The sequence below is a fragment of the Lissotriton vulgaris genome, unplaced genomic scaffold, assembly GCF_964263255.1.
Source record: "Lissotriton vulgaris unplaced genomic scaffold, aLisVul1.2 SCAFFOLD_637, whole genome shotgun sequence".
Taxonomy (NCBI): domain Eukaryota; kingdom Metazoa; phylum Chordata; class Amphibia; order Caudata; family Salamandridae; genus Lissotriton; species Lissotriton vulgaris.
In genome coordinates, this window is record NW_028245984.1 from 238,435 (window position 1) to 382,613 (window position 144,179).

Below are 144,179 nucleotides of genomic sequence, written 5' to 3' on the forward strand. Positions count from 1 at the left end.
GTTCTCTTTGTCGGGTCCCCTGGCTACCTGCTCAAAAAACTTCAGGTAGTCCAGAACACGGCCACCAGATTGCTATTGGGTCTCTCAGCCAGGACTAGTGTGACCTTTCAACTCCGTTCTCTCCATTGGCTTCCTGTTGCAGATAGAGTTAGATTTAAATCTTTGGTTCTAGCCCATCGAGCCCTTCATGGCCTTGGCCCCCTCTATCTCCAGAAGCTCTTCTCCTTTTACCGCCCGGCTCGTGCCCTTCACTCTGCCACTCAGAGCCTTGCCCCGGTGCCTTGTTTCCGACTTCAGAGGATCGGAGGCAGCTCCCTCGCCGTGAAGGCCAGCCTAGCCTGGCATGCCCCCCCCCCCCCCCCCCCCCCCTTCCTTTGGTCGATTCAGAACCCTGCCATTTTTTTTAAAAGAAACTCAAGACATCTCTTTGTTTGTTAATTTCTTCTTGTTCCTCTCAAGCTCCGCGCCGGCACACTCATGAGTAGCCGTGCGCGCTACAAGTGAAAATAACATAACATATTTGCAGTCTGTCCTTGGCAATGGTACTCATAGAATCATACAGGCACTACCTGTGCAATCTGTTCTTTTGCATCACTCTGCAAACGTGACTCCTGCCATATTACTAATTGGGGAATGAAGTCCCCTTGGCTATTGAGGGTATTTGGGTGCCAAGTGTCCTTCTTGTTACCTCCAGCAAGTTCCACACAGTCAGCTTGCTAAGAGGTGCTCTAAGGCCACACACCCTTTCTGCACCACTCTGCTAACACATCTCCTGGCACACTACTGGTTGGGGAATAAAGTTGTCTTGGATGCTAAAACACTTACTATAACTCGTGCCCCTGCAATGCACTGCTTATGACCTCACATATTACGTCACTCATGGCATGGTCAGTAACATCACTCATGACATCTCAAATGACATCACTGATGACATCATCTAACGACTGAGTGTTTCTTAAACAGTTTATGAGTGTTAAATATATATATATAAATATATATATATATATATATATATATATATATACACACACACCGAGTTGTATTGATGAATTCAGTGGGTCTATAAATGCCTGTACGGTTGATTCAGTAGGTGCGTGACTGACTGTACAAGTGAGAGATTAGGTATTTCAGTGAATGTATAGGTCACTTGCTAGGTTGTCTGAATGTCTGTATCAGTTGGTGTCAAAGTGTCTGTATGGGTTGGTGAGTGTGTGCATGTGTCGGAGTATGGGTGATTGATCCATTGTCGGAGTACCTGTATGGGTGTCTGTGTTTTGTTGAGAGGGTGTGTGACTGCCTGCATGGATGAGTGACTGTGCGAGTCATTGGGTGTATGGGGGTAGTGAGTGTAAGAGAAAGGTTGCACAAGTTCTGAGTGTGTCTATGGCTGTGTTGGTGAGTAAATGGATATGTCAGTGGTATATTGGCGACTAAGTGGATATGTGAAAGGCAGTATACGTTAAGTGTTGAGAGTATATAATGAATGTATGTGCGAGTGATGGATTGGGATAGCTGTACGGGTGAGTGCAGGTGTGAGTCTGCATAGGTCAGTGAATAAGTGAGTGGGTGTGTGTATAACTTTATAGGTAAGTAAATGGCTGTCTGATTAACTATAGGTGAATGAGTAGGTGTGGGAGCATCTCTAGGAGTGACTGACCGTGTGTGAGTTGATGTATAAAGGGGTGTGTCTGAGCGTGTGAGCATGTGTGTGTGTCAATGGTTTTGAGAATAGTAGAGTGGAAGTTGGAATGGGTGTTTGAATGGTTAAATGGGGGTGTGAGTGGCTATGTCAGATTCTGTGGTTGGTGTGATCAGTGATGTCACTGACCATGTCATGAGTGATGTAATATGCGAGGTCATAAGCAGTGCATTGCGGGGGCGCAAGTCATAGTTAGCTCAGCTAACTACAACTGCTGAATTTCTCTGGTTTTGTACGAGTGAAACTTGAGCCTAACTATAACGTTCCTGTAACCTTTGTTTTTTTCTGTAAATAAATATATAAATATATATATGTTTTTGCACAAAGGATGCAGCACTCCAAAGTGTTTTTTTATCTTATTTTATTGATAATCTCACCCCCACCAACGCGTTTCAGCCACTCTAGGCTTTTTTCGGTCAGTAAGTCCCCCTTTCATTTCACCTTTTATATTCTCACATTTGCCTTTAAGTGGCATTGTGGGATATGTAGTTTAACAAAATTTTTTAAAAACTTTATACATATAATAGAAAGACAAGTGCACTCGCTGTCAGTCTTATACACTATTCCACCTCAGTATTTCAATTCTAAAACTGTGTTATTACATATACCTTAGGTTTAGTACCTTTAGTATCATGCTGTACATAATATTTTTAAGAGTCTACATTTGGTAATTTCATACGTTCTTTTCTGGATATGGTACCCGTTCACAACGTATGTTTCACACAGTTTTCTTTAATGACAGATTGATTATAGTTCCTGGTAGTGATACTACTCCAGATAAACATAAAGTTTCTCATCATTATGGATACCACCAGGGTATTGGTTTCTGAATTTGATGATCAAACACGATTCTACTTGACGCAGATTCTTAACACCATCTCCACCTCGATCTCCCAGTGGTATAATTTTTATTCCATAGAAGCACATCTCTCTCAATTCTCCTTTTTGGCACATGCTTATGTGTTTTGCTGTTGCATATGCCATATTGGCATTTTTGACTGCACATATATGCTCCAAAATTTGTTTTTTTAGCATGCAAGTTGTGCTTCCGATATACTTCATACCGCATTTGCACTCTATCATATATATGGCAAATTTTGATGACCAGGTTATATTCTCGTCAAGGGTCCTTACTTTTCCATTTAGTTCTCGGATATTTGTCATACTTTGGCCTATTTTACAGGCTTTACATGGTTTGAAGCCTTTACGTTGATCAGTGAGCCAATTCGTTTTTTGTTTAGTCTGGATATTACTTTTCACTAAAAGATCTTTGAGCGAAACATTTTTCCTGTATATTACAGTTGGTTTATTACCTACTAGCTCCCCCTATGTCAGGATCCCCCGAGATTAGGTGCCAGTATTTCTTCATTTTATTGACAATGCTTCCATTTTCCCTACTGTATGTCGTTATAAATCGTGGTGGATCTTTGTTGGATGTTATTTTAGGTTTTTCAATCAGTGTTTCTGCTCTCGTTTTTTGGTCAATTCTCTTTTTACATTTATTTCACGTCCGGTCATTGTATCCTCTTGATTTGAACCTTTTCTTGCTTTCCTGGATCTTAATCTCCGCATCTGCTTCCTTTGAACAGTTCCTTTTCATCTTTGTGAATTCTCCATAAGGAATACTGTTTATTAATTGCCTCGGGTGGAAGCTGGTTCCATGTAGGGCACTGTTTGTCGCGTTATTTTTTTCTGAATACTGTTGATTCCATTTGACCATTGTCTATGAAAAATTTTGTATCTAGAAAATCTATTTGTTTTTTGCTTGTAGTGCAAGTAAATTGTAGACCAATTTCGTTGTTATTTAGTTTGGAAAAGTACTTGCGGAACTCTTGATCTGTTCCATTCCAGATCGGAATTGAACCATACAACAATACATCTAACCATGATAAACATCTGTCTAACGAATTACATCTTCCTATTCAATATGGAACTGTTTAAAAAAGAATGTGGTACAGCAATGGGAATTTAGTTTTTCCCGAATTATGCTAATATCACCATCAGCTGGTGGGAGCGCACCATTGCGTGGAATGCGGAAAATCAAATGTAGATAGAGTGGGTCATCTTGTGGGTCCGCTACATCGATGACCTGTTCCAGATCTGGAATGGAACAGATCAAGAGTTCCGCAAGTACTTTTCCAAACTTAACAACGAAATTCGTCTACAATTTACTTGCACTAGAAGCAAAAAACAAATTGATTTTCTAGATACAAAAAAAAGAAATTCATAGAAAATGGTCGTTAAATAAATGTAAAAAGGGAATTGACCAAAAATCCAGAGCAGAAACCCTGATTGAAAAACCTAAAATTACATCCAACAAAGATCCACCACGATTTATAACGACCTAAAGTAAGGAAAGTGGAAGCATTGTCAATAAAATGAAGCAATACTGGCACCTAATCTCAGGGGATCCTGACATAGAGGAGCTAGTAGGTAATAAACCAACTGTAACATACAGGAAAAATGTTTCGCTCAAAGATCTTCTAGTGAAAAGTCATTTCTAGACTAAACAAAAAACAAATTGGCTCACTGATCAACATAAAGGCTTCTAACCATGCAAATCCTGTAAAGCCTGTAAAATAGGCCAAAGTATGACAAATATCCGAGAACCAAATGGAAAAGTAATGACCATTGACGAGAATATAACCTGCTCTTCAACATTTGTCATATATATGATAGAGTGCAAATGCGGTATGAAGTATATCGGAAGCACAACTTGCATGCTAAAAAAGCAAATTTTGGAGCATATACGTGCAATCAAAAATGCCAATATGGCATATGCAACAGCAAAACACATAAGCATGTGCCAAAAAGGAGAATTGAGAGCGATGTCCTTCTATGGAATAAAAATGATACCACTGGGAGATCGAGGTGGAGATCGTGTTAAGAAGCTGCGTCAAGTAGAATCGCGTTTGATCATCAAATTCAGAACCAAATACCCTGGAGGTATCAATAATGATGAGGAACTTTAGGTTTATCTGTAGTAGTATCACTACCAGGAACTGTAATCAATCTGTCATTAAAGAAAACTGCATGAAACATCCGTTGTGAACGGGTACCATACCCAGAAAAGAACTTATGAAATTACCCAATGTAGACTCTTAACAATATTATGTACCGCTTGATACCAAAGGCACTAAACCGAAGGCATATGTAATAACAGTTTCAGAATTGAAATACTGAGGTGAAATAGTGTATAAGACTGACAGAGGGCGCACATGTCTTTCTATAATCTGTATAAAGTTTTTTGAATTTTTTTTAAACTACATATCCCACAATGCCACTTAAAGGCAAATGTGAGCATATAAAAGGTGAAATGAAAGAGGGACTTACTGACAGTGAAAAAAGCCTAAAGTGGCTGAAACGCGTTGGTGGGGGTGAGCTTATCAATAAAATAAGATAAAAAAACACTTTGGAGTGCCGCATCTTTTGTGCAAAATTAATGAATTGGACCTGGAAAAGTGACGCTTTTTGACAAATGTAACCTGTTTATATATTCTGATCTGTGCTTTTTTTTCTAACAGAGTTGTAATCCCCAAACTATTCTTGTGGATTAGCACCACTTCACACTTCCACCTTTATTGATGCTAGTCTTCAACAGTCATTTTCCATTTGGATTCATTTTCCTATATCCCATTAGAACTGTAAAACGGTCATACTGTTTACGATCCTCATCCCTACCTCCAATGTCTAGTATATCTAGAACAGTGAGCATTTGCACACACGTTTTAGCCTAACCTTGATAAATAATGGATCCGATTGGACGGGATAGGGACTAGAAGTACAGCCCGCTGGCGATATACGCTGGACACACCAGATGTTTCACCTTATTAGCTAAAGGACAGCCTCTTGAGTTGCATAACAAAATTACATATTTGTTTCACTTGATCTAGCAGAAACCTGTAGAAATTGTTGTTTCCGAAGAAAGAAAAAAAAACGATTGGAGACAGGCAACCGGAGCACAGTTTTATGATCATCTAAATGAATGCCGTTAATAGGGTTACAGATAGCAGATTGACAACTTATTCAAATAAAAACTGAAACACCTTTGAAACAACCTTAAAAGTACATGTATGTCACCAGAAACCCACTGTTGGCTCTAAACTATATGCGGTGCGAAATTGTGGTCATCAACAATGCTGAAGCACTGAATGTAGGCCCATAAGGGCATATGTATTAAAAACATATTGTCCTCAAATACATTCAAGCTTCCAACCATATTAACGACCAATAATAAGCACCAGCTGTACTATGTTTTAGCCAGATGTCCATGTTCAAAATGGCGACTAATTCAACAAAGTTGTGCTGTAAATGTTTGTACTGGTATGGATGCTACCATTCAATTAGGTCAAACATCAAAATACAACCTGTACCTGCCATTGCTGGCACCAACACCTTCAACAAGGCAAACAGCACAAGCTCTATCAAGACGGACTTAAGTTTACCCTACAAACGGTCTAACTTCATGGACTATTAGGACTTGTGTTTCACAGTAAAGGTATCATGGCAGTGTCAACAAAGATATCTTCTACAGCAGTTGATAGCTCAGAAGTTTACATTCATACTTCCAAAAGTTGCACTCCACTTCCAACCAACAGCACCCAGCAGAATATTAGGAGGTCATTTTGAGTAGGAATAGCTGATTTGCGAGCATGCCCAAAACTAGGATGTTAAGGCACTTCCATAAAATAAAGTTCCTTATGGGTGCATGTATACTTCAGGATCCAGAAGTAAACTGTAATCTACTTAATGCTATCCCTCAGGAAGGAAGACTGGAAGAGGCACAAATATGGGCAAAAAAGGAACAATGTTTCATTAATGACATTTCCATATCCTATACTATTGGCAAACCGCGACTATGCACAACTATCATTGTTAGTCTAGCTCAGCTTCAAACTTTGTAGTTTCTCTCAACAAAAAAGCCACCAACCCCCTACTTTAATGTTTGGATTAAGTACCTGTACTTTTACAATGTATACAAGTCTGCAAACTAGGTGGAGCAAGTCTTTACAATGGAAAGAGTGGGTCTTGTATAGTGACTAAGGAAGTATTACAACATGAGACAGCTGATTTGTGTAATATTCACAGTACAATCATCTAGTCATACATTTTTTTCAGTAACATCTTTCTTCATCCCTATAAATGTTGTTGGTAAAACAGAAAGGAAGGCCATAAGTATGAACAAACCTACTGCTTATACATAACCTCAAGCTTGAATACACCGGATGTTAAATCTGGCAGGCCTACTCTTTTTCTATTACGTGAAACCATTGCAAGCTACACCACCAAGCAATTTTCCACTCAGTTTTCATAAAGACTATATCTGAACTGTGGCAACATTGAGGGCATGTATTTGTGGTATGCAAGATATGGGTTAGTTTATTAGAAAGAGAAAAAATAAGTGATTTGCCTTGTTCAGAGCAACATCTTAACAACATTTCCTTCCGTACCACAGTCAGACCAAATGATACAACTCATCAATTGGTCCGACTGTGCTACTGAAGGAAATTTCCATACCCAATCAGGGTGAATGCAAGATAAAGTGCATTTTAATAAAGGTTTTATGTGGATGGCTACCCATGGCTCTAAAACTAAATCATCAGCACTTCAAAAAACCTCGGCAACGTCCCAACCAATAGGATCATCGCTGGTCTCTATGTTTTTTTTCTTCAATTCCCATGACCTAGCATTGGCAATCCCCGTTGAAGTGATCAGAATTGCTGAGCATTAGGACACAAATGGGAAAGTAGCAGAAGTCAGCCAACGCACATAAGCTCCTCTCCTGCAGTTTGCCAATTTTCTCCCCACTTACTGTGGAACCGTTGATACACATTCCAAGGAAATAGGTCACTCTGCGCCTCATTGTTAGATACGTTTTTCCGATATCAGTTGTGTTTTCAGGGAGGATATGTTGCTAGTGTATAAAGAAAATATTGAGTCATTGTAAAACATTTTAGCATTTCAGAAATGCAGGCAAAGACATATCAAGGAAAGTAAAACCATCAAAGGGCAGCCAATAGAGAGAATACGGTCAAGGATGTGGTGGGGGGTGGGGGGGACAGTGGACATGCACAGATTGTAAATCAAATGTCTATCAAGTCCTCCAAAACTTACAAACACAGTCATGCCCATCACACTTTGCTGGTAGAAGTTATTGCCGGATATAAAGGAGGGAACAAAACCCCAAATGGAGGATTAACAGCTGTATCAGTAAAGGTGATGGCGCTATTCTGCAGTCCATTTTTCTAAGTATCCCAGTGTCACAGTTTGAAATGGAAAATCCTCCATCCACTTGTGGAGGGCCTTGAAGGCTTGAACTGTGCATGCAGTGAAACATCCATCGCTCCTCCACGCAGCCTGCATTGTCCTGGGCGAAACCTCAACACCTCAGGAAGAACCGCCATTTTCAGGATATTCAGCAGGTGAGTCACATGACCAGACACTGTTCACTAGCAGCACTTGGTGATTCCGACAGGTTTAATCCATCAAGGTCAAAGTTCAGACCCGGCGGCTAGAAGGGGAAAAGAAAAGTGCACAAAATGTATCATCTGCCGCAAAATGAGGAAATCAAGATAAAATATTGCTGTAAAACAGAATCAAAGACCGCAGATGTCCCTGAAGGCTTTTCATGTTTGTCAGAGCAATTTTAAGCAAACCAGTTTATAATTGGTATGAAATACATACAGCTTACTACCATTATTTGCCCCCATCACCCAAAAAAGGTAAATAAAAAAAGCATTAACAAAGCCAATAAGTCTCACCTATGCTAGAGCTATTGGCTTTGGCAGTGCGTGTTTAAGCCATGTTGTACACCAGTGTGGCTGCTGCTTGGCATGGCTAAAAGTTAGTGGCATGGGGCAGAGTGGAATGGGGTACACTGAAGTAGCCTGTAGTGGGGAAGACTGGGGTAGCGTGGGGTAGTTTGGTTTAGATTAGCATGGAGTGGGGTAGATTGGTTTAGAAAGGAGTGAGGCAGATTGTATTGGACTGGGGTAGATTGGAGTGGGGTAGATTGGAGTGGGGTAGATTGGAGTGGAGAAGAAAGGTGTATATTTTAGTGGAGAAGGATGGGGTGGGGCAGAGTGGGGTAGATCGGAGTAGGGTAGATCGGAGTCAGGTAAATTTGGGTGGATTGTAGTAGACAGGGAGTTCGTAGAGTGGAGTGAGGAGTGGAGTGAGGAGTGGAGTGAGGGGTAGAGTGGAAATGGGTAGGTTGGAATGCAGTGGGGTAGGTTGGAATGCAGTGGGGTAGGTTGGAATGCAGCGGGGTAGGTTGGAATGCAGCGGGGTAGGTTGGAATGCAGCGGGGTAGGTTGGAGCAGAGCGGGGTAGGTTGGAATGCAGTGGGGTAGGTTGGAGCAGAGCGGGGTAGGTTGGAGCAGAGCGGGGTAGGTTGGAGCAGAGCGGGGTAGGTTGGAGCAGAGCGGGGTAGGTTGGAGCGGAGTAGGTGAGTGGAGTGAGGTAGACTGGAGGGATTAGAGTAGGGCAGATTGGAATGAAGTAGGGCAGATTGGAATGAAGTAGGGTAGCTTGGAATGGGGTAGTTTGAAGTGAGTGTAGTAGGGTATATTGGAGTGGAGGGGCGTAGAGTGGAGGGGCATAGAATGGAGGGAAGCGGAGTGGAGGGAAGCGGAGTGGAGGGAAGCGGAGTGGAGGGAAGCGGAGTGGAGGGAAGCGGAGGGGAGGGAAGCGGAGGGGAGGGAAGCGGAGGGGAGGGAAGCGGAGGGGAGGGAAGCGGAGGGGGAGGGAAGCGGAGGGGAGAGTCATATAGTGGAACGTCGTGGCGTGGAGTGTCAGGGCATACAGTGCAGCAAAGAGTTGTAGAATGAAGTGGTTTCGAATAAAGTAGTGTAAAGTGGAGTGGAGTATGCATGCTGTGATAGCACAATGCCATTACAGACAACACATTTCTCATCAAAAATGGCCATTTACATTTGTACAGACGTACAGTTTTTTTTTTTTAAACTATTGTCAATTAGGCAAAGAAGTTATTCACATTATCATTATCTATCTTTAGTCTCACACTAGTACATATTTTTATCAGAGACGGATAAATCACATTATAGTCTGATGTCTGAGGCTATTCTCACATTATGGATATGCGAAAAACAATCAACCATTTCGCATCGAATCCCACTTATCAACATGCCATACCCCGTTTCAGTTCTGAATTTGCCCATGTATAATACAGCAATCAGTTCCCAGCAATTTCTACTAACAAAAAGAAATTAACTCCTACAAAAACCCAACTAATGTCATCACTTCAATAGAATGTTGTACCCTTTCACAGACAGTTATCATCCACTGCACATAGTCTGTACATTGTTCAAAGGTAATGCTGTGTGCACGCTCCACCCCATCCCAAAACAGAGTTCCATATACCAGCCTGCCCTCTCTAATCTTCTTCCTCCTCTGACTCTAGGTCCTCATCCTCTGGTAAGGGTGCACACGGTTCACCCCTGTATTTATTCCACGGCATCCACACCTTATTCCATTTACGGGGACAGGCCCGCAATACGTACACCGCCCTTTCTTTTACCATTAGGAGGTCCATATTTCTAATCCATCCAGTCACTGTAGGCAATTCTGGAGCCCCCCATTTTTGTGCAATGTCCTTTTTGGCCACCGTCACAGCCAACGTGGCCCACAATTGTCCATATCTGTTCAAGTCAGTTGGGTCCCAAATGTTCAGCAGGCACTTACGGGGTTCAGGCAGGAGTGACACCTCAAGGGCTTGGGAGACTGTGCGCATAATTTGTCTCCAGACTTCTTGGATCAACAGGCAATCCCATAGTGTGTGGAGTAAAGTTCCCTCCTCCCCGCACCCTCTTAGACAGAAGGGGTGTGGTGCCCGCTGTATCTTGTGCAAAAGTGTTCTGGTGTAGTAGGTGCGGTGTAGGATCTTGAGCTGGACCAACCTGAACCTAGCCGATATGCCCACTTCTCTAGGTGACGCAAGCGCCTCATTCCATTCTGTGTCATCCATGTCTCCTAGTTCTCCAACCCATCTCTCTCTAAGTTTCTGCGTGGGGTCAGTTAGGTTGTTAACCAGTTTTTTGTAGGTGAGAGAGGTTGCCTTCTGCTCCATAAAATCCGTCAGTAACCTGTCCTCTAGTGGTGACGATTCCGGGAGTGTGGTGTCTGGTGGAATTGCGTGTAGTAGGGCGTGTCGGATTTGCACATACCTGAATGTTTCATTGGGGCCCATACCATACTGCTGCTGTAGCTGTGAGAACGGAACCACTGAGCCTTTATCCCAAAGGTCTCCCACTACCGAAATCCCTATCTGATCCCAGTGTATGAAGCCCCTACTGGACCTTAAGTTTCCTAGTGATTTCGCGTCCCATAACGGCGTCATTCTGGTGATTTTCCCCTTCCACCCCAGTCGAGATTGCGCTGTATGCCATAAGGTTGCCGTGTGTAACGTCGGTCCAAACAATTTCCGAACCTGTGTGTGATTGTATAACACTGAGTGTTGTAGGTAATAGGGTTAGACCCATATGATCAGTGGGACCTGGGTAATAAGTCGGTATATATAGAAGTGGTCCCTGACCAAACACGAACATTTCTTAGAAAAGATCAGTGTTTTGAATCAAATTAATCCCGCAGAAAAATCAGAGTGCAAAGTGTTTTTATTTTCACCGCACTGTTGCAATCAATCAATGATCCAAAAATAATGAAAGTTATTATATACAGTATATACAAAATTAGATGCGCCCACACGGGAAAAGGGGAAGGAGTGTGAGGAAAGGGGTACACATTTCATGATAGTTAAAACATCACTTGTCAGAAAATCTCATGTGCACAAGTCACCATCACATCCGCCGGAGTAGGACGCCGATTTACACGCTCCTCTTCCCTTCCAAAAATTTCAGGATAAGACAAAGTGATTACCTGACTCTTAGGACCTTTAACGTTACCCCGCAATTACGGATGAGATAACTTTAAAAACGATTGATTGCCTTAATTCAGAGATCTGGAGAACAACTGCTTTAAATATGTTACAGCAATGAAAAGGACCACGTTTTCTCAAGCCGCCCTTTGATCTCTCAACAAGGAACAGCCCCACTATACCCTTCCCTCCCATCACGTCGTGACGAAGACCCGCTTAGTAAGGATCTACTGTCCTACATTCCCTGGGTCGAAACGTAGACTTTCTTCTACACTCCCTGAACTCCTAAGGATAGCCTGATGTACACATGCGATTAGGAGCTTCAATTTGAAACGTTGTTTGATATTTATACACTGTTTGACCCCTCCTATGGGGATCTATGATTTTTTGTGATGGTGACTTGTGCACATGAGATTTTCTGACTAGTGATGTTTTAACTATCATGAAATGTGTACCCCTTTCCTCACACTCCTTCCCCTTTTCCCGTGTGGGCGCATCTAATTTTGTATATACTGTATAACACTGAGAGCATGCCGTCCGTCCCCAACTGTGACCAGTCTGCCTTATATGCGGGGTCATCCCGCGGGGTGTGGATCCAGTGATTAATTATCTTAAGTTGGGATGCCCAATAATACAATTGAAGATTGGGTAGCGCAATTCCTCCTTCATACCAGCTTTTAACTAGTTTGTCCTGTGCTATACGGGCTGGGCCATTGCTCCACAACAGAGCAGATACCAGTGCAGCGACTTGTTGGAAGTAGCGTGGAGCCACCACATAAGGGGTATTCTCTAACACAGAGAAATCTAGGGAGAGCCATCATTTTATATAATGCTGCTCGCCCAAGGAGGGTTAGCGGCAGGGTAGCCCAGTACTTAACGTCTGCACGGAGACGTGCCAGAGGCGGCACCAGGTTTGCGGTGTAAAAGTCCGCTGCATTAGTGGTGATGAAAATGCCTAGGTATTTAAAGGAGCCGGTCGCCAACTGCAGGGGGCAGTCATCCCGCAATAACGGCTCCAGGCCTCTAAGTACGAATATTATAGATTTGGACCAATTCAGGGTGTAGCCTGACGCCTTTCCGTGCTCATCGCACATAGTCAACAGGGCAGGAATACCCTCGTTGGGATTGGTCATGTAGATCAACATATCATCTGCATATAGGGATACTTTATCTTCCCACCCGCCCTCCCAGGTGATGCCCCGAAACAGTGGTGTTGCTCTGAGCAGGATAGCTAGTGGCTCCAGCACCAGCGCGAAGAGTAGGGGCGATAGCTGGCACCCTTGTCTGGTTCCGCGTCCCAGGGGGAAGGGCTGTGAAATGTGACCATTCGCCACCACCTGTGCCATTGGCGACTTGTACAGTAGCCGTACCCATGCTATATACTTCGGGCCGAAACCCATACGGGCAAGGACCGCAAATAGATACTCCCACTCCACCAGATCGAAAGCCATTTTGGCGTCCAAGGATAAGATGACAGCCTGCTCTGAAAGGAGATGCGCTCGCACCAGGACTCCATGCACTCTCCGCAGATTCAGTGCTGTGCTCCTGTGCGGCATGAAACCTGATTGGTCGGGATTGCACGGAGGGCGTGGCTTGGGCGCCGATGGCGATGGTCGCCTGAGAGCTCGGCTCCGGGACTAAGCCCGGGTTTATCCTGAAAATCGGAGGCTGCGGGGCACCCCAGACCCCGCATTCTGTTGAGTGTGCCGACGGAAACCTGCCGGGGCCCCTGGTGGAGCTCGGACGTGGGTTGCTCCGGAGTAAAACCGAAGTTTGCGGAGTTGCGGAGTGCGACCCAACATGGCGCCCGGACTCCTTTGTCCCCCTGTTCGGAACTACTGAGTTGAAGGAGTGCCGCGGGTAGCGACTGGCGCCCGGCTTCGCCATCCCCGGCTGTTCTGGACATTGGACATTTATTGGATTGGACCTTTCGCAACGGATTTGCACTCGGTTGGACGGCCGGACGGGTGCCCACGCAGTGGAGGGCACCGGGAGCGGACTCCCTGCGATCCAAGCGGTGGCCCGCCTCGCGACTCCGCAACTAGCTACGTCTTCCTGGCCAGTCCACCTACATGGGAGGCGCGACACTCTGGCGCCATAGATCATCCGAGAGAGTTGGTGGCCCTCACCCCGGGGCCATAGTGGGTGAACGGGTCTGCCCGACTCGGCGACGGCTGTCTCCGCCCCCTCATCGGTGCCCTCGGACGCCGTGGCGGTGGCGTGAGCCGAAGCGGCGGAGTCTCCACAGGCTCTGGAGAAGGAGGTCGCCCATACCCGAATTGAGGACAAGCACCCGGGAAGGTCGTGGTCGACGCCTGCACACGGAGACGCCTACTCCGGGACCCTCACGAAGCGCCCCCGGAGGCATGGGGAAACCTAGAGGAGCCAAGGGATCCACCCAGACCGCCTCGGACTCTGAAGCCCAGGACAAAGAGGAGCATGGGGACCCAAAAAGTTCTGGTGGCGCGCCGATGCAGCAACAGTTCGACCGTGTCCTAGAGGCAATAGAGACTACGAGATCAGCCCTCCAACAGGACATTGCTCAGGTGGCGACGAGCCTGGGCCTCCTCAGGGCGGACCATGGCAAACTTTCAGACCGGGTCAAGGAGGTGGAGGGCACGGTGAAAACCTTGGAGCCGGCGCAGCGAACCTTGGCTGCAACGATGAAGGACGCCCTATCCCGAATTGAGACCCTGGAACGGAGGGCGGAGGATGCGGAAGGCCGCAACAGGAGGAACAACATCCGAGTGGTGGGCCTGCCGGAAAAGATCGAGGATGGCAACATGGTGCAATACTTGGAGACCTGGCTCCGAGACACGGTGGTCCCGGAGGGACTGTCCTCCTTCTACACTCTGGAACGGGCCCACAGAGTCCCAGCACGGCCCCCACAGCAGGGACGCACCCCGAGGCCGGTGGTGGCGCGGTTGCTGCATTTTCGAGACAGGGACTTAATCCTCAATGCCGCCAGGCACAATGGCCCATTCAAAGTAGCGAACAGTCAGGTGAACATCTTCCCGGATTACACCTACGAGACGCAGCGCAAGCAGTTCTCCTTCCTAGCGGTTAAGCGCGAGCTCAGGAGCGAGGGCATCCAGTATTCACTCCTATATCCTGCAAGGCTCCGCATCATTGTCGATGACAAAACCCAGTTCTTCGACACCCCGGAGGATGTCTGTGTCTGGCTCGAACTATACAGGACAGGGAAAGATGGCTTTGGCTCCTCGTCCCAACAGGCAGATGAGCCGGAACAAAGGCGGCGATCCAAGAGGGTCAGGAATCGCCGCGGCCGCACGGGAGGGCCCTCGACTGCGGAGACATCATCGGAACGGAGGGGAGTGCTGGAAGTATTGTCGGAGCTGTCGGGTGCAAGGGATGAAGCCATCGAGGAGGAAGAAAACCCGGGTGATGAGGGAGCACCATCGGACTCGGAGGATTCAGTGGCAGATAGTGCCCATACACCGGTGATCACACCGAAATCGGTGGAGGACCTTTTAGATGGACAAGGGTAACGGGGTATACTGCCTTGTTTTTGGGTGGGGGCCCGGCAGGGGGAGGCGGTTGCCGTCCTTTATTGCTGACATAGAGGGAGAGTGGGTTGGGGGGCCTCTGCTTTTGCCCCGGAAGGTTTTGGCACTGTTTGGGGCTTGTTATAGTCCTGGTGGCCTGGGCGACGAGGGCCCACTGCCTCCGCCCAGCCCGCACCTGGCCCATAAGGCCTTCCTACGGTGGCGACCGTAGGATTAGTGGGGGTTCTGGGGTTGATGAAGGACGAGGTTTGGATGGGATCTAGATGGTGCAGTTTGGGTCCTGTTCTGGGGTGGGTGGGGGGGGGGGTTTGGTTGGTTTTTGGGTTGTTTGGTTTGGGTTGGGGAAAATGGCCGCCATCAGCGCTGGGAGGATTGATGCCTTTTCTTTGTGGGGACCCGGACGGGGGGACTGTGCAAGAACAATCTGGGACAATGGCTGATGTTGCTAACTTGAAATGTGTTACTTGGAACGTAAGGGGGCTTCACACTATGTCCAGGCGCCACAAGGTCCACGCTTATTTAGTGCGTAGGGGAGTGCAAATGGCGCTGCTGCAGGAAACTCATCTGAACAAGGCGGAAGGGGCGGCGCTTCAGCGTAGATGGCGGGGGCAGGTCTTTTCCACGTCGTACTCTGCTTATGCCAGGGGGGCGCTAATATGGATCAGGGCAGGGGTCCCCTTCCAAGTCACGAGGACAGTGTTGGATCCAGAGGGGCGTTTCGTGGCCATCTCAGGCACTCTAGGGGGGAGGGACCTGAACGTTTGCTGTGTATACGCTCCTAATGTAGACCAGACTGCCTTCCTTTCCAGGTTATCGGGCTCGTTGGCCCACTTTTTCGCCGGGCCCCTCCTGCTGGGGGGAGACTTTAACTCCGTAGTGGATGTGGACATAGACCGCTCGCATCCCCCGCTTCCCGATTCCCCGGTCCGTCGCACGGCTAAGGGTCGTCAGGATTGGCAGACCCGCTGGGGGTTGACGGACATTTGGAGGGCGCATCACCCCGCATCTAGGGATTATTCATATTTCTCGAGCCTCCATGAGTTGCATGTCAGACTAGATGGCTTTCTTGGATCGCCCGAACAGGTTTCGGCAGCGGTCCGATCGGAGTACTTAGCGAGGACCATCTCGGACCATAACCCCCTCCTACTGGACCTTCGCTGGTTTCCTGGGACGCCGGCGGTGCCCACCTGGAAATTGCGACCCGAGATCCTCGAGGACAGTGTCTTCAAGGCGGACTTGGGGGAGAGAATATCGGATTATTTTGCGTCCAACGGCGGCTCCGCGAGTACTAGGGCGTTAGAATGGGACGCTTTTAAAGTAGTGGTGAGGGGCTACTGTATCTCTAAGAAGGTGGGCATGAGGCGCGTCATCCTGGCTGATTTAGACACTGCGGACCGGGAACTCCGCGAGCTTGAAGTTCGCCGCCCCGGACACCCGGAATTGCAAGCCCAAACGGCGGAGGCGAGGGAAAAGGTAGCAGCGGAGGTCGAACGGCTCCGCTGTTTTGATTATAAGGCCTATACGGTCCGGTCTATCGCGGAGGGAGACAGATCGAGTGCGTTGTTGGCGTGGTTGGCCAACCCTACGCGCCAATCCCAAACGACGACAAACATGCGTGGGGCAGACGGAACCGAGGTATGCACCCAACCGGAGATCCTTAGTTGCTTCCGGCATTATTATGAATGTTTATACCGCAGTCGCTCCGCACGTGACCATGACCGGCTTGATAATTATCTTCGCCCACTGGAGCTCCGCACAGTGGAGCAGGAAGTGGCGAAAACTCTGGGTTCCGACATTGAATTAGGGGAGATCCGCGGGGCCATTAAACGGATGGCGAGAAACAAGACCCCGGGCCTAGATGGCCTTCCAGTGGAGTTTTATGCAGCTTACGCTGACCTCCTAGCCCCTCGATTAATGGTGGTCTACAGGGAGGCGAAGAGGCCGGGGCGACTCCCGAGCTCGATGTGTGAGGCGTTGGTGGTTCCTCTCCTCAAACCGGGCCGAGACTCATCCGACCCGGGGTCCTACCGTCCCCTATCGATGTTGACGGTGGACTACAAAATACTGAGTAGCATCTTGGCCTCGAGGCTGCTGGGACACATGAGTTCCCTGGTGCATGAGGACCAGGCCGGCTTCATCCCACGGCGGAACACGACTATGAATATTCGCAGGTTGTTCCGTTTGCTAGGGGAACCATTTGTGGATGCCCCGTCCCCGGTAGTCTTGTCGGTGGACCTGGAGAAGGCTTTTGATAGCCTAGAGTGGGACTACCTCTGCACGGTGTTACGGAGATTCGGCCTCGGGGAGGGATTTGTCCGATGGACCGCGGTTCTTTATGCCTCTGCTTCGGCCAAGGTCCGAGCGGGCCCATTGATTTCATCGCGGTATCCGGTGGAACGAGGCACGCGGCAAGGGTGCTCCTTGTCCCCGCTTCTTTTTGCGCTGGCGGTGGAGCCACTGGCGCTGCACCTTCGCTCGGGAGCCCACTATACGGGCTTATGGACGTCTGCGGGCCCGCATTATGTCTCGCTATATGCGGACGACCTGTTGCTCTTCCTAGAGGACCCGGTCGACGCTTTACGGGGAGCGGAATTGGCGCTCACGGAGTTCGGAGAGGTCTCGGGCCTCCGAGTGAATTGGTCTAAGACCTGTCTTTTTCCGGTACGCAGGGGTACCCCCGCCCCTGCGCTAAGTAGGGAGATTAGATGGGAGCCCGACTGCTTTAAGTACCTTGGGGTATTCGTTTACCACGACCAACCCGACCTCCTAGATGGGAACATTGCCCGCTGCATTCGAGCACTCCGAGGTTGCATGGACTTTTGGGCCACGCTGCCGCTCTCAGTGGCGGGACGTATCGCCCTGCTCAAAATGGTGGCGCTTCCCCGGTTATTATATTACTTCCGGACTTTGCCGATCTGGGTCCCACCGGCCACGTTTCGTCGATTACGCTCTATGGTGGTCGGTTTCCTCTGGGGAACGGGCCGGCGGCGGGTGGCCCTCAATACCTTGATGAGGCCGAAAGACGAGGGGGGGCTCGCTGTGCCGGACTTCGAAAAGTATTATCTGGCGGCGCAGCTCCAGACCTTCACCCAGGAGATCGCCAGGGAATTCCGGGGCCCGGAAGACGGAAGAGGGACGGGTATGGCCAGGCATGTTCTCTCCTTTATAGCGCTGCGACAACGTCTAGTCCTGCGGGACTTGTCGATGGAGGAGCGGACTGTCCGCCTGTGTTGGAATCGGGCCCACGCCCGAGGCCAACTGAGAACACCATATGCGCCTGAAATACCGTTGGGGATGCTGACGGCCCTCCCCCACGGAGGGGATTGGTCACGTTTGGCGGCCTGGGAGGATTCCGGTTTACAGCTCGTTGGTGATCTGTTCGAGGACGGAGCGCTCTTGTCCTTTCAGGGTCTCGTTGACCGCTTCGGGATCTCCCGGGGCGACTTTCTGCTGCACTCGGCCATTGTACGAGCGATCCAGGTACACTGGAAGAACGGGCAGGAGGAACCCCACTTATCTCAGGTGTGCCAGTACGTAATGATGTCGGCGGGCACGGTGAAGGCGGTCACTTGCCTCTACGGCAGGTTGATTACCGAGGGATTGGCTCCTCTCACCACTTTGAGGACCCGCTGGGAGGAAGACATTGGTAGGGAGATCCCGGAGACGACCTGGTCCCAGTTGGTGAGACGAGCCTGGAAGGGCACACGTAACGCCCGTTTCCAACTGGTCCACTATTATGTTCTCCATAGAGCGTACCTGACCCCGGTGAAAATCAGGCGTTATTTTGCCATGCCCTAGATGCCCAGCTCAGGAGGCGGACCTCCTACACATGTTATGGGCCTGTCCAGGACTGACGTCCTACTGGCAGGAGGTAGCAACGACCCTGGAGGAGGTGACAGGGAGACTCTTATCATGGGATACGGCGGTGGGGCTCCTGCACTGGTTCCCCCATACCCCCAGGAATAAAATTTCTAGTAAATTTATCGACCTGGGGCTCCTCCTTGCTAAACGAGAGGTGACCAGGAACTGGAAGGCACGAGCTGGTCCGGCAGGCAGCAGATGGTACAGTGACCTTTTGAAGTGGGCGGCGGGAGAGAGCGCGCTGAGATATCAACTGGCTTGGAGGCAGGGTAATGAGAAAGCGCAGGAGGCCGCGTTGGAGTGGGAAATGTTGGTACAGGCCCTCAGGGATTATTGTGCCCCCAGCGACTCTGAAAGCGAAGAAGCGACTCACCCTGAGTCCCGGTGAACGTTAGTACTGACAGTCCTATTGCATTCCCCGTGGGTCCAATTGCAGATCCTATGTTGATAGCTCCCTGGCGCTGGTGGTGGGGGGGGGGGGGGGGGGGGGGGGTTCTCTTAGTTAGTAGACATTTATGGGGGGGGGGGGGGTTATTTTGGGGGTTTTAGGCTTGTTTGGAAAAGCAGATGACGGACAGTGCATTATCCGGACCAGCTCCAGCATCCTACGGACCCCCATTGCATTTCGCCGCCCGACCCCAGGGTTGTGGGCCAGTTGGCTGTGTACGGACTTTACGGAGGGGGGCCAGAGGGCTTTATTCTGTTAATATTGCTTATGATACAATGCTGGTCGTTACTGTACTGATTTACTGATTCCTGCAATAAAAATATATTTAAAAAAAAAAAAAAAAAAATATGAAACCTGATTGGTCGGGGTGTATCGGGGTGTGTAGGTGTTTGGTCAGGCGACTAGCCAGGAGTTTCGCTAGGATCTTTGCTTCCACGTTAAGCAAGGAGATGGGTCGGTATGAGGTGCATACCGTCTGCGGCTTGTCTGGCTTAGGAATGGCTACTATCGTGGCTGTGCGTTGATCCAAAGGGAGTTCAGCCTTGTCTAAACTCTCTTCATACATGTCCAGCAGGGGTTTGCTCAACAGGGGGGCCGACGCTTTGTACCACTCCACGGGTATCCCGTTAGGACCTAGCGCCTTGCCAGATTGCAACGACTGTAATTCCAATTGGATTTCATTGTCTGTTAAGGCAGTGTCTAGTTCCTGTTGTGCTTCTTGTGAAAGCGCGGGGACAGCAATATGGTCGAGCGACGCGAACGCTTCCCGCTCTCCGACAGCCCGAATCGGTGTGTATATTTCCTGATAATGGTGTGCCAGGGTGCTTAGTATTTGTTCAGGGTGCGTCAGCAGCTGGCCATCCTGTGTGTATAGTCTCTGAATGCCTCTGTTGCTACCACCCCTCCTGTCTAACCATGCCAGCATCTTCCCGGCTTTATCCCCCACGTCATATACCCTGTGCGCGGTGTTCGCCAAGTGCCCCTTGGTAACCGTCGTGAGATGGGCCAAGTGCTGTTGTCGTCTGAGGTGGAGCGCATGTGTAGTGCCAGGGGTGGGGTCGGACATGTGGGCGGCGTTCGCGGCGTGGAGTGCCAATTCTAATTGAGCGAGTTCACTTCTGGAGTCTCGTTTGTGCCCCGTGATAGCCGCTATTGCCGCGCCGCGCAGGACTGTTTTGTACGCCTCCCAGAGTACAGAGGGCGAGGAAACTGTGCCTACATTTTCTGTAAAATAGTGTGACGTGGCTAATTTAAGTTTCTTCCTGATACCAGGGACTTGCAAATAGTTGGGGTATATTGGATAGAGCCTGGCGCGCTTCCTCTCTTTAGTCGTAATGTGGAGGGATACTGGGGAGTGATCAGATATACCTCTGGGTAGGATCTCTAGTTTGTCTACTGAACCCAGTCCCACCCCCAAAAAGAAGAGGTAATCAACACGTGAAAGACTGTTGTGTGTAGAGGAGTAGTGCGTGTATTGAGTTGCTGTGGGGTTCAATTGACGCCAAACATCAGTGAGGCCTAGCGCGGTCAGAAAACTAGGAAGCGTGGCAGTCCCCCTATGGCGTTCCCGTACGGGAAAGGTGTCTAACAGTGGGTCTGTTATGGCATTAAAGTCTCCCCCTATGATCATGTCACCCTCTGGGAGGTCAACAAGAAATTGACCCAGCGCCGGGAGTGCCGTAGAGTGCAGTGCCGGGGGGATGTACACGGACACCACGTTAAGGGGTCTCCCTTCCCACTGGCCATACAGCGCCGCAAACCGACCCTGGTCGTCTCTGCGGCTTTCAACCATAAAAGAAGAGTTCTTCTTAAGGAGTATCCCAGTGCCCCTGGACCCTGTAGTGAACTCCGCATGCACCGCCATAGCATACCCACGTCTGTCAAGTGCTTTGCAGGTAGACCCAGCCAGGTGTGTTTCTTGCAACATCACCAAGTCAGGCCCGTGACGTTTGATGGTTTGGAGGACCAATCCCCTTTTAATTTTGTCTCCTAGGCCCCTAACATTCCATGTGAGCAGTTTCAAGGGGGATACCACTGTCATTGATGGGCCGCCGTTAGCGGGTGTACCTCGAGCCTGTTGGGCCATTCGGGTTCACGAGTAGTGTTGCTGATGTGTGGAAGTGTAGCGTAGCACGTATGCAATGACTCGTGCTAGGGTACCAGGAGTGTACGGCCTGCAATATGACCGTGTTCCATATTGAAGTGGTGATGACTGAGAACAATAACCAGAACAGTACAACTTCCCCCCCACCCCCTCCCTGCACCACGGACGAAAACCCGCCCGCATCCCCAACTTGGCAGAGTGCTTAATCCCATCACCGTCCATCTTACTTGCTCGTGGGGTTGGTGAGACCCCTACAGGCACCGGCCGATGCCCGCCCTACTCAGCTCCATCAGCGTCTAGGTCCCAAGGGCTACAAACATGCTGTCCCTCATGCAGCCCAGTCAAATCAGCCCCTAACAGGTTGTCCAGAGTCAAGTGGGTCCCTTTCAAGATCTGAGTCCAGTGCTGTCGCGCCTTCCCCGTTCGTGGGGCTTCCCGATGGGTGATCCGTCGGCCTTTTGTTGCGCTGGTGCTGTCGGTCCCTGTGCGGACGCTGGGGTTGGCCCACGTGCCTCCATCCATCAAGCAATTCTCTAGCCACCTCCGGCGTGTCAAAGAACCACGTTTTTCCTTCGGCCACAATGCGCAATTTGGCGGGGAAAAGCATTGAGTATGGCAGGCCTTTGTCTCGCAGCGCCTTTTTCACGTCCGTGAACGATTTCCTGCGCCTAGCCACCTCTGCTGTGTAGTCCGGAAAGAAGGCCAAAGTTGAGTTCTGAATTCCGATAGGTGGGGAGACCCTCGCCGCTTGCAGGATTGCGTCTCTGTCCCTAAAATTGAAAAGCCTGGCCAGTACAGGCCGTGGAGAGGCGCCCGGCTTGGCCGCTCCACCAGGAACTCGGTGCGCTCTTTCAACAGAAAAGAAGTGAGACAGACCTTTAGGCTTTAGCTGGGTTTTGATTAGGTCCTCTACATAGAAGTCCATCGCAGCTTTACCCTCCGATTCCGGCAGGCCTAGGATGCGGACGTTGTTTCCCCGGGAGCGCCCTTCCTGATCGTCGAGCTTCTCCTGTAACTGTTTAGTGACTCTTTCCATGCGCTCCATGGCTACTTGCAGGTCCGAGGTGTCCTCAATGAGTGATTTTGTAACTACCTCCACTTGAGACACCCTCTCCGCCATTTTCTGGAAGTCTGACCGAAGCAGAGTGACCTCGGAAGAGATGGAGCCCACTGTCGTCCTGACCTCGTTGAGGGTTTTCATAACATCCTCTAAAGTCACCTTTGGAGTGCCGCCCGTTTCTGGAGTTGCGCCAGCGGAGTGGCGGCCGCCACTCTGGGATTGTCCATGTTGGCCGTACGCAAATTTGTCGAGCTTCGCCTGTGTCGATGTGCTCCTTGTGCCTTTTCCGGCCATGTTGTCGTGGTGTTGATGGAGGTATGCGTACTCGGCTGCTGGGTTAGCTCTTGGCCTATGAGCCGCGCGATTCCCCCGGGCGTCGGGCTGTCAGTTGTGTGTTCCACGGGTTCCAAGGGGGGTTCCCTGTGCTCCCCACAGGGCCTAGATGCGTTGCAGCCGGTGGTCGTGACGATTAGCTCGCCGGCCACCAACAAGGTCTGGTGCGGCCTGCTGCGCGGCTGCTCTCGCTCTCTGCTTGCACTGTAGCGCTATTAATCGTGGTGCTGTGGTGTTTCTTAGCGGGTCTCTGCCGGGGGCCTCCTGTGCAGCGCGCCCGATCACTCCCGTGTAGTACTGCAGCATTGCCAATGCGGGACCGTCTGTACCAACAGGGCGCCACACGAGCCAGGCAGCGCCGCGGACACCCCCACACACTGTAGTCTCTGCCTCAGGATAGTGGGGCTCAGACGTGTCCCATCGCTAATTTGGGGTGAGTCTTGAATCGGCAGAAGCGCAAGGAGACGGTAGGGCCCCCAACGCTGATCGCCTTACCCTGGTGCGTGAATGGCGTGTCTGGTCGCTCGTTCCCTCTAAGATGGCGCCGTCCGGGGCCCAGGGAGGTCCTCGCCCCTGCCAGGTATCGCTCTGCTCCCAGATGGCACCCGTGGCCAGCACCGGTCCAGATAGCTCCCTTGGTCCACACAGGGGTTTGCGTTGGAGGCGGTGTGCTCGCGCGCCCCTCGCGACAGAATGCTGCAGCGGCCGGCCGGCGTCACAGCGCCCGGGCCGAGGATGATGGACTTCCGTCCGGGTTCGCCAGCCACTTTAGGTCGGTGCGGCCGGGCAGACGCAGGCCCCAGATAGTCTTCTCAGGATGGAGCCGTTCCCGGGGTCCGATTACCACCGGGGTCGGAGCAATTGGTGCCGCTCGGGTCCCCGAGCCGATGTCGCTCCTTCGAGCGGGCTAAAAGTCGGATTAGTGTTTGGATAGTTAACGCAAGCCGTTCTGCCTGGAGGAGCTCCCGCTTCAAGCTGCCGCCATGCTCGGCAGTTGGCCACGCCCCCCCCAGACGTACAGTTTTAGTGCACACAAATGATAATGTGTAGAAATGACACCACCAAGTATATTGATTTGTTTTGATCATATTAAAATATTGGTTTCCACCACACTTTTGAATTACAAAAGAAAATGTGCTTTCTTTCTACTGTTCTCATTCTGAAATATCTGCAGTTTGTTTTTGTTGTACTCTAGAAAAGATCATATAATATTCTACAGCCTGTCCTCTCACATGGGTACTCAGCAGGATGGGATTGTCGCATAAATTCGTTCTCTTTGAAGTCAGAAAAATAAAAGTAAACACCAAGTACCCTGGGAATACAAAGGCTCACATGTGACCTCTGTCTTTGAATGCACAGCAAATGAGAAGATTTTTAAATCTTGTTCTTATCTTTTTAGAGATCACGAGAGAGACTAAGACCAACTGTGCAGCCTAAAACAACATGCAAATGACAAAGCCAGCTAGGAAAGATGCACTCTGTAAAGCAGCTCAACAAAAAAGAAAAATAATAGGTCCCAAAAATGTGAGCAGTACAAGGACACAACTACTTGGGCCCTGTTCAATGGGAGGGTCACATGCAAGAAGAGAGAAGTGCTGACCACAGAACTGACCAGCAAGAAGCAAGCAATTGAGAGTGGCTTTGAAGCCCACCAATGGTCAGTAATGGGAGGGCTCCAAGCCCACTAACAGTAAACAAAATGTCTCTAAGAGACAGCTCATAAACGGTCTATGTGTGACCTACAATCAACACTTGCGGAGTCTTTTAAATCTGGTTGTACCGCTAAAATGGATGCCCAGTTTAGCATTAGCACCACCTTCGGAAACGAGAAGAAATTACACCCCCTTGCTCCTACCACCAGTTTTCAATGGGAATACATGCAAGCATAAAAAGTAGAGCTAATGTTGAAATAACATGGAAAAAATGGACGCAAATAACATATGGACAAGTTATTACTCATGTTCCCCATTCCAGCAAAACAAACAACTCAAACCAGTTCAGGTTACATCTTACAGGCTAAATGTTGCGGACCATCTCCCTCCCACTATTTTTAGTGCTTCTGTCCAAATGTGCCTCTTTCAGAGTTATTGCAGCTAGACTAAATATCCCTTTAGTTACAGGTGTTGTACCAAATGTTGATGATCCTTAATTTATGGTTTCTGTTTTAATGAACCTGCTACACTCTGGATACAATATTTCTTTTGGAACAACTTATTTCCTTGGTTGTCTGTAAAGCGCCCTGATACTCGTGTGGCTAGGTTTAAGCTCTAGCAGTACCAAAAGGAAGAATACATTTTCTGAGCACACACAAAAATAAGGAGCCTGAAAGTCAAAACACCAAAAACGAATGCAAATTGCGTACCTACAAATAGCGTTTATACAAAGATTTACATCGCAATGTTACAATGGGTATCAAAGAAGTCATGGTGCCACACCAAGACCTACTCATACCATTAACTATCCTGAATACTTACTATAATAATAATGCCAAACCCAAAACACTTCTACATTATATTATTTAGACAGTGTGTTGAAAATCTGTGTGGCAGATCCAACAACTATTTCTTCGGAAGGGTATTACAACTAAATAGTGACTATAGGGCGGGTAGAAATGGATAAAAAAAATTGAAATGTTAGAGGTCAAAGGAAAGAGCCTGTCCACTATCATTTGTGTTGTTTACCAGAGCAGTGGGTGCTAAATATGCAATGGAACTAATACAACGCTAACAACTCTTCAATAACATCTATGCACAATGAACCCCCAGAGATCTGCACTTACATTTTAAGCATACTGCAAATGCCCTCAGCAACACATAACGACATGTTCCATTTCTATTTATACAAATTGTAGAGCATATAGTGACGTAAAGGAATCCCAGCGCTGAAACAAGAGGTAGCCCCATCCTGAAGCAGAAAGAACGCTTAAAAAGTCAGGTTTTAATCACTTTTTGAAAATGTAACTAATTTTCTATAGTTTGAATGGTCAGGGGGATGAGAGTTCCAGAACTTTGCAACATTAAAGCTGAAGGATCGACTACCCCTTCTAGCTCTTTTGGCAGCCAGGTGGAAATTCGACGACCATAGTGATCTATTGGAGTTGTAAGGGATGACCAGTAGACATAAAATGGACGTTCCCCTGCCTTGTAAAGCACAGTTGACAATGCACAACGATTTAAATCCACTTTTTGAGCAATTGGGAGCCAGTGGAGTTCTCCATGTTCCTGTCTGAATGTGATCTGGGAGTTCCAAGCAATAAACGTGCAGCCGCATTTTGCGCAACCTTAAGTTTCCAGGTAACTTTTTTGGGAGACCCCAAATACAAAGACTTACCGTAGTCCAGACAAGAAAGGACAAGTGCCTGAACCACCACTCGTCGAGAGGTCTGGAGAAGCGAGGGCAGAATCTTGCGCAGAATTCTCAGTATTCCAACACAATTGGCAATGGTTTTTGTGGCCTGGACGTCCATAGTTAGGGTATCTTCCAGCCACATCCCCAATATTTTAATTCGGGGATCGGGAGGGGAGCTGTGCCATTCAGAAAATAACTGTACCCACAGAATCCCTATAGTACATCTGTGCACTGCATAGCAAAGACAGCTGCAGGGCAAGAGGACTTTTGCAAAGGATGCAGTTGCCACCTTAAATCCGGTTATTCCCACTTTGCAATACTCAGTTCACAGTGGTTAATGTGACTGTCCAGCCGGCTACCACCACAAACCATCTCAATTAACCCCTTCCATACTGGGCCGTTTCCGCCGCTGTGCGGTAAACAAAAGAACAGGGCGGGGCCGTGACGAACCCCAGCCGTCATCAGCACACGAGCGCCGCAGAGCGTGACGGCTGGGGTTCGTCACCAGCATGGAAGGGGTTAAAGAAGAGTTTTAGGTCTTACAGTCCAGATTTAGGAAATGGGCAACAAACCCAAATGGGAGGCATGTGAAAACGCTAGTACGAGAGAAAGAAGTCTTAAGCAAGAAGGGGTAGCCAAAATAAGAGCAGGTAATGCCCCTATGTACATGTGCGAGTTACTGTATAAATGAAAGGGGTGTTGGGAACACAGATAAAGTAGTTATTTTTTATGTCTATAGACATGTGGCTTATTGTAACTGTACGTTTGGTTTTGTTGAACAAGGGAAGCTTCTTCTGGAGTCCCTCAGAAGTCAACTGCATCAGTTCAGACATTTTCAGGAGTTTAATCATTCAAACCCATTTCAAAGGAGATGCAGTTCTCATGCAACGAGTAGCAGGACATCATGGCATTTAAAAAAAAAAAGCATTATTTGCCGTCTGTCAAAACACTGGATGAAATATTTTTGATAAAGAGCCTTTCACATCAAACTCTTGTTGTGTTGGTACCATCTCTTATCTCCATCTCTCAGTTATTTGGGACAGGTCTGGAAAGGTGTCTGAGGTTAGTTTGCATCTTCAGTTTTACCCTGCTCCCAACTAGCTCTGGCACACAGTCTTTCAAAAATTGGCATGAGATGAGTGAGGGGGCAGCAACATTTTGCTAAAGTTTTGCTAGGCCATTTTAGACAGAAGCCTAACCTTAGACCCCCCCAATAAGCTCTGCCAGATGGATTTCCAGCTCCTCTGCTTCACAACCCAATCAGAACTCCCATTAACTAGAGCAGGCTGTTAACAAGAGCAGCAGCTCTACCAAAATCTATACTGGGCATAGGTCAAAAGTCAGCAAGTCACATCCAAAGGCAATGTGGAGTGTTTTCCTGCCACTAAATGCCACTTCAAGTTAAGATCATTCAGTAAAAAACATAACCATCAACCATGACAGCAGACGTTAAAGTGACCTAAAGTACAAATCAACATACAAAAGGATTATCTAGTAATTGTAGAAAAAGAAAAGCTGGTCAACATTTAGTGAAGCCATGTGATCCCAACAATGGAAAGGACTAACTCATACAAATCGATTTGCAAAATCTTCAAAACAAATATAAAGTGCATTGGTCCCCGGCAAGCCCTCCAGGGCAGAGTTGCTCAAAGCGATCCAGGGGTCCCACACTGCCCTGGAGCGTCAAATAGAGACGGTGTCCATTGACGTTAACCTGTTGAGGGCGGACCTCCATAAGGTTGCGGACAAGGTTTCCGACGCGGAGTGAAATATAGCACAGCTACAGGGTGAGGTGGCCTCCCTCAAGAAGACGGTTACCCAACTCACGGCTACAAAGGGGGCCCTGGAAAAGAGGGCGGAGGACGTGGAAGGCCGGGCTCGCCGCAGCAAAAGTAGGGTTCTTGGAGTGCCGGAACGGGCAGAGGCGGGCAACGCGGAGCGCTTCCTGGAGAACTGGATACGCACTCAGTTGTGCCCGCGGGGCTTCTCGGAGGTCTTTGTTATTGAGAGAGCCCACCGGGCCCTGGTCCCCCGCCACGCATGGGAGCCCCGCCGAGGGCCCTTATTGCCAAAATTCAGAACTATAGGGACAGGGACTGTATCCTGCGAGCGGCGAGGGAAGCAGCGAATCTCTCCTTTGAAAATAGTAGAATCTCCATCTACCCGGACTATACCCAACAAGTCCAAGAGCAACGGAAATCATTCCCGGGGTGTTAAGCGCAAGCTCCGGGAGATGCACCTACAATACATGCTATTATACCCGGCTAAACTCCAAGTGCTGGCCCAGGGAAAGGTGCACTTCTTTGACTCCCCGGAGGAGGTCTGGGAGTGGCTGGAGATCAGGAGAGATGATCTTCTTCAGGGTGAACGCGGGGGACCGCTTGAGTGTTGGGGAACTCCCCCGCAGAGGAGACGTCCCAATGGACGACGGCGCAGATCTACGGCTTCGGAGAGTGAGAGTAGCCACAGGGTTACTGTGGGGGACGATGGAGCGCTGCATCTGGCCCAGCCCGGAGCCGGAGACGAACCGGAGGCCCTGGGGCCGCAAGAACAGGACGATGTGCTGGTCCCGGAAACGCTGTAAAAACACGGGTTAACCCAATGAGTCGCTGGGACCTGGATGAATAATTGATACAAACAAGGTGGTCCCAGATACTAGAACGAATAAACCATAACTGAACAGCTTAAATGAATTCAAAGAAATGATAACAACATTGTTTTTATTCACAACGTGTACCATAAAAAATTATTCATAAAATACATCCATAGTTGATCACATTTAATGCCCCTAAAGAGATGGACAGGGAAGGGTAGTGTTTGGATAGTGAAGGTACTGAATGGGTAATAGAACAGTGGTGACTGACCTCAATAAACCAGAAAACATTATTAATTAACACACTGGAAAGTACAATTCATTAATTAATTAAAACAAACTCATGCCTCAAAGAAACAATCACAAATGATAAGTCAGGGAAGAGGCTGAAAATAGGAAGGAGTGTCGACGTTTCGACCCAAACTCATGCAGGCATGGAGTGAAACCTTGCTAGAGGGTCTTCATCAGGACAAGGGCACGGAGGGGGCAAGTGAATCTGTATAGAGAGTTAATAGATTAATATTAGCAATGGTCATAAATGATCCCTATTCATCCTAAAATAATTATAAATGGTGAGAAGAGGAATTGTAAACACACAATCAGTGAAAAGGTCACAAGGAGGAACACATTACAAGAACAACCGGTGTTTAACCAAGGATTGGTGGTACCCCACATGGGGGTGAAGTTGAGTGGACAATGCCCCATATCTTCTAAGGATAGCTGTGGCTAATGCTTGTGACATCAAGCATAATAAAACCTTAACAAGATCAAGGTCGCTTTGAGATTTGGAAAGAGAGCTTTCGGAAACAGTTTGTCACAGATAGCATAACATGAACGACCCATTGGTGTCATGCAATGAGTCAAAGACATAACCAGAATAGTTAACAACCATAGGTGTAAGATAACAACCATTATGGGCACATTGGACTGATTACCTGGTCTGAGAGACGTAATCAGAGATGGAGAGGGGATCCGTCACGTGGATCAAGGTCCTACAACAAGTAAATTATCAGAGATGAAATCACTGGCAATTGGATTAGAGGGATGTGTTAGGATAAACAAAAATTAGCAATAAGCCTGTCTGAGATTATTAATAAGGCTGTAGGACACAAGGGGTTCCTATGTGATTGCTCTCTCCAAAAGTGCAGTAGGACTTGCTCTATAGAATACAAAACATTGGGTGCTTAATATAGGTAGCACGAGTGTGGCCACAGAGGTGTTATTTCTATAGTAATAGAGTCTCGCATACCTGACACGTTCAAAACGCTGTATTCTAATGGGGGGATCTGGATTAGAGGTTAAGTTGAATCGAAGGTGATAGCAACCATCGAGAGACGTCTGGCTTCTGGGAAGTATAGAAGTGACTATAATGAGTTATTCATGCAGATAATGCCCAATTCAGAGTTCAAATGCTTAGCAGAGTCATAAGTGGCCTACCTTAAAACCAGGCTTCGAGGGTCTAGAATATCATGATGAGGTAGCCACACACGTAAATAAAGAATCTGCTAAGACATGAAACCAGCAGGTGATGATTACCGTTTTATCGGAAATAGACCGCTAATGTTAAAAGTAAAGTTCTGACTAGCATACCTGTTGGAGAGAGAATCACGGGCTTCAAAGGGGGTTCAGTTCATCCACATTAGTCAGCATACGCCGTCAAAGTGAGAAGGGATATTAACTTCCTGATGGAAGTTCCGATCACGTGAGCGCTGGTGATCATAGAAACGGTAAAAAGACTCCCGAAGGTTGCTTAGAGCGAGTAGTCCAATACTTTCCAAATAGATCAATTATCATCTAAAATCCAAGACTCTTCGGAAAACTAATATTTACACCGCGATATATTGGGCCATTTACACATTATTGGTGGTGTATACCGCATGGGTCCCTAAAACGATGTTGTATACGGGACAATCAGTTGAAGGCATTGAACTACCATTCAATATGTTTGTACATCTAGGAACAGATGTTCAATTAGGGACGGCGTAGGACAGACTGCATGGAGTCTATTTATACACCTTGTAGCACCATAATTCATAATATCATGAATCTCGGACTGAGACTAAATTGGTTGGTGTAATGGCAGAGTTTTTGGCTTTATTTAGCAGTGATATAGATCATTAATCTTGCTCGCATCTAGTATTAGGTATTCTTAGCCTGTGTTGGCCCTTTTAAGCCCTTTTTTCCAGATCTAGAAGAGGATAGCTGCTTAATATGCCTTTATTCTTGACTTCCACCTGTCTATTGCCTATTGGCTTTGACATATTAGACACATTGGTATGGTTTATGTAGGTATTCTGACAGAGCTAAGGAGCATTTCACCCCTTTCAGGCCTACAGGCCTAGAGCTAGAGGGACTCCATCTTGATGAAGCTGAGAGGCTTTTTAGGGTAAAGGCAATGTTTATAGTTAAGGCTGTTGTGCTAGAGGGAAATCCAGTTAGGACTGCTTCTTATCCGAGAAATGTGTTTTTCTCTTGGGCCCAGACGTAACAAGCAGATGGCCACTGCGGTTGCGTGGAAGCCTGGGAGCTGGCACAGGAATTCGGTAGGAGACAGCCCTCCGGTGGAAATTTCCATGAGGGGAGAGGAATCCATATTAGTGAGCTACAGGAGAGGAGGAGTGTTCAGTTCAGTTTGGTGTTCAGTTCAGTTTGGAGTGCAGCTCAGCATGGTGTGCAGTTCAGCGTAGTGCTCAGAACAGCTTGGAGCACAGAACTGCTGGGAGCTCAGAACAGCTTGGAGCTCAGAACAGCTTGCAGAGAGAGAGAGGATGTCTGCTGGAGCTGCAAAATAGAGGGCAGTTCTTGAATGGAGAAAGAAGGCAGACGATTGCTGAAGATGAGGAGAGAGAAAGCAGTGCAGAGAGCATCAAAGAAGGCTGTCAGCTGGAGCAACTGAACCAGAGGCGTGGTGATGTGGTGAAGGAGGGAGAGACAGAGAGAGCCCTAATCCCACCAGAGGCAGAGAGAGAGCCCTAATCCCACCAGAGGCAGAGAGAGAAATCTTCCTTCTAATAGGTGAGGTAGTCTGAATTAGTTACACTTACACTTTATGTCTAATCTTTTCCCTTTCAGCGGAGTGTTCCTGTTATGTTTAATCCTTCTCTTTCAAGCGGTGTGTTCTACCTATAGTCTTTGTCAGATCTGTGTAAAGGTTTATATTGTACTAATAATAAATGACCCCATTAATTAGTGAATTAGTGTGCATGAGTTCTTTTATGATAAAGTTATCCTGGCTTCAAGCTAGTTGCTGTTGAGCCACTGATGGATCAAAAAGGGGGGTAGGAGCGCTTAAATCAAGAAATAACTCAGTCACATAGTGTGTATATCTTTATCCCCATACAGTGAGGGTAATCACTCCTGGTAAGTATTACTGTTTGAACAGATGCTACCCCTGATCAGGTAAGTAATAGTGAGGGAGAGAGGAGACTTGCAACCAAGGGACTAAGTTAGTACACCATCCCATAATATTATTGTAGTAGCAGACCCTTAGTGAAGAGACTTCCCAATATATATATATATATATGTATAGCTGTTCATAGGAATGTGGTCGTCGTTGATATGCGGCGTTAGTGAGAGCACTGAGTATGAGATCAGTGTGTATACCCACTGGATTGTGGCTTGAGTAAATGAGAGCACTAGGTAGTCGAACTAGTGTGTAGTTTCGCAGGATTGCGAACAGTTTGGAAAAGGGAGCATTGGGTTCTGCAGGCCCGTGTGTAGACGCACCGGATTGTGTGTCATATCTGCCCTAGGGTAGAACGGTCTGGGTCAGGGTGGCCGCGAGACCAACTGATGTGAATAAGTGTGGTGTAGGGTATGGATATCCCTAGTAATCAGTGAGTATTCTTAGTATCCCTATAGATTTAGTGGTGTTTTTAATAATATGAGCTTGTATATTGCGAGTTCCCCATCCTCAGGTAGGTACCAGGTGCCTGGATAGGTGGTCCTGAGGAGGGAAGGTGAGTACGTTCTGGCTGGGTTGGAGGGGCCCCTGGGGGCTGATCCCATCTACTCAGAAAATCCAGCCATTACATCTGGCGTAGTCGGACAGTTTACGAAGCCTGTGTGCCTGGCCATGTGCTTAGATTGTTTCCCATGTGTTGTGTGGGAGTGCCCTGAGCGCCAGACATTACATCTGGCGTAGTCGGACAGTTTACGAAGCCTGTGTGCCTGGCCATGTGCTTAGATTGTTTCCCATGTGTTGTGTGGGAGTGCCCTGAGCGCCAGACATTACATCTGGCGTAGTCGGACAGTTTACGAAGCCTGTGTGCCTGGCCATGTGCTTAGATTGTTTCCCATGTGTTGTGTGGGAGTGCCCTGAGCGCCAGCCATTACATCTGGCGTAGTCGTCATCTTACGAAGCCTGTGTGCCTGGCCATGTGCTTAGATTGTTTCCCATGTGTTCTGAGGGAGTGCCCTGAACGCTGGTTCCATCTGGCGTAATGTTGCAGTTTATGTAGCCTGTTAGATCTATGGGCTTGAACAGTTGCAGCGTGAGGAGATTGCATTACATCATGGCATTTGGTTTATTCAGGGTGGAAGGAATGGTTTTCATCTTGGTGTTTAAACTGTCAGAGTTGAAGGATGGCATTACATGAGGAAGCCAGTTACATCTATGTGATGGTCCAATTGTATAAATGTGTGTAAAAAATGCTTTTAAATTGCCCATTCAATTGCTTGCTGCATTTGCTTATGCTGTGCAATGTGAAATGTGTTCATTGTAATATGATCTGTGGAGTTCTTTGAATATAGCTCCTTGTAAATATGACTTGTGAATAGCGCCATATTATTGTGGCTTGTGAGGTGCATGTTCTCATGTTGATCTGTTGTGTTCCTTGTGCATTGCGCCTTGGAAATGTTGTTTGTGAAAAGTTTGTCTTGTAAATATGGCTTGTGAATAGCGCCATGTGGTCATGGCTTGGACAGGGCATGTTATCATTACGTTTGGCAGGAGAGAGCTGGATCTCTCTCGGGTGCTTGGGGATAACGTTTTTGAAAATATGTGTACGTGTCATCTGTAAACGTGAAGAAATGTGATCATGATTTTCCCATGTATCAATGGACATTGGGAAATGATTCTGCTTGAGCTGCCAAAGGGTTAATATCTTGAGTTGAGATGGCAGTCTTTATTTTTTACATGCTGTCAACATGCATGGTTATCTGACCTGACTATAAAAGTCAGTGGAATATTTGATGGTTTGATTTTGACTTTTTTTTGATTCCTTGGTCTGCCTATGTGCTTTGTCAGTTTCTTGACGGAAAGGTAACATCTTGTGCTTTGCAAAGGGTTCTGTTCATTTCACATTCTTTTTGAAATGCGTCTACGAATTTGTGTGGGTTTGCCTTGGAACTGATGTGGTTATAAATCAACCAGTCGGATTACGGAGAGAGCTGTGTTTTTTTTTTAAAATGAGTGAAATGTTAAAAAGATGGCCCGTTAGAGTGTACGCTACGGAGCTGTTTTCATTAATTATTTCTGTGAGGGGTTTCCATCTAGACAGGAATGTGCTGGTTGCAATAATGATAGGTTGAGAATAATCAATCTTGCCCGACAGTGCATGGTAACATGTGCTTTTAATTAGTGGAAGGCAACCATGTGCCTTTGAAAGAAAAAAATGTTAAAATGTAACATTATTATTTTCCCAAATGTAAATTAAAATGTATGCTTTTATAAATGTGTCAGCAAAACCTTAAATTAAATACAATGTTGAAATGTATCTGCATTTTATGTTGTTTTACAAATTATTTCTCTTTTCAGCAGCTGACAATGGACCATGTTAATTCGTTTTTTTCCCAAATGCAGAATGTATAATCTTGTGTGCAAAAGGTAGTTGCCCCTTTCTAAATAAGTGCCCATATTTTAGGTGTCTTGCCTTTAGCTGAATTAGTTGGACAAAAGTCTTTTTAAAAACTGGAGCTTTTTTAATTGGCAGTACACTGTAACAGAATTGTTTTTTTAAAATGATAGCTTTCGTTGGTTAGCACAAATCAGGCATGAGAACAGGCAAAAGTATTTGTTTGTCGACCTTGGCAGACCAGCTGGTTTGTGCAGACGAGTTTTTTTTTCCTTCATTCTGCAAGTTTCGATCACGTCCCTGTTCGTTATGATTGGCTACAATCCAATTTTCTTCCGCGGATGGCTTGTTTATTTAAGGGAGGGGCTGGTTTGGAGAGGCTCATCATATGGCAGTGTTTCAAGTAGCTTCATACTGTAGCGTGGCTCCTGCTCTGAAGGGAGGGGCTGGCTTAGTAAGGATTAGGGTATGTTAGGCCCTGCTAATGTTATTAAAAGTTAAATTTTGAATGTTTTTAATTAATTAGGATATTTTCTTTTCAATAATGAAAGGCACCCGGGGTGCTTTTTAAATGGAAAATTTTATTTTACAAGAATAATGATACTTGTTCTCTTGTTCCTAGGATTGCTGAAGTTGTGGTTGTGCGTGGGTCCCTCCCCCTTCCACTTCTTTTTTTGTTTTAGCTTTTTACTTTCATGTTTTTATTTTAGTTTATTATTTTTGGATGATGGAACCAGACCAGACCTGACCAGACCGGGTGATGGATGGCCGCATTGGAGGAAGTGTCCGGATACCGAGGATGCAGGGTGGTGGCCTACACTGAAGAATTTGGACATAATTGCTTGGCCTGCATTTTTTGTTGACATCACTACGAGCAGGCCCCACTTAAAAAAAAAAAAACCACAAACATGTTTTATTTGTTACAGAATTTTAAAAGGATTTGATGAATAATCCCTTGGACAAGCAGGCCCCACTTTTAAAGCAAAAAACATGTCACCTATTATAGTTTTTCTGTTTTCTTCAAAACAGTTTTTGCCAATGAAGGACCTTTTTTTTTTTTGAATGGTGGTTCACACGTGTTCCACAGTGTGATTTAAAAGCTTGATGTTACACCAGCTATCTTGTAGAAATGGGGTTGTTTTTTTTTTTTACTGTTCTTACATTTTCACCTTGATTGATCAAAGGGTGGTTACCTTAAACTTTGGATTGTTATGATTATGTATTAATGTTTGCCCAAACCTTGACACAGTTTATCATGTCTACTTCTCAGATTTCACTTTAAATTGACAAATGTCAGTAGGTAGGCCTCATTTATGAGTCATCATTAGCTTAAGTTGCCTATAGTACGTAGGGCTCATTTAGGCCCTTTGTTGTTTTCTCATTAGGAGTTGAAACACATTTAGTTCTTAAGTTGACAATAGTAGGTAGGCCTCATTTAGGCTTAAGTTGTCCGAAGTAGGCCCCATTTAGGCCCCTTGCTGTTTTCATTCAACACATAAGTCCCTACATCACTAGATTTCACCAGTTATCATTAGAAGTTGAGGCACATTTAGTTTGAGGATGCTTTGGTTAGTTTTTTTGTTATCAGATCCAATCTCAGATATGTTTCGGCATTCAAGTCAAGGGTGCTTTAATTTGTTTTTAGGTTTCTATTCCCTACAATTGAGTTTCAGGTGGAATTTCCTTGAGTTGTTATTGTTTTTAGGGAGTTTTTTAGGTTTTGATTTGTTGATGGATTGTGTTGATGTTTGTTTATCTGGATGTTATTGTTTATAAGATGTTCGCAAGATAAGGATCTAAGGGTGGATGGCAGAGTTATTTAGCAGTGATATAGATCTTAATCTTGCTCACATCTAGGATAGGTATTTTTAGCCTATGTTGGATAGATTATGTTGATGTTTGTTTAGATGGTTGTTGTTGTTTATTGATGCTCGCAAGATAAGGATCTAGGGGTGCAATGTAATGGCAGAGTTTTTGGCTTTGTTTAGCAGTGATATAGATCATTAATCTTGCTCGCATCTAGTATAGGTATTCATAGCCTGTGTTGGCCCTTTTAAGCCCTTTTTTCCAGATCTAGAAGAGGATAGCTGCTTAATATGCCTTTATTCTTGACTTTCACCTGTCTATTGCCTATTGGCTTTGACATATTAGATGGTTTATGTAGGTATTCTGACAGAGCTAAGGAGCATTTCACCCCTTTCAGGCCTACAGGCCTACAGCTAGAGGGACTCCATCTTGATGAAGCTGAGAGGCTTTTCAGGGCAAAGGCAAAGTTTATAGTTAAGGCTGTTTTTCACTTGGAGAGAACCGGTCTGGGCCGGCCCTTATCGGTAGGCTGTATTATTCTCTGTGTTGAAGACACCACAAAAGGCTGGCCAGCTGGGTGTGTGTCCTTGATGCGAAGTGATGCAGAGACCTGGTGGGCGGCAGGCTGATGGATGGAACTTTCCATGAGGAAACAGCATTCTATATCAGTGAAGTGCAGAGGCGGAGTCAGTCGGTCAGCCAGAGAGTCAAGCAGAGTGTGAGTCGAGCAGAGGGAGTCCAGCAGAGAGTCGAGCAGTGGAGTGGAGTTGGCAGAGAGAGAGAGAGGGTTCAAGCTGGAGAAGAGCTGAGTTGAATAGTGAGCTGGAACTGAAGGAAGCAGTCAGAAGCAGTTGCTTATCAGGAGGAGGTGTGAATAGCTGGAGTCTGAAGTAATGCCTTTTAGAAGAGACGGAGGAGAGATCGTGGACTAACCTATGGGAGCAGATGGAGTTAATTGGACATTGGCGCAGAGACAGAGTGAATAAGCTAGTGGAATGAACGGTGATCAGAGCGGCAGGAACCATTAAGATTGAAGATAGAAGGTGGAGACAGTTCGTGTGGGGGAGAGGAGTCCAGAGACAGAGTGATCAGCGCAGAGGTGTACCCAAGAGTGCAGGAGAGAGAGAGTCTGAGATGAGCCAAGGCACAGACGAGAGAGGAACCCAGATGACAGCTAGAACAAGACTTCACACTAATCAGGTGATATTGTTTTCATCACATTAGTTACACTTACACTTTATGTCTAATCTTTTCCCTTTCAGCGGAGTGTTCCTGTTATGTTTAATCCTTCTCTTTCAAGCGGTGTGTTCTACCTATAGTCTTTGTCAGATCTGTGTAAAGGTTTATATTGTACTAATAATAAATGACCCCATTAATTAGTGAATTAGTGTGCATGAGTTCTTTTATGATAAAGTTATCCTGGCTTCAAGCCAGTTGCTGTTGAGCCACTAATGGATCAAAAAGGGGGGTAGGAGCGCTTAAATCAAGAAATAACTCAGTCACATAGTGTGTATATCTTTATCCCCATACAGTGAGGGTAATCACTCCTGGTAAGTATTACTGTTTGAACAGATGCTACCCCTGATCAGGTAAGTAATAGTGAGGGAGAGAGGAGACTTGCAACCAAGGGACTAAGTTAGTACACCATCCCATAATATTATTGTAGTAGCAGACCCTTAGTGAAGAGACTTCCCAATATATATGTATAGGTGTTCATAGGAATGTGGTCGTCGTTGATATGCGGCGTTAATGAGAGCACTGGGGAGGATTACCAGTGTGGATACCCACTGGATTGTGGTTTGAATAAGTGAGAGCGTTAGGAGGTCGAACTAACGTGTAGTTTCGCAGGATTGCGAACAGTTTGGAAAAGGGAGCATTGGGTTCTGCAGGCCCGGGTGTAGACGCACCGGATTGTGTGTCATATCTGCCCTAGGGTAGAACGGTCTGGGTCAGGGTGGCCGCGAGACCAACTGATGTAAATAAGTGTGGTGTAGGGTATGGATATCCCTAGTAATCAGTGAGTATTCTTAGTATCCCTATAGATTTAGTGGTGTTCTTAATAATATGAGCTTGTATATTGCGAGTTCCCCATCCTCAGGTAGGTACCAGGTGCCTGGATAGGTGGTCCTGAGGAGGGAAGGTGAGTACGTTCTGGCTGGGTTGGAGGGGCCCCTGGGGGCTGATCCCACCTACTCAGAAAATCCAGCCATTACAGTTGGGTGTCCCAATTCGATTTATCTAGGACAGAAAATGTGCAATGGATATGGGGAGTTCATTTGTTAACTGTTGGCACTAATGATCCATTCTGAATAACCAGATTCCCAGAAGAGGGCACAGTACGGCGTACCTATCATACAAGATGGTAAAGCCGTCACATATTGGATATCTGGCTATCATGTCGGTCATACAATTTAGGATACACATTCACGATCTTAGATTGTATATGCATAGTGTAGAATTACGAGTTTTGGATACCCGGCATACGGCGTACGTATCCGGCACGATGGTAAAGGCCGTATGGTTACCAAGGTCAACATCAAAAATAATCAGCATAATCAGAAATATAATAGTAGATCTTGTAAATGCTCAGAAACCTAAATGTACATAGTAATGGATTTTATAAATTCGCCATTTGGGCAAAAGTACTTTTTTTTTCATTGAGACCCGACCTTACAGAGTCAAACAAGAACATCCATTTTGCTTCTCGAATGTTGAGAATATTGGAAATACTGCCTCCTCTAGGGCCCAATGTGACTTTCTCCAAAACAACCCACTTGAAACTATCTGGTGAGTGTTTTTTGGTTTTGAAATGGTCTACTAGAGGAGCTCCTACTACCTCACATCTGATTCTGCTGGTATGCTGCAAAATCATGACTTTTGCCTTCTGTTGAGTCTGACCTACATAGATTAGATCACATTCACAAATGATGGCATAGATCACATTAGGAGTGTTACAGTTCGTGAGTGATTTTGAAGAGATCTTGTGATCCTTGTATTCGAAGACCTTTGTCTGAATTGAATTGTTGCACGCTTTGCACTTGGTACATCTGTGGTGGCCTGTCACTGGTGGGAGATTCCAAAGTGATAACACAGTTCTAGGTTCCACAGGAGGGAGGAAGGAAGGATCGGACAACATGGTCCCTAATGTTTTTGCCCCTTTTGAAAGCATGTAAAGGTAGGGCTGGATAGCCGATATCGTCCGAAACCAGCGGGCAATGTTTATTTATAATTTTCTTTATCATATTGCTTTCCGTTGAAAAGGTAGTTACACAGACCATCCAACTATTCTGTGGGTCAGTACTCAGTTTGGGTTGTAGCAAGCACTCCCTCGGGTTATACCAAGCTTGTTTTTTGGCCTTCTTGACAAGGCGTCGAGGGTACCCCCTCGGTATTAGTCTGCTCATAAGATCTTCGGCTTGCTCCATATAGTGTACTTTGTCCGAACAATTACTCCGAAGTCGCAGAAATTGCCCAATGGGCAGATTATCCCTAAGGGACCTAGGATGGTGACTCCCATATTGGAGGAGCGAATTTCGCTCAGTTGACTTCCGAAAGGGAGTTGTTTGTAAGGTGCCATCTTTGTTGTAGATAGTGAGATCCAGAAAGTCAACTTGTACTGAATCGGATTTGAAAGTGAATTTAATATCCATGGATTGTAAATCAAGCCATGCCTGAAAGGCAAGTAACTGGGTGTCATTACCATTCCAGATGAACAGGATGTCATCTATATACCGGACCCATAAACCAAGTTGGTCTTTGAATGGGTTCCGGTCATTAAGAAGGATGTCCTCTTCAAAGGCAGCCACAAAGAGAATGGCCAGATCCGGGGCAAATGTGGCCCCCATCGCCACACCTTTGGTTTGCAGGTAGAAGTGGTCTTGGAACATAAAGAAGTTGTGCATCATAGCTAGCCTCAAAAGTCCTATTATGAATTCAGTAGGTACAGGTGTTGGAGCAGTCCTCAGATTTAAATAGCGTGTCATAACAGTTAGAGCCTCCTCCTGCGGGATACTTGTGTATAGTGAGGTAATGTCACAAGTACCCAAGATCTGTTTCTCAGCATCAAAGGGCAATCCATCCACGATATTTATAGTGTGCATTGTATCGCAGAGATAGGTGGGAGTCGCCTCATCCAGGGGTTTAAGAAAGAAATCAATATACCGACCCAAGGGTTCCAGCATCGACCCACAACCCGATACAATGGGTCTTCCTGGTGGTTCACTCAAGTTCTTATGAATTTTTGGGAGGGTATATATTGTCGGTAGTCTTGGGGTCTGCTGGTTGAGGTAGTTGAATTCCAGTTCGGTAAGGAACCCTTCATCAAGCCCCGTCCTGGTCAGGGACAAGATGTCGAAATCTAGTGCCAAAGAGGGATCAATATTGAGTTTCTTATAACTGATGCCATCTTCCAGTTGTTTGCAGATTTCTTTTTTGTAGTTTGTAGAATCCTGGACCACGATGGCACCGCCTTTGTCCGCCGGTTTGATTATAATCTCCCTGTTGTTCCCAAGGGATTGGAGGGCCATTTTTTCATTTTTGATGATGTTAAAAGAGTGGTAACGGCGCTTCTCCAAAGTTTGATTGACATCACGCAGTACCACCACTTCGTAGGCTAGAATTTTATGCAACATGGTGTTCGATGGCGGAACAAAAGTAGAGGGAATTCTCAAGCCAGTATGTGATTTACAATTGAATGGTTCTTTCTTCTGGAAAAAGTACTTCAGGCGGACCTTTCTGAAGAACTTGAAAAGTTCGGACCTGATGGTAAATTGGTCCGGAATATTCGTTGGTACATAGGAGAGTCCTTTTCCCAGTACACTGAGCTCATCGTCAGAGAGCTGATAGTTAGAGATGTTTACTACCGGGTTGGGTGTTTTCACCAATGGTATACATTGCGGCGGGTTGATATCTCGCCGTGCTGTTCCGGCTGGAAGTGCACCTGCTTCTGGGGTCTGCCGCGGCCTCCTTCCCAGCTCTGGTTGCCAGACTGTTGGCCTCGTTGGTAGCCTCTGGACCAGTTCTTGCCTCGGTTCCTTGTGGGTTGCCATTGTCCCTGACCCTGTTCTAAAAAAGATTGCTGGCGAGGTTGGTAACTGTAATCTTGTCCATTGTGGGGATGGCTGGGTCCTGACTGTTCAAATTCCCCGTCCGAGCTATAAGAGGAATCGGAGAAGGTCTTATAATTGCGCCTACCACGTGGTTGACCCGAGCCCCTGTTGGTAAATCGGCCTTGTGTGTCCTGACGATAGTAGTCCTCCTGTAGATAGGGGTAGGTAGTCTTCTTATCATAGAATCGCAGGTCACGGGCCAGCTTCTCAAGTTTCTTATTTTGTGTTGTTAACTCAAAGTCTTTGAGAGTAGCTTCCAGTGTTGTTAGGGCCTCTTTGGCATTTGTCAATGCTTTGTCACCATTAATCTCAGCTTTGAGGGCTGCGATTTCTTTGGATATGGACTGTACTTGTTCTCCTGCAGTCTCGACCCCCAGCACCATCCAGTGCCGGGAGCAATTGTTGGCCACGTAGCTAAAACCTTCTTTGAACTTCTGGACCTTCGGTCCCGGAAACGCTGCAGGTCATGGCAGAGAGCATTGTGCAAACGGCTCCGGCGGTCCCGGAAACCAGGGCGATGGGGACTACCGAGGCTGTGGGCCCCCCCTGAAGAAGATCTATGGACAGACGATGCTATGTATTTGAAGTGGGACAGATCCTCGGACAGTGATGGGGCCCCTTCCGTAATGTGGTGCCAGAGCAAGATATCCTTAGTAGTATGGCCTCTAAGTTGGGTATCCTGTGTGAATGACTGATGGTGGGGGGATGGTGTGACTTTAGTGGGTTGGGGCCTGCAATGACTAATGGAGCCCGGTGCGTCAATTTTTGTGTGAGCTGTGGGTTTGCAGGGGGTTGAGAGGGTGGGGGGGGGGGGGGAGAGGTTCTTTCTCCTTTCTTTGCTGGAATTTATTTGCCTCGTTGGGCAAATGGAGAAGCTGTGCACGTCCTTGCACCAGCTGGGGAAGGGCATATTGGCGTTTTTTGGTAGTTGCTGATATCTTGCTCGTGGGTGGGGGGGGCGGTTTATTTGAGGGGGATGTTGGGGGGGAAAAGTTTAAGGCATTACTGGCTGTACAGATCGGGCACTGGTGCGGACACACTCGGTAGGAGTGGTATCTACGGGACATCATGGGGTATAAGTTCATGAGTTGGAATGTGAGGGGGTTGGGCACATGTACTAAACGATATCGAGTCCTCTCCTTTCTTAGGCGACACAAGGTATCCATAGCCTACTTGCAGGAGACCCACCTGGGGGAGGACGGGGCACAGAAACTAGGGAAGAAATGGCGTGGCCAGCTATTTAATTCGTCCTTCTCCACATATGCTAGAAAAGTCCTGGTCTGGGTGGCGCCCGGGGTACCGTTCGCAATCCAATATATTGAGGCAGACGTTCAGGGTTGTTACCTGCTTATTAGAGCCAAACTGGATGGTATGGATCTGGTGATTTTGAATTCCTATGCACCCAACATAGACGACCCGATGTTTTACGGGTCTCTGCAGAATGCTCTGACTCACGACCTGGGCACCCAGTTGCTTTGGTTTGGGGACTTCAACTGCATCCTTGATCCCGACTTGAATAGATTCCCACCCCGGGCGGGCACTAAACCTAGGATGATGAAACAGCTTAAAGAGGTGATGGGGCGGTGGATGCCTGGCGCCTCAGACACCCGACAGAGGAAGTATACCCGTGCTTCTCTCTCACACATAACACACTCAGTCGCCAGGACAGGGTATTGATAGCAAACGCTGATCCTGCCATGACAGTAGACATAACGCATCAAACCCGTTTCCTCTCTGACCATTCCCCAGTGGCTTGCATGGTGCAATGGGGGTCTGGGGTTGTCCGCCCCCGGACCTTGAGGCTTCCGGTGGACATCCTCCGGGACCAGGTGGGAAAAGTTCACGTGGGTAAAGCCATTGAAGATTACGTTGAGATTAATTGGGGGCAGGGAAACCTTTCCCTGGCCACCAAGTGGGAGGCCTTAAAGGCGGTGGTGCGGGGCGCCTGCATGGGACTGACCTACGGGGTCCGGCTCCACAATCTCCAGAAGCCGGAGAGTGCCCTCCTGAGCGCCCAACAGGTGGTAGACCCCAACAAATTGCAACGGCGAGAACAGACCGTCCGGACGCAACTTCACAATACCTTAGATAGGCTTGACAAATACACCCTAGGCCAGTATCGGCAGTGTCTCACAGAGAGAGGGACAAGTCGGGGAGGTTCTTGGCCTGGGTTTTGAAATGGGAACAGACCCCGAACGTATTGTGGCCCTTAGAGACAGCGGCGCATAACTGGTCCACTCTGAGCAGGCCCTCCTGGGGGTTCTCCACTCCCACCTACAGCAGGTATATTCCGTAGATGCGAACCTCTGAGGCCTCTTATCTCCCCTATCTACAGGGGCTACCTGTCCCGACGGGCTACCTGTCCCGACCCTCTAGGATTCGGATAGAGAGGATTTAGACACAGGCCTCACTTTGCCAGAGGTTTGTGGGGCGTTGGCCCACCTACCGCGTGCCAAATCCCCGGGAAGCAATGGGTTTCCTTCGGAATTTTACCAAGAATTCAGGGAGACCTTAGCCCCACTCCTCCTACAGGTGTTCCTGGAGGCTTTCGAAAGAGAAGAACTACCGCAGAGTATGGCCCAAGGGGAAATCTGTCTGCTCCTTAAACCAGGGGGAGGGACAAGTTTGATCCCTTCTCATATAGGCCGATCACAATGATAAATTCGGATATCAAAATTCTCACGAAACTTTTGGCCAACAGGCTGGCCCCCCACATGGCGCACCTAGTACACCAAGATCAATGTGGCTTTATCCCCGGGCACAACAGGGCGATGAACCTGCGGAGGCTGGCACACATCCAACACGAGGTGCAGGACAAGGAAGAACAGACGGTCTTGGTCTCGATAGACCTTGCCAAGGCCTTCGACATCATCGACTGGGGATACTTGCAAGAGGTCCTCCGGACGATGGGCTTTGGGCCAGACTTTGGGCGATGGATCAGAATCCTTTATAGTTCCCCTAGGGTGCGGGTGCGTCTGGGGCGGGGGGGGGGGTGCTAGGTCGGAGGAGTGGCGGTTGGGTCGGGTCACGAGACAGGGGTGCCCCCTCTCGTCGCTGCTCTTTGCTCTGGCCATGGAGCCATTTGCGGTCCGGGTACGCGCGGAACTGCAACAGTGGGGCATTCAGGTGGGCGACACCTGTAATGTTCTCTCGTTATACGCGGATAATGCGCTGTTTATTCTTGAAAACCCCCAGGGAAGCACTCCCGAGGTGGCTGCGCCTCCTGGATCAGTTTGGTGACGTGTCGGGCCTTCGCCTTAATCGGGATAAGTCCCTCATTTTCCCGTTATCTGGCTTCGAAGCGGTGCCACTGGAGGACTTACCGGAGCTTGGACTGAAATGGGAACTGACCAATTTCCGATATTTGGGAATCCAGGTGACCTTGAGGGAGGAACTGTCCCTCGCCCGCAATGCGGACAGGGTGCTCGCGTCCCTTCGGAACTCCATATTTTTCTGGAACACCTTACTCTTGTCCCTCATGGGGCGGCTAGCGATCGCCAAAATGGTGATGCTGCCTAGGATGTTATATGTCCTTCAGAACTCCTTGTGTCCCCTTCCCCCTAGGGTTTTCCGGACCCTGAATTTGTGGCTCACGTCCCTGCTCTGGGCAGGGCGGCACAGTAGAGTGGCCCTAAGCACCGTTGTACGCTCCTTTGAGGAGGGGGGCTAGAAGCCCCGCGTTTTGATCTCTACTATTATGCGGCGCAGCTCCTCCCAGCAGCTAGGTGGTTTGCAGATGCGGACACATGGGAGACGCAGCTGCTCGCGGGGAGAGCCTCGGAGCCGGAGCTCCGGGTGGCGTTGATGCGAGGGTCTGGAGCTGACACTGAACTCCCCTATGTGGTGAGGCAGGTCGCTGCTATCTGGCAGCGCTTCATCAAAAGGGTCCTGCGCAGGGCCCTATTGCATAGGGAGCTGCCAATCTGGATCTTGGCACCTAATGAGGGACCTGGAGAAGCATATGTCCTTCCAGGCGTGGAGGGACGGAGGATGCGAGATCCTCGCCGATCTGTACCCCTCAGAGAGCTTTCTGACTTACGAACAGGCGGAGGAGTCGTTCGCCCTTGGGAGAGCTCGATATTTACACTATCAGGGACTTCGCTCAATAGGGCGCTCTGTTTGGCCGCAGAGCCCGGAAATACCCCCGATGACCCACACGTTACATATCCTGTTGGTTGATAACCTTGCTTTATGCTGCCATGAGACGCAACTCCGCTCCCCCGGTTCCGCCTGCATGGGCGGCCTGGGAGGCGGACTTGAGGGCTCCCCTGGACCAGGTACAACGTAAGCGCATAGGGCTTTTGACTCGGCGGGTGTCTTGCAATGCTCGCTTCAAGCTCATCCATTTCAACTTTATGTACCGCACCTACCTCACCCTGCAGTCGGTGAGTTGTTATGCAAGAGACAGGAGAGACAGTTGCCCCGGGTGTGGAGTGAGAGCTGCGGGATTCCTACACCTGGCTTGGGAATGTCCGCTGGTGGGGAGCTTCTGGACAGTCGGTCGTATATCGACCACAACGGGCCTTCGACTTGAACTGTCCCCTCTACACTGCCTGTTGGGACTAGTGCCCAAGCCTAGAAAAAAAGAAACTCCCATTTAAACTATTGAATTTAATGTTAGTGCTGGCTCGACGTCGAGTGGCCATAACTTGGATGGGACAGAGGGCCCCCGGGATGGATGCTTGGCTTAGGGACGTGAGGGAATGGACACTCGCGGAGGAAACGCACATGCAGGCCACTCTAAGGACAAAAAATTGCAGGATGATCCGTTAGCATGGCGTATAATGTGTACTGAGGCATTAAATACTGACGAACAAACATCACATACCGACTCGGATGGGACCAGTGGCGAACTGTTCTCTGCACCAGGGTCAGAGTCTGAGGGGGAGGGAAGGGGGGACTGCTGAGGGGATGCCTGTAGTAGGTGCGACATGGGGCCTGACTGTTTACCCTCACGTTGTCCACAATACTTGGATTCATGCTACGATTATCACATGGACTTCCGTGCGGACTCTTTTTGCTGTTCCTGATGTTGTCCACACCTGTATAGTGCCGTAATGAGTCTATCTGTGCCCACATGTTTTATGCCTGTAGGGGGGGGTGGGGGGAGGTGGGGCTGCGGGTTTGTATTTGTGACTGAAAAATAAAATAAAATAAAGTTAAAAAAAAAGTGCATTGGTGTTTAAAAAAGATAAATGATCACTGGCAAAGATTAGCATCAAATTGCATCCATCCTGTATGGAATGACAAAAGAAAATGTAAAGAGCCCAACTTTATCTAGTTAATAACCATCAATCATGGGAGCAGAAACAAAAGACAAGTAAGTCTCCAAACCAGGTCTAATCTATAACAACAGATGCGACCTAACAAAAGATTTAATGCATTTATTGCAATAAAAAAAAATTTGGCCAGGTCTTTACGGATGTGTAAACATTTTGGGCCTTCCCAGATCAAAGCAAAGTTTTCTTACATATTTAAAAAATGGGATTTTGATAAAACCATCAAGCTTTAAACCGTTCTTAACAATGTTATGGTTTAATTCAGTTTACGGCTTACATCAGACTGAAATCCAGAGTAATAAAGGAGTTCACTGTGAATTATCTTCCAAATATGTAATACCCAACTCTCAATGTGACAAACAAAAATTGTAGTACTCTGTGCTTCACCCAATAACTTTTAGCAGAAGTTGTTTTCAACTTAGCTGATATTGAAGATGCACTTCCTATTGTAGATATCAATTAGACAATTCAACAGTTTATCATCAATTTTTTAAGCAAAATTATTAATTGCAGCTTGGGTCAGCAAAAACTGAAGTTTTCTTGTTTGCAACAACTAAATTGTTAAAGGTAAGCTCAAGATAGCTAAATGCCGTAATCTTGCCCATTGTATGATTTTGAGCAATAAAAGCCTCTGGATTTCAAAGATCTTCTGGAGCCTAAGTAGATGGGTCTAAGCTGAATTAGTTTATAGATGTAAATAAACGGGACGCTGCCCGTCAAACGTTTGAGGACCAACTGATGTCCTTGACACAAGTACATCATCATCTGCTTAGAACAGCAACGAATATCTTGGTTACTAATTTTTGGGGTATACTGATTTAAACTGGTGGGATGCTGCTCCAGGCCACTGGTATGGAGTAAGAAGAGGAGTGAGGGAAAGAAAAAAAAAAAAAGAAAACCTTGTTGAACCCCTCTGGCTCCTTTAAAACAGCCCGAGATTCCCTGTTGATTTCATATCATACTCCACCAGAAAAATCCAGGTAGAGATGCTGTAAAAAAATTCTACGCTGTCTTTATCAATATCCATTAACACCAAGATGGACCAAAGCTTAGCACCTGGACACAGTCAATGGCCAAGCTTAGGTCCATGAAGGCTAAATGTGAAAATCTTCCTTTAGTGACGGATTTATTAAGATATATAATTTTGCAATAACCAAATGCTATTGTTTTTCAGAGATGTCTACGAGGTAAACACAACATCAGATGAGGTACACCCGGATCATACATCCAACCCATGATGTTCCCACCACCTGGCCCAGATCTTGTCATGTTTCTGTGGGCATGCTTGTGGGGGAGGAGGCGGAAGGGGGGTTGCGAGGGCAGCGGAGACTTCCAGTTACGTGCAATGTCTTATTTGACCACCAACAGGGTCACTCCAATAAACCTCCTACAGTACACCCAGCAATGCAATTAAGATATATAATTTAAGACATTGCACAGTCATTCCAAGCCCTTCGCTAAAACCATACTGAGGCTAAAATGTTTTTCTCCTTCACCCAAGTGACTAGTCTGTTTACGAGGACTCTGTCGGATACTTATACAATAGTGCCAATCAAGAAAAGAAGGAGGTTGCATTTGGGTGCTTCTCACCCCCATTTTAAACATCAGGACAATTATTGACTCAGGACAGGTTTTAGGCAAAAAAAATTAACAGCTGCATTCAGTACATTGGTGGACAGAAAGTGCGGTATTGTTCTTAAAGAGATCCGCAAGAACCCTCTTGGGGTCTGGCACCTTGGTGCTAGGGCTCCCATCTATGGCTTTAATAATCTCGACACCAAAATACATTCTCTACCCCACCCCTTTCAATGATTATTAGCACTTTTGATACTAAGTTGGAACAATAGATCTCACTGAAATGGTCAACCAAACTACTGGCGGTAATGAGAGAGTTATGTCCAATGGCTAAAACAGGATAAAAAAAAAAAGGGGGCACTGATCACTTTCCAGAAACTATATTCATCATTACACATACATCACTCCAAGATTTTTCCCCAAATTGCTCCCATTATCACTTTATTGCCACTCTTTAACAATAACAATATCTGCATTAATGGCCCTAATGTCTTTAGCCAATAAGGCATCCAATAGCAAGGAATGTTTTTCCTTAATGGATCCCAGCACTGAAGGGGGCACAGGAGCCCTTCTTTTCACAGTAGCTAAAAGAATGCAGAATTAACCAGATGAAAACAGGAGGGCTAGCTTCTTTCGGTCATGGACAGGCCTGCCCTGGGCATGGATGCAGCCCGCAGGTGTCCTGCAGTTAAGGAGAAGTTGATACTATTAATAATGCTTTGTTCATTGAAGTGACCTCCTTCCTCCTCCACGGATAAGGGACTTTGATCAGTGAAGTGCCAAACACGCATGAGGAAGTCTCCAAACAAGTACACATTCCGCGCTGCGGGAAAGGTAGGCAATATTAATGGCACTCTGTTCAGATGAAGTTGCCTCCTCCCTCCACAACCACCACCAAGTGACTCCAGTAAGTGAAGTTCCAAACACAAATGAGCAATTCCGCAATCAATCACGTGTCACAAATGTTACAATCCCAGGTAACATCCGACCCAGAGTGCTGTAGTTAATAGCAAAAAGGTCCAAGCTCAAATAAAGGAGGAAGTAATACCTTTACCAATGTTCCCAAAACATTATGAAACCATACAGACCCGACAACAAGCCTATCATGGCTTAAAGTAAAAGCAGAACAAGGTATAATTTAGTTTGCCCATTTGAAATGATTGAGGGGAATACAGAACAGAGGTTCTGAAACAAAATTGTGCTGTTACTGGCTGAATAGAAGACATTTTGAAATAAGCGGTCAGGCATAGCACGGAACTGGGACATAAATGTTTAAGTAAAGAAACTGTCTTCTGAACCCTACTTTCCTTAACCCCAGTGAATAGTCACTAGACTCAAACTTCTCTTCCATAAATCATTTCATAACTTAGCCAACTGTGTATTCTTCAACAATCACTTTTAAGGTGTTGCAGCCAGCTTGCCCCATTTCCAATTATACATTTTATTTTAATATTCTTACTGCTCATTGCCCACGTTATTGTTCTCGTCATTTCTAAGCACTAGGCATCAAAAAAAATGTTATCCATGATTTAAAATTATTTCACACAGGTTCGTGGATTGTCCATGAAGTTTGTAAATGCTCTAGTTTGAAAGTTGCCACATGAGCCAACAGCTCAAAAACCTGTCTTACAATAGATATTTTGTTCCAAGACCACTAAAATCTTTGGTGCCATTCAATGTGGCGGTTTAAACTGCACATTACATTTATTTGCTACAGATAGGAAAATGCTAAGGGGTATCAGCTGATAGTGTGGCACTCAAAAGAATAAGAAATGAAGCAAGCAAGAGGATGCAAGTCATAATGGTAGGCTTACCTAACTGGTAATTCTCGTTACAGAGGATCCTACTCTTCCTCAAAACACTTAACATATTTTTCTTTAAAAAGTTTGCCACTAGTGGTACACAACCACCCTGAAGGAGGCAGGATCAGACATTTCTTCCAAGGTTGGCAACATATTACATCCAACAAGTGGGTCCTCCAGATTGTCCAATGAGGCTGTGCCCCACCTTTCGTTTTTGACCGGTCACACCTTCCACACACATCAGAAAATCTCTCAGAGGAGCACTTGTCCACCTTGCTTCAAGGGATTAATTCCTCATGCTGAAAGTGGTGAGCCTTCGTCCTATTTCAGATCTTCACCCTCTGAATACCTTTTTGTGGAAGGACAAATTGAAGATGCTCTCACTGACTCAGGGTCTTTCGCCTGGGCCCAGGCGACAGATGGTGGTTTTGGTCCCGCCGGAAGCTTACTTGCATGTCCCTGTTTACCAGTTCCATAGATGCTACTTGCAGTTCATGGTTCCCAGTTCTCCTGGCCCACCATGCTCCTCTTCAGCCTCACCGGTGTCCCTTGGGTATTCACGAAAGCGAAGGTGGTGGTAGCTGGAAACCTTCAGAGGTTGGGAAACCCCGTTTTCCACAACCAGGCTGTTGAAGGTGGAGTTGCCAGAGTTAGTTGTAGACCACTTTCAGATGACAGTGAAGCTCCTTACATCGCTGCAGGTTCTTGATCAACAACCGAAAATAACACAGATTCCTTTACGGAGACCCTTTCATTGGAGCCATTAGGGATACAGTGGGGTTACTGGCCTCCCCACCCCAGCGAGTTTTCAACAGTTGACAATGATCCTTATGTTTCTACCTCAGTCCTGTATATTGATGAGAGGGACTCTGAAGCTTCTGGGCCTCTTAACAACCTGATCGTCGACTATGCCAGGTGACATATGCCTAGTCTGCAGTGCAATCTGAAGTCTCAATGGGCCCACTACAAGGGGAACCTATCCGATTCCATCCAGTTTCAGGACGAGACTGCAAAGGAAGACCCTTCTTTCAACCCTACCCAGAGTGGACGGTGGTGACAGATGTGTCACTGCTAGGATGGAGGTCATCTGGGAGAAGTGGAGATCAGAGAAGAGGACTTTGTTCCCTGGCAGAGACCAGTGTCCACATCAACCTGCTGAAGTTGTGGGCTATCTGCCGGGCACTGAAGGCCTTCCTATCATCCATCAATGGAAGGCTGGTTCAGGTGCTCAAGGACAACACAGCTGCCATGTGGTACTGCAAAAACAGGGTGGTTGGGGTGGTGGATCCAGTGACAGAAGGCGCTTTGTCTCTGGAGCTGGTTGCAGGGACAGGTAATTTCCCAGCTTGTGAACAACCTGGGGGATCTTTGAGCACCAGGGCAGACGAGCTCAGCTGCTGGTTCCTGGAGGATCATGAATGGTCATTACACTCCGAGGCATCTTCCAGCAATGGGGAGAACCTTGGCTTGACATTTTCATCACCACTGAGATTGGACAATGCCAAAATGTTTGTGTGCTGGAGTTTTCAAGAAGGCTCTCTCTCAGATACTCATTCTGGATAGAGAGAAGATGGGACTCTTGTACACCTTTCTGTTGTGGTCTCTACTGCCTAGAATTCTAAAGCAGACCACCAAAGACTGGGCCCAAGTTATCCTTGTGGCTGCAGACTTAGCAAGTAGAATGGGGTGCCTGGACTCATTTGTTGCCTCCCAAAACCTTTGTGATGCCTCAGTGGGACCTTAATTTGGTCCTCCCTTACCTCATGTGCGCGCCATTTGAATGCATCCAGAGTTGATCACTACGTCTCCTGACTTGAAGACTGACACTGGTCACAGTGATTTTGGCTCATCAGTGAGTAAACTTGATGTTCTCTTGGTGCAGTAAACTTACACCACCTAATTCTGAGACAAAGTGGTACTTTGGACCACAACAGCCTTTTTAGGTCTCCTGGCGTTTAACAGCGCGTCAGCGCTGTGTCCGCCAGGAGATCTTTTGTTGCTGACTATGCTTCCCAGGAGACAGCACCGGCCGCGCGCAAAGGCGATCGGCGTAGGCCACGCGCGCGCGAACACGCTCAGCTGCCGTCTCCTGGGAAGCTCCAACACCCTACATGCATGCGCATGCGCATACGCAGAGACACACACACACACACACACGAGCGCCCATGCACGCATGCACCCCCACATAAAGAGAACTCACCCCTGCTGTCGCATACACGCATACACACACACACACACACACACACACACACACACACACACACACACACGTGCATCAAGCACCCCCGCCCCGCCCCCCCCGCCGCCACTTACCGCTACTCCGGTCTTCAGCTGCCACCGCGGGGCTCTCTCTAGGGCATGGGCTTCTCTCCGTGGGCGCAGCTTCTCTCCGTGGGCGGTTCGATCCCCGGCCGCTCCTCCTCACACGTGGGTGTCCTCCCTGACGGTTGCATGCGTCAGTAATACCATGTGACCCCAAGGCAGCCACGTACAGCAACGAGAGGGGGCCCACTGCAGACAGGACCCCCAGGTGCCTGTGCTACGGCTCCCTACAGCATTTTAAAGGCGGCGCGAGGACGCCGCGCGAACCTGCACCGAGATATGGAGATACTGAGACAGGAAACAAACCAAACGTTTCCACCGAAATTTGTACAGACTGGAGCAGTGCGTAGGGTTCAGTGCACGCGCGTGTGTGTAAATAAGTGCGAAGTGGGGATGGGCAGGCCATTTTACAAGCATGCAAAACACACTTTGACGTAAAGGCTCTAGGTTCTGTAATAACTACCTTCAAGGTTGAAGCAGATGGTTATGAAGCCGGGCTACGGGGTTCGAGTCCTGGCAACGGCTCAAACACCCTGCAGCGCCAAAGCGAGGCCAGGCGGGGTGCCGGGGGAGGGTGGGCTTAAGTACGGGGAGCCGGGCTCGGGGGAGGCCTTATTTGGGTTCAGGACAGGCCCACCTGCGAGGAGTCACGGCCTAGACGCTTCCAGTTCCGTTCATCCGGTGCACCCTGCAAGGAGGGGCACAAGGCGCCGCGATGTCCGCCTCTGAGCTCTACAGCAAGGTAAGGCCTGCACCTTTAACATGCACAGGGGGCCCGGCTTGGGGTGAGGCTGGGAGGGATGGGGTGTTGTTGAAAGGGGTTACCTGTCTCGAAAGAGCACGTAGACCTTCATAGCTGCCAAGGTTTCAGATTGCTATGTGTGACGTTTTCATAATTTATGTGTAATTATGAGTGACATTTCAGCGGTTATGAGTGATACTTTTTCGGAAGCAAAATCAAGCAATAAAGTCTGGGAAGTCATACATATCTGCAACCTGAAGCCCTACTGCCCTCCTAAACTGATCGTACTGTTAATAAGAAACGAGGACTCCGATGTGCACCCCTCTCATTGAAAGTCCACACTGCACCACTGCAAACAAAAGAACGTTTCTGCAAATGTCAGCAAAGTCAGTTATTGTAGTAGGGTCAGTTAGAAAACCTGCGCAGTGTGCCTGCCACTTGCTCACCTCGAGTAGAGAAAATATCATAATGACTGCAATACTAGGGGGTACTGAATGTAGCAGAGGTTCAGATTCCATTTGCCATATTTTTGTGTACCGCTTTATTTTCTTCTGCTTTACCTGATGTCTTTCTTGACTGCTCGGCCGCTTCCCGGGTGACCTCTTAGAGGACGAGGCAGGCCGCGGTGGTGCAAGAGGCGGCATGCTAGTCACCTCAGCTACCCGGACCTCATGTAATAACCACCTGCTCCTGCAGTCCCTCTGACATGACTGTAGGGCCCGCATCACCATCCAGTGACCGCTGGATCCAGGAGGCGCCAACGTTACCCCTTAAAGCACAACTCCTGGAAGCCTACTGTACACCTACCTGTTCACGAGCCACCATATTGCAGTGCTGATGTGTTTTAAAATGAAGTTAAAGTGCAATCTGGATTTGTAATGAAAGCATCTGATAACTCGCTGTGGGGGAATTAGTGGGAATTACTACGGTCAATGTTTCTGATTTTACTGCATAGGCTGCATACAGTACATGTATTTTTCCCCCATCATTTTGCATGCAGTAACATTTAAATTGCTTAATATTTGAAGGGAAAATGATGGCTTATTCTCACAGCAAACTGGATATTGTTGGATGTTTGTGTCCCTGGTGCCGTTTTAAGAAGTGTAAATGTTCCAGATGTCAGGATCCTACCAACTCTGTTTTGAATCCAATGAGTGCACTTTAGCTGTGGCCCTTCGTTTAAGCCTTTCCCCTATATGTTGCTAGCACAGAGTGGAAAAATCAGGCGGGTGTCTTCATGGGTCTTTTTAAAATAGTTTGCTTGGCAAAGTTCAAAGAAGAGGTTGTGAAAATGAATTTTGCCTTTTTTTCCTTCAAATTTCCCTACTCATGTAATGCCAATCAGGACAGTTTGCCCATTACCAGACTTCCTCATGTCATGCCAACCAAGACAGTTTGCCCATTACCAGACTTATTGTGATATGCAGAGACAGTAGCGTAGGAAGGTGCAGGCTGCCCCCGGGGTCATCACTGTGTGTGAATAATAACCGCTGTGAGGCCGTGCATGAGGTGCATCATCAGAGCTGTGTGAATAATAACAGCTGTGAGCCCCGTGCTGAGGTGCATCATCAGAGCTGTGTGAATAATAGCTGTAAGCCCGTGCCAGAGGTGCATCATCAGAGCTGTGTGAATAATAACAGCTGTGAGCCTGTGCCTAAGGTGCATCATCAGAGCTGTGTGAATAATACCTGCGTCAGCCCCGTGCGTGAGGTGCATCATCAGAGCTGTGTGAATAATAACAGCTATGAGCCCGTGCGTGAGGTGCATCATCAGAGCTGTGTGCATAATAATAGCTGTAAGCCCGTGCCAGAGGTGCATCATCAGAGCTGTGTGAATAATAACAGCTGTGAGCCCGTGCCTGAGGTGCATCATCAGAGCTGTGTGAATAATAACTGTCAGCCCCGTGTGTGAGGTGCATCATCCACATTGCTCAGGTCACCCAAATTCCTGCACTCTCTACCACACTGCTTTCAAGAACACCATACTCTTGCACACACTCACACTGCTCACCAATTCAAAGTGTGCTTAAAATTTGATGCAACGCATTGTCATACACAATGCCAATAACTCAAACTTTAATGCTGGGAGACCTATTGCATTGTAAATGCTTGTTACCTAAAGTAGTTATTTATTTTCACAGTGGACAATCCATCACTCATCCAAAGCTTTTTGATCCACCTCCCCCTCAAAAGAGGAGGATATAATCCATCAGTTGGATTCTAAAAGAGCCTTCGGGTCTCAATGTCAACAAGGACTGTTGGGTGGACTATCATCTCTTTGTGGGGTGCTCTAGGGCAAAGAAAGGCAAGGCAGAAAAAGACTGACAAGATGAATAATCCTTTGTATCAAGATCTGCCACGCACTAGCCAGAGGCAGCCGCTGGAGTGGTGGAGGTCCCATTCCACCAGGGCGAAGGCTTCTACCACTGCACTGGCACATGGAATGCCTGTACTTCACATCAGTCAGGCTGCAATGTGGGAGTCAGCACACACATTCACAATGCAGTGCTGCCTGGACAGTCCGCTCCGACTAGAAGGACATTTCAATTGTTTGGTTCTAAAGGACTTTTTGATCTGAGCCATTCCAAAGATCCACTGTTTTTGAAGGTACTGCTATGGTATCCATTCTAAAGGTAAGGAAGCTGCAGGTAGTAGTATTCATCAGAAAAACAGGTTAGTTTCCTTTGATGATGTTCTTTCTGGTGGATACTCTATTGAATGCATCACTGCACTCCCTATTCTGTGGAATGGTCTTGCTTTCAATCTGAAAAGGTCCGAACCTAGGAATCTGCACACTGGGATGGCTGATTATTAGTGTAAAAAAAGAACTGGACGTCAAAATGCAGGGGTGGCACTTATACACGGGTCCATTCGTCACTTCCAGGGTAGAACCAACACATCACAGAGCTGCATAATGCCACCTTTATAACATACATGGCATTAAACATAAATACTCCTAAATATCTTTGTCAGAAACTGATCACCTCTAGGGATTCTTGCATAGGTAGAAACAAATTTAACTTTTGTCCACGGATCCTACAATTTTAGAAATAAAGTTCCATTGTCTGATCCACCTTAGGCTATATACTTAGTTGTGGAACTCCTTATGATCTTCCATTAGAATGCCATCGACTTCAGCCTATTTAAACACTCCTTGAAATCTCATCTAGCTGAGAACTAGCTCAACCATCGAGATCCCCCTTTTCACCACTTTGAAATTATTGTGTCACTTTCAGGACCATTTGCCCTTAAAACGATAAAGCTCTTTAATTAGAAGGCCACACTTGCTCTGACTGGTACTTTGATCTATTGCTGGTTGACTGATATGCACATATTGTTTAAATGAGCTGTAAATATTATATAATGTGTTGCAAAACTTACTGTAAGGCCCTTGTACACTCAGGGGCCTTGTTTAAGCCAATAAAAGAACTTAGAAAAATAAACAAATGTTTCAGAAAGCAGTCGTTTAAAGTTTTTTGCCACCACTCCCTCTCTCAAATCAAAATAGGTTACTCAAAAGTTTAGGATTTTTTTATAGTACTGCTTACAATGCCAGTGGAGAAAGTTGCGACAGAAAAACACATTATCCACTATCATCTTCTCTGTCACAATCCATCATATTTTCATTTGATTGCAGCAAAGAGATGAAGACAGACTGAACATTGGTCGTCTATTTGAATGAGATAGGTAGAAAAGCTAAAGAGTTAAAACTTATAGTTTGAAAAAACAATAGCTTGAAAAAAGCAGGCCAGTTAGAAAAAAACGTTAAAAATGTCAGGACATTCAAATTAGGTCAGTTTAGGGTAAGGTGCAGGGTTAGCTTCGGAGTAAGGATAGAATTAGATTTGAGTAATGGATTAGAGACAGGGTTGAGGCAATAGTGTTTTTCACCCTCATAAAGCATGCCCTGTGCAAAGTGCCATGTTACTTGAATGTTAAAAACCAAATTGCAGTATGCTAAAATTACACTGCGAGTCACAGCTGTATCGGCAACTCACATTGTAAGCAGCACAATTCTCTTGACTAAACGAGGTAACCACGTGTGTGATTCTCAAGGAAATGCATCTATAGTTTGGGACCAACACAAAAGACACAAAGCGCTTAAAAGTTTACTGACTGTCCATGTCAGTCAGACCCTCCACACAGAGTAAACGGTCCATGAGGGACTGTTTTCATTCCATTCGACAGCTATGGGTTTCAGAGGTGGGATAGTGAAGGTTAGGGTAAACTGAAGCAATCAGCAATCCGCAAGATCCCAACTAATGACCTTTACAGAAAACCCTCCTTTTCGGGCATTGCAAGTATTAATTTTAGGGATGGTGTTGCACTTCTGTCTCAGGAATATGGTTTAGCCATAATTTCTGCACGTCCTTTCAACCAGCTTCTTTGAAATGTGTGATATAACTACACATGTAAACCAGCAGAAAGAATTGCCCAAGTCTCATTGGAGAGATGTGAATACAGAAATGCAATGCATCCAGTCCATATTACATTTGTCCAGGTTTATGGATAGTGTGAGGAAGAGGTTCTGGGTTAAGGTAAGAGAGCATGGCTTTGGGTATATAACAGCATAGAGAATTTGATGGGGTTGTAGGCACAGTGTGGAGTTAACATTTAACCAAAATTTACGATTTGAGAAATGGAAACATTTCTAATATTTGACAAAGCAAAACTGCCAAGTCAATTTGAACGTTAATTTTGCAGTTTGATTTTAACGTTTGCCTTTTCTAACACAAAATTTCAATTTTCAGCCTCCACTACTACAAAATCTGGTAAAATATGGTGGTCTCAGAAACCTGTTCTGCCATTCAGAGACTTCTTTAACCATAGAGAGAAACTCAAGGGGAGAGTGGTGCAAAATGACATCCCAAGTGTTATCACCCAAACTGTACGCAGTATGCTTGAAAAGCAACACAACTTCACTAAACGCAAGATACAATCCCTAAGGATCAAATAAGAATTGAAAGGGGCCACCTCAGGCAGGAAATCAAACCAAAAGTGAAACAAAGGCAGACACATAGGGCATGGCAAGAAAGACATCTAGAGGTTCCTTATGGGAAACAGTGTTGACTGTGGAATTTATTAAAAAAAACAGAAAATCCTACCTGTAGGACATAAAAAATAAAGAACACCTGGATTTCTGGGCAAGTGTTTTTCCTCCAATAGCAATTCCTTTTTTAGTGGATAAAGCCATTTGGTTCAACAGGCAAGTGCTCAGAGCCCTACCATAATAGCATCAAAGGGAAGCAGACTTACCGTTTCACCAGCTAGCTCCTTTGGAGGATGCCCCAAGTCTTGAAGCTGAAAGCAGACAGATCATTATGGTAGGTTATATTTGAATAAGGAAAACAAAACTAAATGTAATACACCTCTATGTGTGCAGATAACACTAGTACACAACCTAGAGCAGGCATTCACTCAAGGCAACTGCTTAAGGGGCTTATAACCGTGAATTTAGGTACAGTCATAGAGCTGGAGGTAAAGGGAAACTAAAACGTGCATCTGAATTAAAGGCTGGTCAGATTAAAGACTGCTAAAGATAGGCACAGAAGAGCTACAATGTCCTATTTGTCAGATAAAAATGCTATTAAAAAACAACAGTGCCTCAATCAGGTTCATGGTTTACTCTTACATTGCAGCAGCCTTTTACTGTCATCTTCGGCCAAAACTATATGAATCACTTTGTTTTAATCTTCCATTATTCCGGCTCAGAGGCCAAACCAGACGAATGGTACAAGGGCTAATCCAATTTACAGCAGAATGTTCCGCCTCTTGTCAAAGGGCCAAGAAATGCTGCTCTAGCTAGCTTTGCAACCTTATGCTTAGTCATTCATCTTTTCATTGCCTCAAGTACTTGCATATCCCCCACCCCCTTTCAGAACCTTTACAAAGACTAGTGAGGATTACTTTTGAATATCTGTTCATATAATGTTTTCAGTCAATAATTATATATGCTACATATTACATGTGATGCCCTCCCAGGTGGGAGAATTAAACAATCTCTCAACAAGAGCTGGAGTGGGTGCATCTGTATCCTAGTAGTTATGACAAATCCATTAAAGGTTTGGTGACAAACACGTAGTCCTAGAGCTTCCTTCGCTCATTTCTTTAGAAGGTTTTAACATGGCCGATCGAGTGTCCATGCGGAGACGTGCTCCCAGAACATAAACAATGCCTCGATACAACAAGGGCTACTTGCTCCACTCACATCACGTAGAGAGCCACATTATTTACCTTTTGCATTAGATCCAGCACCAGCTCAAACCGGGCCTTTTGGGCAACTTCGCTGTCACTGGGCTGCTCAGATTCAAACTGTTCGCAGATTTTACCCATGATGCTGTGCTGCTCCTGGTATTTATTGAATTGCTCCTCGGGCAGGGATTCTCGGTGGGTTTGAAGCCACTCTGGATACTAAGACATGAGAGATTATTAATGTAAAGTTGGAGCCTCAATTTTGAACACACTCAAACTTGTGAAAATTATAACAATGCCTTAAACAAGGAGAAAACCATTTTGGAGGTTAGCTATTCCTCTAACAAAAGCTCCACCATAAATACAAATCACTGATTCATGATCAAGAAGGCAGCAGGTCTTCCAGGTATGGGCCCCCAGGATCTGCAACAACAAAACATTCACAGAGATGTAGACAATCGTCATCAGTTTTGGATGGGTTGTCAAAACCAGATATCATCCTCAGTAACAAGACACCATTCCATTTTGGGCTAGCCCGTGCTCTCATTCGTTTTATTGAGGTCTACAGGTCTGGACTAATGAAGAAGTAGGACAAGCATCACCTTGACAAACACTGGCATCAACCGACCTCACGATATAGCGATGCACTAACTAAAACGAAAAGTAAAATTGTCAAAATAATGGTGAACTGTAGCTGTCAGACAGGACTAGAGCCACGCAACTTCATCACAGAAGGATACAGTCATACATTTCGGAGTCAAAGTTAGACAAACCAACATCTCAGTTCTTTGCATAACTCAAAATGGCTTGGGTATTTTGCCATGGACAAAGCTACAAATATAAAGGTGGGTGGTCAGCTGTGTGCAGTATCTGCATATGTGGATGGGAGTCCATGGATTTATGGAGTGTGTGTGTGTTTGTGGGGCTGAATGTGTGCGGTGTGCCTCAGTGGGTATATGTGGTCTATGCCTGTGGCAGTGTGAAGTGGTGTGTGTGTATGAGTATATATAATATATATATATTTTACCTACTGCCGGTCGCCAGTAGGTAGTTATAAGTTACAACCTTGTTTCCATAGGAAAAGCATTTTATGATTTGTTATAACTTTGACTTCGTTTAACGAATCTTAATGAAATTTTCCAAAAATGTGCTCAATATATATATATATATATATATATATATATATACATACACACATACACACATACATATACATATACACACAGGTGTGTGTGTGTGTGTGTCACTGTGGTGTGCACGGAATAGTGTGTGTGTGTGGTAGCATATCTGCGGCCTATAACGGTGAAGTGCATCCAGGGTTCCTCCTGCACAATTCGTCTCACATCAATAAATGGGTTTCTTGCAGCACCTATATTATAAAACTGTGAAAGCATGGTTTGTCTTCTGTTGGGTAAACTGAAGCTTAGATGTTAATTCAACTACCACCTTAACTTACTTGATTGCTGATTTAAGTAAATACATTACTAATACTAATACTCCAAACCACAGTTCCAAAACCCCTTATTCATTATTAAAATACTCGAATCCTGTTTACACTCTTTCATATACCCCTCATTTAGATCTGCTAGTCTTTGTTGCTCCAATCCCAGGCAGGAGTAATGTTAAAGCCATGCATGAGAGAAGTGGAGGGGGGAGCGTGGCCAAGATGGTGACCGGAACGGACGTGGAGTAAGGGTGCTCCGTGTCACAAGCCCGCACAGCACCATCCTGATGGTTCCCGCCCTGCACCATGGGCCACCACAGATCACCAAGGACCCACCTGGACTGGCTCCACCTGTAGCAACGTTGGATTGAGCGATTTTCCAGAACCTCCTCGCTGCGCAAGGAGGAGGACATGTCACAACTGCATGCAAGCTTGTTTCAGACCGGCAATTAACACACTGCACATTATTGCAAATAACCCCCATCCGATTTTAACTGGAACAAATGGAACGAACTGTAGGACTAATTCAATCAATCAATCAGGATTTATAGAGCGTGGCTGCTTTATCAGTGAGGGTCTTCAGGCGCTGTGGGGTACCCCCGCGGGATTCCGCTGCCCTTTCCTATTGGTTGAACATCCAGGTCTTGAGGTTCTTCCTCGACTGTTGGAGCAACGGTGTTGCTCAGAGGTGTAGGTGGAGGGTGTTTCATGTCTTAGCTGCCAGGTCGGAGAAGGAGCGGCCTCTACTCTTCGCCCGACGGATGTGCTGGGTAGCTGCTAGAGAGAGTTCTCTAGTAGGTTGGTTGAAGTTTACTAATTTCTTGAGGTACGCTGGACCTTCATTGTGTAGTACCTTGAAAGCATGGGTGAGCAGCTTGAACTGGCATCTCTTCGGGTCTGGTAGCCAATAGACTTTCATGAGGTGAGGGGCGATGTGCGTCGCTCTGGGGAGGTGGAGGATGAGTCTGGCTGCGGTGTTCCAGATGGTCTTGGGTTTCTTCAATAGTTGCTTGGTGATTCCTATGTAGAAGAAGTTGCTGTAGTCGAGTCTGCTAGTGAAGAGGGCTTATGTGACAGTTTGCCTGGTGTTGGGTGGGAGCCAACTGAAGACCTTACTGAGCGTTCGTAGGTTGAGGAAGCAGTCAGGCAGAGGAGACCGTGCCAACCTGCTTCTTCATGTTATATAGTGTATGGTTGCAGAATAGTTACTGTCCCAACCAGGGAAAGGGAATTAGGATATCGGTTTTGAGTTTGCACACCGAAAAGCGACCGCATCATAACAATGACACAAAATGAGGGGGGGGGATCACGGAGGACTATGGGATTTGGGTAGCGGGGAGAATGTGGGTTGGAACATAGACATAACACGACAGCATGCCTAACTGAACGAGAACCCACATACAATATCTCCTGGAATATCCAGGGAATGGCAACCCCTAGGTGTCACAATATGATCAATTCCTACCCGAGACAAAGGTGGACACATATCTCCTTACAGGAAACACATGACCGCCATGGAACTTTTTAAACTACAACAGAGATGGAGAGGTCAGATAATTGGCACCTTCTACTCCGCATACGCCCGAGGGCCCTCATTTGGGAGGCTCCAAAGGTCCCTCTGACAAAAAATGATGCATCCAGACGGTGGTGGTGGTAGATGTGGCACCAATTGCCCTGTTGGTGCTTTTTGCACATAACAGTAATCAGCAACAGCTCTTAACACAACTGCCTCCCACGACAATACAGAACCTAGAGGCACCATGAATATGGTGAGGGGACGTCAATAATATACACAACATATCCCTAGACAAGTTGTTCCCCCTACCTTGCAGGAGCCGGCGGGGATTAGAATGCCTGTGCCTTCAGGATATGGCACACACAAAGACTACATGATATTTGGAAGTCCATGCACCCCATCACCAGTAATTATTTCTCCCACGTATTCCAATTAGATACTAGGACAGATATACTCTTGGGTAATTCCCCCATTGCATCTCGGGTCCTATCTACCGAATACCTGGGCTGCACACTGTCCGACCACAACCCCCTTAAATTGAAGGTGCAATGGGCAGAACGCGAGCTGGAACCTGTACACGCCGGCACTACAAGACAGAGTATTACGCTACACCATAGGCCTCAAGCATGTGGGCGATGGATAAAAACCTCCTGTGGCTTAAGACAAGCTGCAGATTCTACTCCTTGACCTAGAGTGTGCCATACGGGGAGCGGAGGTATGGGTGGAGACAAAAGCAGGAAACAAAGAGGGAACACAGTGAGATAGAGGCCTGACTCAGGGAAACTAAATTGCACTGAGAAAATATATGACTGCCATCCCTAGGAACCACATAAATGCATTTTTTTTTAACTAATACACCGCCTTCCATTGGCGACATCAATGTCCAGAAAACCTTACTGTCCATTCAGGAACTTGCTGAACAGTATGACCTTGAAGAGGGCAGATTCTGTTGTATAATGCATGGACAGCCGTGTAAGGCACACTGTGAGGTTGGGAGCGACTAGAGCCCGACCCCGCCGCACCCTTGCAAACCCTGCCCAAGTATGGCAGCAACATGTGAGCGGTTGCATCACTATACAGAGAGCTAATAGAGACCTGTGTAACAAACTTCCCGGCTAACACAAGGGCAAGTAGGCTACCTCAATGGGTCTAGAGCCTAAAGATAGACAGTGGGCTACTGCACTCGAGCAATAGTAGAGTATCCATGAACCCCCACCTAAAATGCACCACATTTAGTTATCTGCATCAGACATGTCTTACCCTTGTGCATATTCCTCAAATGTTCCCGCCAGTTAAAAATACAACCATGCCCTATCTTCAGAGAGAAGGGGACTTTGAGCCTGGTATGCGAGGTGGAACAAACAAAAATGGAAAACCAATAGTTATCGCCTTTGAAACATATTGGCTTTGCCAGTGTCCTCTGGCGATGCTCCGCAGCACTGAACTTTTCGGCATGCTATGCAGCACTGAAGGAGGTCGTATCATTCCAGTGCTTTTTGCATTTGTAAGGATGTATGCCTGCCAACCTATCAACGCAGGACGGTTTTGTTTTTTATTTTCCGTTCCAGGATGGTCGAAACCACTAGGATTGGTAAATTTAAATAAATTAAGATTCATTTAGCGTGAAAGCACAAGGAAGATCTCTGGGTTGGGGAGTTTTCAGAGAAGTGAATGGGGGTGAGCAGATGGGATACGGAGGGGAAAAATACTGTACCAAGGAGAAAGACGGGCATGGGGAAAGAGACAAAAATAGCATTAGGGAGAATCATGTGAAAATGACAGCAATACAGGGAGTCGCACACAAAGGCAAGAACAACATTGAGCATGAGGGGGTTGGGGGGAGAAGTACACAAGAGAGACATACAATTTGCGGCTCTAGGTATTTGGATGAAGCACACAAGAAAGAGAAAGAGAGGGCTGGAAAAAGCATGCACCTTCATGGAGTGCCTAACAAAAAATAAGAAAAAGTTGCCTAAAAGTGAGCAGAGGAAGAACAAAAGCCAGCCAATCAAACAGATGATAAAGAGACTTTGCTACAGGGAGAAACAAATATAAGAGGGACACACTGAGACAAGGAAAGCCCCTGAATATTAAGTAAACAAATAAGTGTTAGAAAAAACCCATTCAGTGGTAAGCAGTGGGAAACCCCTGTTAAGTTCTTGGTAAACCCACAAATAGGTATTTTGCTCCAGACAACTTGCGCTGCCTGGTAGGGACATCCTAAACAGAAGTAAGGTTGAAACAACAAGCTAAGCTGCTGTCCTTTAATTTCTTAACACCATTACAGCAAAAACAGGATCTTGTGCTATCCATTCCACAAAACTGCATTGTCAAACAAGCATTAGAAATGCAATAGGTCTCGCAGCATTAGAGTTAGTGCTTTTAGAATTGTTTATGGGTTTTTTTGTAAATCTTTAGCATGAGGTTGAGGGTGAGTGAGGGTGAGTGAGGGTGAGGGGTTGAGGGTGAGTGAGGGTGAGGCTGAGGGGTTGAGGGTGAGGGTGAGTGAGGGTGAGGGTGAGTGAGGGGTTGAGGGTGAGTGAGGGGTTGAGGGTGAGTGAGGGTGAGTGAGGGGTTGAGGGTGAGTGAGGGTGAGTGAGGGGTTGAGGGTGAGTGAGGGTGAGGGGTTGAGGGTGGGTGAGGGGTTGAGGGTGGGTGAGGGGTTGAGGGTGGGTGAGGGGTTGAGGGTGGGTGAGGGTGAGGGGTTGAGGGTGAGTGAGGGTGAGGGTGAGTGAGGGTGAGTGAGGGGTTGAGGGTGAGGGTGAGTGAGGGTGAGTGAGGGTGAGGGGTTGAGGGTGAGTGAGGGTGAGGCTGAGGGGGTGAGGGTGAGTGAGGGTGAGTGAGGGGTTGAGGGTGAGGGGTTGAGGGTGAGGGGTTGAGGGTGAGTGAGGGTGAGGCTGAGGGGGTGAGGGTGAGTGAGGGTGAGTGAGGGGTTGAGGGTGAGGGGTTGAGGGTGAGGGGTTGAGGGTGGGTGAGGGGTTGAGGGTGAGTGAGGGTGAGGGGTTGAGGGTGAGTGAGGGTGAGGGTGAGTGAGGGTGAGGGTGAGTGAGGGTGGGTGAGTGTGAGTGAGTGTGGGTGAGGGATTGAGGGTGAGGGGTTGAGGGTGAGTGAGGGTGAGGGGTTGAGGGTGAGTGAGGGTGAGGGAGGGTGAGGGTGAGGGGTTGAGGGTGAGGGGTTGAGGGTGAGTGAGGGTGAGGGGTTGAGGGTGAGTGAGGGTGAAGGTGAGTGAGGGTGAGCGAGGGTGAGTGAGGGTGGGTGAGTGTGAGTGAGGGTGAGTGAGAGTGAGGGTGAGTGAGAGTGAGTGAGGGTGAGTGGGTGAGGGTGAGTGGGTGAGGGTGAGTGGGTGAGGGTGAGTGAGGGTGAGTGAGAGTGAGGGTGAGTGAGAGTGAGGGTGAGTGAGAGTGAGGGTGAGTGAGAGTGAGGGTGAGTGAGAGTGAGGGTGAGTGAGAGTGAGAGTGAGGGTGAGTGAGAGTGAGTGAGGGTGAGTGAGGGGTTGACGGTGAGTGAGGGTGAGGGGTTGAGGGTGGGTGAGGGGTTGAGGGTGGGTGAGGGGTTGAGGGTGGGTGAGGGGTTGAGGGTGGGTGAGGGGTTGAGGGTGGGTGAGGGGTTGAGGGTGGGTGAGGGGTTGAGGGTGGGTGAGGGGTTGAGGGTGAGGGTGAGTGAGGGGTTGAGGGTGAGGGTGAGTGAGGGTGAGTGAGGGTGAGGGGTTGAGGGTGAGTGAGGGTGAGGCTGAGGGGTTGAGGGTGAGTGAGGGTGAGTGAGGGGTTGAGGGTGAGGGGTTGAGGGTGAGGGGTTGAGGGTGGGTGAGGGGTTGAGGGTGAGTGAGGGTGAGGGGTTGAGGGTGAGTGAGGGTGAGGGTGAGTGAGGGTGAGTGAGGGTGAGGGTGAGTGAGGGTGGGTGGGTGAGTGTGAGTGTGAGTGGGGGTGAGTGTGGGTGAGGGATTGAGGGTGAGGGGTTGAGGGTGAGTGAGGGTGAGGGGTTGAGGGTGAGGGAGGGTGAGGGGTTGAGGGTGAGGGGTTGAGGGTGAGGGGTTGAGGGTGAGTGGGGGTGAGGGTGAGGGGTTGAGGGTGAGTGAGGGTGAAGGTGAGTGAGGGTGAGTGAGAGTGAGAGTGAGGGTGAGTGAGGGTGAGTGAGAGTGAGGGTGAGTGAGAGTGAGGGTGAGTGAGAGTGAGGGTGAGTGAGAGTGAGGGTGAGTGAGAGTGAGGGTGAGTGAGGGTGAGTGAGAGTGAGTGAGAGTGAGTGAGAGTGAGTGAGAGTGAGTGAGAGTGAGAGTGAGTGAGAGTGAGTGAGAGTGAGTGAGGGTGAGTGAGAGTGAGTGAGAGTGAGTGAGAGTGAGTGAGGGTGAGTGAGAGTGAGAGTGAGGGTGAGTGAGTGTGAGTGAGGGTGAGTGAGAGTGAGGGTGAGTGAGGGTGAGTGAGAGTGAGTGAGGGTGAGTGAGGGTGAGTGGGTGAGGGTGAGTGAGAGTGAGGGTGAGTGTGAGTGAGGGTGAGTGAGAGTGAGGGTGAGTGAGGGTGAGTGAGAGTGAGTGAGGGTGAGTGAGGGTGAGTGGGTGAGGGTGAGTGAGAGTGAGGGTGAGTGAGAGTGAGGGTGAGGGTGAGTGAGAGTGAGGGTGAGTGAGGGTGAGTGAGAGTGAGTGAGGGTGAGTGAGAGTGAGTGAGGGTGAGTGAGGGTGAGTGAGAGTGAGTGAGGGTGAGTGAGAGTGAGTGAGGGTGAGTGAGGGTGAGTGAGGGAGGGTGAGTGAGGGTGAGTGAGGGTGAGTGAGGGTGAGGGTGAGTGAGGGGTTGATGTTGAGGGGTTGAGGGTGAGTGAGGGTGAGTGAGGGGTTGAGGGTGAGTGAGATGGCCGCAGCTCTGTAGAGCTCTGTGTTGCTTGGGAGCTTCACGACTAAATGTCGGGACCCACGCTTCTATCATCTGACTTGGCAGATGACCCACTGCATTGGAACACAGCACCTTTCAAAACATGCCCGCATTGTCCGTTTTGAAGAAATGCTGACTGCGGGACAGCTGGAAGTCTGACTGACCATTGTGAGGCTGCCATCTTAAAAGCATTCCAAACAGCCTGAGGAGAGCGCATCCATAGCGCTGGCCACCTCCAAAACACGTGATTCAATTCTCAATGATTGAGGGAATCAGCGGAACAGTCGGCGCTGCGAGGGATATACCCCAGTGGTGAGGATTGCCGTGAATCAGACTCCAGACTGGTGGCCGCCGTGGAATCAAGATGGCGTCGGAGAGGGCGTAGGTGGAGGGCCCGTTGCCGGGGCGACGCGGAGGACCTGCTGCAGCATCGGGAGGGTGGCGGAGAACTGCAAGCCCCCAGGGAGCCAAGACACTGTGTTGGAGGTGAGCCTGGCAAGGGTCCTCTACCTGACATCACTGCACTGAAGTGGCAGCGGAGACTCAGAGCGAAGGGGAAGACCTGTGAGCCACACAATCTCCCGTGTGTCCCTCCAGTAACAGTGGAGAGTGCCGGGGAACACAGGGGGTGATTGATGGAGATGGCAGGCAGACTCATATTGATCTGAGAACGGTTGCTGTGGAGCACGTGGTCATATGGTGCTGTAATAAATAGAAAACATGAAAAGGAGAAAGTTTGCCTTTACAATACTAAGAACAGCAAATAACGTAATTTCCTCTAAACATATAATCTCTAGAAAAGACAATGTGCCTTTTCTGCTGACAGTCACAGCTCGCACACTACGGTTTAAAAGCTTCAATATAAACAATGCTAATGAATTACCAGACATCCTTACCAGTTAACGTTCAAAGTTTACGAAATCAAAATGCTTTTTAGTAATCCAAAACAATGTACTGCTGCGGCTTACTATACAATAAGTATCATACGGTGCAGAAGTTGGGTCGTGAGCACACATACTGAATCAATAGGGGGTTTAAACTGTCCATGTAAACGTCCATTATTTCATAGAGCATCCTATTGTTAAGTCCCATTAATCCGTGCAAACAAAAGTACAGAAGCACAGGGAGAGAGAGTTTGTTATCAGGATCCACCATTCCGTGATCTTGAGAAGTCGAGTTTACAGCTTGGGCCTGCCTGTTTCACACCAGATCATTAGCCCAGGAAGCACCCTGTCTTCCCATTATCCGTGGAGATGGCCTCGTCGGTGATATTCAGCGATCTTACACAGCAAGCAGTGGCCATGCATGTTTTCAAGAGAGAAGTGGGCAATGTAATGATTTCCGCAGCCCACTATAAATATAACAATTTTAGTTTGGGCCCTGATACTTAGTACTGTTCTGTAGTCATTCTATGGAAATGACGACTGCTCGACAAGCAGAGCAGAAGATGCGAGTTAGTAGTCATTAAAATTCGGCAGTTTCCTGAGCCTGGCCCATGTGATGTCTTTGTTAGCATGCGAGTTACACAACGAGTCGACAAGCAGAGCAGAAGATGCGAGTTAGTAGTCATTAAAATTCGGCAGTTTCCTGAGCCTGGCCCATGTGATGTCTTTGTTAGCATGCGAGTTACACAACGAGTTCACATGCGGGCAGGGAATCCAGAGCAGCTGCTTACGCAACTGGGCTGCTGACCTAGTTTCACCTTTCACTGAAAAGTTATCACTGCGAGCTCCTATTGTCCCTCTCGGTTATCACATCTATTTTTAGAGCCACCGTCGTTACCTGACACACGACCACACATCACCTAGGCTCTGGAAGTACTGTGCCGAGCATGGAGCATCCCTGGACACGGACACTCGACCCTGGGATCTGACCTGACAGCAGGCGCAGGGCAGCTTCACACAGAAAGCACCCTTTATGAGTCCACGTTTATGCTTACCATGTTCTTGAAGTCAGTACTTTTTGGGGACGCACAAACATCTCTAGGTGTACGGACTTAAATGCAAGAAAAGCGTCAGTCTTGCTGTAGGCTGCGACACGGCGGGAAGGGGAGAGGGCGGAGCGGGTGAGCTGCGCGAGGGACGCAAACCGCGTGGAGTCTTACCGGGGGAGGGGGGGGTGGGCTTGGAGGACGGAGGGTTAGCCTTAGTGTTAGGAAAGACGAGTGATGTGACCGTTGCGGCGATGTTACACGGAAGGAAGTTAGACGGAAGGAAGAGAGGGGAGGGGGAGGAGAAATGCGACACGGCGGGAGGGGGCGGAGCGGGTAAACAAAGACGGACGTGCACGCGCTTTTAAGGTCAATGCGCATGCGCATAAGCTCAATGCGCATGCGCATTGACCTTAAAAGTCACGGGCACTGCAAGGAATCGCCACGATTCCTTGCAGTGTAGATAAAGAGTGGATAACTCGCAATAGTCTCGCTTGCTCGATGCGCATGCGCATCGACAGGCGAGACCTAAAAAAGGGCACAATCTATCACATATGTACACTGGAGATAACTGCTATTAATAAAGGTGAATAATAAAATATTTAGAAACAAGTTCAAGCTGCTTATTTGGTCTGTCACCACAGATGAGTTTGTGACACAATGGACTCACTGATGCCACCTCCAGTCTCTCTTGTGCAGGCCCGGTCTACCACAAGAGTCTTCGGTGACGAAAACCTGATGCCTCAGAACACCTTGCACACAGCCGCCCTGGCTTAGAAGGGGAAAAAAGTGTCCCCATGGGCCCGAGCATCACTAGACCGGAGCCTCCTTTTCGGTTCAGCCCAATTAGTCTCCCAGTCCCAGCTTGCAGCCTGCTTGCAACCGGACCGTTCTCCATCAAAGTGCCTCACTCACTGTCTTTGGGTGTGCAATAATTGCTAAGCACTACCCTCTGATATGCCCAACTACTCAGCTACATTACCACAAAAGAGAGACTTTGGGGTGTCATTTGTGCCTTTGTAATTCCTTTGGGGTTTGCCTGGACTCTTTACTCAGTGTACCTCTTTTTGGTCCATTATATAAAGAGCCAGAGTCCTACAAACTCCCAACCCCCTCCTCTTCATTTTTTTCCCTTTTTTAATATGGGGAACCATATATATATATATATATATATATATATATATACACACACACACATACATACATACATACATATACACACACACAAATATCAAAATTAATTATTTACATAACAAAAGCATTAAATAATAATACTAGATTTAACAGTGCTAGAAAAAAGAACTTCAAGTTAAGGTTAATTTTCAAACAAACCTCCACAGGCTGCTTTATTTCCAACATATTTTGAAACATCCTTGGGAGAAAAGTAAACAGTGCAAAGGGACATTCCAAGTCCATAAATCTTGTATTGCAACAACACCCTCTTTGGTTTCATTAAATTGAATTCCTCTGATGACGCATGTAATCTCATTTAACGAAATTCTAGATTTAACTGCCATTATTATATTCTGTACAGTATCTACACTACAATCTCTAAACCCATTATCTATACAAAGCAGAGTACTTATGTGAATTACGTATTAGTCTACAATACCCTGCCAGTGTAGCCAACTCGAAATTGCAGTGTCTAACTCTCCACTTCTTTTTAACAGTCACATGCTGTTTTTATCTCTTGCTTATGTTGACTCTTAACTCTACGAAAAGAGTCCTGTTTACCCCTGGAGCGAAGTCTATGCTATATAAATATTTAAAATAAAATTAAAGTTGGGGGAGGGAGTGCTTTGCCTGAATTGAAGGGACACATGCTCTTTCAACTATACACATGAGTGTGAGACCTAGTGGTGTACAAGATCCCCCCCAGATCACAGTGTTTAGAGCTGCAGCAAAGTAATCAACCTGAGCTTGGAAAGACGAATGGAGGTGTAAAGAAGAGATCTACTAGGGTGTGGGGAGAAGGTACTGGTCACTTTGGCAAAGCTTTTACTGCGGACCAGAAGAATACTCAAATTTTGTGCTTAAGAATTTGTGCTGGGTGAAGGACGATCTGGGCACGCAGGGCCATACTGTCCTTAGACGCAGAAAAAGAGTTCGACTTCATAGACTGGTGCTACCTTCATCTTACCCTGAAGCGGTTTGGCTTCAGGACCAATTTCCATAAATGTCTGGCACTGTTGTATAAGGAACCCATGGCAGTAGTGAAAGAGAACAGCATTATATACGCAACCTTTAAATTGGGAGACAGGGCTGCTGCCTATTACCCCTGGTATTTGCACTAAGCCTAGCGCCACTGGCATGCTGGATATGGAGAAGAACAGATCTAGTTAGGTCCTGGCATCAACGAAAGAGACGGAAAAGATCTCACTGTACAGGGACGAAGTGCTAATATACCTGCCAAGCTCAAAAGAACTCGATCCCAGCAGAACGGTCTTTTGCAACTTTGACGCATACTCTGGATATGGCATAAATTGGGACAAATCCACAGTCTACCAGATGGGAGATTGTTAAGACCTACATTTACAGTTGGAAGCCATTAAAAAATGCAGGCTGGCTTCAAATATTTAGGACTACAGATAACAGGTCAAAAATGTTTCCTGGGACGGAACCTAGATAGAGTAATGGAGAAACTCTGAGAAGATGGAGCGTGATAGAGCGCACTATCACTTTTATTTATGGGAAGGGCCGTTATTTTCAAAATGATTACCTTGCCCAAATTGCTATACGTGTTGCAAAATAGCCCCTTCCCAATATCAGAGGGCACCTTCAACAAAATAGAAAAAATACTGAGAGAGCTACCCTGGAACAAAGGCACACCAAGAGAAACCTTGAAAACACTGTACCGCTCAGTCTACAATGGAGGATTAGCAGTCTCAGATTTGGGGGCTTACTATAGAGCCATGCAACTCCAAATCATTAACAAGTAAGGGTTTACACTCTTTAGTGATCTGGCAACCATGCAAAGATGAGTGGCGTTGTCACCACCCATGCACCTCCACGATCTGTTGGTGGGGGAAACAAAGGGCACACCTGCCCACCCCGGCCTGAACGACCATAAAAGCATGGTACGATGCAACAAAGGCACTGGGTTGGAAGAAGAGATCAACCCTAGCCACTGGCCACACCGTTGTGGAAAGGAATGACAAAGAAATAGGCTAGCTGACAATCTTCCGACAGTGGGAGAGGATTTGGATAGAAATTCTGGGAGACGTAATGGATTGAGAAAAGATAAAATCAATTGAGGACATGCAGGGAGAAAATGATCTTGAACCTTCTCAAAAGTTCAAATATCTTCAGTTGGCCCACGAATTAAGGGGTGAGGGTTTTATTGACATGAAGAATCCACTAGAACTTGGGGTGCCGGGAGGAAAGATAACTAACACATCGATATCCGAGCTATAGTGGCTTGTAATTAACAATACCTCCAACGGGTTGAGAGGTCTCCAAGACAGATTGGAGGCACACTTGGGGGTCATGGTAGACATTGACTGGGAGCCTGCATTGATGCACCTTAGGGAGGTGGCCATCCAGATTGGATTGAGACTGATCCGATCCGTTCAACGTCCTGAATCGGACATACTATCATAGGATAGAGTTGTTCAAAATGGGGAGAGCACCTAACAAAAAATACCTCAGATATTTCACAGAGAGGGGTGGTTTACAAAGAGGGGGTTTATAGTGCTGCACACATTCTGAACCTGCCCCAGAGTACAGGCAAGATAGTATAAGAGAACTGGAAGCAGTGTTCGGTGGATAGCCTGAGGATCCCCCATATGGTCATTCTGGGTATCCCAAACAATGTAGACGTCCCCAGGAAACAAATTTTATTTTGTATGTTGGGATTTAGGTTATCAAAAAGAGATGTGACAAGGAGGTGGGGTCCAGCGCCACTCCACAACTAACCATATGTGGGAAGAGCACATGAGGAGATGCATGGAAGCAGAAAGGGTGGTGTATGGGGGGCAAAGCTACCCTTAAGAAATTTGAAATGGCGACATGGGTAGGGAAGTGACAGGGATAGGGGTTAGGCAGTTTTACAGGATATCACATTCATACGCCTGTGAAAATGTTGTGTGCATTGTTTGATACCAAGAAAAAGCACTTAAAAGAGGAGTTTTAAAAAATGGGTCTGGTACTGCACAGGAGACTACATACAGTCGGTTAAAACAGCATGAACAGCAGGAAAGAACTCTCAAAAACTCTTAAGAACAGAAGTATAAGCATGCGGTAACACAGACGCCAACCAAGACACAGGACAAAGTACTGCATTTTATGGAAGAAATAGACATCCAAATGGTTACAAACCAACTGCTATACAAAATATAGTGCTTTATCAAGTGAGTGGCAATTACATTTTCCAGTTCAGTCACACATTACTTTTAAATATGTATTTATTTCACAACTAGGCACGACTTGTACACCCCAGTTCCACATCGCGGAATCAGTTCACAGAGTAGACTTCCTACCATGCAAAACTTTGGCACTAAATAGCTCGGAGACAAATATTTTTACTCAGGAAACATGCCATTTCTCACTTGCTATTTAACAAAAATGTAAAAATGCTCTTACTTTTTCAGTGATCTCTTTGAGGGATGGGTAGAGTACGTCTTTGGAGAGCAGGTTCTGCATAATGTTTTGCATAATGGGAAGGATGTTGCCCTCACCTTCTCCTTCATCCAACCCGAGGCCTTCCATCGCCTTTGCTACTTCTTCCTCAGACAAGCTTGAGTTCTTTACAGTTCAGGGAGTAAAGAAAGACAATACATTAATGACATTTCAAAGACATTTCCATACAGTGGAAAACAGTGTCATTTGAGCATCATCAAAGTTAATGTTCACTCAAGTGATTACAACAAATAATCTTTTTCATCTAAGCTTTCAGCTCCTAAAGTGTGCTTTGTACACGCTAAGCAAAATGTGATTTATTCTTTAATGTGGATGGTCAAACTTATCAAGTGTTTGAGACTGGACAACAACAATTAATAAAGCAAAGATGCCTGGAGTTTAAATCAATGATCAAGCAACCATTAGAAACCAACAGCACAGCGGGCTCAATAAACATCTGCTGTAAGAAAAGGTGATTTCTGGAATTGCTAAACATTTGAAGGCAGAGGCTTACCTGCAAATCGGTGGCATTTTTGGCCAATCCTGTGAGTGTGTCTTTCAAGCAGGAGGAAAACTCCTGCTGTGACGATGGATCCCCACCTGTTGGGTAAAAGGTGGATATGGTTAGGGGAAATAACTGCACATAGTAACATTCAAATGCTTAAATATTCCATCAACCACAAAAATGCAACATTCATTAATTTGAACAAAGGTTGAAAAGTTCTGGGAGGCAATTATTTTAATAAAGCATTCGGTGGGAAGACAGTCTTTGAAGGTGCTCTATATTGATAGGCCTCTTCCAGCGAATGTGAACAACAACTAGACTGATGCCTGACAATCTCCTAGTGAGAGACCTGTAATGCTATGAGCAGTTTTAGCCTTTTTTTCACCTCATATTGCTACAGTAATAGAAAACAGAGAATAGGAGTTTAGGTTTCTAATTACAAAGTCGGTGATATCTGAACCTCCATGAACACAATGTGATTCCCTCCTTCAACTCCTCTTTATTTGATAAACATGTAAGATGTCGGTTAGTGCAAGTATATGGAACATTTAGAAAAGTGGGGATAGCATCACTTCTCCCAAACCTGCTAACTACAGGAAGATTTTTCCCTGTCTCCCCCAGACATCCCGCAAAACGGTTGTCCAGGCACTCATTACGGCACATCTTGATTACGCCAACAGCCTATATGCCGGCGCCCCCCATTATCTTATAGACCGATTGCAAATCGTTCAGAACGCGGCAGCAAGGCTTATTGGAAACATCCCTACCCGCAACTCGGTCAGAGCTTATCGGGATGAGCTACACTGGCTTCCCATCGCCCGACGTATTGAGTTCAAAATCCTGATCCTTGCCTTCCGGGCTATTCATGGAACTGGCCCGGCCTATCTGAGCAAAAGACTCAAGATATCATCTTCAGTAAGACATCTGAGATCAAACAGCCTTCGCTTACTGACTGTTCCCAGATTTAGGCTTACCCGAAGTGGCGGCAGAACGTTCACCGTTACAGCAGCCAAGCACTGGAACAGCCTACCTCTGGACCTTAGGTTCATTGAGTCTGAGCAAATCTTCCGACGCAAACTAAAAACCTGGCTGTTCACCAAACGCTGATTAGATGTGCCTCTGCAGCCCCTGGTTTTTGGATGGTTTTGAACCAGGCAACCCTCTCTAGTGATTAACCTGTAATCTTAGCGCCGCGACACCCCCGCTGGGGGTAGCCGCGCGCTTTATAAGCTTCTTAAATAAATAAATAATACAGTCGGCAGACAATTCAAGCTGTAGTAGAGTCATCTTCATCAGTTATGACAGTGGAACTGATTTAATTGGTCTGCAAGCCTTACTCGATTAAAGGGGGTTACTCCGACATCTTTAATTTGCAGGCATAGGTACATAAGAAGCTTCAGTTATTTCATCTATCCATCTACAGTTGGTACAAATGTTCCACTTGCCCTGAAGCCTTTTTAGTTACAAATCATTCCTGTAGGCGTTTGGAGCACACTTTGACTGTGGTACTTATACTGGTCTTGGGTCTCCTCTTAAAATCAGCTAACCCCCTTAAATTACTACAGCCTATTCCCCTTCATTTACACAGAGTGAGCAGCTTTACCGTGTGGGAAAAGTGTTCATCTGGGCATCTTTTTGTAGTCTTTAACATCTCAGCCTTGTCAAAATTGCATCCAGACTACAATTTTCCCTATTCACATGTTGTGGGATACTAACATTTCCAATAGGTCGCTTTAAAAGTCACTTTCATGAACTGATGCGCCTCGAACGCCAGCATTTGTGCGTTATCCTGGTATAACTCTTGGCGATTTTGGGCAACATCCTCAGAAAACTTGGCTCTTTTATTGGAATAAAACACTAGCAGGACAAGCTTGAATAACCTCTGTTTGTGTCAAGCTGTAGCCTACAGCAAATACACATAGGACCTCCATTTTAGTGTTTTTATTTGAGCACGTCTATCACGTAGAAACAATGCATAAATTAAAACAGCTGTGGATCCACTCACCAACTTTGCTCGCAGCCTCCGATAGCTTTTGGAACTGCTCCACCAGATGTGGTTCCTCTTGCGCCAGTTCTTTCATCGCTTTCTCAAACTCCACTTTGGCTTGAGCGGCCATCTCGCTATCAAACAACTCATGGAAGAATTTTTCCTGGGATGCAAATATGGCACCCTGACAAAGAATCAGCATTCAAAAGGGAAAGAGTGTCTCATGATTATGAAAAATACACATATAGAACATAAAACAGCTCAGTAGTAGTCATAAGAATTTTCTGAACATCTAATGGCGAACAATTGATGCCAACTTTTCTTGCATATTTCTGCAGTAGGATTCAGAAAGTCACAATGCCTCAATACAATACTCCATTATACAGGATTTAGGGGTTATTAAAATTTTTAGAAGGTGGGGGTTCATGGACAGGACCAGATTGAAAACACATTCCTCAGTTAGCAACTCTCTGGGATGTCTATAGAGGGGACTGGCCATTTGAAACACACAGAGCAGGAAGCATAATGATGCATTGCAGGATTTTTATTAGCACATTATTACACAACAGCCAGAATGTGTTTGGTAGTTACTGAAAACAGAGGTTGAAAACATAATGTTAAGTACTTGAAAGAAAGGACCAAAGAAAGGCTCTCGAAGGTATTATTGCAATGTGACGTTGCCTATTGAGTATGCACCTCTAATACCTAGGTCCAGGTGCCATGTTATTATATTTAAGATACATTTATTCTGGCGCAGGGGTTGAAAGTGCACCAGTAAGATATTGGATCTAGCTATGCTTCTTGGATGGAGGAGTACATTACTGTGTCCCTGGATGACTGCTGATATTTCTCACTACAGCAAGTTGAAAATGTATGTATGTATGTATTGTTTATTGCTTGTGCTCTACAAGACGTTCCAACATATTAGTGGACAGCCTTGAAGTTATCAATGTCTGCACGGTGGAAGATACCATCTAACACCAGTACACTAGAATAAGGTACTCCTCAAGTGTCTGGCCTAGAGATGTAAAATATTTAGAAATCGGTTTACATAACAGAATGAGAAAACTGGTAGTCCTACAGGTGTATCGGATGATGGCCTTTTAAACCTTCCATGAATGTGACTGTCCATCTGAAGTATTTTTTTGCCACAGGGTTGTGAAATGTACTATTAGATACTTGTAAATAATATTTAAGTTAAATAATATTGTTATGCCTTAAATTCCAATTCCAATTAATCAATCAGGGTTGGTAAAGTGCAACTACTCACTCATGAGGGTCTCAAGGCGATGGAGGGGAGGGGGCGGCTCCGTTGAGTGCTGGGGTCATCAGAAGAGCCATGTCTTGAGGTCCTTCTTGCACTGGGGCAAAGTGGGAACTTGCCGGAGGTGGAGGTCGTTCCAGGCCCCTGGCTGCGAGGTAGGAGAAGGACTTACCTCCCATTCTGGTCTTGTAGATGCGTGGGATGGTGGCCAGAGAGAGATCGGCTGATCGGAGGTGTCTTTTGGGGGCGTGGTAGGAGAAGTGGTTGTTCAGGTATGTGGGTCTGGTGTTGTGAAGGGCCATGTATGCATGGGTGAGGAATTTGAAGGGTATTCTACTTTCGAGTGGGAGCCAGTGTAGCTCGGAGAGGTGTTGGGTGATGTGACTTCGATGTAGAGGATCAGTCTAGCTGCGGGGTTCTGGACGGTCTGGAGTCTGCGTTGCCGTAGTCCAGTCTGCTGCTTATGGGAGCGTGAATAACGGTTTTCCTGGATTCGGATTTCAGAAGGGGTGGATCCAAGGACGAGGACTTGTTTTCTCGGAGTGGAGTTCAGGCAGCTGTTCTTCCCGGTAGCGACGACTTTCATCCCTTCTTGGAAGTTGTGTTTGGTGAGGTTGGGTTTTTTGGTGGGGGGAGAGTATATGCTGGGTGTCGCTGGCGTAGGAGACTATGATGTGCCTGTGGTTCCCGACAATAGTTGCGAGGTGGGGGGCATGCAGACATTGAGTAGGGTGGGGCTGAGGGGAAAGCCCGGGGGCACTCCACAGTAGGTCTCTGTTGGTTCCGAGAGGTAGGGAGGGAGTGTGATCCGCTGAGTTTTGCCGCTAAGGAAGGAGCTTATCTAGTTGAGGGCCTTGCCGCAGATGCAGACATCGTGGAGTCTGGTGGCTAGGGTGTGGTGGTAACCGAGAGGTCCAGAAGGATGAGGGCTGCCGATTCGCCCTGGATGTGGTCTGTGGCCTCGAGTACTGTGGTCGCTGCAGAATCGGGATGTGGAGAAGTCCAGGACGTTGTTAACTTTGATCAAGTTTGCTAGCTGGGTGTTGATGGCCTTTTCGATGACCTCGGCTGAGAACGGAAGCAGGGCGATGGGCCTGAAGTTCTTGAGGTTCATCGGTTCTGTGGAGGGGTTCTTCAGGAGGGGGTTGAGTTCAGCGTGTTTTCAGTCGTCGGGAAGCTGGTGGTCTCGAAGGAGCAGTGGATTGTCAGACGTAGTTCAGGTGCGATGGCAGAGGCGGCTCTGTGGAAGATGTGGTGTGGGCAGGGGTCTGAGGGTGTTCCGGAGTGGAGGCTTTTCATGGTCTTCAAGGTGTCTTGCATTTGAGTTGGGTCCATTTAAGCAGGGTCTGTTGGGTGGCGTCGCATGGAGGTGGAGTTGGAGCGGTAAGGAGGTTTTGATTGCCGAAGTTGTCGTAGATCGTCTTAATCTTAAGGTGGGAGAAGGTGCTGAGTCTGTTGCAGAGGTCTTGGGAAGGTGGGACGTCTGTTTCGCTGAAGGTTTGACGAATTCCTTGATGATGGAGAAGTGTTCCTTGGTGTTGTGAGCGTTGGCGAAGATTCTGCCATGGAGGGATTACTTCCTTGTGGATTTGAGGAGATGGTGGTGTGCAGTGGTGGCTGCTTTGTAGGCGGCGCATTTCCGGGGTTTTGTTGTTCCTCCATGTCTTTTACAGGTTACATGTGTCTCTTAAAAGAGAGAAACGCTTTCTGCTCTGTGATGGTGATGATGAATTGATTACAAGATATTTGAAAATGTGAGGCTAGAGGACCTCTAGTCTCATCCCTTCGCAGGCACACAAATTTTTGTCATTCCTTAGATCAAGAAAACGACTTCCATACAATGTAATTGGTACTTCTTTGATTTATTTGATGTTTCGTTTTTGCATTTTTATATAGTTTAGTCAGATCTCATCAAAATCACTTTCGACAATTTGGTTCAGGCATTGTCATTTCAATTGTGTCCAATGCATTTCGGGCATTAAAGGTATGCCCTTCATCAGGGAATAGACACTAAAAAATAATAATGTACATGCATATTAGTGTGCATATTAACTGAAAATATCACAAAAAATACAGATATCACTTTGACTCTACGTTATACAAAACTATCATTAGCTGCCTGCCAATGCATCAGTAGTAAATACGTAAGAAAAACATGTGAAGAAAACAAGGTTGTTCATATGCAAATGCAGAGAAGGTAAAAAGACGGATAAATGGGTCACTTACATGCCGGTTGTGTAAAGGTCGTGTGGGATCTGTACGAGACGAAAGTGAAATGAAAAAGGTGCGGTTAGCGTAAGGAGGCGAGGGTACATGGAAATGTGCTCGGGGATGGTGAAGCTGAGAGGCAGTAAAAACTAACCTGGCTGTAGTCGGCAAGTTTGATCAGTCCGGTTCTAATCTCCGTGGGACGCCGGCAAAAGCATAATGTTTGCCGCGTTCTTTAAATTCAAAATACAGTCACGTGATCATCACGTGGGGGCAAGGGTGAAGGAAAGACTATGTGAGTGGACAGAAACGACACTGCTTCAAAGAATCTTGGACAGCTGAGGCTGGGGGAAAGGGGTGGGTTCGCAACTAGTGTGAATAACTTAACATTCAAAATGGATAAACTCGTCAGATAAAGAGATGGGTATGTGAAATGAAGGAAACAACTTAAAAGGCTTGAGGCTCCTATGAGAAAATTGAAAGTAAAAAATAGAAAGTAAAAAATAAATAAAATGTAAAGGTTCGGTGAGGGATCGAACTCGGGACCATGGGGTTGAAGTGTTCGGTGAGCTACGCATGTAGCTACATCGTGGTGCACTTGGAAAGAGTTGAAAAGAAGTGTCTATATGGATGGAAATGGGAACACACACAATAGCAGCAAGATGGGTATATAGAGCAATTCATTACAGATAACAGGCAAATTCAATTCTGTCATTGAGACCCGTTGGTTTCTGGGTCGATAATTTGTAAATCCAGTAGTTCTCCCTTCTCAAAAGGAATTTGTTGTTGTCTCTTCCCTCTAATTTTGACACAGTCTCTAGGATGATAAACTTGATTTGGGAGACATTGTGTTGGAATTCGACGAAGTGTGCTGCAAGGGCTGACTTGGAGTTTTTGAGTCGGATGTTCGACTTGTGTTCCGTTAGGCGCACTTTCATACGTCGTTCGGTTTTCCCTATGTACATCTTGCCACAGGGACACTTTATGCCATATATCAAATTGCTGGTATCGCAGGTGGCGTTAACCTTGAGTTTGATTGCATAACCTTGACTTGGATGGTGTATTATGTTGCCTCTGATGATGCTGTTGCAATTGCCACAATTTAAACACGGTTTGGTTCCAGTGTATGTGGCGGAGTGTTTAGGTTTATGTTGTACAATTTCTCCCAGATTCTTAGCTCTGGTAAAGGCGAATATTGGTGGTTGGCTGAATGAGTCTCCAAAAATGTTCACTGGATCTAATACTCCTAATCATACAAGAATTGTCTTCTATCTTGGAGGAACTATCATTAGAAATTCAGGAAAGTGTCCCTGTGGCAAGATGTACATAGGGAAAACCGAACGACGTATGAAAGTGCGCCTAACGGAACACAAGTCGAACATCCGACTCAAAAACTCCAAGTCAGCCCTTGCAGCACACTTCGTCGAATTCCAACACAATGTCTCCCAAATCAAGTTTATCATCCTAGAGACTGTGTCAAAATTAGAGGGAAGAGACAACAACAAATTCCTTTTGAGAAGGGAGAACTACTGGATTTACAAATTATCGACCCAGAAACCAACGGGTCTCAATGACAGAATTGAATTTGCCTGTTATCTGTAATGAATTGCTCTATATACCCATCTTGCTGCTATTGTGTGTGTTCCCATTTCCATCCATATAGACACTTCTTTTCAACTCTTTCCAAGTGCACCACGATGTAGCTACATGCGTAGCTCACCGAACACTTCAACCCCATGGTCCCGAGTTCGATCCCTCACCGAACCTTTACATTTTATTTATTTTTTACTTTCTATTTTTTACTTTCAATTTTCTCATAGGAGCCTCAAGCCTTTTAAGTTGTTTCCTTCATTTCACATACCCATCTCTTTATCTGACGAGTTTATCCATTTTGAATGTTAAGTTATTCACACTAGTTGCGAACCCACCCCTTTCCCCCAGCCTCAGCTGTCCAAGATTCTTTGAAGCAGTGTCGTTTCTGTCCACTCACATAGTCTTTCCTTCACCCTTGCCCCCACGTGATGATCACGTGACTGTATTTTGAATTTAAAGAACGCGGCAAACATTATGCTTTTGCCGGCGTCCCACGGAGATTAGAACCGGACTGATCAAACTTGCCGACTACAGCCAGGTTAGTTTTTACTGCCTCTCAGCTTCACCATCCCCGAGCACATTTCCATGTACCCTCGCCTCCTTACGCTAACCGCACCTTTTTCATTTCACTTTCGTCTCGTACAGATCCCACACGACCTTTACACAACCGGCATGTAAGTGACCCATTTATCCGTCTTTTTACCTTCTCTGCATTTGCATATGAACAACCTTGTTTTCTTCACATGTTTTTCTTACGTATTTACTACTGATGCATTGGCAGGCAGCTAATGATAGTTTTGTATAACGTAGAGTCAAAGTGATATCTGTATTTTTTGTGATATTTTCAGTTAATATGCACACTAATATGCATGTACATTATTATTTTTTAGTGTCTATTCCCTGATGAAGGGCATACCTTTAATGCCCGAAATGCATTGGACACAATTGAAATGACAATGCCTGAACCAAATTGTCGAAAGTGATTTTGATGAGATCTGACTAAACTATATAAAAATGCAAAAACGAAACATCAAATAAATCAAAGAAGTACCAATTACATTGTATGGAAGTCGTTTTCTTGATCTAAGGAATGACAAAAATGTGTGTGCCTGCGAAGGGATGAGACTAGAGGTCCTCTAGCCTCACATTTTCAAACATTTAGTCGGACGTCGGTGGGCCCTCGACGCCTCCTTGCGGAGCACCTAAAAACTACCCAAAAAAACGCCTCTCAACCCAAACTGAACTTTTATCACAAATACCGCTGTGCATCCATCCAATATCAGTTGATTACAAGATACACATTATATTTTTAACTGCCTTGCCTCTTTTCTCCTTTTATTTTACTGTATTACTTATTTTTATAATGTATGTGTATGCTACTGCAATCTTGTGTTTTTCTTCAATGCACATTATTTTGACTACCCAGATATTTAAAACACTTCTCAGATATATAAGATATATAACTTTAACATTTACTCTAAATAGAAAAACAATCAAGCAAAACTCCCCAAGTGAATGGTGTTTTCAAACTTATTGTAATAACTAGAACATTTAAATACAACTTATTGTATTTTTTTAATTCATAAAACTTCCCTAGGACTTTGTAGATCAACTGTGATAAACTGCTGCATACTGATACAGAGTACAAAGAGGCCCCTGCAAAAGGCCTACCTAGCATTCTATTTTTTCTATACGTCTTGCTGCAGACAGTATATGCAACAAGACTGCTCCCAGGACGCTGCCATCTATTCTATTTTTTCTATACGTCTTGCTGCAGACAGTATATGCAACAAGACTGCTCCCAGGACGCTGCCATCTGTCACAATATCAGATAGTCCTACCCAGTTTAATAGCTCAAAGACATGACCTGTGAGAATGTCCAGAATTTTCCATGTGGAAGGTGGACTGAAATCAAAGGGACTGCGTTTACATCTTAACTGGGCGAACCAGAAAGCTCCAAAAATAAATGAGCATTGAGCTCCCCACACACACAGCCACACAGAGCCCCCCCACACACCCAGCCACACAAATCCCCCCACACACCCAGCCACACAAAGCCCCCCACACACCCAGCCACACAAAGCCCCCCACACACCCAGCCACACAAAGCCCCCCACACACCCAGCCACACAAAGCCCCCCACACACCCAGCCACACAAAGCCCCCCACACACCCAGCCACACAAAGCTCCCCACACACCCAGCCACACAAAGCTCCCCACACACACAGCCACACAGAGCCCTCCACACACACACACACACACACACTCACACAGCACAAACAGGCAACAGGGCCACACGGAGGCACAAGCAGGTAACAGGGGCACACGGAGGCACAAGCAGGCAACAGGGGCACACGGAGGCACAAGCAGGCAACAGGGGCACACGGAGGCACAAGCAGGCAACAGGGGCACACGGAGGCACAAGCAGGCAACAGAGGCACAAGCAGGCAACAGGGGGACGAAAACGCAGGCACAAGCAGGCAACAGGGGCACACGGAGGCACAAGCAGGCAACAGGGGCACACGAAGGCACAAGCAGGCAACAGGGGCACACGGATGCACAAGCAGGCAAAAGGGTCACAAGCAGGAATTGTAATTTAGACGTGATTTGCCCAGAATCACAGGATGTTTAGCAACATTACCGAGACTCGAACCCAGTTCCCCAGGTCCGAGGTCGAGCGCCTTAGCCGTTAGGACAACACCTCTCCGATCATTCGAAAGGAGAAAGATAGTGAGTTCTGGTGTAGACCTGCGACTTTGGCCACGCTCTTATTACAGCACAAAATCCTTAACACCGCCCCCGCCACACCCACACCTCATGCGCCCAGAAACAGCCAAAAGTGTGCCTGACTCAAAGAAGCCCTCTTGCCCGAGTCCAGCCACGGCTCGACAGAGCGGCGACTCAAGCCAGGCCCATCACCAGGGCTTCCGCATTGGTCAAAGGGGGCTTGCCAAGGCCTATGGATGCCGCGACAAACAGGTGGGTGGGGGGGTGACATGTTCACCAGGTCATGTATAAATGTGACCTCTCCGTCCCAGGATACTACAAGTGCGGCGTGGATGCCATTAGAATCTGAATACCGCCCCTCCCTGGTTCTCGGGGGAAGGGGTCATTACGCCCAGGGCCGGTGGAATGGTGAAAATGGCGGTGTATTGCTACCCCAATAGCAGTCGTGGGAGGGACGGGACATTTTATAAGTTTAACGCGCGCGAGGGTCGGTCGTAGCTACAGATTACGTCCGGCACTGCGCCCCTCGTCACGCCGCGGGCTCATACGCTTGCCACACGTTCTTATTAGCAACACCACTGATAAATGTGTGTGAACCCCTCCCCCGTGTTAAGTCGTGGCCAGACATTGTCTCGGAATACTGTTTATTTCTCTATAAACTGTTCTCCGTAAAACCCTTACGCCCCCCCAAATACAATCGCAAATGGCACAAAAATATAAAACCATTGGTTTGTAAGTGACCCTAGTTCCGCTGCCACCCCTCCACTATTCGCAGCTACCAAATCTCCTTTGCCCGACACTCACCTGCAGACACAGAAAGGGGAGTGGGGTTAAGAGACCCTCCATGTAGGTCAGGAGGGGACAGGTTCACACCATCCGGCGCCTCATTTCAGTAAAATACTATCGGTTGCGGAGAAGAAAGGAAACAAGCATACCACGTTCAACCCCAGGTTCGTGCACTCGGGCTCACGGGGTAATGCAACATCAGCGCATAAAACTAATACTTATTTTTGGGAAGCGCGAACGGCCTGGAACCCTAGAATTCAATATTAGTATCCCCAGATCAGCCTCGGGAGGGGCCAGTATGGACCCCCACCCTCTGTCCGGACAAGCACCACACCCGGTGCGCCCCTGCCCCACGGTACAGGTGTGCGGGCAAGCGTGAAAGGACGCTCCATGCTACGGCCAGCACGAGATGTGCAATTAGAAAATGTAAAAATAAACAAAATCGAGCTAGAAGTTTAAAGCGCATTGAAGGACTAACCACCAGGCGTGGTCAACCAGAGGTATGGACGCCCCAATGCATGTAACTCACGACAACCCGCAGAACAGCTGTAAAACCCAAGCAGCGCACCCCAGCGCGAGGCGCCGAGCAATGGCTCCCAGAAAGACACCACTCGGAGATAGAACGAGGTCTCTAGTGCTTTGGACAGCGTTTACATTCTGGGCGCTAAGTCCCGGTGTGTGTCTTTAAAAATCGAATTCTATTGGTAGAAACAATTCCAAAATACCACGCGAGAATGTGCAAATAAAATTAAGAACAGGGTCCCCAAAACCTGGGCGCGGGGAGGTGGGGGGAGTTCACAGCACAAGCCGCACGAGATACCCATCGTGTAGAATATTGTTTTACGGAAAACATACTTCCTCAGACATTGACCACGGATTTCACGCGAGCAGGAAGGCGGGTGCCGGCTCAATGCCGGACCAGATTCGGGGGCGTTCCCGAGGGCTTTTGGCTGACGTAGCGTGACGTAGCCAAAAGGGAAAAATTTTCGGGAACGCCCCCGAATCTGGTCCGAGATTGACGGACAGAGCCCTCTCCCAATGGCTAGCCTCTCTCCCCTACTCATTCATCGCCCTTGATCTTCACTTCCCGGTGCCCCACTTGTTATGTATAACTGTCTCTTATTTTTCACTCTGTGCTCTCTCTCTCTCTCTCCTTATCTTTCGCCTTCTTCTGTCTCTTTCGCTCGATGCCCCCTCTGTCTCAAGGTGCATTTTATCTCTCTCCTCTCTTGCGGTCTCGCTTTTGAAATTCTTCTCTTTAAACTACCCTTTTATTTTCCTGCTCTCTCTACCTTTCTCAGTGCACCCACATTCCTTACCCTCTCCCTCGTTTTCTGTCCTGGCTCTGTTTTCATCTCTCTTTCGGTTTCCATGGTGCCACATTCTGTTTACCCCACCCCCAGCTAATATTCCCCACGTCTCTTTGTGACTTTCTTAATTTTGTATTAATTTTCCTCATTTGTTCCTTCTCCAGGAGTTTAAGTCCTCCGTACTTCATTCATAAAGAGCTCTCCATCCACCTTTGTAAAATTGCCGGGTGCGTGAAGCTTTCCTAGCGAGTGAATCAATGTAAGTGTCATTTATTTGACCTCGGTGCCTGCCTCTTCTGTCCTATCTAGTTCTACACACAAAATACATACATGCACAGGCAGAGTCGCAGGCGCTTAAACGTGTGCACACTCTTACACACACTTCCATGTTCTGACGTGTACTCTCATGCACACGCACTTGTTTGTCCCCTTACCTTCGCACACAGTGGCGTTTCCCCAAAGACAACACTCACACAGACATATATGAGCACACAAACACTCTTTTTTCCAAACGCCTGCGCACGTACTCGCTGCAATGCACGCGACACACACACAAATACACACATTCACACGTGCTTACACGTGGGCCTACTCTTGTTTGCCCAGGCATGCATCTAGACTCACAATTGCACACATCCTCCCTCTTGTACTCAAACACATTAATATTCCTTTTGTCTTTCACATACACATACATTCACCTATTCATGCATGCCAGTTGAACACCCTTTAGCGCCTAATCTTTTTGTCAGTGTTGTCGTATTTGTAACATTCTGCAAGTTAATTAGTTGTTGTCAAAATCATTGGTTCCTAACTCTACTGGCATCTGTAACTAGGATACCATTTTCCTAGTGCATCTTTATGAGCACAAGATCAAATTTGTGCGCTTGAGATGCTAGTCTTAAAGCACGTCTCCCTCTACTTGCTCACTCCTTTCCGCATATAAATGAGAATGGCTGAATCGTGCTCCTTGAAGGATGCGCCTGGTAACACCGCTCAGATGCATGAATGTGCTCGCCCTCGGGCGCTGGGAGGTGATGTTCTCTTTCTCGCCAAGCTGGGCAAGGAAGAACAGTACACTCAGTGAGGAGACGCTGCGCAGTTAGATACAAACTGTCTATTTTCTAAAACACAAACTTACACAAATGCCCCTCCCCAAGCAGCCAGTGTGCCCATCCACTGTTTCAGCCAAGAAGTGGCGAGTTGGAGTGAATGATTTTGCGTAGTTGATGCAAGTTTGTTAGCTTGGCTCTGCTGTTGGTCGGTTTGTCCGTTCATTCAAACATACATTCATTTGTTTCTTTGTTCATTTATTGACTGTGGAGCAGACTCAGCCATCCCAATAAACCGTGCTCGATGCTTCAAGTTACAAATCGTGAACTGGTTTTGTTTCCAAAATCTAGAAGCATCAGCCTTAGGAAACATAAACACACAGCGATGCTACCACGAGACCGTAAGTGGGTCTCCGTCTCTTTCATGTTATACTGCCCGCTCACGAAATCTCACACCAAGCATTAAACTAGCAACAGAATTGCGAAACGGAAGCTTGCGCCCAATTATCTCATCAAAGTCATCTGGACATCCGGCTGTCATCCCCCCTTTCAAAATCACAAACGAAGCACCGGTACTCCCGGCAGTTTTATCATTTCATAGTTAATGTCTGAAAAAGGCTTACTTACCTAACCAAGAGAGCAGAAAAGGGGATGCTTGCTGGTCCCCGGTTCCTCGTCGGCATCAACAGGTCTGCAAGGATTAGCAGCTCGAGCAGGGATGTGAGTATGCGAGGATTAAAGGGAAGGAGAGAGCCGAGCACCCCCCCCCCCCCCCCTCCCTCCCTCCTCCCTGCTACAGGCAGTGAGAGTGCCTGTGACACATCACCAACAACCAGCTGCAACTGTTTGGCAATGATAAATTAACTAGACCTTAGTCTAGTCCCTAGCTCCTCGGGACTCTCCGGGGCCGCGGCGGGACTTGCTCTTTCCCCGGGGCTCCTCCTTCGCTCGGGAGCCTCGGGACAGACACAGGCTGCTTCCTGCTCTCCACTCCTCCTCCGGATGACGTGGCGGAGGCTCGGCCGGCTGGGCCAATCCCAGCGCAACCCTGGCTGGAGGCACACGGCTGCTTCCTTCGGGCCGGCTTCTCGCTGCGGGCAGCATCTCCGGTCTCCCTCACAACACTGGAGACCGGCAAGGCAGGCAATGGCTTCCCCAAGGAAGGGGAAAGCAGAAACCACGTCCTCCCGGCCCCGCCCACAACCAGGCGGCGGGCCGGACATCTTCTTCCGGTGTTTCCAATGCCGGACCAGGTTCGGGGGCCTTCCTGAGAACAGGCTTTCGGCTGACGTCGCCAAAAGCCAAAAATTCTCTGGAACGCCCCCGAATCTGGTCCTGCATTGACGGACAAACGGGTCTTCCAACGGCTAGCCTCCATTTATGGAGCTAGCCAATGGAAGACGGGGCGGATTCCAAGCCCCATATACTATACTCATTAGGTTTTTTCCAAGCACATGCGTACTTCGTACGCATTGGCTAGGCAAAACCTAAAAAGTAGGTAGGGACGGAGTGCTTTTGGGAGGGAAAAAAATGAGTGGGACAAAGAGAGAGGAAGAAACCGTCCAGCATCACAAAGAGTGTGGTGGCAATGTGCGGAGAATCAGCACAGTAGAGAACAGGAAAACAAAAGCACTCCCATGTAATGCTAAAAGAAAAAGAAAAAAGTATTTCTCCCTACTGTAATCCGTGGTAGGATACGAGTCATTCAATCAAAAGGGTGGTAAAACAAAATATGCTCCAGGGGAAAAACAACTAGAAGAGTAAAGAAAGCCATCAAATAAAAATCAACCACATGAAACAGAAAAAGCCAACCGATCACAAGAAATGGGCTGACCCAAAGCCCACTCTTAGTATGATACAGTACGGTAATAGGTGCTTTAACAACAGACAGCTCTTGGTAGGAGAGCCATAAATATTCGATTTGGACTGCATTACTTCTCACTGAAGATGCGGTCTATTGGCCACAAAGTAAACGCACTCCTTTCAGATGACTTTAAAATCCACTAAATTGTATTTCCTTCTCTTGTCATGGAGTCTGACTGCCACCTCTGTAGTTTCCAGTCTTCACTCGCTTTTTTAGTAAGAATTTATTTAACATTTCTCAATTCTCCGAGAGAAAAAGTGGTTTCAAGTTATAATAAATTGTATCACGATATAAAATATACTATCTATTTTTAAAGTTCTAATATCACACTAGCATCCTGGTGCTGCACATGTCCTAAATGATCTGTAAAGTAGTCTGTTTAGGCAGAGATATGACCTGCACTTCAATGAAGAAATTGAGATCCTACCCTTCTAAGATAGTCAGCAACCGAGGTATGTCTCACACTGCACACCAAGGAAGAAAGAGGCTGTGAGACACAAACCAGTTCCCCTTAGGCACCAACATTGTTTGTGTATTTTGGTAGACAACTAGGCTACAAATGGGAAAGGTTTCACAGGCCAAACATCACAAGTGTGCAAATAGTAATATTGGATATTAATACAGATCAATAATCTGAAGGCAAGACCCCCATATAGCCATCATCAATGACAATCTGGGCTTCTTGTCCGATCACATTACTTGAACTGAACACAATTTCTCCACACCACAACCCAGCTGTTTGGGTCCCAGCATATAACGTGCACCCTTGTTATCCAGCTATCAAATGTCCTCTCAACCTACTCTTAAAGATCTTCAACTGTTATTTTAAAAATCAGCTTTAACCACAATACATTCCAGAACTTTAGGTCGTGAATGATATTATGGTCTCTTACTTTAGCTGCATCCCCAGCAGAATTCTTTGGGCCATCATCAATCGAGGTTCCAGCTTCAGGCTGTGGAGCAGGCTTGGTCTTCTCAAAGTCATCAAGAGCACCTTTGAAAAGAAAATGAGCAAGTGAACAACTACACAACATGGTTGTCATATTAGAAAGACCAACATTTGTGAAATAGTAGGACTGGCTGTTCTAGCACAATGCCCATTTTTTAATATCAACCTACAAGAAAATGGACTACCAATATATTATTAAGGCATGTACATATAGGCAAGTGTAGATTTACTATTCTAAAATCCCCATTTCATTACCTTGATGATATATACATATCTTCTGCATCTATTTACAAGATATATCATCAAGTAAAGTGATAAGAAATTAATAATAGTGTATCTATGTAGGAAGCTGGCTCTTTATATGATATATCAAAATGAGATATATTGTGCAAAGAGTCCAGAGGTTCCCTTATGAGTGGACGGGTGCTTGCACCAGCAATCGCATGGTGTTCTTCTAGGGGGTGGGGGGGTGGGGGGGGGGGAGGGTGGACGAGCAGCTATAGGCTTATCAGAGAGGAGTTTTAGACATCAGCAAATACACACAATAGTCAATAGGTGATGCACGTGACTCAATAAGGACATCCACACCAACTTATAAAAATAACACATATCTATACGAATATAATAAAGAGAGAGCCCAAACCTTTGAGGCGGGTAATCTCAGGAACCACCGCACCAATCACAACACCCAATACAGCTTTGGAAAGGGCAGTTGCAGCAGAAGGACATAGGCTATGCAGACGCCCACCATATACATTTAAAAGGTAAAAGAACCGTGCCAGCACAGTAGTCCCTTGTGGGCGTGTCTGCGTTGTGCTGTGGGCGTGTGCTGGGGGCGTGACAAACGCTGGGGGCGTGTGGTACGTTCCGCCCTTCATGCCAAGTCTCATATCGTTGGGCGTGGGCGTGTGCGGGGCGCAGGATTACGGGGAAAAAAAAGCGAGTGTTGGGCCCAATATTTCATTGGTTTTTTTCCCCAGGTTCTGTACATTCCAGCTCCGGGTGTCCACCCTGCTCCCTTCAAATGCATTAAATAGGGGGGGGGGGGGGGGGGGGGGGGGGTTTACCCAATAAAATCACTGGGGACCTGGGTGCTGTATGGTACAGAATAGGGGGTCCCAGTGAAGGTATCACAAGTACACAGAAAAAACCTTTTATCACACAATATAGAAATCACAAACTAATAATTCAACACACTGTTATTTATTCACAATGTGCTTGATCATATTACTTTATAACAAATTGTTGTCGCGCCCCAGGAGAGGAAGGGTGAGTGATAGTGATTGGGTAGGGAGGGAATGTGCAAGGTAGGTAATTCGTGACAAAAATATCAATATATGCTTATTGAACAGTCAATATAGCTGGCTTCAGAGCCCTGAGCCAGTACAATAAATGAGCTATTAATGCTCAATGTTTAAAAAGAAACCATGATAACGATGCTACTAATCAATGAGTGAAATACTGGTTGCATCGACTGATAAATGGTAATAGCTGTCGATGTTTCGACCCCAAATATACTGGTAGGTATCAGTCACACCTTAAAGGGCGGTCTTCGTCAAGACAAAAGGGCCCTGGGGAGCACTGTTTCTCTGAAAAAGTAATAAAAAAGGTGTATAATATTTACAGTGAAGATAAATTCAGAATAAAAACACACAGGCGCACCAGGGCGCCTAACGTGAACCAATAAAAGGGAATCATTCATCATGGAAGTTGGGCTGAATAGCTCACAACTTAAGCAACAGAAAAGGGAGCATCAATAGATCCAGTTGTGATTAATAGGATCGGAGTATATTCAGTGTATTCTCTTAAGTAGAACCGCTTCCAAAAGGGGATGTCAAATTAATCAACAGTTTTCTATTAGAAGAGAATGGACATGAAAAACCAATTAGTACTATGTCCCTTAGAATTTCATACAACAAGTTAGTCTACAAACATCACCGACTGGACAACCGTCCTCATGTTCCATGGTTAAGTAATATCATTGAGTAATTTCATGTGTGTCTCCTTTAAGAACTTTCTTGAGAATTATTGGCTCCCTCATTAAAAATTATCCAAGCAGAGGAACCATTTATGAAAGCTACTGGTATACAGGACTAGACTAAAACATATTCGGTAAAAGGTATAACCACCTGTTATGGCAGGGTTTTTGGCTTTATTTAGCAGTGATAAAAGATCATTATTCTTGCTCGCATCTAGTATAGGCCTTCTTAGCCTGTGTTGGCCCTTTTAAGCCCTTTTTCCAGACCTAGAAGAGGATAGCTGCTTAATATGCCTTTATTCTTGACTTTAACCTGTCTATTGCCTATTGGCTTTGACATATTAGATATATTGGTATGGTTCATGTAGGTATACAGAGCTAAGGAGCATTTCACCCCTTTCAGGCCTAAAGCTAGAGAGACTCCATCTTGATGGAAGCAGAGAGGCTTTTCAGGGCAAAGGCGAAGTTTATAGTTAAGGCTGTTTTCCACTTGGAGAGAACCGGTCTGGGCCAGCCCTTATCGGTAGGCTGTATTATTCTCTGTGTAGAAGACACAACAAAAGGCCGGCCGGCTGGTGTGTGTCCTTGATGCGAGGTGATGCAGAGACCTGGTAAGCGGAGGGCTGATGGATGGAACTTTCCATGAGGAAACAGCATTCTATATTTGTGAAGTGCAGAGGCGGAGTCAGTCGAAGAGGAGTCGAGGAGAGAGTGAGTCGTGGAGAGGAGAGTCCAGCAGAGAGGAGAGCAGTGGAGTGGAGTTGGCAGAGAGAGAGAGAGGGTTCAATCTGGAGAAGAGCTGAGTTGAATAGTGAGCTGGAACTGAAGGAAGCAGTCAGAAGCAGTTGTTTATCAGGAGGAAGTGTGAATAGCTGGAGTCTGAAGTAATGCCTTTTAGAAGAGATAGAGGAGAGCTCGTGGATTAACCTATGGGAGCAGATGGAATTGGACATTGGCGCAGAGATAGAGCGAATAAGAGAGACAGAATGAACGGTGATCAGAGCGGCAGGAACTATAAAGAGTGAAGACGCAAAGTGGAGAGACAGTTCGTGTGGGGAAGAGGAGTCCAGAGACAGAGCGATCAGCGCAGAGGTGTACCCAAGAGTGCAGGAGAGGAGAGAGAGCATGAGATGAGCCAAGGCACAGACGAGAGAGGAACCCAGATGACAGCTAGAACAAGACTTCACACTAATCAGGTGATATTGTTTTCATCACATTAGCTACACTTAATCTTTTCCCTTTCAGCGGAGTGTTCCTGTTATGTGTAATCTTTCCTCTTTCAAGCGGTGTGTTCTACCTATAGTCTTTGTTAGATGTGCATTAATGTTTATATTACTGTAATAAATAACCTCCCCCAGTTTATAACTAACTGGTGTGTAATCCCTATTCTTGTTCACTAAAGGTAAACGGCGCTTCTAGGTAATTGCCAGGTGCATGAATGGATGAGTAATCCCAATCAGGTGAGTGGTGATCACATAAATAGGGAGTGAGTGAACCTTTGATGCCAAGAGCAGAGAGTACATTATATAATCCGGAACCACATCCAAAGTCATCATTGTAGTTTCATCCCGAGTAGACAGCTGAGATAATATCCCAATATATATATGTATAGGTGTTCATAGGAATGTGGTCGTCGTTGATATGCGGCGTTAATGAGAGCACTGGGGAGGATTACCAGTGTGTAGGGCTGCCGGATTGCAGCCCGTGTGTAAATGAGAGCACTGGGGGGTCGAACCAGTGTGTATGTTTCGCAGGATCGCGAACGATTTGGAAAAGGAGAGCACGGGGGCTGCAGACCCACGTGTGTAGACACGCCGGATTGTGTGTCAGATCTGCCCTAGGGTAGAACGGTCTGGGTCAGGGTGGCCGCGAGACCAACTGATGTGAATAAGTGTGGTGTAGGGTATGGATATCCCTAGTAATCAGTGAGTATTCTTAGTATCCCTATAGATTTAGTGGTGTTCTTAATAATATGAGCTTGTATATTGCGAGTTCCCTATCCTCAGGTAGGTACCAGGTGCCTGGATATAGAGGAGTCCTGAGGACGGAAGGTGAGTACGTTTTGGCTGGGTCATAGGGGCCCCTGGGGGCTGATCCCATCTAAACAGAAAATCCAGCCATTACATTTTGGCGTAGTCGGACAGTTTACGAACTCTGTGTGACCCCCATGTGTTGTGAGTAAGTGCCAAACATTACATTTTGGCGTAGTCGGACAGTTTACGAACTCTGCGTGCCTGGCCATGTGTTTGGAGAGTTGCCCAGGTGTTCTGAGGGAGTGCCCTGAACGCTAGTTCCATCTGGCTTAATGTTGCAGTTTATGTAGCCTGTTAGACCTATTGGCTTGAACAGTTGCAGCGTGAGGAGATTGTATTACATCATGGCATTTGGTTTATTCAGGGTGGAAGGAATGGTTTTCATCTTGGTGTTTAAACTGTCAGAGTTGAAGGATGACATTACATGAGGAAGCCAGTTACATCTTTGTGATGGTCCAATTGTATAAATGTGTGTAAAAATGCTTTTAAATTGCCCATTCAATTGCTTGCTGCATCTGCTTATGCTGTGCAATGTGAAATGTGTTCATTGTTCTATGATCTGTGGAGTTATGTGAATATAGCTCCTTGTGAATAGCGCCATATTTTTGTGACTTGTGAGGTGCAGGTTCTCATGTTGATCTATTGTGTTCCTTGTGCATTGCGCCTTGGAAATGTTGTTTCTGAAAGGTTTGTCTTGTAAATATGACTTGTGAATAGCGCCATATTATTGTGATTTGTGAGGTGCATGTTTTCATGTTGATTTATTGTGTTCCTTGTACATTGCGCCTTGGAAATGTTGTTTGTGAAAGGCTTGTCTTGTAAATATGGCTTGTGAATAGCGCCATGTGGTCATGGCTTGGACAGGGCATGTTATCATTACGTTTGGCAGGAGAGAGCTGGATCTTTCTCGGGTGCTTGGGGATAACGTTTTTGAAAATATGTACGTGTCATTTGTAAACGTGAAGAAATGTGCTAATGATTTTCCCATGTAAAAATGGACGTTGGGAAATGTTTCTATTTGAGCTGCCAAAGGGTTAATATCTTGAGTTGAGATGGCAGCCTTTATTTTTTACATGCTGTCAACATGCATGGTTATCTGACCTGACTATAGAAGTCAGTGAATTATTTTAAGGATTTTTGATGGTTTGATTTTGACTTTTTTTTTTGGTTCCTTGGTCAGCCTATGTGCTTTGTCAGTTTCTTGACGGAAAGGTAACATCTTGTGTTTTGAGAAGAGTTCTGTTCATTTCACATTCCTTTTGAAATGCGTCTACGTATTTGTGTGGGTTCACCTTGGAATTGATGTGGTTATAAATCAACGTTATGGAGAAAGCTATGTTCTTTTAAAATGAGTGAAATGTTAAAAAAGATAGCCCGTTAGAGTGCACGCTACGAGCTGTTTTCATTAATTATTTCTGTGAGGGGTTTCCATCTAGACAGGAATGTGCTGCTTTAAAAATAATAAATCTTGCCCGACTGTGCATGGTAACATGTGCTTTTAATTAGTGACTGGCAACTATTTGCCTTTGAAATGAAAATGTTCAAATGAAAATGTATGTTTTTATAAATGTGAACTTAAATACAATGTTGAAATGTATTTGCATTTTTATGCTGTTTTACAAATTATTTCTCTTTGACAAATGGACCCTAAATAAGTGAAATGTCTTGCCTTTAGTTGAGTTAGTTGGACAAACGTCTTTTTAAAAAAAAATTGGACCTTTTTTAATTGGCAATGCACTGTAACAGAATTGTTTTTGTTAAACTCGAGCTTCTGTTAGTTACAAAATAAGGCAGGAGAAATTTGTTTTTTGACCTTGGCAAGACCAGCTGGTCTGCGCAGACGAACTTTTTTTTTCATTCTGCAAGTTTCGATCACGTCCCAGTGTGTTATGATGGGCTACAATCCAATTTTCTTCCGCGCACGGCTTGTTTATTTAAGGGCGGGGTGGCCTGGCTCTTCAGACTCTGACCTGGGAAAATGGGAGGCTTGCAGTGCCCTGCTGATGCTGTCACCATTTGGGCGGTACTCCAAAAAATTTTTTTCACACTGTAGCATGGTTCTTGCCCAGAAGGGTGAGACTGGCTTAGTTAGGATTAGGGTATGTTAGGCCCCACTCAATGTTGCTAGAAGTTAAATTTTGAATGTTTTAATAAATTAGGATATTTTCTTTTCAATAATGAAAGGCACCCGGGGTGCTTTTTAAATGGAAAATTTTATTTTACAAGAATAATGATACTTCTTCTCTTGTTTCTAGGATGGCTGCAGTTGGGGTGCGTGCGTGCGTCTGCCCACTCCCTTTATTTGTTTTAGCTTTTTATTTTCATGTTATTATTTTAGTTTATTGTTTTGGATGATGGAACCAGACCAGACCAGACCAGACCGGGTGATGGATGGCCGCATTGGAGGAAGTACCGAGGATGCAGGGTGGTGGCCTACACTGAAGAATTTGGACATTAAATAATCCCTTGGACAATCAGGCCCCACTTTTAAAAAAAAAAATATGTCACCTATTATAGTTTTTCCAAATGAAGGACTTTTTTCAATGATGGTGCGCACATGTGTTCCACCGTGTGATTTAAAATGTTTTTTGTTACTGTTTTTACATTTTCACCTTAATTGATCAAAGGGTGGTTACCTTAAAATTTTGATTATTCTGGGTAGAGTGTCTTTTAGTATGATTATGTATTAATGTTTGCCCAGACCTTGCAATTGTATTTCTCAGATTTCACTTTAAATTGACAAATGTCAGCAGGTAGGCCTCATTTAGGCCTATTGTTATTTTCATCTCACATATTAGCACCTACACCAATAGTTTCATGAGTCATCATTAGCTTAAGTTGCCTATAGTACGTAAGGCTCATTTAGGCCCTTTCTTGTTCTCTCATTAGAAGTTGAAACACATTTAGTTTTTAAGTTCACAACTGTAGGTAGGCCTCATTTAGCATTAAGTTGTCCGAAGTAGGCCCATTTAGGCCCCTTGCTGTTTTCATTCAACACATAGGTCCCTACATCACTAGATTTCACCAGTTATCATTAGAAGTTGAGGCACATTTAGTTTGAGGATGCTTTGGTTAGTTTCTGTCGTTATCAGATCCGATCTCAGATATTTTCAGCATTCAAGTCAAGGGTGCTTTGATTTGTTTTTAGGTTTCTATTCCCTACAATTGAGTTTCAGGTGGAATTTCCTTGAGTTGTCATTGTTTTTAGGGAGTTTTTTTTTTAGGTTTTGATTTGTTGATAGATTGTGTTGATGTTTGTTTATTTAGATGTTATTGTTTGTCAGATGTTCGCAAGATAAGGATCTAAGGGTGGATGGCAGAGTTTTTTGGGCTTTATTTAGCAGTGATATAGATCTTAATCTTGCTCACATCTAGGATAGGTATTTTTAGCCTATGTTGGATAGATTGTGTTGATGTTTGTTTAGATGGTTGTTGTTGTTTATAAGATGCTCGCAAGATAAGGATCTAGGGTGCAATGTTATGGCAGGGTTTTTGGCTTTATTTAGCAGTGATAAAAGATCATTATTCTTGCTCGCATCTAGTATAGGCCTTCTTAGCCTGTGTTGGCCCTTTTAAGCCCTTTTTCCAGACCTAGAAGAGGATAGCTGCTTAATATGCCTTTATTCTTGACTTTAACCTGTCTATTGCCTATTGGCTTTGACATATTAGATATATTGGTATGGTTCATGTAGGTATACAGAGCTAAGGAGCATTTCACCCCTTTCAGGCCTAAAGCTAGAGAGACTCCATCTTGATGGAAGCAGAGAGGCTTTTCAGGGCAAAGGCGAAGTTTATAGTTAAGGCTGTTTTCCACTTGGAGAGAACCGGTCTGGGCCAGCCCTTATCGGTAGGCTGTATTATTCTCTGTGTAGAAGACACAACAAAAGGCCGGCCGGCTGGTGTGTGTCCTTGATGCGAGGTGATGCAGAGACCTGGTAAGCGGAGGGCTGATGGATGGAACTTTCCATGAGGAAACAGCATTCTATATTTGTGAAGTGCAGAGGCGGAGTCAGTCAGTCGAAGAGGAGTCGAGGAGAGAGTGAGTCGTGGAGAGGAGAGTCCAGCAGAGAGGAGAGCAGTGGAGTGGAGTTGGCAGAGAGAGAGAGAGGGTTCAATCTGGAGAAGAGCTGAGTTGAATAGTGAGCTGGAACTGAAGGAAGCAGTCAGAAGCAGTTGTTTATCAGGAGGAAGTGTGAATAGCTGGAGTCTGAAGTAATGCCTTTTAGAAGAGATAGAGGAGAGCTCGTGGATTAACCTATGGGAGCAGATGGAATTGGACATTGGCGCAGAGATAGAGCGAATAAGAGAGACAGAATGAACGGTGATCAGAGCGGCAGGAACTATAAAGAGTGAAGACGCAAAGTGGAGAGACAGTTCGTGTGGGGAAGAGGAGTCCAGAGACAGAGCGATCAGCGCAGAGGTGTACCCAAGAGTGCAGGAGAGGAGAGAGAGCATGAGATGAGCCAAGGCACAGACGAGAGAGGAACCCAGATGACAGCTAGAACAAGACTTCACACTAATCAGGTGATATTGTTTTCATCACATTAGCTACACTTAATCTTTTCCCTTTCAGCGGAGTGTTCCTGTTATGTGTAATCTTTCCTCTTTCAAGCGGTGTGTTCTACCTATAGTCTTTGTTAGATGTGCATTAATGTTTATATTACTGTAATAAATAACCTCCCCCAGTTTATAACTAACTGGTGTGTAATCCCTATTCTTGTTCACTAAAGGTAAACGGCGCTTCTAGGTAATTGCCAGGTGCATGAATGGATGAGTAATCCCAATCAGGTGAGTGGTGATCACATAAATAGGGAGTGAGTGAACCTTTGATGCCAAGAGCAGAGAGTACATTATATAATCCGGAACCACATCCAAAGTCATCATTGTAGTTTTATCCCGAGTAGACAGCTGAGATAATATCCCAATATATATATGTATAGGTGTTCATAGGAATGTGGTCGTCGTTGATATGCGGCGTTAATGAGAGCACTGGGGAGGATTACCAGTGTGTAGGGCTGCCGGATTGCAGCCCGTGTGTAAATGAGAGCACTGGGGGGTCGAACCAGTGTGTATGTTTCGCAGGATCGCGAACGATTTGGAAAAGGAGAGCACGGGGGCTGCAGACCCACGTGTGTAGACACGCCGGATTGTGTGTCAGATCTGCCCTAGGGTAGAACGGTCTGGGTCAGGGTGGCCGCGAGACCAACTGATGTGAATAAGTGTGGTGTAGGGTATGGATATCCCTAGTAATCAGTGAGTATTCTTAGTATCCCTATAGATTTAGTGGTGTTCTTAATAATATGAGCTTGTATATTGCGAGTTCCCTATCCTCAGGTAGGTACCAGGTGCCTGGATATAGAGGAGTCCTGAGGACGGAAGGTGAGTACGTTTTGGCTGGGTCATAGGGGCCCCTGGGGGCTGATCCCATCTAAACAGAAAATCCAGCCATTACACCACCTCAGATTCAATGAAGTGTATAAGAGGGCAAATACAAAACGAAAACCAATAGGGGTGCATACCGCAACAGTATAGTTTCCACGGGTGTATCTCAGCTGGTTGTATGATATACCAAATTGTAAAAGACTCCACTTTGCTTTTCTGAAAGGACGAATGAATAACTGGATAGTTATAACATATATTTAGGGATTCATATTCTATGTTACATGATAGTACGGGTCACTCCATACCTAGCGACGTTAACTGACACCTTCTTCCGATGCTCGCGGAAGTTTCAATGAAAAGAATTCCCGCACTCGCTGCTGAAAGAACGAGAAAAAGTGGGAGAGGTAACTGGGCCACCCTCAACATATTAACACAATACTAATTCGAATTCTATGTTAAACACTCGTACGGGTCACTCCATACCTAATGGCTTCGGCTAACACCTTCTTCTGATACTCGCGGAAGGTTCAATGTAAAGACATGCCGCACTCGCTTCTGAAGAAACGAGAAAGAGTGGAAGAGGTCGATGCGCCACCTTAAGTATATTATCACAATACTCGGCCGCAACATTCATCTAACAGGCCGAGGTTCTCACCTTAAGTACAGCAAACGTGGCGCATAAGTTCCACGCCTTCATTCCCCGACCCTTGTTTACATGCAAAGGGCCGACGGTCAGTCATTACATCGATGGAGGAACGTACGCGTTGACCCAGGTTAATCCTAGGTTTGAAATTAAAATGCACAAAGAAATGAAAGCCCTCATTTAGGGCGGTACTGAGTTATTTAACTCGTTGTTGTTCCATTAAAAAGAAGATGTAATTATATTGCTGTAGGTTAACTGTACTAGATCTTAAATGTCTTTATTTTTTTAGGTTTTTGTAAATATAATCTTTGCATAGTGTTTTCAATATTGTTTTCTTTTATTGCTTTTTTCTATTTTAGGACATACGTGGCTACTCCAGAAGAAGGCGCTGGTCGCCGAAACGCGCTTAGAGAACTATCTGTTATGCCACTTTTTAAATTGTGAAATGTTAATTTTGAATATGTATAAATGATGCATTGTTGAATTTATGAATACCTTGCTAGTGTCTAAATTGATATTTATTTTATTTGATATATTTTACAATTAGTGTTTTTAAATCAGGTTAATAATAAACTTTAAGTACAGACCTACTACTTCTTCTTTAAATTTATTTAGCTTACCATTAAGAATTTCTAGTTCAAATGCCGTGGTTGTTATTTCACACGCGTTGACGTCAGGGCCATAGAAAGAGAAAACAGATTACCGGAAGAGATGAGTCGCGTTCGGTTGTTATGGCAATCAAGCCGATTTAAGTCTACATGAATAATTAAGCCACCTAAATAGCCCTGCACCTCATATTCATAACCCACCCTTACTCCTTAAAAGACCCCAACACCCTTAAACACTAACCCATCTTAACCCTATAAATATACCCTATACCTCAAACAAAACCCAAACCTATCCCTAATCCCTAAAAATACCCCTGTACCCCAAAACCCAAACCTAGCCCTGAACCCTAAAAATACCCCTGTACCCCAAAACCCAAACATAGCCCTGAACCCTTAAAATACCCCTGTACCCCAAAACCCAAACCTACCTCTGAACCCTAAAAATACCCCCAAAACCCAAACCTAGCCCTCAACCCCAAAACATATACCTCAGTACCCCAAAACATATACCCCTATACCCATACTTACCTTATCCAAACATTAAAAAAACATGCTTTTACCATTCATGCATTTACAAAGATTTTCGTTGTAAATGTATGCGTGGTAAAAGCATATAAAATGTAATGCCATGCGTTATAATGGTACTTTTGTAATGAAAGTATGCGGAGTGATGGTACGCAGAAAGAAAGTTGCGGAATAATGGGTGTTTACCCTCTCCCGGTAAGTACATTGGTGGCACGGCGGCCCACATCTTCAGCAACAGGCTCATATTTTTTCACCACCGATTTGAAAAATGAACAGATTTCTCTCATTGATGGCCAGCACCGACATACACTTTTAAACACACCTCCCGCCACAATTCTAGAACTGCGAACTTTAGAGCTGGGGAGCTACGTTCGAATCTTGGCATCAGCTCAACATCCTGTGATTCCAGGCAAATCGCTTTGTCTCCCCGTGCCTACCACAAATGAATGTGTTCTTCTGTAATGTAAATTGTGCTCATGCCATGTTGTCGAGTTCGCGCTATATAATATTGCAAGGAAAAATAAAGTAGGGAAACTTGAGTTCAAACACTACTGAACGCGCACTCTTAAGTGCATCAGCAGTGCACTGTGAATCAGAGCGTTTCACAGGCCTGTCACAGATAAGAAATGCTATCAAAACGAAATCCTACAAAACAATATACTACTGGCCGGCAGCAATTCATCCCCGTACAACGTCGGGACGGGCTGCTAGTTTACATATATTTAGGCACCAGAATCAATACATTCAGGTAAGTGCATTTTTAATAGAAATACTTTTGCATTTAAAAAGTTGACACTTATGATAATATTGCAGATTCTGAAAAATGCCTAAGAGAGGAAGAACAAGTACAGCATTCAGGTAAAGCACAGCAATTTACTAGATCAATCTCCGGGGCTTAAGGTGAGTGGAGGGCAAAGTCCAAGGCAACAATAGCCAGACACCGCCAGCAGCACTGGGGCGGCCAGGTGCAGGGGTGCAAAATAGCCTTGAAGCCCTATGGAAGTCAATGGGGATCGGTCTGTGTAAAAAAAGGCTGCAGGCTTTGACTGGAAGGCCGGTTAGGAGGAAATAAAAGGGGGTTTCAGGCCTCAGGACTGGGATGCTTGGGGATGTAGGGACACCTTTAGTCCTCTTCTCCACAGGCCAGGGGCGATGGGTGCATATGTCCTTAGGCGTCAAGTTTTCCTTACCGGAAGCAGTTGTGGAAGAAGGGGGCCTGTGAACAGAGGCTGCAGACGTCTTCAATTAGTCCTTAGTGGGAAATTCAAAGGTGGGCTTCGAGGGTCTGGGGACCACATTGGTCCACTTCAGCTCAAGCTTGGGTGCAGTGGTGCATTCCCGCATTGGGTTTCTGCGGTCTTGGGGGCCTCACAGCTCAGTCTTTGGTGGCTGCAGGATGCAGGGGGCAGGTTCAATGTCCCACTGGAGTTGTTGGTTCCAGGGTGAAGTACTGGTGGGTCTCCCAGGCTTTGGGGAGTCAGCAGCTGCAGGACAAGTTGGATTTTGGTACAAATGTCGAATTCACGAGGCAGACCGGCGGGGTTGGCGCCAAGTCAGTAGCTGGATTTTTGTTCTCGCTCTTTGCAACTCTTCACATCCGCCTTCTTCTTTCAGGTTGTCAGGATCTGTTTTTCCGAGGCCAGGGGCTCCCCTAAATACTGAAAATAGGGGTGTTCGGGGAGTAGCCAATTGCTACCTACGCTTGGGGTCACTACACCCCCTATATGATAACTTCCTATGGGAACTGGGCATAACCTTGTCCCAGAATTCCTACATGTACACTTCAGGTAGCCCACCTTAGGGGTGGTACTAGCCTGAGAGTGGGCACGTATTCCTGACAAATTTTCTCACCTGTCCAGGAGCCAAAAAGCTTATTTTCCTGTGAGGGGAGCCAGATTCGCATTTTTAAAGGTGGTGGATTCTTTGAAGCTCCCCTGCCTTGGAATGCTAATCAGCAGGTCATACTGTGGTAGGAGGTGTGAACATCCTCTTCCTGAGAAAGCTCTGTTTCAGATCTCCAGAGAGCAAATATCCAGACCCTTGTTGGTCAGAAACTAGTTATTGGCAGCAGGCTGGAAAGAACCAGTCAGTCCACTCACTAGAGGGTGGTAGGTTTTTCAGGGGGCACCTCTAAGGCACCCTCTGTGTGCATGTATTAATAAATAAAACACTGGCATCAGTGTGGGTTCATTAATACAAGATGTTTGATACCAAAAATCTCCATTTTCTGTGAAGCCATCGTGTAGCTGGGGAGCTCGTTTTCCCAAGTGTCCAGCACATGTACTCAAAATGCCTTCCCTGTTCACTTGTACTGACTGCAGTAGTGCTGACAAGCACTGTGGCATATCTGCTCAAGCAGTTATGCCCTCACATGTAGTATAGTACACCATGCCTTAGGGCTGTGAGGCCTGCAGTAGGGGTGATTTACCTATGCTCCATGCAGTGTCTGCGGGCCTGGCACACAGGACTGTGTGCCATGTCATGTTTTCACCTTTGTCTGAACCAAGACACACAGCCTACAGTGGCAGTCAGTAGTCGTTTAGTGAGGGGGTCCTTCAGGGGGCACAATTCGTGCTGCAGCCCTTAAGGACCCCCTTTAGCCTCCTTGCCCAAGTTATCAAAGGTACCACTTACTAGGAACTACGGGAAGTGCCAAAGATATTGCCAATTGGTGTACAATTGCACAGTTTTGTGGAAAGAGATCTGGCACTGGGAACCTGGTTAGCAGGGACCCAGTGCACTTCCAGTCGAAATCACATCACAGACCATGCAAAAAGTGAGGGTGACCAAGTCAAAAGACGCACTTTCCTACAGTAGTTAAAATATTTACATACCTTGATGATATAGTGGTAGTTGATATTCTGCAGTTGAAATTATTGTAAATTGGGATTTTCGACTTGGATAGTCTGATCTACAACCATATGACAGTAATGTATATCACTCTCCTAAAGCGAAACCTCATTAGTAAGACTGAACTTGGTCTCAAGATCCTGTTACCCCAGAACAAACTCTGCAGTGCAGCAATCCTTGCCAGCCTCAAAACTTGGAAATATTGTGCAAGGCACGCCCAAACAATAGAGCACAGTATTAGTTTAAGAAGCCCAGTTTCATATGATGAAATTGGCTGAGAATAAATGCATATTGACGTCTTTATTTGGCCTGGATGTCTACTAATCAACCCACCAGGTCACACTGTATCTCAGAACTAAAAACATATCTATTTCCTTCATCAACAGAATGCCAATTCTGTCCGTTGTCAGACACCCGGTGGCAGAGGTATACTGTACAATCTTTGTACTTCTACAACTAAAATATAAACGTTTTTGTGTCCCTTTTAGGCACTTTTCCCTCAAAAATGTTAATTAGGGACAGTTTCAATTAGGTGTCAAATTTACAAAGAACACAGTTTAGCATGTACCAAATACTTGAGGTTGAAAGTCCATAGTTTGTTATTCAAACAGATGGTCAACATTAAGTCGAGAAGAAACCGTAAGCATGGTCCAACTAAACTACACAGAGGACCCAAGGCTCTGAAATGACTCATTTTCCAATACCCAAGTGCTGCACACCAGCTTCAACTTGTTAATGAAAGCAGACAATCACGAGTCTTTTTGTGGGGGGGGGGGGGGGGGATAGGGGCCATTGTTTCTGAGACACCATACATACCACCTGCAGCTCTCTTCCACCATCTATGAGAATATTGAAGAGCCCTAGGGGGTATCTAAAGGAAAATTGGCTAATGTGGAAGGTTGGTTTTGTTTTCAGAATTTTTATGTTTGTTTTCCAATTCCTTGTAGGGTAACTTCAACAAGTAAAAGCTCATAAGATGGGAAGTGTTTTGTGCCACTCTCTGTGATGCAAGTTTCTATGGGCAGAAGTGGAGACCCCTGGCATGTACTACTTTACCCGAAGTTCCAGTCTCTACACAAGTGAAGTTTATCAACTCCCTCCTCCACAGTGCAGAAAAATGTGTTGTTTGAAGTCTGGAAGGGAGGACATGCTCATGTTGACACCATAGCTAACAAGTCCAAGGGTGTCGAAAAACACCATTCTGAGAGGAAAATCTGCATTCCTCTTGGTATTATAATAATGCATTATTTAATCATATACATGTTGAAAATCATTAAGTAACAACAATATAGCTACAAGCATATTCATTTCAATATTTATCAAATCAGGAAGGCATGGCCACAGATATCTGCTACAGAACATGTCCATGCCTTTTCAGGAAAACATAAAATAAACAAGGATTTCTATACTTGAACCACAACAACAACATTGTCACTTAGCCCTAAACGTCTTCACCAATCTACACTCAACCTATAACAGAAGAAAAATATTAAATCTTATCTGCATCAATACGTTATCGCCCATTGGATGTTTAAAATTATCACAGGTTGTGCGTGAATGGACATATCTATGCAAAGAGAAATACACCTTGTATGATTTTTAGAGGATAAGTAGTTCATATTGGTTTCTCAAAATCAAACTTTGATTTGCCTTTGAATACATGTATTTAACAAGAATCTTGCCAATGCTCCATTGCCAAAGGGGTTCCTTATTCCTAAGGTATCCAACCACTGCTCATAAAAATGAGTGTGTATTGGTTATATATTGTCTAGTTGGTATTTTAACTAGAATGAATAAGCGTTATAAGAAAAAAACTTCAGTGGGTGTGGGTAAACTTATAGTATTCAAAAGGTTTACTAATTAAGACTCCTAGACAGGACAGATGTTCCACCATTATTCACATTGATAAATTAGTTCTGAATTACATATGTATTGCGTGTTACATCTCTCAAAGTCTCAACACTTTGCATACACTGATGCAACGCTTCACCTTACGAGAGAGAGAGAGAGAGAGAGAGAGAGAGAGAGAGAGAGAGAGAGAGAGAGAGAGAGAGAGAGAGAGAGAGAGAGAGAGAGAGAGAGAGAGAGAGAGAGAGAGACCGAGAGAGAGACCAACTACAAAGGAACACTTAACCAAATGCCAGTACAAGCACACTGCAGGTTCAAAGTATTGAGTGTAAAGTCCAAGGAGTTGATTATGTTTCACTGAAGCTTCCAAACTCTCCAATGGAACTTTTTTTTTAAACACACATCACTTCAGTTATCAGACACGACTAAGCACGCATCAAAAACGGGAAACAAGGGATTCATTTTACAACACAATGAAACAACTCACAACAGTTTACAGAGCTGCCAAAGAATATTTCTAGATCTTGCTAGGCTTCTTTCTTGTCTCTCTCAAAACCACCATGTCAAGAGCAGGAGCGTTGTTGACCCCATTTGCAAACTGTGATATAGATGTGACAGGAGTCAAGAGGTGGCTATGAAGTTTAAAAATTGTAGCCCTTGATTCTGGTCTTTAAATTGCACTACAATAGCCAACAGCAACACTATCAGATCACATAATGCAGTACTATTCAATATTTGCTCCAGGTTGTACCTCTCTGTACTAGGCTCTTTTACTCCAATGCAAGAAAATATACCCCAGTTTTAAGTTATACCAAGCCGATTTCAGGGGTAGCAATATTGAAAACGTTGTGGTGTTCCAATTCTAAGTGGGAGTCAAGATTCTGTGAGTGCTCTAAGTTGAGCCCTGTAACCCATGTAGAAAGTGGAAAAACTTTGCACAGGACAATTTGACAGAAAACGGAGTGTGGGTGGCCCTCCAGGTGGTTCTGATATTAAGAATGCTTGTGAGAATCTGGAGAGGCGTTTCAATCTTGCCCTCAATAAGGTGGCTCCGCTGCTCCCGAACAGAGCCAGGGGCAGAGGGCATAAGACCGCCCCATGGTTTACTCCCGCCCCACAGGTGGCTTAAGCTGTATGTAAACACCTAGAGAGGCCGTGGAGGAAAGGTTTCCAGACCCAGGACAGACGGCTATATAGGGTGGAGCAGAGGAGCTATCAAAACCTGCTTAGACGGGCTAAAGCCACCCATTACAAAGATAGAATTGGAGTTGCTGAGAATTCCACTAAAGAACTTTTTTAAATGTTTAAAGAAATATCCTCCTTGGCTGCAGTGCCAAGCTGCGGGTCCGTTGAAGAGTGCAATCGTATAGCAGAGTATTTCTCGGAGAAGGTGAAAAAAATGTATTCATCCTTCTCAGGAAATGCAGTCAGTGGGGCTGACTTTGAAGAACAGGTGCAAAACAGTAGTTCTGGGCTGAGACTGAGTAATTTCACGGTCCCCCCTCCCGAGTCCCGAAGGAGCATTTGTGGGAGTGTAAAATCTGGCTCTCCTAGAGACCCTGCTCCACCCAAAGTGATGGGGGCTAGCCTGGACACGCTTGAACCTTTTATCCGTGTCAGCCTAGACATATTGGAAAATCTGCAACCTATTTCACTCTTGCCATATCTGGCAAAAGTCGTGGAGAAGGTGGCCAATCACCAACTTATGGCCCATTTGGAAGTCAATGTAATTTGTCATTAAGACTTCGCACATCAAGTATCCAGAATTCAAAAACCCAATCCTGGACACATTTAATTCTTGCAATACACAGGAAAAGCTCGATTACTCGATTGTGCAATTTGTTTGGCGTCGACGCGTTTCGATGGCTTATCTTTCAATGTTATGCCATCTTTCTCAAGACTGAATTAATGATCTCTCCTAATGAACGGCACTGGGTGGTTGCCTTGTGGTTAAAAGTCCTTATCTCATATTATTCTCGAAGTTCTTCTGAATTTTCGAACTCCACATCATAGGGTTTTTGGGCAAATCTGAGTGTCTTCTTTTTGGTACTTCCACTCATACCACTGCTAAGGGATCGTGCAGGATCATGCAGGATCGAAATCTGCTTTCAATAATGCTTTTTTCAAAGTTTTGATTTCTTTTAACTTCACAGTCTTGCACTGTGCCAACTTCTTAGAGAACGTTGCTCCCTGTGCTCAGAGTGTTAGGTTCTTTCTCGTGTCGCAACTTGATGAGTCTTCAATGGGGTGGATACTCGAGGCCGTTAGCCGGCGTGTTGTTGCCGATTGCAAATTACAGCCTCCGCGTCTCCACACCCGTCCAGCGTCTGCCGACGACTCCTCTATTCTCAGGAAAAGACTCGAGTCTTTTCCTGTGAATAGAGGAGTTGCGGAGGCTGTAATTTGCAATCGGCAACAACACGCCGGCTAACGGCCTTGAGTATCCACCCCATTGAAGACGCATCAAGTTGCGACACGAGAAAGAACCTAACACTCTGAGCACAGGGAGCAACGTTCTCTAAGAAGTTGGCACCGTGCAAGACTGTAAAGTTAAAAGAAATCGAAACTTTGAAGGCATAACATATAAAGATAAGCCATCGAAACGCGTCGACGCCAAACAAATTGCACAATCGAGTAATCAAGCTTTTCCTGTGTATTGCAAGAATTAAATGTGTCCAGGATTGGGTTTTTGAATTTTGGATACTTGATGTGCGAAGTCTTAATGACAAATTACATTGTCTTTTGTCCGTCTCTCCCCCTCGTTGTGTCTTTATAATTGATAAACTGTATGGTATTGTCCTTTTTTTAGGTTGGTATCTTATGTTCATAATTTTCATGTGATTTAGAACTGTGACAATTTTAGTAGTATATGCCAATGGAATGTGGAATTGTTTTTGTGTATTTTGTATGCTTTTAATACAATAATAAATTTGGTATAATTTTTTATACATACACATATATATATATATATGTTTTGTCATACTTGTCCAATAGGAATGTCCAATATTAACATTTGGGCCTGATTAGCCAGTAATCTTGCCAAGGGAATTTTTGATTTTACTGTTGAAAAGTACCCTATTCCCCTGGTGTAGGGGGTCTATCTCTGCTATATCTACCATTTGGAAGTCGCCTGTCTCCTTCATCCCTCTCAATCGGGATTTCGGGCGGGCCACTCTACAGAAACCGCTCTACTTTGCGCTACGGAAACCCTCAGACAAGGGGCTGATGCAGGACACACCATGGCACTCATTATGTTAGATCTCAGTGCTACGTTCGACACTGTGGCACACTACACCTTGCTACAGTGTCTGAACAAAGGTGGTGTCTCAGGTGTGGCCCTGAAGTGGCTAAAATCCTTTTTAATCGGGCGCAGTTTTCAGGTCAGGCAGGGTGCACATTACTCTGAAGATATTAAATTGGAACAGGGAGTTCCTCAGGGCTCTGCCCTTAGTCCTTCCCTGTTCAATTTATACATGTCTCCTTTGGCGGAGATTGTCCAGGGCTTTGGAGTAGATGTAGTTTCATATGCTGATGACACCCAGCTAGTGATCTCCCTATCCCAAGCACCCAGGGTTGTGTTTTCCAATTTCAGAGCCTGTATGCAGGAGTTTGCCTCCTGGATGGATAAGAACTGTCTGAAATTGAACGGCAGCAAGACAGAGGGGCTGGTGGTGGGAGGTAACTACTCCAGCTGTACCTCGGAGTGGTGGCCTCCGAGCCTGGGTCCTATCCCTACCCCATGTACCGAGGCAAAAAATCTGGGGATTTGGGTTGATCATACTCTCTCCTATGATGGTCACATCCGATGAGTAGTGAGGAAATGTTTTGGAGTATTAAAAAAACTACGGAAAATGCTGGATCTTCTCCCATTAGGGGCCAGGAAGACGATGATACATGCATTGATTACATATCGTCTTGACTATGGGAACATACTCTATCTGGGAGCCACTGCTAAGGGCCTTGGGAGACTACAGGTTCTACAGAATGCCGCCGCTCGGTTGGCGCTTATGCAGCCTAGGAGAGCGGCATCAAAAAGGGCACTTGAGTCATTGCATTGGCTCCCAGTCAAGAAAAGAGCGTTGTTCAAAACGCTTCTCATATGTCACTGCATTGCTCATAATGTGGGTCCGGCCTATCTAAGAGACCTAGTTACCAAGTATGTTCCTAGCAGGTCTCTTAGATCCAGCAGGACGGGGCACCTGATAATTCCCAAAGTGAAGAAGGACAAAATGGGAGGCCGTTCCTTTCGGGTTTTGGCTGCTCAGAATTGGAATAGACTGCCTATCCAACTGAGGCTTGAATGCTCTGAAACTAAATTCAGAAAGCTGCTGAAAACCCACCTGTTTTCTGCTTAGCGCAAGGGTGCTCTAAGCTGTGGTAATCTGTCTCCTTGCTCTCACCTAGCGCGGGGATACGCCGAGATGGCGTAACCATGCGCTTTATAAATTTTATTATTGGTTATTTTTGAGGTGGGAGTATGGTCTATCCAGATTAGCGTGTTAATGTGACAAAGGCAAATGGATATCATCCAGCAGGTGGTACAAGGTGGGTAATACATTGTGGAGGGTCCCAAGTGGACATGAATTCAAGAACCCCAGAGTTGGTAGAGGTGGTGGGTCCCACAAGATTTGATCATTACCCGACTTGATTAAAGAGGTGGATGCAGGAATGTGAAGGGCGAGTATACAAGCCCCAAGCTTCATTTAAGATTACCCCTGTGAGGGCCATTACGGGAAGAACACCATCTCCACATAGGGTCCAAAGATCATCAACAGCTTTTAAAATTAAACGGTGAAATTAAAAATACCGGCATAGGGGGGAGGAGCCAAGATGGCGGACGGGACGGACGTGTGAGCGCCCGGCTCCCAAAGCCGTCTGCTCCGCTTTGACATCCTGGCAATAATCCTTTCGTGAACCACGCTGCGACGATGACTTGGACACGCTGAAGTCAGTCGCTTCCATATGAGACCTTCGCCGGCCGTTTTGGACGAGGAATCGGTGACTATCTGCTTACCGGGGCTGACCGCGACCCTGGTGCCGATTGCAGCCGCAGGTCACTGGTGCTTTCAGCTGGGCGGACGGGCAGTGGAGATGCCGGCGTCTGGATCGGCCCGAATACCGGAGATGGGAGGCTTCATCCTGACCCGCGGGATGCGACTCTAATCTGCTGTGGTGAGTGCGCCTGGAAGACGGGATCTCCTGGTTCCTCGCTCTCCCTATCACGCAGCCTTTGTCCTGGGCAGACTCCATTTTGCTGCGCCCTTTTGGTCGCGCACAGACCGTGTTCCCGGGACCCGAGGGAGACCTCACTGTACTGACCCTCCGCGTTGGTGGCTGCGTGCCCCTCCGTGGAGCGAAGGTCTCCCTTCCTTGACGGAGTCGCCCCCCCCCTTCCCTCCAGTGTGGATCCGTGGGTGAGACGGCAATGGCGCTTGCCCCCCAACAAAGCCAGCGGGCTGATCCCTTGTCCCCAGCCTATGCAGACCCGCCCGCACCTGGCCCGGGTGGAGAGTCAGATGTGACGCAGTGTACCGTGGCTCGGCTGGAATCACTGAGTGACCTAACCTATGGCGACATTTTTGATGCCCTCATGGACCTACGAGCAACATGGCGGCACACTGCTCAACAACTGAGGGAACAGATTGATGGGATTGTGTCCTCTTTCAGACGGCCGGCGCTGCCTGTTTCCACGTTGCCTGTGAGTGCCTTCCAAGTGGATACAGTGTTGCCACAAGCGCGAGCGGATGATCGCAATGTTCCTAGCTACAGAGTTGAGTGCCGCCCTGTCGATGCTACTATTGTTGCGAGGTTTCCCCTCGCTCCGGGAACATTGAATCTGCCTGACCGACTGCACCCGGGGCTTCGCTTGTCACTCTCCCAGTTGTTTGCCCCCATTGAGAGTGTAGCCCTCGAAGCCCTCCTTCAGCACTGCTGGAGTGGGCGACATCCTGAATGGCCTGGGGGGCTTGTCATCCTGGCAGATGTGTTAGTTAGGGAACGAAGACGCCCATCTTCCTCTCTGATGCTTCCTTCATGGCGAGTGCGGCCATTTTGTCCCTTTGTTCTGCTGGACACGTATCTGCTGCGACGTTCCTGGCTGGAGAAGTTTCGTCGATCGGGCCAGGGTTGAGGGGGCATATCACCTCGTCTGCTTTGATCGGCTGGTGGAGACCCGGACTATTCATTGTTTTGAACTCCTGATAGTTTTGCCATTGTGGCCCCTCGCCCTTTTGATCTCGTGACTATCCTGTACTTTTAAGTTCCTTGGTGGTGAGAGGGTGGTCCTGTGGGAGCCCGGCGGTTCTACATGGGATTGCACTATTATCAGTTACTGGATTTGCCATGTGCCTGCTATCATGTCGTGTTTGGGGTGTTTGCAGATATTATGTCCTCTAGGGTGGGCCTCGGGAACACCAGGACTGTTTTTGCGAATGTTGGGCGCACTCGCTGTGATATGGTTTTTCCATCTTCCCTACTGTTATTCTTTAATTCAGCTCAGTCGCACTTGGAGTAGGTGGGTTTCAGTGTGGGACGCAGTGGATGGCTGGGGTCCGGGAGCTCGGAAATTAGGTGGGCTCCTCCCCCCCCATTTATACTATAGGGAGTGGTAGATTAGCTCGTTCTTCTCTCCCTCCCTGTATTTGAGGGTGAATTTTTCCTTTTTCTTTTCCTTTTCTTTCTCTTTTTTCTCTCTTTCCGCTCTTTCTTGCTGTTCCTCCTCATTCTTATGTCTCTTCTTCTTTCTAAATTTCGGGTTTATAGGGCGACAGACACGCTGCTAGGGGGGGGGTAGGCCATAGCCTCTGCATGTGTGTAGGGTGGGGGGTTATATTTCATTTTTATTAGTTTCTATGGGACCTGTTTTGTTCTCCTTTATGATTTTAACTTTTTCATCCATGTTTGGGAATGCCGGGTGTAGGGTGGTAGTGGTGCTGTAACTGGGTCATGGGTGTAACTCTGTGGCTTTGCTGATATATATCCGTCCTCCCCGGCGGGGCCTTGTTTGCTGATCTACGAAGGGCTTGCTATAGCTGCTTCCGTCATGTCCCGCCTGCATGGACCTTGTTCTTTGCTTAATTTTTTTTTTTTTTTTTGGTGCGGAACACAACGGCCTGATGTTACTTGTTGCATAACAAAAAACTTTAAAATTGAACCTTTATTCATCCTGCTACACGGAGCTGTGATATCCTACATTCCTTCTTCATTTGATGACTGGGATTCTGCTATGGTAATGTGTAGACGTAATGCAAGCTGATGTGCTCATTGATCGTTCGTGGCCGGCCGGATGGTTGTAGGCCCGTATATGTTACTCTTCTTTATGCACAATAAAGGTTTTCAAAAATTTAAAAAAAAAAAAAAAAAATACCGGCATAGCTGAATCTCAAAGTGGGTTTAAAGAAAATACCCCTTATATTTTAACAGATTGCAATACCTCAAACGGAAGGAGGCTCAAAAAAATCCTACTGGAATTACTTCCCTCTTGAATCGGATCGAAATGTGCTGATCCAATATGGAGGATATGTTGGCACAGTGAAGATTAGGTGTTTTTAAATTGTGAGTCCTGAGGAATGTGTTTTCAAACCAACCAGATACACCGAAACATGTCAACATAAGCACAAAATCATCTGTTTTTAATGTATTGTTTTTTCAAAGCACAAAGGAACAAGTTTTCATATGTGATACAGCAGGTTTAATAGCTTGCATTTTGGGATGAATTATTGTAAAAACTGTTCTATTGGAGTAAAGAGCTAATGTGTAGGATTTTTTTATTCAATATTGATTTGTGTTTACCATATGTTTTTAATTATATTAAGTAATGTGTCAAGAATTATATCTAATGTTGCTATAAATGAAAATAATAAATTAATTGTATTAATTCACATGTTGCTTTAGTTTTTAAATAAGATTTCCTTTGGTTCACCGTATATTTGCTGTGATTGATCACATCTTTACAATGAATAACACAGAAAGGAAAACGTTTTTTGTCACCATGTACTACCTTGTCACATTTCCCTTTCACCATGCCCTCTTTCTCTCTTCCCACACCTTTAAACATAGAATCAATTTTTATTTGGTGTCGTCTCTATTTCAAAACACACACAATTGATGGACGTAATGCAGAACAAATCAAAACATTTACCCCAGCCTAGGGATCTGGGTTAAATCCATCATTCTTTTGCACACCACGCCAGTTTAGACCTAGCCATATGCAAATCAGTTTTGACCCTGTCCCTCATGGGAACAGTCCAGCTCGAACTGCCAAGCCATGTCTTCCCTGGAACGGAAACAAGCATCCTAGGACCGGTTTCGGGGTTTCGCCCCTCATCAGCCAGAATAGCTTGATTCCAGTGGCACAGTGAGCCAGGGACCCATGTCTGTCTTTACCCGCTTCACAAACTTTAAAATTAAATGGTAATTACAACTGGTACACCTGTTAGCTTAACTTTGTGTCCCATGCCGTGGATCACCCCCACAACCTCAACTCACTCAGTCATCCAAAGGCGCCTCAGTTCGCAGGACTCCATAGAAACACGAGAAATATATTTTGCACTAAGAAACATCTCGGGAAAAGAAATCAAATACTCGTAGGGAATGGAAAACTAAGTAAACCTGAAATGTAAAAAAGGACTACATCGCAGGCATTATTCTAGAGTTTGTTGAAGATTCAATCAGTGTTTTTTTGCCCATAAAGTTAAGCAGGTGAATATATGTCCAGGTAGTAAGTAGTTTCTTAGTCAGTTTTATATTACAGGCGGGTCTGAAACTTCGCGGGACCAGCCCCAGTAAAGTCATAGTGTCGAAAGATATTTGACATTCCCGATTGACAGTCTATTTCAGCACTCACAAGGGATGACTTTGCAGGTTGGAAAGGCTAAAACTAAATAATTTCTAACAGGGGCCCACACTGCACCTGCGCGGTGAGTGCAACTGCTCAGCTGCCAACCCCACAGTCACCCCATACCATTTCGAGATCTTACTGTCAAGCAAGTCTTCCAGCTCCTTGTCCTCTGCCCCTGCACCCGCCATCTTTGCTACCCGTGGAAAGCCGGTGGGGCGCTGGGACGGAGCTGCTTCTACAGTGCCATGACGAGACCAGGCTGACAGCCAATGGTACAAAATACAACCCTTCAGCCAAATACAAAAAAAAAAAACTCGGCGTGACGTGCTTAACTCCGCCTCACATTGTGACATTTCTAAGTGGCGATGCCATAGACATAAAAAGCAGACTACAGCAACAAGAAATGAAAAAAATCCTGGCCCGTGGGAAAGAAGATGCTACGGTCACCCTTGTGATGCGGAACTCAGAAACAAAGTCAATAGCCTGCAGGTGTAATATCATAATATTGAAATTTGTATTGAACGCAGTTTATTTTAAAGGCTCGTCACAAGTGACTTAGAAACGATATCTTTTTTTTCTTAATCTAAGAGCAGTATGGGTCAATAGCCTGCAGGTGTAATAATGATAATATGTTAAAGTTGTTTTGTAGGGAGTTTATTTTTATTGGGGGCCTCATATCACGAGTGACTCAGAAACTATATATTTATGCAAGAAGCAGTGGCCTGAAAGGATTCTGTTGTAATGTACATATGCTTGTTTCCTCTTGGTTATCTTATGGCATGGTAACATTCCTTTACTTGTACATTCTGTTCTACTCCTGGTTATTCCATGCTCACTTGAGTCTTGGAGCCTGGAGGAGTTGGCAGAGTCTTTGAGAGCTGTTGGTGATGTTCTGACATGAAACCTACTACTTCAACTTATCCAGTGTCACTGAGTCCTTTTAACAGATTCCTTTTATTCACTGTAAAAAAAACACACTATTGTTATTTGTTTATATAGATAATGTGTGTACACAAATATATTGGCAGGGACTTGGTAGTGCCCAAGTGACTCCATTTTAGGTGACATTTATGTTCAACAGGCACAGCCCGAACAGCTAAGAGGGGTGAGAAGGGGCGGGGAGAGAAGTCGACATACGAAGGGATAGGGACAATAATTAAATACATTAAACCACTTACCTTGCGCTTGCCGCATGGGCGGGTCGGAGATGCGGCGACCGCAAGGTAAGTGATTTTAATTATTTTATTTTCCCTTTCACATTGTATGTCAACTTCCCCCCACACCCCACTCACCACTTTTACCTGTGCGTGATGTTCGCCAGTCTGATTTTTGCCATCAATGCTTTGCATGCTGGAAATTTAAACAAGCATTTGCAATGCAATAGGTCTCGCATCAGGAAAGTTTGAGCTATTGCTATTGTAAATGACAATTTTTTTACTTATGTGTTGGTTTTGAAAATAGCTAAATTAATAGCTTTGTCATTTACAATGCCAATAGTTTTAACTTTCGCAAATGAGACACCTATAGCATTTGTAATGCAATATGTGTTGTATTTAAGTGACTTAGATGTATTGATATTACAAATAACAATGGCTTTTAATTTTTTTAAATAATTAATACTTAAATAAAAGATATTGTAATTTATAATGGCAATAGCTTAATAGCTTAAACTTTTGTAAATAACTTTTGTGAAGACTATGTTCAGTGTATTTTATGGTGACAAAATCCAAGAACAGAAGTGAAATATCAACATCTATTTGTGACATTTGTAATAAAGCTTGAAACATTGAGAGAACATATTTGAATCAGTTGTTGTTGAATGGTTGCATGAGTGACGGCGACGAGTGATGCTGTGGCGTTCAGTGATGCTGTGGTAGCGCATAGTGATGTTGTGGTGCCCCTGAGTGATGCTGTGGTGATGCGATAGTTAGTGAGGGCGATAGATAGAGGGAGGGCGAAAGATAGATAGAGGGCGAAAGATAGATAGAGGGAGGGCGAAAGATGGATAGAGGGAGGGCGAGAGATAGATAGAGGGGGGACGAGAGATAGAGGGAGGGCAAGAGATAGAGGGAGGACAAGAGAGAGATAGAGGGAGGGCAAGGGATGGAGTGTGGGCGAGGGATGGAGTGTGAGCGAGGGATGGAGTGTGGGGAGAGGGATGGAGTGTGGGGCGAGGGATGGAGTGTGGGGCGAAGGATGGAGTGGGGCGAGGGATGGAGTGTGGGGCGAGGGATGGAGTGTGGGGCGAGGGATGGAGTGTGGGGGGAGGGATGGAGTGTGGGGCGGGGGAGGGATGGAGTGGGGGGATGGATGTATGGATGGATGGAGTGGGGGGGGATGGATGGATGGATGGAGTGGGGGATGGATGAATGGAGTGGGGTAATGGATGGATGGAGTGGGGGGGATGGATGGATGGATGGAGTGGGATGGATGGATGGATGGAGTGGGATGGATGGATGGAGTGGGATGGATGGAGTGGGGGGATGGATGGATGGATGGATGGAGTGGGGGGTGGATGGATGGATGGATGGAGTGGGGGTTGGATGGATGGATGGATGGATGGAGTGGGGGGGATGGAGTGAGGAGGATGGATGGATGGAGTGGGGGGATGGATGGACGGATTGGGGGGATGGATGGATGGATGGAGGGAGTGGGGGGATGGAGTGGGGGATGGATGGATGTGGGATGTAGTGGGGGGATGGATGGATGGATGGAGTGGGGGTGGAGTGGGGGGATGGATGGATGGGGGGATGGAGTGGTGGGATGGATGGGGGATGGAGTGGGAGGATGGGGGGTTGGATGGAGTGGGGGGGTGGATGGATGGGTGGGTGGATGGATGGGGATGGAGTGGGGGATGGATGGGTGGAGTGGGGGGATGGATGGATGGAGTGGGGGGATGGATGGAGTGGGGGATGGAGTGGGGGATGGATGGATGGAGTGGAGGGGATGGATGGATGGATGAATGGAGTGGGGGGATGAAGTGGGTGGGGTGGAGTGGGGGGATGGACTGGGGGGATGGACTGGGGGGGATGGATGGATGGGGGATGGAGTGGGTGGGATGGATGGATGGAGGATGGATGGATGGGGGGATGGAGTGGGGGATGGATGGATGGAGTGGGGGGATGGATGGATGGGGGATGGATAGATGGGGGAATGGAGTGGGTCGATGGATGTATGGAGTGGGGGGGATGGATGGATGGATGGATGATGGAGTGGGGGGATGGATGGATGGTGGAGTGGGGGGATGGAGTGGGGGATGGATGGATGGATGGATGGATGGAGTGTGGGGGATGGAGTGGGGGATGGATGGATGGAGTGGGGGGGATGGATGGATGGATGGATAGAGTGGGGGGGTGGATGGAAACACTACAGAAAACATAAGCTCTTGTGAATTAGAAGGCCAAGATTACTATGGGCAGTCAGAGATGCAGGGTGAGGCAGGGCTTTAAGTGGGAATAAAAACAAGCAATGGGACCGTGATAGTGAGAAAGGAACACATAATAGTCCTAGGAAGGTCACACATGCAAACATTTCTATTTTTAAAATTTGTATTCCATCAAAACAAAAAGCATTTATTTTACTGTCTTCATGGACACACGTATGTTTGTATTTCCTAAATGTGTGATGTTACTACTTTATTGCCATGAAACGCGTTCTCTTGTTAGAGCCGCCCTTTTCCCCAGGTCTAAAAACGGGTGCTCTGAGAACCTGTTCAACAAACCACAGCAAAGCTCTTCTTGAAGAATTGTATGAGAGGCCCCTTTCTGCCGTTCTCTGTAAACAGTGGACAGCAGAATGAAAACGATTTGACTGTTTGCTTAGCAGATGTCAGACAAAGGATTGGATCATATAATGTTGAAAACAGATAGGGCGCTTCGGCGCTAAAGCGGCACCCGGTGCCATAATCTGTTCTCAATGTCCCGGAGGTGCCAAAACAACCTGCAGGATAATCTGGAGAGCACAAAAAGTGGAGGACAGAGAGGTGAGCCAGACGCTGCCCCTGGTTCACTGAGCGGCCCCCAGTCTGTTTAAGGGACTGCTGTTTGTCTTTGCAACTTCCATGTATTTCCCCAACACCACTAGAGTGTTGGAGGTCTGAGGGGCACTGCCCTCGAAATATGTTGCTTAAGCAATTGCGGTGGTATGCTTCTCACTGACCTCATCTGGACTGCGGCGCAGGACGCGCTTAGGGAGGGATGCCAGAAATATAAGCCTTGCAACATTAACAAAACAAAGAATAAACCAACCAAAGGGAAGGGAAAGAGTAACACCAGAACGAAGGATAGGAGAAATGGCAGATGGGTGGATCATACATAAAAATGTAAACAAGCCAAAGAAAGCAGGAAACAATAAAAATAAGACATTCTCATTAAGATATTCACAGGCTTTCAGCTAATTAGTTACACACACAAACATGTAAGCTCATGGCTTCTGCCTTTCCGGGGGTATTGTCGAGCGTGACCTTTCTCTAGGAATGCAGCAGATGGTCCTGTTTATGACCTGCAGAGCGCCGCTTCAAGAGCCTGGTGGGGGGGCGGGAGAGCGAGCGAGAAGCCTCGCAACAGTAACAAAGCAAAGAAGAAAGCAACCAAAGGGAAGGGAAAGAGTAACACCAGAATGAAGAATAGGATAAATGGCAGATGGGTGGATCATACATAAAAATTTAAACAAGCCAAAGAAAGCAGGAAACAATAAATAAAAAACAAGTGTGTTGAGATATTCACAGGCTTTCAGCTAATTAGTTACACACACAAACATGTAAGCTCGTGGCTTCTGCCTTTCTGGGGGTATTGCTGATGCGTGCGACAAATGGTAATCCGGTGCGAGGCGTGGGGGCCGGTCGAGCAAGTGGGAGTGGGAGGGAATGAGCAGGCCAAGCGCGCGCCTTGCGAAGCTTCACGCTTCAGTAGACAACATGCATTGGGAGGAATCCGGCTTGGAATCCTCTTGGTCAAAGAGTTGTTTTCAACCCAATAGGTTCAGAACAATAAATTGCTCGACCTAAAAACCCGTACTTATAATGAGGAAAGAAAGCTGCATGTTTCAGACTGCAAAAGCATTGCCAACTGAAATCCAGAACTGTCTGAAAGTGTCATGCATTCCATGGAGCCTCCTGCCACTTTTGGTTTATATCTGGTTTCCCGTACAAAACAAGAAGTTGTGGATTTTAAATGCACCAAACTACTCTGTAAAAAAGTCAAAAAAGAAAAATGATGTTGCCTTTTTGCTCTTTTTTCTTTAAGGTTAATCATGAAATGTGTGGAGCAGGCAAGGATTACATTCAAGTAAAAATATTTGATTTAAATTGACGATGAGCAAAGATTTTCAGTCATTTAAAACAAATGGCATGCTAAAAGGCTGTACTGTTCTGAAGAATACACCCCAGATCTTTGCCGATTAGGTTTTGAATATATGACGCAGGCATTACAACGCAAGTCATTCCAACGACTTGCGTTGGAGGGCGCTGGATTTAGGAATAGTATGATTTACTATTCAAACTCCAGTCTAAGTACAGTAGGGAAGGTGTTGGAATAGTAAATTATACCATTCCTTAGGTTAGAGCGCCATCTACTGCAAGTCGTTGTAATGTATTTTGTTTTAATACCTGTGGTGTAAAGACCGCAATGTAACTGATGTTTCCCTTAGGTTTTACAGACGCCTCCCAACCCCCACTGTGCAAGATCAAAGGGCAAACCAAACACCCTGCGGCCACACCCCTGCTCTGATGACATGCCTAGTAGCACATGCAGATTGCTGTGTCCTGGAAGCAAGAGCTGCTGTTCTGGTGCTCTTGTGCCATCTCAGCCCAGACTTCCATTGTGCATCAGTGCAGGACATGTGCTGCCAAGGTACGAGATAACCACAGGAGCCCAACCTGCCTCAAGGGCTGGCCTCTATGAGCACGTGTACTCTTCTTGTCTGAGGCGAAGTTACGGTGCTCAAGGGGAGAAAATTAAAAAGTGTCGGTACTCAGTACTGATGACTACCGACCCATTCAAAGCACACACTAAGATGGAAAGGAAAGGCTGATAGGGTCACTAGATGCAAGTGGACACAGGTTTACTATTCCGTCACCTTGTTTATTTTGTGGCATTAATATAAGAATGTGTTACATTTAATATAATTGCAACATTTTTCTTCGGAATTGCACTGGCATCATTCTGATGCACGAACAGAAATCTCAGGTTTCCAAGTCCATACATGCCAACAGACCTGATTCAGGCCTGGGACCCAAAATTCACTTTTTGAATGAACAGAACACTTGTTCCTTTCCAGATTATGTTCATTTGTCAGAACAGACCAGTAGGTGCTAAAGAAAAGCTCAACCTGATAAAATCTGACTCACCATTGCGAGTGGGCGAGTAGATTTTTCGAGGCCTGTATAGTTATAGTTATCTCCCAAAACGTTAACTTGTGTGTCCTAAGGTAACTATAACTCACACCCTCACCATGCATTGCTAATTATCCCACATATTAAATCAGTCACAACATCTTCTATGACATCATTGATAATATCACTGCAAAATTTGCAATACAATTGTTGGTGAGAAAACTGTGTATATGGGGGTGCGAGTTATAGTTACCTTAGGGCGCGAGTAATACGTTTTTGAGATAACTATAACTGATACATTTCTATTGTTTTATGTGTGTAAAATCTGAACTTAACTATAACATCCCTGAAACCTTTGCGTTTTTAGTCAACTTCTGTGTTTTTTTAATCCTATTTTCTAACTATACCGTCCCTATAACCTTTGTATTTTTCAGTAAAAAAAAATAATACATATATATAAATATATATATATATGTGATCAAGGGCTCTCGAGCCCGAAACGCGTCATCTGTCGATTGCTGTTGTGGATATGCATGGTTGATTAAAGAACATCTTGCCTGAGAATAAGTGGTTCGCTTCTCCTTCTTCGCCGCCGTGGTTTTGGTGGAAGTGGCTGGAGTGTTTACTTGATATATATATATAAGCCATCAAAGCCAGCAGAAGACTTAGGGCTGCATCAGTTCCAGGCCGCTCCACCCAGAGGTTGGGATCAGAGGCAGCACAGCGAGATGATTCTTCAGAGTCTAATCTAAGTTCTTGTATTAACAGTGACTCGGACTCCAACACCTCTCAGACAGACTCGCACTTGGGGTTTACCAAACCCACGTTAGCAGAGGAGCTCGAATGCCTACGGAAGGACAGGCGCGAGACCTTACGCCCAAGAGTCCAGGCGCCTGTAGAAACAAAATCCGCAATGCCAAGCGATACCAACGCCGAAAAGCCAATTCAAGAAAAAAATCAGCAGAAAAAGAAAAAAAGCACCAGGAAATGGAACAGGAAGTGAGCGATCAGTTAAAAACACCAGGTACTGCCCCCTCGATCATCAACCTTACTGACATGGTGTTTTCTCAGTCCGAACTCCGCATCCTATCGATGGGTCTCACATTCTGTCCTCCTTGTGATTTTAATTATGTGGATACTAGGATAGATCTATATAAATTTGTTCGCAAGATAAAATTACAGAAGCATTTTGCGGGTGGCAAGACACGTAACACCCCTGTGAGGGCGGATGTAACTAATCAGGGGCTCCTAGCTCGGGATGCCCCATGCTTGGAGGCCATGGAATCACTCGGACTGGAACAATCAATGTCGCAAGATGCTTCAGCACAAACAACAAGTAAGGTGGGGGGCCTTACATCATTCAAACCACGCTCTACATATACTCCTATTATGATATATGACAATATCGACATTTTCCATGATGCAGCTGTTAAGGAAATCAAGGGGCTGCACTCAAAATTGCTCAACTCTAAACATAGGAAATACACACAGAATGATCAATACTTGAAGCTCATCAAAAAGATCCAACAAAATGAAAATGTCATTGTCAGGCAATCCGATAAGGGGGGAAATATAGTGTTATGGCCACGACAACTATATTTGAAAGAAGCCCTCTCCCAATTGAACGATCCAGATTGTTATAGACACAGTGACAACACCCTGGTGAGGAAAGCTCAGGCAGACTTCTATTCATTACTGATGGGGTGGAGATCTTTTGGTTTGTTATGCATGGATGAGCTCAAGTACCTAAAAAATGACAACCCGGTCATGCCGGTCCTATATCTGATCCCAAAGGTTCACAAGACCCCGGTCAACCCCCCAGGAAGACCAATTATTGCAGCTTGTGGGGGATTGTTAGAAAAGACAACCATTTATGTAGACTCATTTCTGCAAGAGCATGTACACAGTTTACCGTCATTTGTTCAGGATTCTAATGATTTTGTGCGCAAAATCGAGGATATGGAGTGGGATCCTGATTGGTGGCTGATAACATTAGACGTTACATCTTTGTACACCAGTATTAACCACCAAGATGGTCTACGAGCTACAGAATTTTTCTTGGGACAGAGACCGATTTTGATGGCGGATCACAATCGCATGTTGTTGTCTATGATTTCATTCTGTTTGCACCACAATTTCTTTATGTTTAACAACAGATACTACCAGCAGATCAGGGGTGTTGCCATGGGGGCCTGTTTCTCTCCCAGTTATGCCTGCCTGCATATGAGCTATTGGGAGAGACAGGTCCTCTTTGGCGAACACTCTGACATTGCTATGCGGTCCATTGTACGCTGGTATCGTTATATAGACGATGTATTCATTTGGAGGGGCACTCGTCAGGAAGCTGAGCAATTTATTGAGATTTTGAATTGTAACAACTACAACTTATAGTTCACTTCCGATATCAGTAAAGAGCAGGTGCATTTCCTAGACATGACAGTATCTAATGGACAGGACAAACTTGAAACCAAGCTATACAGGAAGCCCACGGCGGGTAACACAATACTCCATGCCAGCAGCCACCACCCTTCCCATCTCATACGCAGCATCCCCTATGGGGAGATGTTGCGTATCAGACGGCTGAGCAGCACTGAAGCTCAATGTCATCTAGCACAGGAGGCTAGCAAAGTTAGATTCTTGGCAAGGGGGTACAACCCTGGGCAAATTGACAAGGCCATTGCTAAAGCCAATGCTCTATCACGGAGCGAAACCCTACAACGCAAAGACACTACAGGGCCAACTATCCCCCAAGATCAGCCAGTCAGACTGATCTGGGCCTACAATAGGCAACATAGGGCGCTCAGTAAGATCATTTCCAGGCACTGGGGTTTAATCAAATGTGACCCTATCATAGGTGACAAAATTCCAGCTACACCATCCATCACCTATAGAAAAGCATATTCGATGCAAGATGCACTGGTTAAATCCAGCCCAGAGATTACAACCATTAAGAACTGGTTAGATAAGAGCAAGGGCTTTAGGAAGTGTTCTTCCTGCAAAGCATGCCAACATGGGCTCAACAAAACAGAATATGCAGTCCCGTTTACCCCCAGTGCACGCAAGATCAAGAAACAACTGACTTGCAAAAGTGAGTTTGTGGTCTATGTGCTGGAGTGTCCGTGTGCCCTGCGGTATGTGGGTAGCACCAAGCTGCAGGTGCACAAGAGGATACTCCAGCACATAAGGGCCATCAACACCAGCGACCCGGCATATCCGGTGGCCCGCCACTTCAAAGAGTGCCACAATAATGATAGCACCCTTTTGAAGTATTATGCTATGGACAGTGTGGGCCCACTGAGAAGAGGAGGAGATAGGGAGGGTGCCCTAAGAAGGTTGGAGACCAGATATATACTGGAAATGGATAGCAGAGCCCCGGGGGGGGGTTGAACTCAACGGAAGACTTTTACACCTGTCTCTGAACGAGTTTTTTGTTCTCTGTCTCACACCTTTCCATTGAACCATTTGTGGTAATTTTGTAGGACTTTGTCATTCAGGCCTGCCCATGAATATAACCAGCTTGGTTGTCCTATTGATCAACTGGACAGGGGTAGATGATACTTTTACAATATCCCATGTCCCGAGTATGTCTAGGGTTGTAATTGACCCAGTTGTAAAGTGTAGCCTAGGCTTAGGCTACATGGTTGTGCAATAAACGCATATGCTTGACAGTACTCAAAATGAGAAAATTGACAAAAGGAAAAAACTAAAAAACAAAAAAAGTAAAAAGTTAACTTGTATTACTCACTTTCACTATAATGCCATTTTTTAATGCTAAATGATATGTGCATATCTCAATATAGGTGTGTAGGAGGAGAGGCTGCGATATTGTTGGGTATTTCAGAAAGTGGTATCTCCTCTCCTCATTTTTCACCTCATGACTTAGACAGACTGTTGGCTTGTTAAATAAAAATATTCAAATTAGGATGCTGCGATTTCAGGGACTGGTAAATGCATTTATGCATCCATGTGTTTAAACTACCCGAAATCTCATCCTGTGTATATAGTGTAAATTATAGGTCATTGTATATATATTAACTATCAATGTGTATATACATTTCACACTTTGATTTTAACATTGTGTTTTATATGATACAAGGGTTGTTATTAATTGGATACTTCAATTGTATATATGACACTATTTGCACTTTATTGATACTTTGCACATTGCTTTGTTGCACATTACAAACTCCATAAGGGATTATCCCGGGATGTGAGCTTCCCAAACATAAATATGCTGTCTATGTCTATTGTTGATGGTATTGCACATCTGACCATATTCAACCAATGGCGTTTCATTTTGAATGGCATTAGCACTTTAAATGTTGCCTCCTCCTTCGCATGCGTCATGTGACCAAGGCCTCTGTGAAGGCCGAAACGTTATGATGAGGTGCGCCTTTTCTATTATTGAATAAAACACTGCTCACCTGCACTTTGGGTCTCCTCTCTTCTTCTGCGCCGACGGTATCCAGGACTAGGCTCCAGGCGAGAGAAAGCTGAGATTGTCTCATATATATATATATATATATATATATATATATATATATATATATATATATATATATATATATATATATATATATATATATATATATATATATATATATATATATATATGTATATGTATATATATATATATATATATATATATATATATATATATATATATATATATATATATATATATATATATATATATATAAAGCAAAATTGTTCCCAGTTCCTGCACTCTCAGCCACAAAGTTTGAGAGAGGAAATGATGGTAAGATTGGGGAAGGATGAGGATGTTATAAAGAAAAGAAAAGCATTTAAATTTGAGCGAGATCGGTTGGATTATCAGAACGGACAGATGTTCACATTTTCCCCGAGATACGACACCATCAAAGCTCGGCTAGGGAAAACAGGACAAAAAACATGTGATGAAGTGTCAATTTCAGCCTCATCCACAGACCTCAGTTCAGCAGCTGAAAGCGACCTAGAGGGAGATCCCGCAAATGCACAGCAAGTGGGGTGTATCAAGCTATCCTTGGCGCAAGAGGTAAGCTGCCTTTGCCAAAATCGCCGGGACACGCTGAGACCCAGAGTGCAATCTGGCAGCAAACCAAACAACAAAGGGCCAACTACAAGCGGCTCCAGCGACGCAAATCCCGCAAGAGAAAAGAAAAGCGGAGAAAAGAAAGCAACCCGGGGCAGATGGAACAGATTTCAAAACCGACCCCAACCATCAGCACCAACTCAATAATCAATTTGACGGATATGAAGTTAACACAAAGGGATGAAGCAGTCATGGGATGGGGACTGACGTATTCTCCACCGTGTAACTTCAATTATGCCAACACACGTATGGACGCATATAGGTTTGTAAGGAAGTTAAAGCTCAGTAAGTTTCATTACCTACAACCCCATACCTAGGAGTCCATCTTTATTAACCGCAGCAGAGCGCCCGGTGTTTGAAGACTAGTGCCCACACCGCCATTCACTCCCGCCCGCTTGTACATATACACAATTCCTACCCAATGAAACTCTGGAGACATATTTATGGGAAAGAACTGCTGCAGGTTTATTTCAGAAGACATCTGGTCACTTCAAAATGAGGGTAATGATCCTGAAAACATTACAGCATCCACATCAGTGGAAGATGTGGGGATCTGTAGGACTCCATTCAAACTGAAGTCAGTATTTCAACCCATCATGGCACATGACATTCTTGATGTTTACCAGGAACTGATTACACATGATTTGAAAAAATTATATATTGCCACGAACAAAAAGCAATTCGCCATCAACAAACAGAACCAATGCTATAGACACATGATTAAAAAGTTGGAATCCGACCGGAACATTATTGTGAGGCAAGCAGACAAAGGTGGTAACATTGTTTTATGGCCACGCAATATGTATATAAAGGAAGCAGAATCTCAACTGGGGGATTCACTATGCTATAGGAGGAGCAATATCGTGGCTATCAAGGCAGCATGGGCGGATCAAAATTTAAAGTTGGTGGCATGGAGGAGTGGCAATTTGATTTCAGATGATGAGCTTCGCTTCCTTAAGAAACAACATCCTGTGATTCCGACATTTTATTTGATTCCAAAAGTCCACAAGAATATTGATATACCACCTGGCAGGCCGATAATTTCAGCCATTAATAGCTCAACTGAGAATATTTCTAAGTACATTGATATTTTTTTGCAGGAATGGGTAAGAAGTTTGAGCTCTTTTGTTCAGGACACTACGGATTTTATTCGCAAATTGGAAGAGGTGGCCTGGAATTTGGTTTGTTTATTAATGACTCTAGACGTCACTTCTTTATATACGTCAATCAGACATTGTGACGGAATGAAAGCTGTGGAATATTATTTAAACAAATGCCCAATGAATTTCTCTAACCATAATAGGATGATTTTAACCATGTTACAAATATGTTTGGAGCAGAATTATTTCTTGTTCAATAATCAGGTATTTCAACAAATAAGGGGTGTGGCTATGGGGGCATGCTTCTCCCCCAGCTTTGCATGTTTACACATGGGGCTGTGGGAGGAGCGGGTCCTCATGGACGAACATGAATGTATCATGAAGGATAATGTTGTATTATAACTAAGATATATTGATGTTATGTGAGTTTGTAAAGCACGCGACTCACCAGGAGGCATCTCTGCGCTAACCTAGCGAAGTGGGGAGAAACAGCCGGTACGTTAAAAATGATTAAAACAGGAAGGTTTTCAATTGTTTCCTAAAAAGGGCATAGGTAGGACATTTTCATAGGGCAACAGGGAGCTGGTTCCAATACCGCGGTGAGAGGTACGAGAAGGATCTCCCACTGGTGCGGGTAAGACGGATACGGGGAACTTTTAAGAGGGCCAAAAAATTGGACCTCAAATTACAGCGTGAGGCTTGCTTCAAGCGTTTCTTCTGCAGGTACAAAGGACCTCTGCCATTCACAGCATTAAAGGTGAGGCAGCAGATCTTGAAGAAGGAAAGCTTCTTAATAGGCAGCCAATGTAGCTGTCTCAGCAAAGGAGCAGAGGGGGTGCCTGGGGGGCGATTTAAAATCATCCTAGCTGCAGTATTTTGAATTACCTGCAATTTAGCAAGCAATGCCTCTCCTACTTCGGCCAACAGTGCATTGCCATAATCAAGGCGACTCATCACCATGGCTTGCACCAAAGTTCCCCGGTAGTTGATTGACAGATAGGGAAGTATCCTGCGTAGGAGGCGTACTGCCACGTGATCCTTCATAGTCAGTGTTGGGTCCAGTTTTATTCCCAGATTTTTTACAGCTTGGGTCGGGCTAGGAGCCGTACCCAGCTTGTCTGGCCACCAATCTGGTGTCCAAATCGTCAAGGCTTTGCCCAAAAGCATAATTTCAGTCTTGCTCGGAATCAATTGAAGGCAATTCTCTGTCATCCAGTTTGCTACTGCAAGCATGCCTGCGGCAAAACTGCGTTTCTCATCCTATTTATGGTTTGGAGGGGCTCTCAATGCAGTGCTGAGACCTTTGTGAAAGATTTAAATGATAACAGCTTCAATCTGAAATTCACATCTGTGATTAATGCTAAATCAGTATGTTTTCTTGACGTAGAGGTTTTTGTGGACAATAATGGCTTAGCTACAAGATTGCATAGAAAAGCAACCGCAGGCAACATGGTGTTGCATGCGGCCAGCCAACATCCGCACCATCTGATCCGCAGCATCCCCTACAGGGAGAAGCTGCGCATCAGACGGATCTGCAGTTCCGAGCCAGAGCGTGTGATTGCTCAGGAGGCAAGTAAAAAGCGTTTTTTGTAGAGGGGTTACTCGCAGGAGATAATCAATAAAGCCATTGAACGTACAAAAAGCGTTACGAGACAACAGGCTTTAATTCCTAAGGTCGCTGATGCTAAATCTTATGTCACAGTAGCAAGAATTCAATTGAGAGTCATTTTAACTTTTTTAACAGACAGCACTCTGAAATCAGGAAAATCTTCTATAAGAATTGGAATTTGGTGAAGGGGGACCCTGTGATAGCCAGTTTGGTGGCTAATAAACCTGAACTGACCTTTAGAAAATCTCCCTCTATGGGTAGTGCCTTGGTCAGCAACAGCCTTGAAGCACCGATCTCAAGCACATGGATGGCGCTAAGCAAAGGTTTTAAAAAATGTCCATCATGTAAGGCTTGTCGCTTTGGTTGTAATAAGACTCATTATTCCAGTTTGCAGTTCGTTCAAAAGTGAACCAATGCCCATCAACAAGACACTAACCTGCAAAACTGACTATGTGGTCTATGTGCTGCAGTGTCCGTGTGGGCTAAGGTATGTGGGCAGCACTTGCCTGCCCACCCACAAACGGATCCTGCAGCACATTAGTGCCATTTTCGGAAAGGACCAGACTTACCCTGTAGCACGTCATTTTGAGTTAAAACATGACAGTAACCCCAAATTTCTCAATATTTTTTAATTGACACAATATTACCTTTAAAACGTGGAGGAGACAGAGAAGCTAGACTGCGTCTCCTCGAGACACGTTATATATTGGAGTTGGACAGTAAGAACCCAGGGGGACTGAACGCCAGTGAAGACTTATACACCTGTCTTTGATATGAACTGGGTAGTCAGAGGAATATTGTCTTGTTGGATTGCAAATTGCCATGAAGATGTGCCTGGAATGAAGGTCACGATGTAAATGAATAATGACTAGGAGAGTGTGACACTTTCATTTCCTAATTTTAATATGCACAGTTAATTATATGTTTACACGGATCAAACACTGTAGGGTTTTATGATTATTATGCACTTTCACTGATTTACATATTTATTCCTGTCTACAGCACACCCAGGAGGGCAGATTAAGAGTGCTTTGTATAAAAGCTCATTATTAGTTGGCTCAATATATATTATGACCCACTGGGGCTTTACTCTCATGGATATTAGATTTATCTTTTTTTTGATCCGTGGTAAAGTGGCTGACAAAATTCATGAATTTGAATACAAATGTGTTTTGACATTGCTAAAACAAAAACATAAAATGGGATTGATATATTTATATATGTATTCATTATTCTGTAAATAACCATGTATATATATATGTATTTAATGATTTTACAGATGATATATATTTTTGCAGTATATTTAATTTGATTTTAGACACCATGTCTTTTAGTTTAATTGAATGTCAGCAAACGCATAAGTATTTTTTCAGTCTCCATTGAGAGCTTTGAATTCATTGAGTAGCTAGTTCGCGCACTTTTTGCACTTTAAATACCCTCCTTTATGTTAATGACACGTCATGTGATCAAGCCTCAGGGAGGAGGCGAAATGCATCATGGCGGACTGCTGGGTGAAATTTTATGCACCAATAAAGCACTGAGGAATTGTACCAATATATGGGTCCACTCATCGTCATCTTTTCGTGAATGGAATTGTGTGCATGGCGAGAACTTTGCTTTATATATATATATATGTATATATATATATATATATATATATATATATATATATATATATATATATATATATATATATATATATATATATATATATATATATATATATAAGCAAAATTGTTCCTAGTTCCTGCACTCCCAGCCACATAGTATCACTAGGTAAATCGATATCCAAGGGTGTTTATTCACTTACAACATGTTTCGGCTTGCATGGAAGCCTTGTTCACGTAAATGAACGTGCTCGTAAATCACTCTAATAAAGCTATGTGCAAGTAGAAAACATAAAAGAAGGACTACCCTTTTCACTATCCTCACACCATCTTATCACTGAGCACGCCTTCACTGATGGGCATCGTTGGCAAGTACCTGTGAGGGATTTAGTCAACAATTTCCACACCAGTATTCAGTGAAATTGTTATCCTGTATGTGACTTGGGCACGTGTTAAATGGAACTTGACTTTTATCCATGGCACCGGACCAGTACCCATGAGGGCAAGTATCTTAGCGTATTTTACGTGCTAAACTGAAAGTCCACTGGCTTTGGTACCATGCCATGTGACCTCTTCCACTCTGTGACCCGCGGGCAAAGGCTCAACAGCCGACCTTATGCATTCTATTTTCTCACTGTTGGATCACGATTCCTTGCACTATGCCTGGACATTCCCAACCGGGACTTGAGGGTAGGGTGATATCAGTGATATGAGATGAGTGACAGACAACATGAGGGCCACGATGCGCTTCTACAATCACCTTCGTGCATGACTCTCAAGCCCAAGTGATTGGTTATTAGAGAACATACCGTCATGCGCTATATTGCAGGACGGTTCCTATTTTGCTCCACCTCTGCTCAGTCTCATTGCCTTATATTTGTGCAATTTTGTGCATATTTCTTCACTCTCGCCCCAGCTGATGGTGCAGTCATTTGACAATATTCAATTTTATCGCATTAGTGCAGGTTGGTATACAGACTGCTCCAACAGCACTCATACAAGTCTGCATTCTAATTGATTTTTATGCATGTCCCTTCACGTTCCCCCTAGTTGATTGTGTTGTCATCTGACAACATTTAATTAAAGTACAACAGTGCATGTTGGTATACAGATTGCTCGAATAGTGCTCATGTAAGACAGCATTTTCAATTGATGTGTTTATGATCGCTTTTATTCACATTGTCGAGTACGGATGATTCGAGTACATGCGCTTGCCACTAGAATCCTCGCTGCCTTGCATATGTCAACATGTCTGCCACGCATTTTGTTGAAGAGGATGTTATTTGAGTCCTTCTTTTATGTTTTGTACCTGCACATAGCTTTATCAGTGTGATATACGAGCACATTCATTTATGTGAACAAGGCTTCCATGCAAGCCGAAACATGTTGTAAGTGAATAAACACCCTTTGATATTGATTTACCTGGTGATACTTTGTAGCTGAGAGCGCAGGAACTGGTAACAATTTTGCTTTGGATGAACTATCGGCGTGCCCCGCCGGGGTCTGCGTCACCTCCCACAGGGCCATAAGCAGTTGGAAGGAGCGTTTTCTTGGAAAGATATATATATCTTTCCAAGTATAGTAGTATATATATATACTAGCTTACCCGTCGCGCGTTGCTGCAATCTCAGAAGAAATGAAATTCAAGGAAACTCGTTATGATAACATTAAATTTACATTGTGTCATTGTTATTGAAAGTTATTCATTTTATTTTTTAAAACATTTCTAAGTGTGGCTTGAGCAGTGCTTCCTCGATTGGCTTCCAATCTTGATTCTGGTTGCTCTCCTGTTTCATTCGAGCGGGCTTGAGCCATGCGTAATTGATCGTTTTCCAATCTTGATTCTGGTTGCTCTCCTGTTTCATTCGAGCGGGCTTGAGCAGTGCGTAATCGATCTGTTTCCAATCTTGATTCTCGTTGCTTGTTCGTTTGAGAAGAATGGGCGTGAGCAGTGCGTACTCGATCGGCTTCCAATCTTGATTCTCGTTGCTCGTTCGTTTGAGAATTACGGGCTTGAGCAGTTTGTATTCAAACAGCTTCTAATCTTGCTTCCCGTTGCTCGTCTGTTTCTGAAGCTCGTAATGCCTTTTTCTTTCGTGCTCTAATGTAGATTGACCAATCGATTTACATTTGGGGGTTCATAACTGTCGACGATGCTTGCAAATTTGCTGTCTATTTCAGTATTCGAAAGATTATGATCGGATGAATGGTGTAGTAATGCATAAAGGACAAACCGACAGACAGACATACTTTCGTTTTTATAGATAGATATATTTAATGATTTTTTAACTATTTATTGTTTTATCATGATAACATATGGGGCTTGATATGTGATATATTCAATTAATTATTGTTCTGTTTTCTACTAACTATAATGAGATGTCCCACTTCCTTTTTAAGCATATGTTGTTTTAACTTTTGTGATTTTATGTAAAATCAAAATAAAGTTATGAACTGAACTGATATATATGCACACAAAATACATGTAGCACATTTACAAGCTACGGTCACATCACATAACATATAAATATGTATGTGTGTGATCCAGCGGCGTACCAACAACAGACACTCTACTACCATATACTCACCTGGTCCCATAAAACACATGCCGCTGGAGTCAAAGTTTAATGTGGGTGATCAAGATATTAAGATTAGTTATTCACCATTCCTAACTAACCTATCTCTGATCAAAAAGTTCTTTCCTATGGTCGATGGACTGTTAGTTGAACCAATTGATGGTGATAATGAACATAATTCTAACTTTCTATTTCTTGTAATAAATAACCACAGACTCAGGTCTGTTTTATGTCTTTATCTAAATTAATTGCATGTGAACCACTTCAAAAATACAGAACAGTCACCATCACTCATAGGAGGGAAAATTCAATTAATCAATCATCAAACACATACTTCAAATTTTTGCAATGACTTATGCTCAGAAAGGAGAGGACAGAGAGAAAAGGATGTGAGAAAGTGCCCTCTTTCTTGCATGGTATGACCCCGCTTTTTGCTGAATTGCTGATGTGCTTTGACTGAGTGTGCCCTGGGCTCCTGCCAATCAGGTACCCAGGGCCTGTGTTCCTTCCCTAAACCTGTATTGAAGCCTAAACCCATTTGGCATCTCTGGCCACATGTCAGCCCCTGGTAAATGGTACCCTAGGTACCCAGGGCACTGTAACCAGAGAAGGCCCATAAGGGCTGCAGCACTTATTGTGCCACCCTTAGATGCCCTGTACCCTGACACACACACACTGCCTTTGCAGGCTGCGAGTCTTGGTACAAAACAAAACAAAGAGTCGACATGGTACACATCCCTGTGTGCCATGCCCACAAAACACTGCCCTGGCATACATCAGTCACCCCTCTAGCTGGGTGCCCTATGCCAGTGGTGAGGGTACAGGTGCACAAGCCCTGTACCCCTACAGTACCCAGGTCCATTCCTGGGCACTGTAAGTGAGGTGCTGCCATTAAGAGTATAAGGTGCTGGGAGGTTGTCATTACGAACTCCACAGCACCATAATGGATGCACCGAAGACTGAGAAGTTTAATATCAAACTTCTTAGCACATTAAACCCACACTGATGCCAGTGTGGCATTTAATGTAAAATGCACAACAGTGGGCATCTTAGAGATGCCCCCTGAAACTCGACCAACTCCCAGTAACCTGACTGGCTGCCACCACCAGACATGTTTCTGGACCTCTGGGTTGAGAGCTTGCTGCTCTAGGGTGCCTGAAACAATGCACATCCTGGAACGAGGTGCAAAGCCTCCTTCCCCAGGATGGGCAGGGTTCACGAATGAGAAGCTTCAAAGGCATACCGCCTTTGTGAGCCTCTCCAGACCTCTTGCTGTACTCAGCAACTTGTCCCCACTGGTTCTTCCCCCCACTTTGGGCGGGAGACCTGGCAGGAAAAGCAAAGTGAGGAAGAGAGGTGTGCTCACCTCTGCCTACTCCACCCCTAAGGTGGGGAGGCGAGGTGAAGCACAACCTCGAGTCCCCGCCATCTTGAGTATGGGAGGGACCCAGCCAATCAGGGAAAGGCTCCTGCCCCCCTCCCACTTGAGAGTGGCAGAAAAGGGGTGTACCCACCCGAGGGAAGGGATCCATTGGTCCCTGACCTTTACCTACCTGTAGCACCCCTCAATTTAGTATTTAGTAACTATGGGCCAAATATTCGTTCCGCTCGCGGAATTTGTGGATTTTCCACAATTTCGCGATCCGCGAATCTCGCGAAATTGTAGGAAAATCCGCAAATCCGCGAGCGGGACAACTTTTTTCCAGGAAGCACTTACAGGGTTACAGCAGGTGCCCAAGTTGAAGCTAATTTCGTTGTAACCATTTACAAAATGGTTACAAAGAAATTAACTTCAACTTGGGCACCTGCTGTAACGCTGTAAGTGCTTCCTGAGCGGCGCCTCATTTCCTACTTGCAACTATTCTCTGACCCTGCTCTGACCCTCGAAGCAGGTTCAAAGAATAGTTACAAGTATGGCACGAGGCTCCTGTCAGAAAAATTAAACCTCAACAGGAAGCACTGACAGATAAATAAAGCAGATGCCCGAGTTGAAGCTCAAATTCAGTAACGTTTTTAATCAGCCCAAATTATTAGTGAGCACGGTCGAGGCTGGGCAAGTGTACTTTACCCCATATCTACAGTTGGAAATTAGCTGTTATACTCGAGGGAGGTCTTTGCATCCATGGGTTTCTCGAGCGCGATCCCCTTGTAGTTCCTGTGGCCATGAGGCTGCTTTCTCCTCACCTGCTGCCCTGCTCGCTCTCTGACCCTTTACACAAGAGGCGTGTGCACACGCATAGAAGCCCCGCACCACACACTAGCAGTATAAAACGTTTTTCCCGCCTTTTCCAACTATGATGGACTGCTCACTCAAGGGACCTCGGCGCCTTTTGGCGCAGTGGCAAACTTACAGACACACATGGTCACTGGGGACAAATCTTCTGGCCCTTTACGCAGCTGCAGTGTAGGAAAAGCACTATACATTTACACAACGAGGTAGCACTTACTGATTAGCCAGTACTCCAGTTGAGTAGAGGGATTGCACAAAACGGTGGCATCTTCGTGGCTAACTATGCAGGGCAGGATTCATTCTGGCACGAGGCTCCTGTCACAAAAATTAAACCTCAACAGGAAGCACTTACAGTTATAGCTGGTGCTCGAGTTGAAGTTCAAATTCAGTAAAGTTTTTAATCAGCCCAAAACATTAGTGAGCACGGCTGAGGCTGGGCAAGTGTGCTTTAACCCCATATCTGCCGTCGAAAATTAGCTGTAATACTCGAGGGAGGTCTTTGCATCCATGAGTTTTTCGAGCGTGATCCCCTTGTAGTTCCTGTGGCAGGAGGCTGCTTTCTCCTCACCTGCTGCCCTCCTCGCTCTCTGGCCCTTTACACAAGAGGCATGTGCACACGCATAGAAGCCTTGCACCACACACTAGCAGTATCAAACGTTATTCCCGCCCTTTCCCAACTATGATGGACAGCTCACTCAAGGGACCTCGGCGCCTTTTGGCACGGTGGCAAACTTACAGGCACAGATGGTCACTGGGGACAAATCATCTTGCCCTTTATGCAGCTGCAGTATAGGAAAAGCACTATACATTTGCCCAACGAGGTAGCACTTACTGATTAGCCAGTAGAAAGTACTCCGATTAAGTATGGTGCAAATCTCAAAAAAATCTGCGATTTTGCGAAAAAAATCCACGAATTTGCAGATTTTTTTGCCATTTCGCGGACCACAGATCCGCAAACTTCGCCCATACTTAGTATTTAGGGGCACCCTGAACCTTCCTTCCTCAGATCCAGCAACCACAAGAAAAGAAGAAGGACGAGAAGCCATGCAGAGTGTGAGGACCTGCCAGGGGCGGATCGGAAGCGGGAGAAGAGCGAGCCAACACCATCCACTACTGCGGGAGTAAGCAGCGGTCTAGTGGCCGAGCAAGCAGAGAAGGAGGGGCCAGTGACGTCGACGGAAGAGGAACATCCAAAAGGGAGGATGGGCAAGGAACCGGTGTGCAGCAGCATCGGAGGCATGCGGAAAACAAGCAAGGAGTGGATCGAGTTGGAGACGGATAGCATCGGTGACGGCGTGCGGGAGACGAGTGAGGAGCAGAGCAACATCGGAGGAGGCGTGCGGGAGACAAGTGAGGAACAGAGCAACATCGGAGGAGGCGTCCGGGAGACGAGTGAGGAGCGGAGCGAGGTGAAGGAGGGCAGCAGCAGAGGAGGAGCATTATACACTGCGACCATACCCGGTGGGCTAGCGAAGGGAGAAGACGCCCCGGGTCCTAACACCACGGCCCTGGACACGGGTCGTGGCCTGAGGCGAGTACCTTTCAGGGGATCGTTCTGGTGGGGGTGGTGGGGAGGTCTGGGGAGATAGGGCACTCGGGTGTTCTAATAAAGAAAGAAAGGTCCCTGCACCCCTTATCCCTATCGCACATTAGCACATTAGTCTCTGGTGAAGGTAGCACAAACACTGGCCAGTGAGAAGTGGACATTGAACCAACCTTTTTTTTTTGTTGTTCTTTTCCCTTCTTTACCCGACAGCCTGAGAGAGCAGACAAGTGGGAGAGCCACAGAAGACCCTGACAGTCTCAACTCAAAACTCAAGAAGAAGATTGGTTGTTTTCATTTTTCCTAAACCAACCTGATTGGATCTCAAGTCCTAACCCTCGTGCGAACATTGGTCCACATCCCCAGATTCTGACAAATAAAAGCTAACAAACGCCAATTTTTAATTTTTTTGTGTGTGCCCTCATAATCGCACGACTGCCCAAGCGGCCACAAAGTGGTGTCAGATGTGGGATTCTTCCCCAAAGTGTCGAATCATGACACAACCCGTGCCCCTCGAAAGCATTATCAACCAACTAGCGGAAGAACTGCGACACCTGCAGCTGGTATTGGAGCAGCAGGTTCAAACCGCTAAACAAGACAGGGAAGCACTACAAGGTGCTTTAAGAGAGCAAGCTGCCCTGCTTACATCAAACCAACAGGTCCAGGACACAGCCATACTGCGGCTTACCGACACTATAGTAAGCACCAGGGTACGCCCCATTGTCCCAGGGTCCGTCCTCCAAAAGTTACAGGAAGGGGAGGACCCTGATTACTTTTTTTACTAACTTCGAGAGGGTCGCCACTACAGCTGCATGGCCACAAGAGAGGTGGAGCCAATATATAGCCCCTCTTTTGTCAGAAGAACTTCAAGCAGCCTATCAGGCAGCCAACCCCGCTGGTACTACCACCTACGAGGAGGTGAAGAGGACCGTACTTGAAAGATTGGGATGTGACCAAGACTATTATAGAAACACATTCAGGAGAAAAATGGGCCAATGGTTATAACCCGCGTGCCCTGTATTATAGAATTAAAGACCTAGGACTTCGTTGGTTGACTACCCAAGTCTCCACAATGGAAGAAGTCACGGAAAAAGTGATTCTGGAACAATATTTGGATGCCTTACCCGCTACTACGCGCTCATGGGTGAAACAACACCCTAACCTGACGTCTACTTCAGCAGTGGAATTAGCGTGTGCTTTCCACAGATCACCTGAGTTCAAGGCAGGCATATCACAGAACCCCGTTTTTTCCCCCAAGAACACACCCCGATCAGAACCAAAGGCCCAGGCAATTCCCCGTGCTGCTCCCAAACCCTTCCAGCCCACACCTGGAGTCAGCAGACCAGGGCTGCAATGGTATCACTGCAGTGAATGGGGCCATATCGCTCGACAATGTCCTCATAAGGCCCCGGCAGCTGAACCTATGGATGTGGGTTATTCTAGGGGGAAGGTAATGGTAACCGGAAAAAATCCCCAGCAATATAAAATAGATAGCCTCCTAGATGGGAAAAAGCAGAACGCCCTTTTAGACACCGGATGTCATGTAAATGTGGTAGATCGACAGTTGATACCTCCGCTACAGATCAAAGAAGACGAACAGGTCCATGTTACTTGTGTACATGGAGACACCAAAACATATCCAATAGCAGAAGTCTTTATGGAGATATTAAGTGACCCACAAATACAAAGAGTGGGGGTTATTCCCTCTCTGCCCAAAGCGGTAATCATAGGCACCGACCACCCCAGGTTTGAGCAATATCTAGATGAGATAAAAAAAAGACATATGACCTGATTGTCTGATGCCCCTTTTTTTGACAGTGACCTAGACGGGACAGTAGGAAAAGATAGGAAAAGTAAAAATGAAAGGAGAAAAGCAAAAAAACAGTATATACAGACATCCTACCATGCCTTCCCTCTTTCCAACACAGGTCCCACCGAACCAGCACCTGTCAGCTTCCGGTCAGCCCAGAGAGAAGATGACACACTGAAGCATGCCTGGGACCAAGTACAAGAGATAGAGCCAGAACAGGTAGGACCCTATTTTTTTGTAAAAAAGGGGTCGATGTATAGAGCAATAAAACGGGGGGGCACACTCCAAAACACAGCTACTGGTACCCCTTCCCTTCTGCAACCATGTGTTACAACTGGCTCATAACCAAACCGGGGGCGGACATTATGGGAAAGAAAACACCCTACATTATGTCCTGGATCAATTCTATTGGCCGGGAGTATACAAGGACGTGGCGAAGCACTGTGCGGCCTGTGTGAGGTGCCAGTATACAAGCCCTGTGGGTATAAAGAAAGCCCCTTTATGTCCTTTGCCTATTATAGATATTACCTTTAAAAGGGTTGGCATGGATCTAGTGGGTCCACTCCCACCCTCGGCCAGAGGACACAAATACATACTGGTCATTGTGAATTACGCAAGTAGATTCCCGGAGGCATTCCCCTTGTCTACAATGACCACCACAGGCCAGGGCCATGGTATCGTTATTTTCCCGGGTGGGTTTTCCGTCAGAGATCCTTACCGACCAAGGAACCCCTTTTATGTCCTGTATCATGGCCCAGGTCTGCACCATCTTGGGTATTCGACAACTCCGCACTTCTGTCTACCATCCGCAAACTGATGGCCTCGTCGAGCGCTATATTAAAACCATAAAAACCATGTTGCGCAAAGTCATTTCAGAAACAGGGAGGGACTGGGATCACAAGCTACCACTGATCCTCTTTGCCATAGGAACACATGAGCAAAGATCAACCGGCTATTCCCCATTTGAAATATTGTTTGGGAGAAAACCGCAAACCCTGCTAGACATGGCAGCAGAACAATGGGAAGGAGAAGATGAGAAGGGACAACCTCTGACCAACTATGCAGCTGATTTGAAGTCAACAGTCACTAAGATTTGGGGTTTAGTGCATGAGAATATGGAAAAGGCGCAGACCTCTCAGAAACGGTACTACGATAGGAACAGCCAGTTGAGAGAGTTTAAACCAGGAGAGAAGGTACTCCTTCTACTCCCATCTTCAGATAGAAAGCTATTGACAAAATGGCAAGGTTCCTATATCATTGAGAAAAAAGTGTACCCAGTCACCAATAGTGTTTTACTACCTCACCGGCCTGGGGGCAAACAGATTTATCTCATAAATCTGCAAAGAAAATGGGAGGACTCCATAGAGTCTAATGAAGCTGGAAGATCGGTACTAACCGTTAGCCCTTAGAAATTCCTAGCATGGATACCCAGGAATCCCCAATAGAAACCCTCCCCACAGGAGACATATTATCCCCAGAACAACAGTCTCAACTGCAGACCATGTAAAAACAGTTTACCGGCCTTTTTTCCTCCATACCTGGGTTAACGACGTTGGTTCACCATGATATCATATCTTTGACTCCCACCATAGTAAAACAGAAACTGTATCGAATCCCTGCCACCTGTAGGGAAGCCTTAGAAAAGGAAGTAACAATCATGTTAAACTCACAAATCATAGAACCATCCACAAGCAATTGGTGCTCCCCAATAGTAATAGTCCCAAAACCGGACAGGAGTCTTCGTTTTTGTATAGACTTCCGTCAGGTGAATAGCATTACTAAGTTTGATTCTCATCCAATGCCACGAATTGATGAATTAATTGAAAGGTTGGGAAACGCTAAATACATGTTGACTCTAGACCTCACCAAAAGCTACTGGCAAATACCCCTGACACCACAAGCCAGAGAGAAAACCGCTTTTGCCACACCTTCCGGCCTTTATCAGTTTAAGGTACTCCCTTTCGGCCTTCATGGGGCACCAGCGACGTTCCAACGGTTAATGGATTGTTTGTTGAAACCCCATACAGAATACGCTGCCGCCTATTTAGACGACTTAGTCGTCTTTAGTCCAAGCTGGCCAGAACACCTAAAACACTTGGCTGCTGTGTTTTCAGCAATTCAAGATGCCGGTCTCAAAATAAACCCAAGAAAATCCCTACTGGTCACTGATTCGATACAATACCTTGGATATACAATCCAGAGGGGTCTTATTAAACCCCAAATGAGCAAAATTGAGGCTATCAAAACACTCCCTGCCCCAAAACAAAACGTGACATACGCTCCTTTCTGGGGTTCATTGGCTATTATCGACGATTTATCCCCAATTTTTCTTCTTTGGCCGGTCCACTGACCAATCTTCTGACCAAAACCTGTTCCACCCGAATAACCACCTGGAAAGCCACACACGAAAAAAGTTTTCAGGACCTAAAACACGCCATTTGTACCGCCCCAGTACTACATTGCCCTAATTTCCATAAACCATTCCCTCTGCAAACTGATGCTTCAGGCCTAGGTCTAGGGGCCGTGCTATGCCAGCCTGACTTTCAAGGTGATCTCAAACCTCTTTTATACATTAGCCGGAAACTCTTTCCTCTGGATATTCGGCAATCGAGAAAGAATGCTTAGCTATTAAATGGTCGATCGAGGCTCTTCAGTTTTACTTGTTGGGACGACCATTTACAGTGCTCACGGATCATGCACCACTTACCTGGCTGGTACGAAACAAAGACTCCAACCCGCGTATTTTAAGGTGGTTTCTGGCATTACAACCTTTCTCCTTTCAGACCATGCATGTTCCGGGCTCCAGGCAGATCTGTGCTGACTATCTGTCCAGGAATCCCTCTACTGAATGGCCCCACCGTCCATTCCTAAGGGGGGAGGTGTGTGAGGGGGACCTGCCAGGGGCGGACCGGAAGCGGGAGAAGAGCGAGCCAACACCATCCACTACTGCGGAAGTAAGCAGAGGTCTAGTGGCCGAGCAAGCAGAGAAGGAGTGGCCAGTGACGTTGAAGGAGGAGGAACATCCAAAAGGGAGGACGGGCAAGGAACCGGTGTGCAGCAGCATCGGAGGCAGAGGCGTGCGGAAGACAAGCAAGGAGTGGATCGAGTTGGAGACGGATAGCATCGGAGACGGCGTGCGGGAGATTAGTGAGGAGCAGAGCAACATCGGAGGAGGCGTGCGGGAGACGAGTGAGGAACAGAGCAACATCGGAGGAGGTGTCCGGGAGATATGTGAGGAGCGGAGCGAGGTGAAGGAGGACAGCAGCAGAGGAGGAGCATTATACACCGCGACCATACCAGGCGGGCTAGCGAAAGGAGAAGACGCCCCGGGTCCTAACGCCACGGCCCTGGACACAGGTCGTGGCCTGAGGCGAGTACCTTTCAGGGGATTGTTCTGGTGGGGGTGGTGGGGAGGTCTGGGGAGATAGGGCACTCGGGTGTGCTAATAAAGAAAGAAAGGTCCCTGCACCCCTTATCCCTATTGCACATTAGTCTCTGGTGAAGGTAGCACAAACACTGGCCAGTGAGAAGTGGACATTGACCCGACCTTTGTTTTTTTTTGTTCTTTACCCTTCTTTACCTGACGGCCTGAGAGAGCAGACATGTGGGAGAGCCACAGAAGACCCTGACAGTCTCAACTTAAACCTCAAGAAGAAGACTGATTGTTTTCATTTTTCCTAAACCAACCTGATTGGATCTCAAGTCCTAACCCTCATGCGAACATTGGTCCACATCCCCAGATTCTGACAAATAAAAGCTAACAAACACCAATTTTTCCGTTTTTTTTGTGTGCCCTCATAATCGCACGACTGCCCACGCGGCCACAAAGAGCTAACAAGAGGACGACGCCCACTGTCTTGGCCCCAGCTCTACAGGCCTGTCTCCCCTCAAACCTGCTGATTTAGAAGAAAGGGACCCCTATATTAATGAATAGACTAGCTATACATAGGGAAACGAACACAGGTAAGGAAGATTGTATAGCTCAGCCAGTCACGTAATTGACAAAAAACAGTAACAGGTCAGGATCAAAATAGATATGTCATCCCATCTAGAACACGGACCAACTAAGCTTTAGATGGCCAAATATTCGACAAGGCTTAGTGTTCAATGAGGATTAAGTTCTTTTATTTATTATACTTATTTTCACTATTGTCTTTTAGTTATGCCATTCAATATAATATACATTAAACAATAATTCATTAGAGGCAGTACAACAAAAACTTAGACAAGTTGATGGAGGCAAGGCGGTAGAAAAGACTACGCGCGTTTCGGCGTTATCGCCTTCATCATGACACCGTCATATTGCACTGAAAGGAAAATCAAGACAAGATAGAAGTTATAGATACAAAGCAATAGTGATGCTGGGAGACATATAGTCACAAATGTTTTGCAGACCTGAAACAGTTTACTAAAAGACCACATCAAGAAACATAATTGTGTATAATACATTAAAGTGACTCCAGTAAAGCATCTATATATATAAATGTTGTATGTATAGTACAACATGAGTACAAAAGATAAGAATATAAATATATATCTATATACAGAAAAAGACTTCAATGATACAAAGAGAGCATGCATTAGACGAATCCATCAAATATATACATATGGATATCTCAAAATAGAAAGGAAAACGGGAAGGGGGGGTTTGGGAAGGAAAAAAGGATAACAGGCATATATATACAAGTGGGAGGGTAAATGTAACAAATTAAAAGTGCCAGTTCTTGCTTGGGCGACATTCTGATGATGGGGACAAAGGTTATCATATAATAGTATCAAAATGCATATTCAAATGTCAATATCGCTAGGTTCATTGCAGTTAATTATAATGGTGGCAACAAGGATAATTACTATGCTCATATGTGGAAAAAATGACCATGAGCATGATCCAAAAGCAAAAATAGACATAAAGATGTTACCTGATTGGATGAAAAAGTCTATCTGTGCCAAGATTGAATGCTCTGGAGTGGAAAATTATGGGCTCCAAGTGGAATAGATAGTTGCCTCAAACTCATGCGGCAGTTCTAGAAATACATATGCTGTTATTAGCTTTCAGATGGTAACTTTATATAACATAACAACAATGTATAAGAAATTATATATATAGAGTACATGCCAATAGAGATCCCCAAGTACTATGTATCCTTAGATGCAATACAACAGAGATGATACATAGTGCTAGATACAGTACGCCAAATAAGAAAACTGAAAAGGTTCTCCAAATGCTGTATATGAATGCTACACATCGCCAAAGAAAATTCAAGAAAGGTATAGCTAAACGTTGCTATGCAATGGTCTTAAAATGGAACATGAGGTAATGCTGCATAGCCACCTAATGTAGCACAGAAGCACAGTTACCGAATTCTATGGCAGGACGGAGGCTCCGATTATGCTTTCTCATTTCTTTACTGCAAAAAATACAGTAGCCAATCAGAACACAGTAAAGAAAATAAAAACTACATTTCCCATGAAACCCTGGGC

The 144,179-nt window shown here is 45.8% G+C and overlaps 1 protein-coding gene and 1 pseudogene across 1 annotated transcript; one reads left to right on the forward strand and one right to left on the reverse strand.

Annotated features, from left to right (window-relative positions):
- Positions 1–5,652: 5,652 nt before the first annotated feature.
- LOC147666193 (peroxisomal biogenesis factor 19-like) lies at positions 5,653–115,003 on the reverse strand. The gene is made up of 8 exons (XM_086949221.1): positions 114,940–115,003; positions 90,039–90,139; positions 76,362–76,527; positions 74,366–74,451; positions 73,816–73,977; positions 59,528–59,704; positions 58,550–58,594; positions 5,653–8,210 (listed from the first exon to the last, which is right to left on the reverse strand). Exons 1-8 carry the CDS (start codon positions 114,986–114,988, stop codon positions 8,127–8,129), a joined length of 870 nt encoding a protein of 289 aa, XP_086805347.1. The 5' UTR covers positions 114,989–115,003; the 3' UTR covers positions 5,653–8,126.
- On the forward strand, positions 52,658–52,786 carry LOC147666194 (small Cajal body-specific RNA 14; annotated as a pseudogene).
- Positions 115,004–144,179: the final 29,176 nt, after the last annotated feature.

What these genes read in the sequence shown, in the direction of transcription:
- LOC147666193 (XM_086949221.1), bottom strand. Translation starts at nt 114,988, where the DNA reads ATGGCGGGTGCAGGGGCAGAGGACAAGGAGCTGGAAGACTTGCTTGAC. An exon ending in GCTGGAAGACTTGCTTGACA is followed by an intron (nt 90,140 to 114,939) that starts GTAAGATCTCGA and finishes TTCTTTTCAAAG; the next exon opens with GTGCTCTTGATGACTTTGAG. An exon ending in CTGCTGGGGATGCAGCTAAA is followed by an intron (nt 76,528 to 90,038) that starts GTAAGAGACCAT and finishes ATTCTTTGTCAG; the next exon opens with GGTGCCATATTTGCATCCCA.